At 49.8% G+C, this 122,136-nt stretch overlaps 1 protein-coding gene and 1 long non-coding RNA gene across 4 annotated transcripts; one reads left to right on the top strand and one right to left on the bottom strand.

Moving 5' to 3' along the window:
* The first annotated feature begins 5,281 nt into the window (after window positions 1–5,281).
* Syne3 (spectrin repeat containing nuclear envelope family member 3) lies at window positions 5,282–87,028 on the top strand. 3 transcript variants are annotated; one of them, XM_021647011.2, is made up of 18 exons: window positions 5,282–5,388; window positions 37,674–37,831; window positions 42,524–42,696; window positions 43,676–43,985; window positions 52,177–52,338; window positions 54,068–54,415; window positions 56,149–56,282; window positions 58,106–58,280; window positions 60,166–60,348; window positions 61,784–61,927; window positions 63,015–63,149; window positions 66,544–66,705; window positions 66,833–67,005; window positions 68,081–68,210; window positions 69,613–69,771; window positions 73,505–73,654; window positions 74,683–74,721; window positions 80,366–87,028. In XM_021647011.2, exons 2-18 carry the CDS (start codon window positions 37,688–37,690, stop codon window positions 80,576–80,578), a joined length of 2,934 nt encoding a protein of 977 aa, XP_021502686.1. In that variant the 5' UTR covers window positions 5,282–5,388; window positions 37,674–37,687; the 3' UTR covers window positions 80,579–87,028. The 3 variants fall into 3 exon arrangements, with proteins under 3 accessions (XP_021502686.1, XP_060244105.1, XP_021502687.1); XM_021647012.2 differs by lacking the exons at window positions 5,282–5,388; window positions 42,524–42,696 and having other exon boundaries at window positions 37,776–37,831; XM_060388122.1 differs by lacking the exons at window positions 66,544–66,705; window positions 66,833–67,005; window positions 68,081–68,210; ... (2 more) ...; window positions 74,683–74,721; window positions 80,366–87,028 and adding an exon at window positions 63,284–63,397.
* Window positions 87,029–92,104: 5,076 nt separating this feature from the next.
* LOC132655459 (uncharacterized) lies at window positions 92,105–116,701 on the bottom strand. Its single transcript, XR_009593269.1, has 3 exons — window positions 116,617–116,701; window positions 106,992–107,102; window positions 92,105–92,243 (listed from the first exon to the last, which is right to left on the bottom strand). It is a non-coding gene; the product is annotated as an uncharacterized LOC132655459 (long non-coding RNA).
* Between the last annotated feature and the right edge of the window lie 5,435 nt (window positions 116,702–122,136).

The following is a 122,136-nucleotide window of genomic DNA, read 5'->3' as shown; positions in this document are numbered from 1 at the left end:
ATTATCTCAAAAGTAAAACATGTCATTAAAGACGGGAGCAGAGAGTGTAGCTCTGGCTTGCTCTCTAGGAGATGCACACAGAATTAAAGTTTATCAACCATACGTCAGCACTTTTTATTTTCTCAGATCCTAGCAGTAACCGTGGCTACTCACAGTGAACAGTGTTTCTGTCTAACAAGATCAAGATCCTCACTTTTAAAATGTTATGTGTAAAGGTATTTGATGTGTGTGTGTGTGTGTGTGTACCATATGCATGCCTGATGCCCAAAGAGGTCAAAGGAAAGCATCAGATCCCCTGGAACAGGAGTTAGAGATGACTATGAGCCACCATGTGGGTGCTAGGAATAGGACCCAGCTATTTCAGACCCAAAGTGTTCACAACTTCTAAGTTGGAGAGATAAGTCAGTGATGGTCTTTTCCACTTTCCTCCTGTCACAAACTGGAAAGCTTAGAAGTGAGCAGCAAGAAGGTGGAGCCAGGAGTTGGAGTGGGAGTAGGGGTGGGAAAACAAAGTGTAAAGTATATAATAGAGTGTAATTATGTAATATGTAGATAGAGAGAAAGGGCTGGGAGTGTCACACTAAAACCCACTAACCCACTCTTTGTATACTCACTAAACATTTCATTTTATTTTGAGACAGCCTGACCTCAGGCTAACTGTGTAGCCAAAGACAACTCTGAATTTCTCATTCTCCTGCTTCTACCTTCCAAGTTCTGGCACAGGCGTGTGCCACTATGCCTTTCTCGTGCAGTGCTGAGCATCTAACCCAGGACAGACATCACGGATGCTAGGCGAATGCTCCACCAACTGAGCCACACCCTAAAAGGTTAATTTCAAAAAAATTATTTTGGCTTGCTTCTGTTACTGTGGTAAACACCAGGACCAAGAGCAACTTGGGGAGGAAAAGGTCTATTTGGCTCTCACTTCTAGGCCAGTCTCCATCATCACTGAGAGAAGTCAGGGCAGGAACCCAAGCAGGAACAGAGGCAGAAACCACTGGCGCACTCTGCTCACTGGCCCCTGCTCAGGCGGCTTCCATAATACAGCTCAGGACCACCTGCCCCAGGGTGCTACCTCCCAAAGTGCCACCATCAAGAAGATGCCCGCAGGCCATCTGATGGATTGAGATTCCCTTAGATTATTCTGGATTGTGTCAAGTTGATGGCCAAAGCTAACTAGGAGAAAAAAAATTTTTTTTACCCCAAGAGTAGTGGTAATCCTGCCACTTGGAAGGCTACAGCAGGTGGATTGCCACAAATTTCAGATTAGCTTGGATTGCATTAGGAGGCACAAGGTAGCTAGGTCTACAGGGTAATAAGACTCTGCGTCAGAAAAACTAACCATGTAACTGACCAGCCCGACAAGCAAACCTATGACTGTTTTAAAAAGCCCAAAAGTCCAAAGTGACATGGCAGAAACAAGGCTAGAACCCAGTCAGACACTCCAGAATCCAGCTCTGCGTAACCCCATACTGCATTCTCACTTTCTAAAACCAAGGCAAGGGCTGGGGACATGGTTTGGTTGGTGGGGTGCTTGCCCAGCATGCAGGAGGCTCTAGGTTTGACCCCAGTACTGCAGAATAAACACAAAGCCATAAACTAAAACACACACACACACACACAGTGAAGGCAGGGCGAGTCAGTGGGCCTGGACAACACTGAAACTCTAGTCCCATGGGGTGCTGGGCTGAGAGGCAGCTCTGAGAGGCAGCTGCCCACAGGGAAGGCAATTTACCCAGAGAACTGAACCTACCAGGGCAGCGGCTCCTGCAGAACTCCAGGGGAGAGCCATAAAGTAACATTTGGAAAACCAGAAGTCAGAAACAAAGCTATTTAAAAAATGACACTGAGAGCGAAGTGGGGAGGAGAACGCACTCTCCGTGCTCAGAGAAGGACTTCTGTGCCGGGGCACCCCAGAAAGGGACACCCCAGTGAGAGCTTTTCACATGTGCCTAGCCAATAGTTATTGCATAATCCATCACTGAAAGGGAAGTCAGAGAAGAGATGGGGATAGTGACAGAAATCTTTCTTTTGGTGTGTGTGTGTGTGTGTGTGTGTGTGTGTGTGTGTGTATGTGTGTGTGTGTGTGTGTATATGTGTGTGTATGTGTGTGTGTGTGTGTGTGTGTGTGTGAAATAAGCTAATTCAAAGACAAGTTAAAGCATATATGCAGCTCTTGGCAAAGAATTGGGCCAGAGAGGGGGAACCAAATGTCAGAATCGTAAAGTAAAGTGGGAGGAGAAGCCCCTGTTCCTGGGCTGGTAAGTTCAAGGTAGAGAGCAGGGTGTGCCAGCCACGCCCACTCTAACAGGTAGGAATTGAGGGGTGCTGGTTGACAAGGCCCCTCTGCTGCTTGGGCAGAACCGTACAGTTACAGAACCATACAGCAGGACTTCCGGACGGGGCACCTCTTTCCTCTTCTCTTGCTTCGTTTTGTTCATTCATACGAAGGCACTGTATGCGCTAGCAGAGCCATCCGTACTTTCCCCTTAATCTTTCCGTGGAGGCCGAACACATAAACAAACAGGAAATCACACCTTCGGAACGTAGGAGCTAGCTGCTGGGGAGGCTGGCCAGCTAGCTGCTGGGGAGGCTGGCCAGACAGCTGCCAGTGTGCAGCGCACCGAGGAACTGCCCGGGCTCACCGAATGGGCTCCAGCTTCCTCCGTGAGTGTTGGTGGAGACACACGCCATGGAGGAAGGGGTGAGAACAGCGGAACTTCACTCTTTGGGAGACATTTTTTTGCCTTGTACAAACAGCCCCACAGCGAGTGAGTCAGAATTTCCGAAAGGCATAATTTTAGTGCCCTTCTTGCGGTTTTTGCCTCTCCAGGCTGCCTCTGAAAGGGAGGCCTCGGGCGGGGTTTCCTGTGTTCAATTCCAGAGATGATAGAGGGGTTCTCCCCCTGCCGTTTGCCAGAATTTTCTTTCCAGATACTTTTTTTTTTTTTTTTTTTAAATCTGTAACAGCCGTTAATGCCTTCCTCGCTGGGAATTCTCCCCACGCTTGCACAGCGTCCTCAGGGCTTCTTCCGTCTATGTGGGCTGCTTCCAAGTGGGAAAGGCTCACTGAAGAAAAACAAGGCCCTAGACTAGTGAGCGAGCTTGTGTCAGCCAGACTGGCTGGCCAGAGAGCTCCTGCCTTAACAGGTGTGTGCAACCGCATTTATGTGAGTGTTGATGATGGGCACTCAAGGCTTCATGCTTGCCCAGCGAGTGCTTAGCCACTGAGCAAGCTCCCCAGCACTTTCATACCCGATGGCATTCTGCAGTTCATATTGCATCACTTTTATGTTTTCGCCTGTGCAATAGCGTTGCAAGCCCCCCCCCCCCCATTCTAAGGGGTAACCTGGCTCACTCAGTTAATAAACAGTAGAAAGACAAGGCTTCGAGTTTGAGTTTCAGTTGCTCTGAAAGTCTTAGCCATGGTAGGAACAGCTCACCTTTATAAACCCCTCCTCACATTCCCAGAGACCAGCCTATGGCTAGACTTTGGAGATATCTGAGAGAAGACTTGAGCAGCCAGACGCCAGAAACTCTAGCCATAACATCAGACACAGAGCCGTATTGCAACAGCCCCTGCCAAGAGGTCCTCAGAACACGGGGCATAACACCACACAATTGCCTCTTAGTAGGCCTTTTGACCAGAAGAGGAAACCAGGGATGAGCGACCACTGCAGGCATGGGACTTCAGAGGGCTAGTCGCTCCCAGCATTCATGGCAGTGCCAGCCCTATCCCAGAACAAAGCCTATGGGCCTCAGTACTTTGCTTTCTCTTTAAGACAAAGCTAATTACGCTTTCCTAACTGCCTGGAGGGTCAGGAGTAAGGATTTAACGAGGAGATGCAGGTTGAAAGCATTCAGAGAAGCAAAAGCCTTATCCAAAGGTGAGGATTATGGTAATGTTAGTCACCTTAGTCACGCTGGGCTTAGTAAGCCCTGGGGCCCGCAGCGGCTCCTTGATGGACCCAGGACCAGAGGTGTTAGACCATCGGAGGCTCTTTGTGTAGCTCTTCTCAGAGTAATTACAACTTAATGAATGGGCTCCAGCTAAGGAGTGGCCCAACCTCTGGCATTCTGTTTCAAGCTGGGTCCACCCCCTCCAGTGTTAGTCCTGGGATTTATGTAACTCTTCTGCCTCCTCCTCAACCCAAAACACACACACACACACACACACACACACACACACACACACACCATACGCCCGCCCATGCACACAACACACTCCATTACTCTCTGGTTATGTTTGACAATTTAATCTCTATTTAGGGCAGTGGCTTTTACACTTTCATTCTGCCAACTCTGCTAAAAACAAAAAACAAAAATAAAGAGGGGAACACTTTGGCTGGCCTTGGGTCTGTATTGGAGACCCTCAGTTGTCATCTATTACGAAGACTGGTCAAGCCTGAGTCTTGAAGATGGAGGCTCGAGCGGTACTAGTTTTTCAAGTTGTGATCTCCATAACAGCAGGGCGCTCCATCCAGAAGGGACAGGCTCAATCAGGAGGCTGTTACTGTCTGGAAGAGATACCTCAGGGGCCCCTGAGGTGCTTTGCTTTGCTTTCATGAGGTGGAACAAGATCTGAGGGGAAGCTGTCCCGGAAGGACTAGGTGCAAAGCCTAGGAACTGGGTGTGTGTGTGTGTATGTGTGTGTGTGTGTGGAATGAGACTGGCCCTGGGCAGTTGCAAGTGCAAAGGCCCCAGAGGCAGGGAAGACGAACTTTCTGTTCAGAAGCAAGGTTGAGGGAGGAGGGCCGGAAACGGATTCACCAATGGGATAGGAAGATGCTAGGACAGCAGGGAGAGGAGATGGACATTGTTGGCTCTTAGACTTAGTGGGAAGTTCACAGTGTAGTGGCTGGTGGACTAGGGAGTGGGAAGGGATGGACCACTCTGATGAGTGTCATTTCATTCTTTTATTTGGTGCTGTTGCCTGTGTCTCTCGCTCAGACTGTGAGGGCATCACCTGCTATCCTCTGATCCCCTTCCCAAGTCTGGACAGGCGGGATAATTTCCTCCCCAGGGGCTTTCTCTGGGTGGTCACCACGACTCTCTGGAGGGGGCTGGAGGTCAGGTGAAGACCCCGGATCAGATCCGGAGACCCTCTAGACGGACATGGACACAGCATTCCCGCCCTCCCGAACCTTAGGTCTGAGATTCGTTGCGGTTGGGGTTCGTCTTCCGCCCTGGTTGGTTTTCCCATCTGCAGTGTGGCGGGGCTCCGGGCGGGTCCCTAAGGGGGCGGGGCAAGGCGGGGCGGCCGCGGTGTCCCCCGCCCCGCCCTAACCCGGCCCCGCCCCGCCCGGGAGCCGTCCGGGACGAAGGGCGCAGGAGGGACTCGCTCGGCCCAGCCGCTGGCGGCGCCGCGCTCCGTCCGCTCCGGGCAGGGTGAGTGAGGGCAGGGAGGTGGGAGGCCGCGCGGTACCGGGAGGGGTCGCGTCCGGGTCCCCAGCGTACCCCTGTCCTGGCGAGTCCCCGGGGATCGGCGCCGCGGGAAGTCTGGGGACCCGCGGAGGCGCGCGGGGGCGGCGGCCAGCGTGACAGCTGCGGGCGGGCGGGCGGAGCTTCGGTTCAAATGCAGCCGCTCCGCCCGCTGCGAAATCCCGGGCACCCCAGAATCTCGGCCCCAAGACGCCGCAGTGCCGGGGGCTGCGCGTCCCGTGGGGGCCAGCTGTCGCCCTTGGTCTCCCCGCTTCGCCTCTCGAGGCCGGCAGCCCCGCCAACGCACACATCCCCAGGGTCCCCGGAACGTCCCGTTCTGGGGACTGTGAGCTCGCCAGGGAGAGCCTGAGAGTGGGCAGCGAGGACGGGAAGCCCCACCGGGGCGCTCCGTTTCCTTCAGGCACCTGCCTCGCTGTGCAGCGTCGGGCGGGCGGCGCAGCCTCGCTGATCCCCATCCCACCTCACTCCTTAAGGGGAACTCCGACGTTGGCTTCACTTGAAGCCAGCGCCTGAGCCCGTTCCCTGGGCGGGTGTCTCACACAGCCTGGCCGGCCCCTGTTTTCAAAACTGAAGAGTGGTGAATTTAGTCCAAGGGTGGTAACATTTAATCTCTTTGGCTCTGGGACGCTCTCCCAGTGTCTTGTTTCTGTAGGGGTGACTTCTCTCTATATGCTTCTCCGGGTGGTTTTATTGCCAAGGGCGGGTGGCACACCCCATCCCTCATGGGTGGGCAAAAGCGACTTCCAGACGGGGCACTATGTCCTGCAGCCTAGTTGGACAGCCGCTTTCATCTACCCAGAAGAGAAGAAACAAACTGAGAAAGAAAGCGGGAGTGACTTTGCTCTGGGCGGCACCAGTCAGGATCCCCGCTGCACAGGAACCTGGCTCTATAAAAGTATTTTCTTAGCCTTGCCTCTTGCTGGGAGGGTGGGGGATTGGTGGGGAGGAGGTGGGGGGCCAAGAGCTCACAGGGGTCGGGACTGGGAGGTAGGAAGGTGTATCAGTGCCAGCAGGCTCCTTTTCTGGGTTTCCTGTGAACTGTGCCCCAGAGAGAGACACTCTAGCGCACGTGGGCGCGCACATTCCCCAGGCCTGCTGACAGTTAGAGCTGAAGCGAGCTGCTCCCCGGGAGTCAGAGAGGCCCTTCCTGGGGGTGGCTGTGTAGGAATGTGCCAGGAGGCCTTATTTCTGGAGTCACGGAGGGAGGGATGAGAACCCAGGATCATTGGTCCCCTCGGTCCTGCAAAAACCTCAGGGTGTGGCAGAGCTGTCCTGTCTCCGTTGGAACAACTGTCCATTCTCCTGGGAGCTTTGCGTGCTTTGGAGTGACTATGGCTCCAGCCCTGCCTGTGCGGCCCCTTTGCCTGTGGTTGCCGGGGGATCCTGGTGTGGCCACTCTTGGAGACATGACTGGACAGGGAGAACATTGCCCCCAGAGGACTCTGGAGTCTGTAAGCCTCCTATGTCAGTTTGCTGTAAGTGGTGTGGATGTAGCAAAAATGAGTGGTTTGTGTTTTGGGGTATGGATGGGGGCTTGATCAGGACATCTGGGATCTGTTCTGCCTGGATTTCCCCAACTCTGTCCTACAGTCTGTGCTCTGGGTCACATGAAGGCTTGTCCTTGACTCTGGAAAGGAGGGAGATCGCAGAGAGCCTATGGAGGCATTCAGCTGTGTCTGTGGAGTTCTCAGATTAGCGTGTCCTGTGGCAGGAGGCAGGGATGCCACGGCTGGCATCCTGCAGGTGAGGGGACTGATGCTGCCATCCATGGCCTGTGTGGCCGATCCAGGATTTGAACTCCTGACCTTTGAGTCAGTGCTGTCCATTAATCCACACATCCTGTCTTGGGACAATCCAAGGGCAATGTCATGTGTTAGTCACTGGAAAAAACTTCTGATCAGGAGGATCAAAGTCAGTTTCAAGCCACTGATTAAAGAAAGGACAACATGGATTGTGAACATCTTCTCCCTTGTAACATCAGTAAGTTTTTGGCACCAAGACAGGATCCAGGAAGAGCAGATAGAAGTAACGGACATGCTGCTTCCCAACCTTAGGGCTCTTGGCTTTGGACTTGGTGACCATGCCTGAGACTATGTGGCTAGGAAACAGATGTGGGCAGGTCTCCAGGTTTCATCTTCCTCTCTGATGTGATGCCACTCTTTCCCAGGATGTCTGAAAACATATGGCAGGGCCATGCTCCCCAGAGCACAGAAGAGCAGGGCAGACTGAGGCAGCAGTTGCAGCCCAGACTGTAGAAGCCTAGCGTCTCCTAAGTCTGGCAGGGAGCAGCTGCGGAAACTCAAAAGCTCAAAACACCAAGATAATGGTGAGCTGAATGAACAACATGCACCCAAGAAGTGTGGGGATAGACTGACTACCTTAATGGGAAGTCACGTGACTCCGTGGTGTGGCAGGGAACAGGACTAGAAGAATGTTGGCAGTTAGGAAAGAAATTGCTTTTCAGTCATTTGCTGGGCATTTGAATCCATCCTAATTTGTACAGTATTTGTGGAGAGTTTATTTCACACATTAAGTCTTTTTTGAGAGAAAAGGGGGGAAGGCCTCTTGTAGACTAGGGTGCCCTAGAATAAATAGCTGAGGAGGACCTCGAACTCTCGATCCCCTTGTCTCTCTCTCCCTTCCCTGTGCTAGGCTTCCAGGCACGTGTGACTACACCTGGCTTGTGTGCTGCTTGAGATCAAAGCCAGGGCTCCGTACATGATATGCAAGCATTCCACCACCTGGCTACATTCTTAGGCCAAGTTTGTTATTTTGAGACAGTCTTGATATGTGAACCAAGCAGGCCTTGAACTCATGATCCTCCTGCTTCAGCTCTAGAGTGCTGGGGCTATAGACATGCCTAGCCATGTAGGGTTTAATCGGGTGTATAAAAAGAAAAAAGGTTAAGGGGATGTTACTGTGAAACCAGGGTGGATGTTTGGGGGGGTAACTGTTGAGGGGTGAGCCCATTCCCTTCTCAGTAGAACCCATTCTTTCCTTTCTCTTCAGCCCCTGAACCATCTCTGTATTCTTAAAATATTTTCATATTCCATCATTATAAATAGGAGATATACCCTACATTATATCAAGTCTTGCATAGTATAAGTAAAGTCGAAAGATAATAATGAGCCTGCTCAGAGTCTTTTAGAAAATTATTCATTGGACTCAGATGTTCTTCTGGCTGGAAAAAAAAAAAAGAAAAAAAAAAAAAAAAAACAACACAAGCCCCGCTGTGTGACACATGAGTTCCTTTTATCGAAGAGACACAATCCCCCTCTTCATTCCTTCTACAAGACCTGACAATGGCAAAGCTGGGAATCTCAAAGTAAAAAGAAATGTCTTAAAGCTCCGGCCTAATGATTTACACTTCCACATAATAAACTTCTGACATTTTTGAGCTGGGAGGGACCTCAGGTCACCTGGTTCGGTTTGCTGGTTTAACGACCCAGAGAAGCGCCCTAGCCAAGGTCAGCATAGGACACATATGTACACAGGAGGACAGTTCACAATGGCTGGCCACACCTGTGCATGACTCTCATAGGGACAGCACCCGTCACACCAGCCCGACGCCCTGGGATCTCAGCCTCCTCCTGGGGGGGGGGAGGGGGAGGGAGGAGAGGCACAGGTGTCACATCTGAGATGACACTGATTTGACTGTTTTCATTTTTAAGAAGTCGGGAGTGTGCAAGATGACTCATGAACAGAAACATCACCAAAGGCGGTGCACGAGCTTGGCTTGGAGTCTTGTTTTCCTGGCCCTCTAAGGCAGCTGATCTTTCTCATCCTGCTTGACAATTCATCCCAGACTTGCATAGTGCCCTGGGTATGGTCAGTATCCATATGCTGTTGGGGGAGACAGGTTCACAGATGTGGGGTGCTTTCCTCCAAATCCGCTGTAGGCCATGGGAGGGCAGGAGAACCTGCAGCGAGAACTGAAAAAACAGTTCTTTCATCTTTCGTGTGCTGGGCTGTGAACACATTGTTTTTACTCCGGAGAAGCAGAAAGTCTGGCCAGCCTGGCAGGCCACAGGGAAATGGCCTTGTGGAAAACAGATGGGCGGGGTCCTTGCAGCTGTCAGGTTGCAGGAGTCTCTGAGCTGACAGCCCAGCCTGGCCACACCATGCTATGCACAGAACGTGCTGTCTGCAGGACAGAGGTGGGGTGCACCAGCGGCCTGCCTGGGTTTGTCCTGGTGTATCTGGCACACCCTCAGATTCCTAGAGACCTTGTCTGTTCCCGTCAGAGGGTGTTCTTCCGGCCTGCCCTCTGGAGAGGTACCTTGAGCCTAAGATATTCTTAGTGCCCTTGTGTTTTGAACACAGGAGGACAAGTGTGACACCATCGTGGTGATTGTTAAGGTTCTGGATTTTGGAGCATTTCTGATTTTCAGATTAGGGATGTTCAACTTGTGCTTATAAGTGACAGTTGCAGTAGAGTTAGAAAATTCCAGAATTCTGGATAGCCTTGTCTGACTCTATAATATAGGGAAACTGAGTCTCCACTGTGTGTGTGTGTGTGTGTGTGTGTGTGTGTAGCATCCAGAGATCAACCTGGAGAGTTTCTTAGGAGCTGGATGTCTTGATTTTTGAGGCTGGCTATCTCACTGACCTGAGACTCGACTGATGTGGTTAGACTGGCTGGCCAAGGAGCCTCAGTGTTCCTTCTGTCTCTACCTCCTCCTCAGGGGTCCTCCTGTCGGCTGCCACCAAGCACTGGGGTTACAAATGTACCACCACCACCACCAACACACACACACACACACACACACACACACACACACACACCTTTTTTGAAAATGTTGGTTCCAGGGATGAAATTCAGGTCCTCATGCTCGCAAGGCAAGCGATTTACCAACTGAGCCAACTCCCCAGGCTGGCTGGCTCAAGTCTTCTGGTACCTCAGGGTCAGGAATAGACCTCCTGACTCCCGCCCAATGCTCCATCTCACACAGTTACCTTCCCTAGTGCTCCATGCCATTGTTGATGGTAGTGTAACATGGCCTCGTGCAGATGGGAAGGCTGGTTGACTGGGTTAGGCCTAGCCGTCATCACCACGCTGGGAGTGGTGGGACTCCAGTTAAGCCTCAGGTTTCATGTGAGATCTGAAATGGCTGAGCCCCTCCCAAGAAACATTTACTAGAGTAATACCACAGGCTGACTCACTGAGGCACTCTTTCTCCCATGGTGGGAGGAGCTGACATTTGACCTTCACCAGTCTTAATCACCTCCTCTTTAAGATGGGAGGCCCCACCACTTAGATGTCTGTGAAGTTTGCTCACTTGGAAGTTTCACAGTAGGTTTTTGGGGACCTAAGATCGTCCCCCTGCAATCTGCCCATCCACCCAGAAAGGGACCAATTTCTCAGGCTTCTCTCCCTTTCCCAAAGTGTTAGACCTGTCCTCCTTCCTGCTTTTGGGTCCCACAAAGCCTCACATTCATTCTGAATTTCCTCCTCTCTCTACCTGTGACAACCAGTTACTTCTGCCAATCGCCTCCCCCTTCCACCCCCCCCCTCCGCCACTCCTCCCACAGCAGGTTCACAGCACCTCCCTGAGGACTCCACCATGGGATTCCGATTTCCCTTTTCTGTTTCTTGTGTGCTTTGCTACTGATTCTTAATTACTGGTTTCCAGAACCCCAGCCTGGTTCCCTGCCTGCCTGTTGCCCATTCATCTTCACAGCTCACCGGCAGCTCAGAGAGAGGTAGTTATAATTATGACTTAGACAAAAGGCTTTCCAGCCTAAAGAAAACCTGACAGATGCTAGGGGGACAGGTGCTGCGGGCTGTGGAATGAAGTGGGCGGGGCAGACCCCACTGTTTCCAGGATGTTCAGAACCTCAGTGAGCTCTGGAGGGAAGGCCCAAGACAAGCTGTGACACTGTGACACCTGGCCTTATCTCTCATGACCCTTGTCAGAGGTCTGTTTGTTCCAGGAGCTCTAAGGGCCAGCCCCGGAGCCTTGAGAATGAGTTGGCCTTGGTAGTAGAGTGAGGCCAAATCTTCTCCTTTGCTGGGACACCCCGCCCCCACCCCAGCCTTCCCATTTTGATCTCAGCTCAGGCGCCCAGTCCCTGAGAGGTCTTTCAGCCCACACAGTAGCACCTTTCAGCATTCGCCAGGAAGGTCCATTCTTATCTCTGGGCTACTGTTAACTCGGCACTTACAACTGCCTGAAATGCGAGCCCTGGGCCTGCAGCCCTGCCGATTGTCTATTCTCTCTCCAAAAACTTAAGCAACACAGAAATCAAATGGCTTTGCTGCTCAGTACGTAGTTCTCATCTGCCATCTCCAGGGTGGGTTCCAGGAACCTGAAGATGCTGGATGAGCCATGACAGAACACCCACCTGTGGGAAAGCAACTGAGGAAGGAGCGATTTTCTTGGCTTGGGGGTAGAGGGTACCATCTGTTATTGGCAGGGAAGACACGGCATATCGTCTTGCTTTCTCCCTTTTGCCTTTTACTTCAGCCTGGACCCCAGCCCATGACTGTTCCTGCCTCTCTTCATATTGGTCTTCCCTCCTCAGGTAAACCTTTCTGTGAACACCTTTCTAGCCACACCCAGAGGTTGGTTTCCGTGGTGACTCTATAGTCAAGTGGACAGTGAAGACCAGCTCTCATAGACACCAGATGGATGGCACACAGACCTTTATATAAAACAGTTCCATAATATACATGCCACACACATCTTTTCTTTTCAGTGTGCTTCTATTTGTTCTTAGACAGGGTCTCTTTGTATACTCCAAGCCAGTTTGGAACTTGAAATTCTCCTGTCTCAGCCTTCAAGTGCTTAGAAGAACAGGCAAGCACCACTACACACACCTACCCTGTAGCTCAGGCTGACCTGGAGCTCGCTGTGATCCTCCTTCCCCAGCCTCCCAAGGGCTGGGATTATAGCACCATCCCTAAAACCATTTCTAGAGACCAGTATTGTGACTGTATTCTCTAACTCTCCTTCTCATCCCGCAGCAACTCAAAGAGGTCTGCTGACATCACCCCTGCTTGACAAAGTTAAATAACTCGCCCTTGTCACATTCAGGTGCCAGTGGAGTTAGAAGTTGAATTCAGATGCTCGGATCCAGGGATCACAGTCTGATTGTGAAAATGGAGAGTAAACCCACCTTGACTCCAGCCTTCCAGTCAGGCAGCTCTCCTCTGTAGCTCCAGGGCTGCCCCTGTGCCAAGCCAGTCTTCAGAGGATATCCTTCCCCCAAGACCATGCATGGGCCCAGGAATGCCCACGGGTCCTCCAGAGCCAGGGCCCCACGCTGGGGCACCCTCACTGTTCCCTCCCCTTTTCTCCCCAGAACTCCATTTGCATCCTGTTGGTTAGCTACTGAGACTTGCTGACCACAGGCTGGAGGTTTGCAGGCAGCACGTGAGCCAGCTGGGGTTGCCAGGTGAAACCAGGTGGTTTTGTCGGTGGTTCACCCAGCACTGGGCAGCCAGCCTGATTGTGTAATTTGCTCACTTGTCTATTTATGGGCTTCAAACTCAACTTTGCTTGGAAGTGGTTTTAAGGAATGGCTTTTTTTTTTAAAGGTTCTTTCTGGAGGCTTTTCTTATTTATGCTTCTTTCCTCTGGGTAAAAACCACCCAGATGCCAGGCTGGCTACTCCTGGGTGAGGTCTTGCCTTCAGTGAGGAGGGCTGAGGATGGCCCTCTGAGTTCTTCTGTTTGTCACCCACAGGAAGCAGTGGAGCTTGTCATGAAGCTCCTAGCAGGAGCTGGCAGTGGTCTGGAAGCCAGAGAGACACGTGTTTGTGGCTGGGATCTGGGCTCTTCCGCCCTGTAACCCACATACCCTGGACTCCTGCATTCCTTCAATGCACTTGACCTTGACTGAGCCAGAATGGGTAGCAAGATGCCAGGGACACATTCCCTGCTCTGTGGGAACAGTTTGGTGTGTAAGAAGGGTGCTCTAAACATCAGCCACCCCAGCTGGTGATAGCCTGGAGGGAGGGAAACTCAGAGGGCTGGGAGGGGAACCAGGAAAGACTTTGTTCATGGCCTGGAAAGCCCTTAAACACACACACACACACACACACACACACACACACACACACACACACACACGCACACACACACACATACATACATACACACACCTTCAGTGTGCATCCGTATATATTATAACGTTCGAGGGAGGTCAAAGGAAACTCTCTAGAGACTGTTCTCTCCTTCCACCATCTGGGTCTTGGAGAACGGAGGTCATCAGGCTTGGAGGCAAATGTCATCTGGCTGATGGTTAAGCCCTTTTCATTTCACCCAAGAGCAGTCTTGCTGGGCCTCAATTCCCTCTTCTGGAAAGAGTAGAGAGGGAGGAGCTCCTTTTATGATTTTTCTGGGTCTGTGGTGACCCCTCTTCCCAAAAGAAGTCAGGAGTCATCAGGCTGTTTGGTTATCCCACGGAGGAAATTATTTCTTACATCATCTCTCTTCCTATGCAAAGGTCAGTTCTACTATTTAGTCAGTTTCTTTTTCCTCCTGGGCCTGAGGTACAGTCTGACAGACTAGGAGGAAACCCTGGTTCTCTCTATATCTTGACTGTCTCACAGCCTTCTTGTGCAGGGATAACTCATCTATCCAAGGGGCTGGCCACACCTTCCCTGAACCCTGAGCATCTATCCTCTCAGGGCACTCCTCCCCTATTTCCTGAGTGCTCCCAAGCCAGGAGGAAAGACAGCAGGAAGCTGAGCCCTCTGCCCCCTCCACCCACCTCGCCTGCAGGGAGTTGAGATGGCACAGCTGCTATGATCATGCCCTCAGCTCAGGTGACAGGATGCAGGCTTCATACCTTAATTATGGTTGTCCTTTTCTCTTATTGGATTAGCCTGGGTGTGTCGAGTATCAAGGTCTCCAGCACCATGGGACCTGCTGTCTGATTTCCAGCCTTGATGCCCCTGGTTCTCAGTGTAGAACTCAGAACAGGGAAGAGCTCCAAGCCAAGGACGATGCAGGGCTGACAAGAGACAACTGGGTATCATAAGCTCAGGGCACCAGATTTGTGGATAAGAGATGACCTTGAGCTTCTGATCCTCCTGCCTCCAGAGCGATGGGATTACCGGCATGTGCCACAGGCACAGTTGGTATAGGCAGCCCTGGGAATTGAGCCCAGGGCTCTGTGTGCCCTATGCAGACACGCTGCATGCTGTGCTGTATCCCTGACCCTTTCTGGCTCTTTGAACAATAGTGATTACGGGAGGTTTTCATGGCCACTTCATTGCTAATGGACCGGTAGAATTAGAACTGTCTGGAAGTGAGGCCATTTTCTTTGAACACTGCCAGGCAATGCTGATGGGTGGGGGATAGTTTGAGAGGCCTGGGTTGGCCTGAGACAGCCTGGGTCACTTCAGGGTGGCACTAATTTGTCCTTGTTCTACTCCTCCTCTCACTGTCAACAAGCAGGCTTCAGTGCAAATTAGAGACACCACTCTAGATGTACTCAAATGCGTGTCTTTCCAGCCCGCTGATTTCTTAGGATGTGTCATGAGACGTGCCCTTGAGCCTGCTTCCGTACTTGCAGCAAAGATAAAAAGTTTCCGAAGATAAAAAAGTTTCATTCAGGAGTGAATGAAGGAACAGCCCACACTTCTGTGGTGGCTCCAGTCATTTGTTTGAGACGCACTTGCAGGGCCTCTGCCAACCCTGTATCATGCTGAGAGGCCGAGAGTGCACATGTCCAGGCATGCCGCTGTGTGCACAGTGGCTGAACGGGGGGGCCGATGTCCTGAAGGGGTCTTCCCCTCAGAGGCTGGTAACACAGGACATTCCAGGGAGCTAGGATACATGGCATGGCTAAGGGTGTACAAAGGGGGTTCCCAGGCATCTTTGAGTCAGCTGTTGGGGCTGGTGTGGAGAATCCTCTCAGCGCTATGTGTTTGCCTTTTCCCAAGAGCATTCTGAAATCTTCTTTCTGGTCCTCAGAATCTTTTCCTGGAGTCTCCATTGTCCTGTGAATTTGGTGACTATATTACAGGACTTTAGGGTCCCCAGGTGCCCAGTACCTCACTCGAACAGGGGCAGACTGTTCATTCAGGAACCCTGAGTCCCAAGGCAGGATGGAAGTGGCCTTGCTGGTTCCCAGGACTGGATATGGTTCACACCTGCAGTCCCTGTACTTAGGAAGGCTGAGACAGGAGTATTGCTGTGAATTCCAGTCCGGCCACAGCAGTCTGAAGTCTTCCATGCTGTGTCTGCTGACTGACTGGGAGCCTGGGGTTAGGTAACTCATTTGTTCATTTACTCAGCAAATACCCAGCGCTTTGTGAACAAGGCCCTTGCTGGGCCCTGGGGGAGATTACATCCGATTGATCTGGGAGCTTGCTGACGGGATTAATTTAATCAGCATCTTTATCCCGGAGTGGGAACTCTCATAACTCCTTCCTGCTATGCCCGGCTCACATTCCTGGAGGACCAGCACTGTCAAGGCCCCCCCAGCTAGAGGTGGGTCAAGACCCAGGGCATCACTCCATATAAAGTTCCAGGTCAGAGGCCTACTGACAGATATTTGAGGAGGATTATGCTTTTCTGGGTTTCTTCTGGACAGGTGAGGAAGGTTTCAGAAGGTTCCAGATTCTGGAGTAGCCATTTGGAAGAATGGAGTCCCTCAGGTGTTGTGAAGCAAATACTGGAGATAAGCCTCGGACTGGTTTTAACCTTGGTGTTTTCTATTTGAAAATTCGGCATCTAATTTCACTTTAGATTATAGTGATAATTATTCATTTTTATGAGGTCATTTTGTTTTTAAGTCTTGCTATGTAGCCCTGGCCTGATAATTGCTTTATAACCCAGGCTGGTCTTGAACTTGTGGCGATTATCCAGCCTTAGCGTCCCAAGTGCTGGGACCTCAGGCATGTGCACCATGCTCTGCATGGCTTTCCTTGGTGTGTGTGGAGGTGGGTGTATCCTCATGGATGCTGTTGCCTCAGTTTACTGCTCAGTGTTACCGTTACCCTGAATGTCAAGGATGGGCTGAGAGGAGGCCTTAGGAGAGGAAACCCAGGCACCAGAGGCCATGACTGATTGGAAGCAGCTGACTATGGCAGCAGGACGAACTGAGCCAGGGTCTTTTGCATCCAGTGTAAAGATGGGGAGACACCCAAGCATTGGTCCCTGGTGAAAGCATCTTCCCTGTGGTCCCGAGGAGAAGCTGCTTGGTCCCTGGCTGCCTCTGAGGGCACACATCCAGGCTACAGGACACTATGAGAAAGGAGGGTGGGGGAGGACCTTGGGAGGGGTCATGGAAGTAGGTGGTCAGATGTCCTCAGTTTGCTCCAGACAGAATACTTACCTGAGCTCAGTGTGGAAAAAGTGCCTACCAAACCAGGACCAGTCATCACTCCAGATCATTGCTGCCACACTGATGGTGGACATTACCCCAGGTCAGGCCTGATGATCTGACTGGGGACGGATGAGAGGAGGTATGGCCTCTCCCTTGGGCCTCTGTGCTCTAGAAGTCTTGAAAGCCCTGCCCCTCTGTCTGCTGGGAAGGTGGAAGCTTCATTGTCCTACGGCCAACCCTGCCTGTAGTAATTACGAGCCCTGTGAATGTGTGGGCTAGAGGGTCATCCTTATTGCCTCTTTGTTGTAGACTTTGAGGCTAATTCATGCTTTGCATGGCTATCCCTTTCTCTCTTGTGAGTCTTTCCTCTAGCTACCTCCACAATCTTCCCTTGTCTGCCCTGCTAGGGGTGGAGGGCAGAGTTTTTATCCCACAGAGTCCCTTCTGCACTGACCCTGGCTCATCCTCTCTCTGGGGCTGCTTTGTTTAAGGTGCTCTAGGTGCTTTAGGATCTCACAGTGGGAGGTCCCCAATATGGTGCGGGGCATCTGGATTGGCAGGCAGTGGGAAGAGAGAGAGAGGCACTGGGCTTGGCTTAAGCATCAGAAACCCCAAAGCCCACCCACAGTGACACACTTCCTCCAACAAGGCTGCTTGTCCTAATCCCTAGGAGTTAGTTAGGCACTCCCTTATGAGCCCATGGGACCATTTTCTTTTAACCCACCACAGAAATTAAGCCCTCACACTTGTGTGGCAAGTACTTTAATGACTTAGCTATCTCCCCAGCCCTAAGTGTGTTTCCAACCTTTGGACATTACACTTTGGTGATGTCATCAACGAATGTTTTTGGCAATATTCATAGCCCCTGGGATGTGTGTGACCTGGTAGCTCAGGAGATAAGCAAGTAAACAGAAACGTAATACTAAGTGCTACCTGCCCCAAAACGATGAGCTGGCTCAGCAGAGAAAGGTGTTCGCTTTAACAGCCTGACCATACGTGAGTTCTCAGGAACCCAGGTAAGGGTGGAGACTGCTGACTCCACAGAGTTGTCCTCTGACCTTTACACATGTACTGTGGCACACACCCCTCCCCCACCATACACACATGTGTGCTCAGACACACATATACACACAATAAATAGTAAGTAAATAAGTACATACAGACATACAAGTAATCAGACCTGGAACCTTGTCAGGTGAAGGGGGAGCACAAGAAGCACAGGCCCAGATATAAGGATTCCTCCTCTGCGACATTCTCCCACAACATGGTGGCAGTTTTACTCTTCATGTGTCCAGTAGGGACCATGGCATTTGCCTTTTATGCAAAGCCTGTGGCCCATCAGTTTCTTCTAGGAAGTCAGTTAAAGCCAACGTTGTCTGAGAGGAGGGAGGAGACGGTTTAGAAACCTAGGTGGGATTGTGTGCACAGTGTGTGTGTGTGTGTGTGTGTGTGCCCCACACCCCAGGGTGGGTAAAGATCAGGGCTTACAATCTGATCATCCTTTTCCACCAGCTAGGTGGGTGCCCTCAGCTGCTCCAGGGAGAGAACCCTCCAGCTCCCTCTAGCTGAGAGAGCGCAGGAGCTAGGTCAGCTCTCAGCTCTTCACACAACAGCCAGCACTGTTCTCTTCCTTGGGTCTGACTGGAAGTTCAGCCAACACAAGCCTCCACAGAGGGAGGAGGAAGAAGGGGAGCAGTCTGCCTCCACTGGAGGCTGGTGCAGTCAGCACTTGGGAAACAAACTGCTCCCTAGGATCCTGGGGGAAGGGAAGCTCACACGGCTACTATCTAGGGGTTTAAAATAGTCACCATTGCGCTGTGTCAAGGTGACACCCATGGGGATGTGTGAGCAGTTCATTGGAGTTTTTGTCACCCAACTTGTAGCAAGATCTGCAGAGTGCCAGAGACCATCTCCTGGGAGCCTTCCTTTCTCCACAGGCAAAGAGTCATGGCTGGCAGGCTGTGGGGATTATAATTAGACTGTACCTGCTTGGGGCCAGGCAGTGGTAGCACACACCTTTGATCCCAGCACTGGGGAGGCAGAGGCAGGCGTTTCTCTGTGAGTTCGAGGCGAGCCTGGTCTACAAAGCGAGTCTTAGACAGCCAGGACTGTTACACAGAGAAACTCTGTCTTGAAAAACAAACAAACAAACATACATACATACATACATACAAGAATGTACCTGCTCTTCCTAAATCTTGGAGAAATCAGGCTGACCACCTTCTGTGTAAAGCCAAGGCACGTGCTTAGGATGGATTCTCTCTACCCAACTTTTGTGGCCCAACATGAAGGGGATGCCTGGTTTGGGGAGAGTAACTGGCTCCCCAGGAGACTCAGGCCTGCTCCTCCTCAAGTGGCTGTGGGAAGGACAAGCAGGCAGAATGACCTGCTGTGTGACCCCGCATAGGTTACTTGAGCACTCTGCACCTATGGTGGATTTCTTATCTGCTTAAAGAGTAGGAGGATTCAAGGAGCTTCTGCTGTGCCCTTGGTAGACTTCCTGGAAGCAGTGATATCAGGCTATGGCGACTAGGGAGGCAGGAGAAAAGGAGGGGCCCATAGGAGCAGAGGCAAGCTAGGGTGAGCCTGGGAGCTACATGATGCTTCTGCTACAAGCAGCCATGTTGGAAGGCAGGCCATGGGAAGTGAGTGAGAATCGCAGAGGAAGGAGAGTGGCTTTGCTGAGCATCCTGCGGCTGGGCTGTTGGAAGACTCCACATTAGACACCGCTAGTTCCTCAGAAGACTCTCGTCCCTCTGGCTCACACACCCTGGAAGGTTCTCTAAGAATCTAGAAGTACCCTACTGTGTGGTCCTCCCACCCCCACCAGGAGCCTTTCAGGTCCTCCCCTTATCCTCCCACAGCCTGGCTCCTTTAGCAAATCAATTAAACCCAACAGCTCTGGGCTGTTTCATAGGACCTGAGAACTGGTGCAGAGATTTTCCTCAGATCGAAAGTGAAGCCACCACCTTACACATTAGGAAATCCAGGAGCACAGAGGTTAATACCCTGAGGTCTGGCTAGCCAGTAGATGAGGAAGCCAGATTTAGTTGTCACTCTGAGGGCTTGGAAGCCTATCTGGTTTCTAGATCGCAGACAGCGAATGTTGCACTGGGTTTTCTTGACACTGAAAGTCTAGGGAACTCAGAACTCACTCCCTTAGTTACCTTAAAGGCCTACCTTCCTTTCCTTCCTTCCATCCCTCCTTCCTTCCTGCTTGCCTGCCTTTCCTTTCCTCCTTCCTGCCTCCCTCCCTCCCTTCGTTCCTTTCTTTTTGTTTTGTAGCCTAGCCTAGCTGTCCTTGAACTTACTCTGTAGACCAGACTGGCCTCAAACTCTGACATCCTCCTGCCTCTGTCTCCTCAGGGCTGGGATTAAAGGTGTGTGCTGCTGCCACCACTGCTGCCAAAGGATTTTCAAACGAAAAATAGGGGGCTGGGGAGGTGACTGAGCCTACTGGTCTTACTGAGTACTTGAGTTCCTGCTCTCAGCATGCATGTAGGAGGCTCAGGGTGGTCTGTAATTCTCGCTTCAGGGGATCTGATGCTCTTTTCTGGTCTTTCTAAGCCCTTGCACCCACATACACATGCCCAGACACATACATATGCCCCCCCCCCCACATCTGCACATAATCTAAAAATTAAATCAAAATACCACCTTGGTCCCATCACTTTAGGGACATTTGTTTGTTACCGTTATTCTTATTTGAGAAGAGGTGCCATACAGCCAGGCTGGCCTTGGCATCATCGTATGGCTGAGGATGACCCTTGTGCTGGCCATTCAGGCTTGTACCACCAGCAACTAGATTACCCTCGGGATCTGTGCTGAGGATTACTTTGCACTGTTTTCCACATTTGTCTCCATCTCCTTTTTTTTCTGACACAACTGAGATGGGCACAGTGCCACTGGCAAATGGTGGCCCACTGGCCAGATGACACCCGCTCTTGTCAGTCAGATGTTGGAACATAGCCAGCTTCTTCAAGGGTCATCTCAGCTGCTTCACAGGCACAGGGCAGGTTTGAGTAGCAGTGAGAGACACCGTGTGGCCACATAGCCGACCCTTTCCAGGAAAGCTTGCTGGCTGGCCGCTGGCACAGGACCACAGTAGACAGCCTGCTCCTTCTCTTCAGCCCTGGACCAATATTAGTCATCACATTTCTCACGGCAAATGGCCCAGAATTTTCCACGGGATTGAATGCTGCTCATTTTCCTTCGCCGTTTTCTTTTTGTTGGACTGCTCTAATGCAACCTCTGCTTTTCCTTCTCAGCGGGGCAGTCATTTGGTGAATGTATTATTTAACAAACACTTATGCAGCGCCTACTGTGTGCCCTTAGGGCATGGGTTTATTAAGCACTTTAGCAATACCAATCCTCAGGTCAGCAGTCAGCAGGTCACAGGGCTGATTTGGGAGTTGGAGGCGTGACACCCATGGGCTGATGATGGCTTGTTAAAGTCAGGCTTGAGTCCAGGCAGGCTGTGTCTGCTCTCCTGCTCAGACCAGCTGTGAGGAGGTGTCCTGGGGAAGTCGGCCATGTGCAGCGCAAATCCTGTGTACAGTAGTTGAGGCTGTGACTCACAGGCGTTTGTCCTGCTCCACCCAGCAGCCCACATCATCCAGATTTAGCTCTCTTCTAATCTTTGATAGCCAGGCTGCTTGGCCCAAGTGCCCACAAATAGTGTTTTGTTGAGTAAAATGGCTTCATGCGATACAGAAGGTCAGACCCGGCAATGCGTAGGGGGTCTATGGTGGCTTATCCCTGAAGAGCTATGCTTCCCAATCTGAGAGCCCTGGGGCTCAGCGGTGGTTGAGCAAATGATAAATCCACCCATCATCCAGCAGTACTGAGAAATCAGAATACAGCGAACATGACTGTCCAGGAATCAGAAAAACCTAGGAGAGCTCGAGGCATCTTCTCTATAGAACATTCTGGGCCTTTTACAGTAATAGGTAATAGCAAGGATCACTGTGGCAAGCTTGTAAGTTTTCCCTGGGTCAAAAGCCTTAGGAAGGCTCAGGAGAATTTCAGACATTCTCCCTGGGAGAGAAACACATGCCAAAATGCTACGTATAGTGACCGCTATGCATGGCACCTGGTGGCTCTTCCAGGAGCCCAGCAATGATCCATTTTGGAAAGTGGCATTCGTGAGCACTTCCAAAGGACACTTGAACGTTGGTGGTGGGTCCCTGGAGGTTGTATCTCAGATTTGGGGAAGTGAAACACAGGTGTGGAGAGTACTCAGTACGGAAGCCATTTTTCCAGTGGAGGGGTCAGCTGAGGGCAGGGCTGCGCTGTTGGGTAGGCGCAAGCCTGCTTGCTCATCTCTGATCTCTTGCCCACCAGCCTTGAGTGGGTGTTGAGATGTCATCTGTCATCAGGTGACTCTGGCGTCTCCCAGGCTCAGGAGAAAAGAGGTGCTGACCATGGTATTTGTGGGAAGACGAGGGGCACAGCACCCACATAACTGGGAGTATATGGTGTCGTCAAGGCCCTCACATGTGGGATGAGAAGGGCCGAGCTGAGCTGAGCGTGACGTAGCTGTCCATCCTATGTCTAATGCCCCTATAGACTCATTGGCAGCCTTGCACTTTGGGGATATTTGAGGAAGGTTCACCAGGCCCTTGGGCTCTAAACCCGAGCCATGCATGCTTATCCCCACACCATAGATGAACATTCACACAGAGGGATAGCCTGATGGGGCTAAGATGCCACCTTGTCTATCTCTGCAGTCTTCTGGGTGTGAGGGGAAGTCCTGTTCTGACTCAAAAAGGAAGCCCCCCTCTATTGCCCGTGACTAACTTCCTCATTTGGGTTACCGGTTCGCTGCTTGGCACCGTTGCTGGCAACAGACACACTCGGGCTGGTTTCCAAGTCAAGAATCTTAGTGGCCCTCTGATCTGGGAAGGAGAGCTGGTCTCTCTGAGCCTCAGTTTCTCCAGCTGGAGGGTGGAGAGTTTCTCAGCCCTGGTAGTCAGCTTGTCGGTGCAGTTACGTATGGCCACTGCTAGGCGGGCCCCATGGGAGGGATCTTGCTCTTGTAACTGGAATTGTTAACATTTTACTCAAACTACAGGATCCTCCACTGGCATACACAAATGACCTTGACAGTGCAACTGTGGGTCACTGATGACCGTGAAGTTGGGAGATGAGTTGCCTTTCAGTAGCACTGGCTGTGGAGAATGTCAGGGTGTTTTTCTTTTGTACAGTTGTTAGTTAGTTGTTGTTGTTGTGGTGTTGGTGCTACAGCATACATGTGGAGTTCAGAGGACAACTGAGACTTGCTTCTCTCTTTTCACTATGTGGGTTCTGGGGATCACACTCAGGGGGTTAGTTTTGGTGGCAAGTACCTTTACCTGCTGAGCCATCTTTCTGTTTGTTTTGTTTTGGTTTTTGAAACAAAGTCTTTCTGTGTAGACCAGGCTGGCCCCAAACGCATGGGAATACACATGCTCTCGATCCTGAGTCCTGGGATTAAAGGTGTGTGCCTCCGCACCCAGATCTGGTAAGCCATAGGGGCCTATGGTTTTTAATATTCTCTGAGGTAAAGTCTCTTGTAGACCAGGCTGGTTTGTTGTATAGCAGAGGATTACCTTGAATGCCTGATTCTTCTGCCTCTAACCTCTCAAGTGTGTTTTGAATTCTTATGCCTCAGCCTTTGATCACTCTGAGTTAGGGTTTGTGTCTGGTACGAGGGAGGGCTCCGGCTTCCTGCCATTGCCTGTAATGTCCAACATGTTTTGTTGAAAGCATCCTTCCTCCAGTGAATGCTCTTGGTACCCTTGATGGAAATTAAGAATCTGTCTATATGAGGGTAACTATTTCTTTATCTGCAGGTCCTAGTGAAGAAATAGAACACCCCTCACCTCAGAGAGGCCCGTTTCTTTTAAGCCAAGTTGAATCCTGGCCATAGCTCTACCAATATGTCGCTCTGTGGCCCTGTCAAGTTAGATGCGTGTCTCACACCCATGCTCCCAGCTCTCTGGGAAGCTAAGCAGGACTCTGTCCAGTCTGAGGTCAGTCTTGGCTAAGGAGATGTCATTTCAAAGCAAGATCCCAGGTGACCCTGTTGGCTAAACCTCCTCATTTGAAACGCAGCCTGGCTGGAGACGATTTCTAAGAATGGGGCTCTGTGACACGTAGAACCTGAGGAATTTGCCCAGAACCTTCCTCTTCTTGGCTCTTTAGAGGGCCCTATTGTGTCTTGAAAACCTACCTTGCAGCCAGATACAGAGAACCACAGTCAGATCTGGGGTGGTCCCAGGCTGGCCCTGTAAGAGCCAGGCTTGTTCTTCTGAGAATGTCAGTGAGCGTTCACTGGGTAAACAGCAACAGGCATGCTCCTCTGTGCTACTGGGGCAGGGGGGGAGGTTGTGCACTGAGCAGGGACACACAGATTGATTAGTGGTCCAGGGACAAGTAGAGAGGCATCCTGGCTGGTCCTGTGCATTGACGTCTGCAAGTTCTGGAGAGGATGGCAACACAGATTCTACTAGCAGGGTCACTCAACAAACCTTGAACCAAAGCTGGAGGGTGGGCAAACGGAACCAGGGAGCAAGACAGCCCACCATGCAGTAGGCTCCTGGGAAGCAGTTCTCTTACCTGCTTCCCAGAAGCCCCTGCCATTTTATTTGTCTGTGAGTTGGTCAACTTGCCAACCTACTGACCACAACTGGATGCTGAGCGTGTGGCCGTGGGAAACTCCTGGAGCCAAACTGCTCCAGCCTCGATCCCGGCTGGCCAGGCACCTGAGTATGTTATTTAACATCTCTGCACCTCCTTTCCTTATTCATAATGTAGAACTAATTATAGCATCGTGCTCATGAGGATTTGCCCCTAGAGCAGGGCGAGTGCTATAGACGATGGTTGGAGTTGTGGCGTGGAACAATGTAGCATTCAATGAAGCATTTTAAGGCCACTCTGCAGCTGGTTTTCCAGCCCAGGGCTGGGACGCCTTGTAACAAAGTTGTAGCATGATAATGTGGCACAATTAACCTTTAGAAGGTTAGAACAGAAGATGTTAATGATAGTGTCTCATACTTGGGGCTGCGAACATTTTCGGTATTTCCAGTGGGTCTTAGAAATAAGTCCTGAAGGAATCAAAGTGCCCCTTCCCCTAGCAGCAACCTTCCCACTTAAGAGTTCACTCATCTGGAAGGGCCTGGAAGCCAGGTGGTAACCATTGGTCCTGTTTTAGCAATAAAGAGCTCATTGGTGGAGAAGCCTGTACTGGGACCCTGTGTCCCACCTGTAGCCTCCAGAAAGCTCTTATGTGGGAATGAACAGAACATTGTCCAAAATCCATTCCTGCCTCTGGGGCTGGCCTTTCTCAGACTTCTTGAGCTGGTTCAAAGTGTCAATCATGGAATGAAATAAGGAGAGACCACACCTGAGGGCCTGCTAAGCTCCGGCAGGGGGAAGATTCCTGTGTACCTTGCCAGAGTGATCATCTCTCCATCACACATGTTGGAAGGACTTGCTGTTCTAGGTCTTGGGATCGGAGCAGGCCGGGGCAAGGCCTTGTGTGTGTTTACATTCTCAAGGCTCATGGGAGCACAAGCTCGGAGCTCAGGGGCCTGTGTAGTGCATTGCCAATCTTCAGTGTTGATGGTGTTTGTGGCAGCCTCAAAAACTACATGGCAGTCCAGGTCCTGTGGAGAGAGCTGCTGGAGGCCTGCAGGAGGGTGGGACAGAGCTTGAAGAGGAGCCTTTCAGAGCTCGGCTTGCCTCACACACACTGTGTGAATCTATTTGTTTTTCTGGTTTTACGCCCTCTTACCTGTTGATTCAGAGGGCCTGGTTTTGTGCACAGAGAGCCACTTACTCAAGGAGCTGACAGACAACATCCCTGGATCTGGGTCAGGTTCTCATTGGCTCCACGACTCCCCATCACTTAGCAGCTCATCCCCATGGCCTTCAGCCAGTGCCTGGCACCAGCACACTGCGGAGTGTGAAGGGTGCAGGGCCTTGGGCAGTACCTCAGGCAGTCCATGAGCTCAGAAGCCTAGGAAGGGAGTGCCGGAACATATGCATAAGAACCAGTAAGATGGGGCCGGCATAGTGGTACACGTGCCTACACGGCCAGCTACTCATGAGGATGAGCCAGATGGGTCGGTTGAGCCCGGGAGTTTGAAATCCGGGCAACATAGCAAGACTGTCTCATAAAATAAAAGGGAGTGATGCCGAGGGTGGGTGGGGGATGGAGAGAGAGCGAGAAGGAAAGATGTTCTATCTGTAGTCTCAGTGGGGGCTGTGCAGTGAGGGGGTCCTTAGTCACTGTGGCTGACAGCTCTTTGAGGAGGCACAGGTTTCATGGGAGAGACCCAGGAAGTGGCTAGCTGGCCAGGCAGGTCTAGTAGGTTCTGGGCAAGAATCCTGCCTGAGGAGACAGAGTTTCTGAGGATTGGGTCTGTGCTAGCTTGGCATGTGCTCATTTTCCCAGAACCAGATAGTATGAGCACGGGGATGCTGGGGTTGACAGGTGCCTGTGGGGACAGGATGTGACTTCCTGGATGACTCCACCTTGCTGAGCCAGGACTTCACAGGGATGGTCCCCAGGCCTTTGGATAGTTCTTCTGCAAGTACTTGGACACCTGAGTGCTGTGTTCTCAGCTGAGGTATGGGTTGGACAGCTCTGCCTTCCCAGGATTCCCTTCTCTTCATATGTGAGAATGACTCTGACTTGTCTGCTCCCCTGACCTCACTTCCCAAATGGGACTCTGTTGGTGCCTTTCCCTCAGAGTAGGTACTCAGTTCCACAGGGATGGGAGAGACAGCTTGTTGGGGGAAGAGGCAATAGGAGCTGGTGTTTAAGAGTTCTGGGAGGTCCAGGCCTGGGACACATGTTTGCCTCAGGGAGGTGACATCAGGGAGCCCTGCCTTCCTGGAGAGCAGCCAGCTCCTCAGGTGACCGTCAGTGCCTATGGGGAGACAGAACGCTACTCAGGACTATTAGTTACTCTACAGAATCCACTAGAAGCTTCCTGTAGGGGCAGCCATTAGAATCTGGAGCCTGGCTATCCTGTCCTCCTCCAAAAGGGGAGGCCAGCTTTGTGATCTAGAAAAGAAATGGCTGTGGCGATGTAGGCCAGAGTGCAAGGGAGCCAAAGTAGATTGCAATTGAGTTCCTGTTTCTGCCCTCAGCCCAAACCTCACTCAAACCAGGTAAGGCCTGGTATCCCCTCACCCCATACACATGACAGACACAGCTGTACACACAGCTGGAATAAGCCGTGTCCTCTGGGAGCCTTGGTCATCCTGAAATGTTCATTAGTAGTTAAATATGCACATCTGTGGCTGAGGTGATGTCTCATGAGAGCCAGGCAAATGCTTGTAAACCCAGCAGTGGGTATGTGGAGACAGGCCAATCCCAGGTCTCACTGGCTAGCCAGTCTGGCCTACTTGGAGAATTCCAGGCCAGTGCCTACAAAAAACACAGGTGAATAGCTCCAGAGGGACAGTGCCAAGGTTGTCTTCTGGCCTCCATGTACATTAAACATATCAACAGATACACACACTCTCTCTCTCTTCTGTCTCCCCTCCCCCCACCATATACACAAACCAAGTTCCAGGCCAGTGGAAGACACTGTTCTCAAAAACCAAGACAGATGGCTCTCAAAGGACTAAGTTTGACCTCTAGACTCTACGTTTATGAGCACACATGCCCATGTTCTCTCACACTATCCCACACACTCATGCAACTATATGATGTCTTCTCTCTCTCTGTCTGACGGCACTCTGGCTCTGTCCCACTACTGTTTCTTATGGGTATGGGTATTTTGTCCACATGCATATCTATGTATGTACTGTCCACAGAGGCCACGAGAACTGGAATTATAGAAGGTCGTGAGCCTCCATGTGGGTGCTGGGAATCTAACACAGATCATCTGGAAGAGCAGCCAGTGCTCTTAACTGCCAAGTCATCTCTCTAGCTCTCCTCCCACCATTTTAGAAACTGACCAATAAGTTCTGGCAATTTGGTTTAGTAGGATTTCCAGAGGCTTCCAAGTGGTTTGAGGGTAAGTACCTCTGGCCTAGCCTGTTGGTCTTCAGAAGTGTGTGTGTGTGTGTGTGTGTGTGTGTTTCAGTGTGAAATACAGATATTTAGCATGTCTCCCAAAAGACTAGCTGTGTTGATTGTTTGGCATTTGCCTGGGATGATGCCACATCTCAGTCAGGCCCCAATGGTCCTAACATGCGTCTCAGCACGATTTACCTACAGCAGACAGCCAGTCCCAGGCCTGCAGACCACCTCTGCCTACTCTCTGTCAGCAGCTGGCTCTGTGGCCAGGCAACTCCTAAGAGCCCCTGCGATTGGATGTACTCCTAGAGCCTGTGTTAATTGCACCCAAATCCAGAGAGCCATATTAAAGCCTTTGGAGTTGTGTCCTACACCAGGGGTGCCCACAGTGGCCTTCTTGCCTTTGAGTTGGCAATGCCAGCATTTCCCAGGAGGAATCTTCACATCCCCCAGCTTAGGCCTACGGATAGAGAGCTTGGGGAAGCTCCTTGGAGATGCTATTGTATAGTCAGCCTATCCAGCGACAGAGGTGGCCCTGAGAGCAGCCAGTTTTCACGGCTAAGGACCATTTTAGCTGTGATGTAAGGGCTGATCTCAGATCGTTTTCAGGGCGCTTTATTAAAAGCCGTTGCTGCCCTGTGTTCTCAGCAGCTGTAATTGAAGTAAGCCTTGTAACTCTCTTTCAGTGCTGGGCTTCTTGTATGATCATTGACGGTCATCTCTCAGTATCCTTGGGGAATGGGTTCTAGGACCTAGTCCTCTACCACCAGTGGGTACCAAAATTTGTCCATTCTTGATTCCCTTCTATAATACAGCCTCGTATTTCCATAGAACCTGTGGGTGTATTCACCTGTGTGCACCTAACACAAAGACAGCCAACACACTCTCTATAGTTGATACACTGTCTTTCTCAGGACATGACTAGAAAATGCCTGTAATGGTAAGCCACTGCGTTTGAGGAGAGCCTCAAACTTGTAGCGGTTCTTCTGCCTTAACCTCCTATGTGCTGGGATGGTAGGAATGTGCTAGCTGATGAATTCAAGAGTTTTATTGTGGTTTTTGTTGGTGGTGATAGAGAGGGCCTCATGTGGCCCAGACTGGCCTCAAATTTGCTTTGTAGCCGAGGATGACATTAAACTTCTGATCCTCCTGCCTCCACCTTCCAGGATTACAGGGATACATTACTATGCCCAGCTCAAGTGCAACTAAAAATGACAACAGCAATAACAACAAAAACTGAGGCCAGGGAGTGGCACACACCCTTAATTCCAGCTCTCGGGAGGCAGAGGCAGAAGGATATCCATGAGTTCAAGGCCAGCCTAGTATACATAGTGAATTCTAGGCCAACAAAGGTTAGTGAGACCGTCTCAAACAAACAAACAAACAAAAACAGATCAACGTCGTTGTCTCCATCCATGGATGTGGAAGCCGTGGACATCGAGAGCTGACTACCTAGCTGGCAGACCGAGGGGGCAGTGGTACCTCACCTCCCCCCGAAGCTTGTGTGCATTTTACTCAGTCCTTGCACCTGTTTGCTACTGTTTGCTCCAAGATGTGATAATCATTGGTATTATTCCAAACTCTAGATTTGCTACCCTAACTGGGCAGCAGGCAGGTGCCTTGTTCAATACCGATCCATACTCTCTGAGAGTCCCCCAGCCCTCCTTTTCACACTCCATTCTTAGAATCACCTTCTGTCAACACCGTGAAAGAGAATCCCCAGGACCGTTCCCCCGGCACTCAAGACAGTGATCTCTCTGCCTCATCCTCCTCCATCCTCATTAGTGCAGAGGAGGGGAACCTTGCCGAAGCACACTTGGAGAAGCTTTGGGATGAAAGCCAGCTGCAGCTCAGATCATGAGATTCCTTCTGCGTATACGAGGCTGGAGGGAAGGAGAATGGAAGAGGGAACCATGTGTGGCAGGGAAGCATTGAGTCACCGGTGAGTCACAGCCCAGGGAGCATGCCGCTTGGGACTCAGGGTCAGTTCGTGGTGGACCAGTGAGGGTGACCAGGCAGGAGCATCAGGACATAACTGCTCAGAAGGCCACTGCAGGACCTTATTTTTCCTTGGTCATGATCTCCACACTTTCTGGGGTCCTGAACAAAGTGCCAATAAGCCGGATGAGAGAGCACAGGGTGAAAGTGACCAGTGCAGTAAGTCTGAGGGGGCATGGCTGCCCCATAGAGCTTGCCCAGAACACTAGGTTCTTGACCTGAGACCCAGGTTGCTGAAAATGGTTCATGGAGGGCTGGAATCCCCAGGTCCCCACATCACTTGGCTTCTTTCAACAGGGCCCCGGCACAGGCAGGGGCTGGCAAGTTGTGTAGCACTCAGGGATACGAACAAAGGGCTTAGACTTGAGGTGTCCTGGGTTCAAGTCCATTCTGTGCTACTTGCAGAGTTCTTGCCTAGTGTCCACAAATCCCAGTTTTCTTATCTCCACAGCAAGGAGACTAGTAAGTGCCTATGTGGCTCTCTGTAGGGTAAATAAGTGAATAGTTATAAACCCTTCCTATAGACCAGTGTTCTCGATTTCCTAACACTGGAGCCTTTAATACACTTCCTCATGTTGTGGTGAGCCCCAACTATAAAATTGTTTCGTTGCTACTTTGTAATTTTAATTCTGCTACTGTGATGAATCGTAATGTAAATTTCTGTTTTCCGATGATCCCCAAGGGGTCGTGACCCACAGGCCGGGACTGTTGCTATAGAGCCAGGCACATGAAGGTTGCCCAAGAAGTGCTGGCTGCAGCTGTTATCCCGGTGAAGCTGGAATTGCCGCTTCTAGGCAGGTTCTTTGCTTCTTCTGACTTTGTTTCTCTCACTGTGGAATGGGGCTGATAATGCCGGACATGTTACTTTGAGAGTCTGACTTTGCCCCTTGCTTTATTTGAGGGGTATGGTCATGGTTTAGGCATGTCCTCAATAAGATATGCTTCAGTTCTGAGCAGGGTTGCCACGAGCCCTGGCATCACTGGAAGAGAAGCAATACTGAAGGCCATGCCAGTGCCCAGAGACTTTAGATAAGGCCAGTAGAGTAGTGTGTGTGTGTGTGTGTGTGTGTCGGTGTGTGTGTATGTATGTGTTTATGTGACAGTTTGTCTGTCCGTCTGTCTATTTTACTTTGTTTTTGGTTGCTGTGATAAAAATCATGACCAAAATGAAACTTGGGGAGAAAAGGGTTTGTTTGACTCACAGGTTATAGTACATAATGAAGGGAAGAAGTCAGGGAGGGCAGGAATTAGAGGCAGGGGCTGAAGCAGAAGTCATGGAGGGGTGCTGCTCACTGGCTTGCTCCTCATGGCTTGCTCGGCTTGCTTTCTTATGCTACCCAAGATTACCTTGCCCAGGGTGGCACAACCCATCCTGCACCAATCATTCATCTAGAAAATGTCCCACAGACTTGCCTGCAGGTCAATCGGTTGGAGCCATTTTCTCAAATGATGTTTCCTTTTCCCAGATGACCCCAGCTCATGTCAAGTTGACAAAAAACAAAAAAACAAAACAAAACAATAAAACAACAACAACAAAAACCTAACCAGCACAGGAGAATTGAGGCTAGGGGTTCAGCACCTTACCAGTGTCACTACAGAGACAAATAGCCCCACTCCCCAGCTTGAAAGAAGGGAAGGAGAGGAGGGAAGTCTAAGTGACACTGGGAGATAGGAGTTGGAGTGCAAGCTGGCAGGAGGCCATGTTAGGCGGTTTTGTCAATGCCAAGAACCTTGCCCTTCCTGCAAGACTGGTCCCTTGACACCAAACCGTGGCTCAGCCATTTGCTCTGGGAGCTAGAATCAGGGTAAAGGGAGCCTTCAAATGGACAGTGTGCTTGGTCTGGCCCAATCCCCTCCTACCTGCCTCTCCCCATCCCATCCGTGCCTATAGTCATTGTCTTAGTTGGGGTTGCTATTGCTGCAATAAAACACCATGGCTGAAAGCGAGTGGGGAAGGAAAGGGCTTGCTTTGGCTTACACTTCCACACCGTAGCCCATCATTGAAGGAAGCCAAAACACGAACTCAAACGGGGCAGGGTCCTGGGGGCAGGAACTGATGCAGAGGCCATAGAGGGGTGCTGCTTACTGGCTCGCTCAGCATGGCTTGTTTAGCCTGCTTTCTTATAGAACCCAAGACCATCAGCTCAAGGATGGCTCCATGCACAATGGGCTTCATCCACCCCCATCATCTCTAATTAAGCAAATGCCTTATAGCTGGATCTTCCCTACTTTCAACTGATGTTCCCTCCTTTCAGATAACTCTAGCTGTGTCAAGTTGTCATAAAACTACCCAGCACTGTGATGGAGGACCAACTCCAAAAGGCTGAACTGCCTAGGGTTCCAAGCACTGACCACAAGAAGACTGGAGTTTGCTCCCGTAGCCTCCCTGCTGGGTGAGGCCTCCAGTAGTTATGGTGTCTTCTTTGGGCTCCAGTACCTGCCACCTCCAACCCAGGTCTGGTGATGTCAACATCCCCTTTTCTCTGCAGCCTTAGTGGGATTTCTGGGTGCCCTGTGGTGGCTTCTTGGTTCCTTTGCTCCATAACATCCATACAGAAATCTTGAATAATCCCCCCCCCAAAAAAAAAAACTGTTCAAAGGACACCTAAATCACAAGTATGGATTGAGAAAGCAATCAGAAACAAGAAGAAAAGGATTTTTATAAATTTTAAGAACTAAAGCACATGGGATGAATCTTTTTAAAAAAAAGATTTTAATTTTATGTGTATTGGTGGCCATGGAGTGTACATGGAGGCCAAAGGTGTAGGCTTCCTGGAACTGGAGTTATAGGTGGTTGTGAGCCGCCCAGTGTGGGTGCTGGGAACTAAATCCAGGTCCTCCGCAAAAGCAGTATGTGCCTTTAACCTCTCAGCCATCTCTCCCAGCCCCGAAAAGCATTCTTATAAGACTTTATTTAATGTTGTTGTCTTTTAATTGACATAATAGTACCCACATTTATGGACACAGTGTAAAAATTTAGTGCAGATTTGCAAGGCGTGCTGTGCCCAGTGGCCCTCTCCTGTGCTCAGTGCCCTCTCCTGTGCTCAGTGCCCCTCTCCTGTGCTCAGTTGTTCTCTGCTTGCTCTCTTCATGTTTGGAAACGTCAAGCTCCTTCCAGTTTTTCATAAAATATGCAACAGGTTATAGTGAGCATAGTTTCTTTTAAAAATACTGTTTCCATTTGGGAAGTGAAGCCATATATATTATAAGTACTTATATATACTATATAATGAATATATAATATATATGTGATTTATTAGGGTGGTGTACAGGCTGTGGTCAGCTAGCCCAACAATGGCTGACTACAAACAGAAAGTCCAAGAATCCAGTAGTTGTTCAGTCCACAAGGCTGGATGTCTCCACTACCCTTCAGTATATGCTAGAATCCCAAAGAAATAGACTTCTGTGCTAATGAATGTAGCTACTTTGTATATTCCTTTTTTTCTCTCCACTCTACCCTTTATCTTGTATCCTTTCAACCCCTTAACACTAGGTAGGAGAGAAAAAAGGATAGAGGAGAAATAGGGCATCATTATTATTAGACTACTTCCCACTGAGTCCCTTGGAGCAAGTTTAATCTTTGCTATCAAGATATCTAATCTCTTCTTCTCTGTACATGACTACTTAACAAACTGAACCACCCACCCATTGGGGCTCTAGCATTTATATATCCTTTGAAAAGTTCCCAGAATTCCAAAAGTCACTTGCAGAAACTGTCTGCAGCTGGCAAAACCACACTGATGCTAGAGCACAAGGCAAATCATAATCAGCTGTGCTGGGCAATCCGAAGCAGCCTCATATCCCCACACTCTGGATTAAAACAAATATATTCTTATAATCTTTCTGTGTGTTTTTTTTTTTAAAGCTAAAGTTCTAAAATTCTCACTATAAGTGAAGGAATGGATTTACCAGTGAGAGTGAGGGCAAGCAGGCAAAGAGAGAATGCTTCCTTCTTCCATGCCCTTTATGTAGGCGGCCAGCAGAAAGTGTGGCCCAGTTTAGAGGCAGATCTTAACAGTGGGCCTTCCCAACTTGAAAAGATTTCATTAGGACAAACTCTCTCACAGGTGTACCCAGCCATCTGGGTTTTAGTTAATGTCAAATGTAGTCTAATTGACAACCAAAGATAGTGTAGACGTGATTGCCTGCACGTATGTGTGTGTACTGTGTGTTTGGTGCCCACAGAGACCAGAAGAAGACATTGGATCCTGTGGAACTGGCTACAGATAGTTATGAACTGCCAAATTGGTGCTGGGAACCAAACCTGAGTCCTCTACAAAAGCAGAAGTGCTATTAAAACCTCTCAGCCACCCCTCCAACCTTTTGTTTGCTTTTTCTGCTGCTAACGTCTTACACTAACTTGCTTTCTCCATTGGCTAGACTTCAGGCTGTCACATGGGGTCTGTGTAGTGTTGGGGACCCCTGAGTTGTGAGCTTAGATGGGAAACTGACTCCCCTTCACCTCAACCTGACCCTGAGCTGATGGTTTTCCGGCACTTACCCAGCAGCAGCAAAGCCCCTCTGCTATTTGCAGGGCTTGGCATTCTGTCTCGTGTATTTTTAGTTTAGTTATGGTGCAGCTGTCACACATGTCTCCGAGTGTTGGTGATGCTCAATATTATTTCAGAGTTATAGGAGTTGTAAGATCCATGGTTCAGAGCGTGTGGTTTACTGTGTTAATAAGTAGTGTGTGTGTGTGTGTGTGTGTGTGTGTGTGTGCCCCCCCAAATTTGATTTTAAGTGTTTGGTAACTGGGTCTTATTGTGGCTGGGGCTTTTACTTTGTTTGTTTGTTTGTTTGTTTTTTTAATTCTTTGCACTTGAGAAAGCACTCACATACACTGTGGGCAGCTGTCCATCCCAGTGCTGCCAGGGCTGTCTGCTTATTTACTGCCGGAGCTGCAGCGTGAGGTGGCCTGGGTGCCGCATTAATTAAATTCCTGGGTTTGGTGGCAGTTTTGCCCTGAACTCTGCCTGTAGCCTGCTGTGAGGTACACTACTGGGTCATCAAACCAGCGTACTTCTCTGGGCAAAAGCTAGATGCACTGTTCTCAGGGGGCACTGTCCTCTGAAGGCCCTGGGGATGATTTTTCCGTCCCTGCGTGCCTGGCTTTGTGAACAGAAAGGCAAAGATCTCAGAAGCTAGACAAGACCCACAGAAGCTAGACAGCAGTTTGGAGCCATGAAGAACCAGTGCAGAGGCTAGCGCACACGAAGGAGCATTTCAGAGGAAGCATTAAGAGAAAGGGAGTGGCCAGGGGTGTGTATTAAGTTTCCAGAAAAATGTCAAAACAGCTCTAATAGAAAAACAACACTTTGGGGGCTGAGCTCTGAATTAGCACAGCCTCTCCTAGCGTGCAGCTGGCCCTGCACCACCCACCCGTGCCCATGTCCGTTGGCTCCGGCATGCACTGCTGGCAGGGCCTTTGTGTCTCTTTGTCTGCCACAAATTCCTCCACCCAGTGCCATGGGGATTGAGGCCAGCCAGATTCCCAGCCAAGGCTTTTGGAGAGATTTAGTCATGTTCAGATTCTGTTTTGCTTATTTTTTTTTTAAATTTGTAAAAAGATGGTTGCTCTTTCCGGAAAATTTTCATGAAATTTTCTTCCAAAGAACCAGAGTCCGAGTCCCAGCACCCATATCAGAAGGCTCGCAAACACCTGTAACTCTAGCTCTGTAGGATATGACACCCCTGGCCTCCTCAGGAACCCACATTCACATGTAAGCACACAGACATACATACATACACATGATTAAAAACAATAACTACTTTAAAAAATAACTAAAAGTAAGAGAGGATCTTAACCAGCCATGGACAGTTGTCCTATAGCCAAGTGGCTCCTGAGGTCACAGTGGCTCTTTCCATCGGAGAAGCCTCACGTCATATGTATGGACAACCAGGCCTTAGAGGAGCTGGGCCACTTCTACACCCCCTCAACTCCTACTTAGTTACATGGGCCCAGTAATGGGGAGCCCCCAATCTTTTTATAGCAGTAGCTTTTGTTATTAGTTTTCTTTTTCCTTTCTAGAAGTGATTTCTTTTAAGGTTTATCTATGTCTGTTTCATATATGTCTATGTACCACATATATGCACACAGTGCCTGTGGAGGTCAGAAGAGGCCATCAAACACCCCCGGAGCTCAAGAAACAGGTGGTTGTGAGCCACAGTGTAGGTGCTGGGAACTGACCCAAGTCAGTTCCTCTACTGGTCAATGGCTGAACTATCCCTCCAACTCCCTGTTGGGGTATTTCCTTCCTTCCTTCCTTCCTTCCTTCCTTCCTTCCTTCCTTCCTTCCTTCCTTCCTTCCTTCCTTTCTTCCTTCCTTCCTTCCTTCCTTTTTTTCTTTCTTTCTTTCTTCCTTTCCTTTCTTCCTTCTTTCTTTCTCTTTTTTTTTTTTTTTTTTTTTTTTGAAACAGGGTTTCTCTATGTAGCCCTGGCTGTCCTGGAACTCACTCTGTATACAGGCCACGATGGCCTCAAACTCAGAGATCTGCCTGCCTCTGCCTCCTGAGTGCTGGGATTAGGTGTAGGGTTATAGTTACTAACTACAAAATTTTGGCTCACTTCTTGGTATTACGCCCGTCCTCCGTGTTAACTTTCACAAGCCTGTGCTAAGCTTGCATTCTGTGGGCTGCTATGGAGTGTAAGTATGTCATATGTCATAATACATGCAGCCAAGTCCCTGTGGTTGGGCAAGGAGGTTGCTTCCAGCTTCCTTTCAGTTAGCCACTTTATTTTGTCTTAATTTTATCTTATTTAGCATATAGAATAATAGACTTCATGATTCATGGTATATATGACTTCTGATTTAGATATGTCATTGTACTTTGCTCACAGTTAACCCTACTTCTTGCCCTAGGCACCTTCGACTCTCATGTCCTACCCATTTTATTGTTTTAAACAGTGCTGTGGCTGGGAGGTAGCTCAGTGGTCGCTTCTTCAACAGAGGCACAGCCCAGCCCGTCTTTTATTCCCCCGCACTGCAATAAAACACAATAGTGAGAAAATGGCGTGGGGAGGTGCTTGATGTTAGAAGGTACATCCATTCTGGGCAGCTCGTGCCTACAACCCTGGGCTTGCTGTGCAAGGCATCATGGGAGGCTGGCAGATAAGTCAGACCCAATCCTTTTACGCAGAATGTGGATGTAAATAACCTTAATCCAAAGCAGGCGCTAGTTGCCGTCAGCTGACACCCAGAACCCGAACACACAAGAGTTTTGTCCCCGGCTTAGTGGGATTTTAAGAACAGTGGGTGAGAAATCTGAGACAGTTTGTTCACTGTGCAGGGTGAGGTTAGGAGCAGCAGCTCAGGCAAGGAGGCGGGTGGGTGGGCGGCTGGCTTGTCCCAGCTGGCAGGTGTTGCTAGGGCACAAGTGGGCTTTATCAGCCGGGCTGAGCCAGCGGATTGCTTGTGTCAGTGAGGGGTCCCCCTCTAAGCCATGGAGGAAAGCAAACAAGCATTCCTGGAGCCCCCAGCTGGTGTGAAGTAGGGACAATGTAAGCTCACATGGATCTCCTTACCACATTAATTTCAGGAGGGCTTTGGGTTTTTGTGGGTTTGGCTGATGCCAAGGGCAATTGTTCCTTCAGTTGAGAGCTTGGATATATATATAAGTCAAGCTCATCTGGGGTTGCACCTTCTCTGTGAGCTTTGAGAGTCTCTTATGGAGGACCTGAGAATGTAGACAGGAGCGAGCCTGCTCCCAAGCTAGAGAACGAACAGAGAGGCCATGTGCCAAGGGGACGTCTCTACCAGCCTACTGCTCCCACTGCAGAGGCTAGGCCTGCTTTCTCTCTGCCCACTTCCAGTTCTGGGCACTTAGGATTGACTGCCATGCCAAGTGGGCAGCATCATGTGGGGGTGGGGACTGGCATTTTGTGCCTGCTTCCTGGGGTCTCTCTGTAGCCCTTGACCTCGTGTGGTCCTTCCCAGTCTACACAGGTGCCATGACGCAGAAGCCCCAGGAGGACTTTGACAGGAGCGTGGAGGATGCCCAGGCGTGGATGAAGGTGGTACAGGAGCAGCTTCAGCTCAATGATAACACGCAGGGGCCCCGCGCGGCACTGGAGGCACGGCTGCGTGAGACAGAGGTAGGTCGTGGCCCCGTTCTGGTGGTGCTGTGGAGTTGGCCATCCCCCTCCCGCTCTGGCCGAGGGACCATCGAGTTGTTCACCTGTGTTCAGATGTCCTGGTCCTTTTGCTTACATATGCATTCTGATCAGGTGGTCTGGGCCTAAGGCTCTGATCCTCCAGAAAGTTCCACATGATGACCCTGCTGCTTGCCCATACTTAGGTCACAAGGGACAGAGCCTGTATTCTGGCCCTTCCATGCCGGGGGCGGGGACATCTGTATATCCGGGGTGGGTCTCCTAACTCTGCTGGCTCGGGCTTGGCTCTGCCTGGTCCCCACTCTTTGAATCCAAGGCTTCTGCTGGGCCTATATTGGCCCACTTCTACCCTCCCTCGGGTGGGGTTAAAACACTGGTTCAAGGCTGGAGAGATGCAGAGGGTTAGAATTCAGTTCCCAGAACTCATATCACCTAGCTCACAACCACCTGCAACTCTAGCTGTAGGGGATCTGTTGTCTTCCAGTTTCCACTGGTACCTACAGTTAGATGCATATACTTTCTCTCTCTCTCTCTCTCTCTCTCTCTCTCTCTCTCACACACACACACACACACACATAATTAAAAATAAGGTAATTGGGTAGTGGTGGCACATGCCTTTTAATCCCAGCACTCAGGAGGTAGAGGCAGGTGGATAGCTTTGAGTTCAGGGCCAGCCTGGTCTACAGAGTGAGTTCAGGACAGCTACACAGTGAAACTGTGTCTTGAAAAAAAAAAACAATAAAACTTTATTTAAAAGATTGGGGAGTCTGGAGAGACAGCTCAGCAGCTAAGGCTGCTTGCTGTTCTTTCAGAGGACCCGGGTTCAGTTCCCAGCATGCATGCTGGGAAGTTTATTAGCTGCCTGTAACTCCACCTCCAGGGGCTCTGACACTCTCTTTTGGTCTCTGTGGACACACACACACGTGGGATAAGTACATAGGCACACACATGCTAATCTGGTCGGAGCCCTCCCAGATACATCCAGAGATGTGCTTCGCCAATCTCCCCGGTGGCTCTCAGTCCTGTCAGGTTGACAGTTGAGATTAACCAACTAGAGTCTCCGTGGTTTCCATTGTCTACCAAAACAACACCAACGCTCATCTAGCCTTAGACGTCCTTTCTGTCTGTGACACACCCTCCTTGTCCCCCCTCACAAGCTTACATGCTCCTCGATTTCCTGTCATTACGCTAAGCCTTAGCCCATGTACTGTGTCTCCTTAGAATACCTTCAGCTTGCCATGAGTGAGTGAAATGAAGTGTAGCCTGTCTTTTCTGGCCCCAGCTAGCCTCCAGGCACCACTGTCCTCCAGTGCCCATCCTCAGCTGCGTGCTGTGTGAAACCTTGCACCTGCTGGTGGGTTGTGAGGAATGAAAGGGAGTCAGAAGGAGCTGCAGGCTAGGATGTGTGTGTGCATACGCACACACGTGTCTGTCTGTGTGTGTACGTGTGTCTGTGAGTGTGTATCTGTGTATTTGTGCACTTGTGTGAGAATGTACGTGTGTCTGTGTATTTGTGTGTGTGTGCGTACATGTGTGCACACATGTGTGGATGCTCAAAGCCCTCCAAGTGGGAAGGAGACCACCTGCTTCCTGTGAGCTCAGATCCTGGGTCACAGGCCGTACTTGTGGTCACGTGGCCTCCAGATCCTCTCCCAAGTCCCACTGTCTCGTTCTCTTTACTCTCTGTCCCCAGCTTCCTAGGTGAATGAAAAAATAAATAAATAAAAGGGGAAAGACATGACTGCTCCTGGGAATGGTGGAGGAGAGAGTTGAATGTAGGCACATGGGAAAGCATAGCCAGGGGCAGACACATCTGGGAGAGTCTAGAGTGGTCACAACCTTGAACCACGTGAGAAGAGGAGAAGGAGGAGAGAGAGCAGGAAGAAGTTTGGAAGCCAGGAGGCCAAAGGAGCAATAGAAGGGCCCAGAAGGTAACCAAAGCAGAGGCCAGATCTGCTTTGATATGTTAAATAGGGTACCTCATTGCGTGTCCTGGGTTTGAAACTTAACGCCGGGTCGGCACTGGAGTCCCATCCTCGGGGACTCCACAGCTTCGAGGCCCTTCCTGCTCAGGGCAGCTTAGCCTTTGCCGGGGGTAGGGGGGGTAGGGGGTAGAAGGGATGGGGGAAGCCTAGTGTAAGTCCTCTTGAGCCAGAGTGACACAGCACTCCAGAGTGATTAAGCTTGAGTGTCAAGGTCACTGGGTTTCTAGGCTGCCCTAAGACCCACAATTCCAACACCAGGAGCCTGTTTGCTTAGCTGTGAAGTGGACACTAGACACGCAGAATTGTCTCCAGGGCTGAGGAGTGAGTCAGTCCTATCTTACTGTGGGAGTCTGTTTACAGCACTTATCTCCAAAAGGGAAGGGTGACGTGCCACACCCTACCACCCCATAGAACAAACAAAACCTCTCTTGTAAGGATGCTCCCTACTCTTCAATTGACCCTGTCCCACATAGAGACAGGTAAGGTGAGGGGACACTTACGTTTCACTCTTGGGTAACATATGTGAGGGAGAAGTTATTACCATCATGCACTAGCTTTTATCTAGCACTATCATCCTGACTAGCTTTTATCATACGAAGCAAAGAAGAGGGATGGAGGCTGGCGGTGGTGGTGCTCCCCTTTAATCCCAGCACTTGGGAGAAAGAGCCAGGTGGATCTCTATGAGTTCGAGGCCAGCCTGGTCTACAGCACAAATTTCAGGACAGCCAACCTATACAGAAAAACCCTGTCTCAGAAAAAAGAAGAAGAAAAAGAAGAGGAGGAGGAGGAGGACAAGGACGAGGAGGAGGAGGAGGAGGAAGAAGAAGAGGGGGTGGGGACTATTTGCATGTGTTGGGGGACAGTCTGACTAATGATGCAAAATGCCTACTTGCATGTTTTGTCAATGTGCTTGAAACCAGTATGTAATTTGGACATAGCAGGCATTGGTGTGCTGTCACTGGAGAGTAGTCATGTGATCTGCCTGAAGTCACATGCTGTCAGAGAGGGCCACCTTTGGATGTCAGGAGCCCTTCCTTCTCCATCCAAGGAGACGGGGACGAGACAACCAGGCTGCCCAGGATAGGAGTCTGAGAAAACTGACAACTGAGCTTGAGGTTAGGCCAGGGAGAGCTGCCAATAAGCCAAGTCAGTAGGCGGTGATATAAGAGAAAAAAAAAATGAAATTCCATTGTCTATAAAAAATGTGATAATAGTGGATAGTTATCGACGGCCAGAGCAGCAGGGTCAGGCAGCATGCTAACCTGTGGCTTACTGCAGTCCTGCCTGTCATAGGCCTGGTGTAGAAAGGTCATCCTAGGGTGACCCCTTAGTCTATAAATAACCCTGGAATTAGTCCAGTCACCTGACCAGGAGGCCAAGCTTATATTTGTGAAATGGAATAACAATTAATAATAACAATTAATAGTGATAATAGTTGAGGTGATCTGTCTGTTGTGTCCCATGCCTGTCCTCTGCCCAGAGGAGCTGAAGGCAGGATGAGATTAAAGATGCAGGGCATCTATGAGAGGGTGCACCCCTGAGAGACGAGGTACAGGGCTGACAAGGTACAGGGCCGGCAGGTGACCAGAAGGGTGAGGGGGCCTACAGTGTGTTCAGGTGCCATTCTGTGGCTGTGACAAAGCACTGTCACCAAAAGCTACTTGGAAAGGGATGAATCCATCACTGAAGGAAGTTGTGGCAGGGGCTTGAAGGAAAATCACAGAGGAACATACTGCTCTCTGTCTGTCGCTTACAGGCCAGGCCCACCTGCTTAGGGATGGTGCCACCCACAGTAGGCTGGGCCTCTCCCATTAAGGGCAATCTAGACAATTCCTTTAGACATGGCCGCAGGCCAGTTTGTTCTGGGAGATCCCTCAGTTGAGATTCTCCTCAGATGAATCTGGGATTTTGTCAAGTTCACAGCGGAAGCTGGCATAAGCTTGACACCTCACAAACCTGACAACATGAGTTTGATTCCCGGGCCCAGAGTAGGAGAGAACAGACCCTCCCCCCAAGTTGTCCTCCCTCCCTCCTTTACATGGATACTGTGGTACACACACCCATACTCACCCATATACATCACTTGTGCACACACACACACACACACACACACACAAACACACGTGCAGACAGAGGCTGGGAGAGACAGACTGGATGGATGGCTCTGGTCTATTCTTGAATGAGTCACCCATCAGGAATGGACTACGGAATTCCAGTCACCCATGGGAGCAGGGCCTGGGAGCAAAGGGCAAAGCAGTGTGACCAACTCCCTTTGAGCTTTGGCTGGGTGGGGACCACAACAGCCTCGGCAGACTTGAGGGAGTCACCTCATGGCCATACACACACAGTGATGTACGCTGCCTGCACCTCTGTGCAAAAGAGTAAACGGCTGATCTGCTCATGCCAGGGCGCAGGACGAACGAGGCACATCCCAGGAGAGAGTGAGCCCTGTCTGAGCTGGAAGCTGGACATAGCCCAGTGGGCAAGGTCACGACTAGACTCCAGAGCTTCCTCTCCCTTCCCACAGCCCTCAGCCGCTTGCCCAGGGACTGCATCAGAGGAGTGCAGGGCCTCGAGCTGAGCTGCAGCGACTCCAGCCTTGGGATCCAGCTCAGGATGCCGCGCCGCTCTCTGTGCCTGCCTGGTGGTGGTCTGTCTGACGGTGGGGAACTGGCTGTTGTATCCACAGAAAATCTGCCAGCTGGAGCCCGAGGGATGCGTGAAGGTGGAACTGGTCCTGCGGGCGGCTGAGGCCCTCTTGGCAACTTGCCGGGAGGGGCAGAAGCCTGAGATCCTGGCCCGGCTGCGGGATATCAAGTGCCAGTGGGAGGAGACCGTCACCTACATGACTCATTGTCACAGGTGGGGATGGTCAGATGCCAGAGACCTGCCTTTCCTATCACCGCACCATCTTGGGCCCCCTGTCTGTGTGACACTTCTCCAGGCTTAAGGGTCCTCAGAACGGTGTATCCTCTTTGGATTCAGGCCAGAGCCTCGTTCTAATAACACATAGGTGTAATGCTGATGGTTGGTGGACACTGGATACTCCATGTGTGGCACCAGCAGCCCCTATAGGCTCCTGCGTGTGTCCTCAGCAGAACAGGAGGCCTGGCCCTGACTAGGGAGGTGGCTCAGTGGGTAAAGTGCTTGCTGGGCAAGTGTGAGGGTCTGAGTTCAAATCCCCAGAGCTCATATAAATCTGAGTATGGTGGTGCATGACTGAACAGAGCTTTCTGCCTTCCAAACCCTGTACCCAACATTAAGAACAAATGTCTGATGCTGGCTGCTGAGATAGAGCCATCCATCTCCACACTAGAGAGGTGGAAACTGAGACAGACGAAGGGGCAGAGCTACCCTACCTTGAGAATTCACACAGGCACTCTATCTGCTATCCCTACCTGCTGGCCACTGATTGGCCCGCAGATAGCTTATTTTCTGCCTAATATCAGGCACAGTCCCAAGGCAATCTTCTCCTAATCGCTTTCAGGCAGCATATGCTTAGGGCCTGGGGCCACTACAGACAGAGTGAAGGATTTGTGTACTGGCTGAGGGAGTTCACAGTCAGAAGTGCGGATGCTGGTGGCTCAGGGCCACCTGAGCCTCATCTCCCCAGCACGTGGCTGAGGGTGTGGATGGGATTTGGGCATGGCCTCACCTGGGAGGTTACTTACAGGGCACAAGGTCTCATAGGAAAGAAGGAGAATGTAGAACCTGGAGTAAGACAATGTCATCATTTCCCTATAACAGGGCTCCTATGATGGGGGGGAGAGGGGGCGGGGACAGCATCTCTCTACCCAGGAGCCAGGGCCGGCCTCTCAGCTCCACCATCTCTGTCCCACAGTCGCATTGAGTGGGTGTGGCTGCACTGGAGTGAGTACCTGCTGGCCCAGGATGAGTTTTACCGCTGGTTCCAGAAGATGGTGGTCGCCCTGGAGCCTCCCATGGAGCTGCAGCTGGGCCTGAAGGAGAAGCAGTGGCAGCTGAGTCACGCCCAGGTGCTGCTGCACAATGTGGACAATCAGGCTGTGCTCCTGGACAGGCTGCTGGAGGAGGCAGGCTCCCTGTTCAACAGGATCGGGGACCCCAGCGTGGATGAAGATGCCCAGAAGAGGATGAAGGCTGAGTACGATGCTGTGAAGGCCAGAGCACAGGTAAGCCGTAGATGGCTCCATCACCCATCCACCTCCCCATCCCATATGCCCATCCATCCCATATGCCCTCTTCTGCTCATTTACCATCTCCCCATCCTTTCATTAGCCACCCACCAGCACTTACCCAATTTCTGCTCAACCTCCTGGCCTGTCTGCTCCCTTCCCCAAGGTATTACCAAGCCTCCCTTTCACACCCTACCATCCATCAGTCCAATCACTCTCCTATCTCTCCTACCCATCTGGTCACTCAGTCATCAGTCTGCTGCTCCTCAACTAACTAGTCTATTTATCTCTTCAACCACTGGGCCATCCGCCCCACCCATCTACTCACCGTCAAGCCATCGTTTTATGTGCTAATCATTTCCATCTGTTTTCTTGTCCATCACCTCACTGTCTACTCTCTGGCTTCTCACTCTCTTGTTGATCCACCCAGCGCCTGGTTACCCATCCACCAGCCTTGCACCTACCTGTCCACCTAGCCTTCAGCCTCTTATCCACATCCCACAGTTGCTCAGGGCTTCATACACTTGTGGATGCTCAATAAACACGTGTATGAACTGACGGATTGTGCTGTTCATGTCCCCCATGGCTTCTCTTTGCCCTCCATCCTTCCTACCCTTCCTCCCTCCCACCCCTTCTTTTATTCCCTTTGGGTTTCTCTACTTCATCCCTTAGGTTGATCTGACGCCGCTTCCATCCTTACCCCACTCCTTCTGCCCATTCCCTTTCCTCATCCTGGCTTTTGTTTGCAGCGGTTCGCTCAGTTACTACGCTAAATGATTACTTTTAAGAAATTCTGCTTTTCTTAATGGGTCTTTAGAATCTCTGCCTGTTCTTTCCTTAAAAAAAGAGTCCCTTTGCCTGCAGTGGGGTTGTGTTCTTATTTGTCAGTAAGTATTATGTCCAGCAGCGGAAGCAGCAGGGGTGGACGCTTGCTGTCACCACGTCTTCTGTATGTGGGGATTGCTTCCCTGTGGTTGTGGTTTCCTGCTGAGCTCATTCCATCAGGGCATGGTGCACATCCACACAGCTGAACGAACCAACCTGTCCTAAAACCCTGGTGGCGGGCCAGCCAAAATTAAAGACAAAGAAGGCAAAATAACCAAAATACAGTCAAGCTTTGGATCCAAGTGATCCGCATGCACGTCCTCTAATCTCTTTTCTACCAGAGCCAACTTTCTCTCAGCCTCAACTGATAGTTTTCTAGGACTATTTAAGTCCTTATCAATTTGAAATAAACTGCTTTGTGCTTGAGTAGTTAATCCAATTGTGGGTTGTATCCAGTTAGTATCTCCCAGAAAGTTTTGACAATCATTAAGAGTTTGTAATTGATTTCACTGATTTGTACTTTCTTTGGTTGAATTTTCTTTTTTTTTATATTTTATTTTTATTTTCATTAATTACGGTTTATTCACTTTGTATCCCACCTGTAGCTCCCTCCCTTTTCCCCTCCCAACCCCCTCCTTCTTCTCCATCCATGCCCCTCCCTCAGTCCACTGATAGGGGAGATGCTCCTTCCCTTCCATCTGATCCTAGTCTATCATGTCTCATCAGGACTGGCTGCATTGTCTTCCTCTGTGGCTGCACCCCCCACAGGGGGAGGTGATCAAAGAGCCAGCCCTGAGTTCATGTCAGAGACAGTCCCTATTCTCATTACTAGGGCACCCACTTGGACACTGAGCTGCCATGGGCTACAACTGTGCAGGGATTCTAGGTTATCTCCATGAATGGTCCATGGCTGGAGTATCAGTCTCAGAAAACACCCCTGCGAACTTTCTTTAAACCTATTTATATCCTAGATAATTGATAGGATCTCTTCCTTGTATTTTTCAGGAACAGTTTGTAATCCCCAGCAAGGCAAAATTCTCTTTACTTCATCGGATATTTTTTTCAAAGGTATCTGCATCTGAATCAGCCAGTAAGATATCATCCATATAATGATACATTTTAGATTGAGGAAAATGTTTTAGAATTATTTCTAATGGTTATACAAAATATTGACACAAGGTGGAGCTGTTTAACATTCCTTGTGGCAAGTATCTTTGGGTTTTTTGCAGTTACACAAGGGTGCAGGGAAAGCAAATCTTTCTTCATCTTGTTCCTCAAGGGGTATTGAGAAAAAGCTGTCTTTAAAATCAGTTACTATACTAGGCCATGCCATAGGATAACAAGGAAGCTAAAGGGATTCCTGGTTGTAAGGAGCCCATCGGCTGAATTACTTTATTAGTTGCCCTTAGATCTGTTAACAGTCTCCATTTTCCAGATTTCTTTTTAATGACAAATAGAGGAAAATCCCATGGTCTGGTAGACTCCTCAATAAGTTGGCCCTCCAGCTGCTCTTGGATCAGCTGCTATAGTGCCTATAACTTTTCCTCACTTAAAGGCTATTGCTCTACCAAAAAAGACTTGTCAGTTAATCCCCCCCTCCACACACACACGCCCCAGACAGTATTCCTCTGTGCAGCCTGGGATTACTCTGTAGACCAGGCTGGCCTTGAACTCACAGCCTTGAATTTGACTGCCTCTGCCTCCCTGAGTGCTGGGATTAAAGGTGTGTGCTACCATGCCAGCTGTCAGTTAACCATTTTAATGGTAGGGCAGTTGGTACACCATTAGCCGTGGCCCTCCTCGTACATTTGGAGAGCCAGCCTCTGCTGTGTCTTGCTATGGACAGCCTGGACAGTTGATAACATTTTTTAATACCTTTATCAGGAACAACTTCTATCCTATGGTTTGCTCCTAAAATTTGGAGGAATGCTTTCCCATTGTTGCAATAGATCTCTTCCCCATAAATTCATGGTTATATTTGCCACATATGGCCTTAATCTTCCTACATGACCTTCTGGTCCTATATATTTAATCCACTTTAGACTTTGTTTTATTTGACATAAAGTCTCAGTTCTTAGGAGCTGTGTAGATAGAAACATTTGGAAATGGCCAGGCTGGATTCCTGGAATCCTGTGAAATTATTGTTACAACTGCTCTGGTATCCACTAAGCCTTCAATCTCAACTCCATCTAATTGTAATTTTAACTTTGGTCTCTTATCATTTATAGCAGTTTGCTGGTTCAGCGATTAATAATCTAATATACAGAGACACACCTTAATGTAATGTGAAGGTCACCTCTACACCTATCCTTAGCAGATCTGTGGATTTGCTTCAGCCAGGCACCCTGGGAATTGACCTTCATGATCCCTGTTTCTCTGTCACTGTGCTAGCTTAGGGGTTCCTGAAGTGAGTGTGCTTATTTGTTTCTGAGATAGGGTTTCACTGTGTAGCTCTGGCTGGCCTGGAACTCACTATGTAGACCAGGCTGGCCTCCAACCCACAGAAACCCACCTGCCTCTGCCTCCTGAGCGCTGGGATCAAAGGCATGCGCCACCACCTGTTGGGGAAAAAATTTCGATAATAAGCCAGTGTGCTGCTTTCTATCTCTGGGAGAAAATGCCAGAAGAAAAACAACCAAAAGGAGGAGAGGTTTTTAAATTGGCTCACAGCTTTAGGTGGCTCAGTCTGACTCTGCTGCTCTGGACCTGAGGTGAGGTAGAACATCATGGCGGATTGTGGTCAAGCAAGCTACTCACCTCTTAATCCAGGAAGCAGGGAAGGAGTCAGTAGTCTCCACTTTACAATAGCCCATTTGGCTCAAGCTCGTCAATGGATTGACCCATCGATGAAGTTAGTGCCCTCAGGATCTAGTCACTTCCCAACAGTACCTCCAGCTGGAGACAGAGCCTCCCACAGGTGAGCTGTGAGACGTTTACACCCAGACCGCAATAGCAGAGAATGGAAGTCCATTAGCAGCACTGAGTGCTTGAGAAGAGTTCCAGGCTGTGCCCAGTGTTGTAGGGCCTGCTCAGTGAACTCTCACTTGGTTTGGAACTCTTTGAGAACTGGCCAGTGTTTGGCCATCATAAAGGATAGCCTTTATTCTGAGAAGTACGGGGGACAGTCAGAAACAGCATCCTTGTTTGACACACAGCAGTGTGCGTGTGTGGAAGTGCTTATGAGGCCCACTTTCCAACAGACACACACACGTGCACACACACACACACACACACGCACACACACACACACTCCTGGGAATATGTGGCTCCTCAGGCTGCTATCCTGGGTCAGGATAAATGGATAAGGCAGTCAGGTTGACTTGGCTCTTGGAGCCAGTTTCCCTGTGCTGCACCACCCCACGTCCCACGTGGTCAGAACAGGCCTAAGAGGAAACCTCTCCCCAGGTCTCCCCCTCCAGGCCTGTGGAGGAAAGGGGCCTGATTCTTCCCTGTGACTTACAGGAACAGACACTCTGTCAGTCGAAGGAGCCCTGAGCAGAGGAGAGGAAGTGTGAGTTTTGTGTGTGCCTGTGTGAGTGGAAGCTAGGTACCAGGGGAAGCTGGGTAAGCACCAGTTCCAGCCCAATACAGAAGCCACCGTGCTCATCCCCTCTGGGAGTCTCACCATCTCTTCACATGATCCAAAGCCCAACAGAAATCATAGCTCTCAGGAGGGAGCAGACACTCTCCTTCCTAAGCCTCTTCCTGCCTCTGCCCCTTCCGTCCTCCAGCCTTCTTACATGTAAACAGAGATGATGTCACCAAACAATTGAAAAAGATTTCGAAGGCCAGGCCCACCACTGACCCAATAGAAAGAACCAGAAGTCCTAACTCAATGGTTCTCAACCTTTCTAACGCTGAGACCCTTGAATATAGTTCCTCATGTGGTGGTGACCCCAAACCTTAAAGTTGTTTCTGTTGCTACCTCGTAACTGTAGTTTTGCTGCTGTTATGAATCGTAATGTAAATATCTGTTTCCTGATGGTCTTAAGTGACCCCTGTGACCTACAAAGGGATCGTGACCCACAGGTTGAGAACCACTGGGCTAGATGATTACCAAAGTAGACTTGATTCCTGGGGCAGTCACCACACCTGAGTCCATCAGTAGGGCGAGAGGGGTTGGTAGATTGGACTGTGGTTGCTTTTGTGCATCAGCACAGAGAGGGGATTTGGGGCTCCTGGTGGAGGGAGAGGTTTCCGTTAGCTGAGTATAGGGCCATGAGGCTGCCATGGGAGAAACTAGCCTTTCTGGTATAGCTGTTGGCGCAATCCCAATGTGGAAGTGAGGCACTAGGGCAGCAGGGAACTGGGTCCTGCAGAAGTGAATTGTTTTCACCTTCCAGCTGCTGGCTGAAGCATGGATTTTTCTCTTCTTGAGCCCCAGAGGGCTTAGAGGGACTGTTTATGTGGCCAGTTGGCTTGGGAAAACCCAGAGGTGGCTTGGCCCATGTGACATCACACTCAGATAGTGTGTGTGTGTGTGTGTGTGTGTGTGTGTGTGTGTAGTGAGTAAGTGAATGAGTGACCTTGTAACTCAAAAGAGGGTGTTGGAGCTCATGAAGCTGGAATTACAGGTGGTTGTGGGCTGCCTGACATAGGTGGCGGGAACCAAACTTGGATCCTTTGTAAGAGCAGCAAGCACTCTGAACCACTGAGCTGACTCCCCAGCCTTCTGTTCTTCCACCCTTTGTGTCCCGGTGGTCAGAACAGGTACCTGCTTAGCCACCTCACCACCCCAGTCTTCACAGATGTCAAGCATGTGAGACAGGGATGGCTCTCAAGTGGGTGGACACAGGCCCACCCCCTTTGGCTTCTGGGACAACCCCCGAAGAAGCTTCTAGTCCCAGCGTAGAGCTAAGCAAATGCTTCTGTCCTCCCAAAGCATCAAAAGGAAAATGCAGGCACTCCAGCTGGTGCCAGGAGTATCTTGTTTGATCTGAAACCATTGCTTCCGAGTGGCAAACAGCAACACCCCCCTCTTCCGCCTCTGAGAAGGGCTGCTGGCACCAGGCCACGGGTCCTAGACTTTCTGCAGCTCTTTGTTGGGGACATAAATCTAAGCCGCCCTGTTAATTGCTTGGGTTTTGACATTGTTGACAACCCTGCTTGCTGCAGATGGTTTAATTGTTTGGTTTAATGAGAAGGCGAGCCTTCGCCCACTCGTTACCCAGTCACTCTCCCACTGGCCAAAGCAGGCTTTGAAATGGCTGTTGTTCCTGGCACTCAGCTAATCTGGATTCCTGGTGCCACCACTCCTTGCCAGCACCTACTCCTCATCACGGGGACCTTTATTTACTTTGGACTTTTCTGGGTGCAAGCACCTCATCACTCACACTGGCAGAGTTACGCACCATTCATTCCTGGGAGGGGCCCCTCCCACCTCCATCCATCAGCAGCAGCATCAGGCTCAGCCCCTGAGGTTCCTGGGAACCCTACTCTGTCTCATCCATGAGCCTTCCCTGGGATTGGAGGGAGCTGTGCGTGCAAACCACACCTCAGGAAGTGGGAAGCACTGAGGGAACTGAAGAGGTCCCCAACGATTTTCTGGGGGTCGAGGACTGATCCGTGAAGGGGGTGGTTCCTGCCAAGCCCTGCTTTGGGATTCAGGTGGCCCTTCTCTTTAACTCTCATCTCTTTCCTAAGTACCCTGGCCCTAAGCCTTGGCTGCCCCATCTCTACAATGGGGAGAGTTTCTTGTGATTGCCATACTTATTGCAGAGGTTTGATGAGTTGGTATTGTGTAGTTCTGATGAACAGTGTCTCAAAGCGGGGAATTGTGCGCAGACAGCTGGGGAAGGATCCACTGGTCTGCGCCCCTCAGTGGAGGACTTGTGACTCAGCTTCCCACAGGGTCAAGGCCTTCCTAGATGCAGCCTGCTCCACACTGAGGAGCTGAAGTCATGAACCTTCAGCTGCTGTACTCTCTGGCTTCTCCTATGGCTGCTTGGCATTGGGCTAAGAACAGTTTTTTTGGTGTTTAAACAGGCAGAGAAAATTTCAAAGCTGACTATATCATGGCATACAAAAGTGACATGAAGTTCAAATGTTAGGATCTGCAATCAAAGTTCTGATAGGAATAGGGCCATTCTTTCGCCGCTGTCTCACTGCTTAAATGATACAGTGCAAGCAGCTCCTGAGTGATTGAATAATAGCAGTAGAAGCCACGGCTCAGGCAAAGCTGAAAGCATTTGTTTTGATAGAAATGGTCTGGGGTCCCCAGTTTGAAGGTTTTCTTTTCATCTCCATGTGGGGCATAGTCTCTCATGCTTGCTGTCTGGACCTTAGCTTGGGCCCCATGAGAGTCCCAGTGCCTCCTGACTCCATTGTGCACCTTTTCAGGAGAGGCATGTCCTGTGAACAATTGCTGTTGAATAGGTGGTGGCTTCTGGATGTCCAGCCATCCAAGATGTGCTCTGAGAGAACTCCTGATCCTCCTTTTCCTTGACTTTCTCTGCAAAGTCCCTCTGTCCTGTTTTGCTTCTGTGTTGCTGTGATATAAGTTCTGACCAAAAGTGGTCTTCTTCCAGGAAGAAAGCGTTTACTTGGCTTCCTCTTTCAGGTCAGTGCCCATCATCCAGGCGAGTCAGGGCAGGAATAGAGGCAGAAACCACAGAGGGATGCTTTCTCATCTCTGGGTGTCCTAGCTGGGTGACCTTGGGCATTTCACTTCACTGCTCAGAGCCTCGGTTTCCTCGTCTGTCAAATTGGGATAAAAATGAGAGACCCCTGTGGGTGGGCAGGAGAGTTTACAGGGCTTGCATGAAACTTCCTTCCTTCCTTCTTTTCTTCCTTCCTTCTTTCCTTCCTTTCTTTTTTAAGATTTATTTATTTTATGTATATGAGTGCTGTTTGCTTGTATACCTGCATGCCAGAAGAGAGCATCAGATCCCAGTATATAGATGGTTGTGAGCCACCATGTGGTTGCCAGGAATTGAACTCAGGATCTCTGGAAGAGCAGACAGTACTCTTAACTGCTGAGCCATCTCTCCAGCCCCCATGGAACTTTCTTAGCAGTATGCACAGCAGGATGAGGGTGAGGGTGAGGGTGAGGGCTCAGAGGGACAGTGTTCTGTGGTCCTTATTACTGTTCATGTTACTCTCATACCCTATCAAGTGGCATTCCCCATACATAGCGGGGGAAAATGCCAGCTGTAGAGTTGACCAGGCCAGGTGCTGGCATGTGTGGACTCCAGGGTCTGGTTCTGACTGCAGCATCTCTGATGCACACTCACACATCCACACAGATCTACCCCCCAACTCCCTGCCAAGCAGTTATTGTTTCCTGGCCTTAAAGGGTCCCAGCCTCAGGTAATGGGCTGCTAGCCAGGTGGGGGACCCTCATGGCAGGCAATTCTCCCTACAGCACAGGGTGGACCTCCTGGCGCAGGTGGCCCAGGAGCATGAGCAGTACCGGGAGGATGTGAACGAGTTCCAGCTGTGGCTGAAGGCGGTGGTGGAGAAGGTACACAGCTGCCTTGGGCGGAACTGCAAGCTGGCCACGGAGCTTCGCCTCTCTGTGCTGCAGGTACATCGCCGGGACTCAGGCAGGACACTGTGTCCCAGCTAGGGCATCTTGAGGTCCCGCCAAGGGAGAGTCTTTGTGTTGTCGCAAGTGAGGATAATATTGCCTCACCAGACACAGACACCCACAGCACAGACTCATGGGAAGGGAACTGTGGCATCAGAGCAAAACATTTGGGGTAGTGGATGACAGGTGGGGCATATTGGACTTGCAGGATTCCAGTAGCCTGGTCTAGACCCACGGGTCTCAGATGTGGGGTGCACGGCATGTCAGGGGACATTTTTAATCATTACAGGTCTGAGTGGGTGCTGCCCGTTGCTCCCAGATGACGAAGGCTAGGGATGCGACTACATCCCAGGGCAGCACCACAATGGAGAATCATCCCATTTAAATGCCAGTCATGCCATGGGAGAAAAGCTGTAGGTGGGCACCATGCTGTGGTCATAAGAAGTGGGTTCATGCCACCTTTCACACCGCATGGCCCTGGGGGAGCTTCTAGATCCTGCACCTAGTGGGTGTATGTAAGCATTTTTGGCATCAGATGTATGCAAGGGGGATGCAGTATAGAAACTGCAGACATGACTGCTCCATGGTATAGCTAAAGGGAAAGTTTTTATTGAACGAGAGAGAGAGAGAGAGAGAGAGAGAGAGAGAGAGAGAGAGAGAGAACAGCCAAAGGCATCTGGAAGAGTCTAGGACACAGAAAGAAGTAGACTGAACATAGTCAGCAGACTGCACGTGGCCAGGGGTGGTCTGCAAGGGAGGGGAGAATAGATAGCAGGGGACAGAGAATAGAGAAGCACCGTGAGAACAGCAGGAGCTGAGAATAGTGGGGAGAGCCCAGCTGTAACGAGGATAGGGTCCAGGATGAGCTCTCGTTGGGCTTCCCGTTGGAGTCTGGGGCATTGCAGTTTCCTTTGGACCAGACAGCAAGTGATTATCAGCAATTCAAGATCCAGTCCTCAGCCTTTTCTGCACGGTGCCTGTTAATTTATATTTACATCAACTTGTCTTTGGAGAAGTTGGTGAAAATTAGGTAGAAAGAAAAGTTGGAGTCAAGTGGGAGTACGCAAGCATCAGCCCACTACTTTGGGTGGAATGATTGAATCTTTGAGGCTAGCCTGGGGAAGGTAAAGATAAATATGTATGTATGTCTATGATAATATCCTGTCACAAAAAAAGGAAAGGAGAGAAAACTTGAATCACGGTTGTAAAGGGGAAGACCGGTACCACTTGTAATTAATATAAAAACATAAACTCCAGACATGGTTACACATGCCTGTAATCCAGCACCTGGGGAGTCTGAGGAAATTTAAGGCCATCCTTAGCCATAGATTGTGGCCAACCTGGGCTACCTAAGTCACACACATGTTATCCATATACCTCCACAGATATAATGATATACACAGACATGTGTCTGAAATCTAAATAGGTACACACAAACACACACAGTGAGGGTTGGTGCCCCTTGATTCTTTGATTTGCTAATGGCTTCAAGTTGATTTGTTTTAAAGAAATATTAGTAACTGCCGGATAGTGCTGAAAACAGACACACCCGACAGAGATATTACCCTGTAAGTACTCAATGGCTTGGAAGAGACAGGAGGGAACACTTCCCACCTCACAAGTCCACATTATCTAGGCAAGACAGTGCACACTTGAGATGGTCCCCACTGCTCTAAGAGCAAAGCTGACCTTTGCTTTCCTGCTGTCTCCCCATCACCCTCGTCAGGACGTTGCCAAGGATTTCTCTAGGGGCGAGGAGTCTTTGGACAGACTGGAGGAGCAGGCTGCAGGCGTCATTCGGAACACCTCTCCTCTGGGTGCGGAGAAGATCTCGGGGGAGCTGGAGGAGATGCGGGGGGTCCTGGAAAAGCTCAGAGTCCTCTGGGAGGAGGAGGAAGGGAGGCTGCGGGGCCTGCTCCAGTCCAAGGGGGCCTGTGAGCGGCAGATCCAGCAGCTGGAGGTGGAACTGGGAGAGTTCAAGAAAGGCCTTCAGAGAGTGGCCCAGGAGGGCCTGGAGCCTGTGGTGAAGACAGCCACAGAGGATGAGCTGGTGGCCCACTGGAGGCTGTTCTCGGTAAGTATGGAGGTATGCTGGGCCTCTGGTTGCCACTTACAGTTGATCTGTGGCAGGGAATCACAGTCAGCCTTATATAACCTCTCTGGTGTGCCTGATTCTTTGGCACCTGAGTTCCCTGAAAAGGTCATAGAGAAAGCAGGTGTTTGTTCCCTTTTTCCAGAAGAAGAAACTGAGGCCCGAAATATTCCCCTCCCCCCCCCGCCTTGCAGTCCCTAAAGGCACATGGTAAGTTGGTGACTAATTTAAGACCCAAGGAACATAGGACTTCCAGACATGGGCTTCTAAGCCATTTCCTTCTTCAGCAGTGGGATGAGGGGTGGATGTTCGGGCCAGGAAGTAGTGAGGTTAGAGGTGGAGCAAGGTTCATAGTGCAGGGATGGTGAAAGGCAAACACAGGGCAGGGGCTCTGGGGAGGTCCAGCAAGGACACCCATTTAGGGAAGACAGTGTGGGCTCCCACCCACTCCGGAAGTCTTAGTCACCTTCATGTTTCTGTAACAGAACAGCCGAGGCAGTCAGCTTAGGAAGAGCAAAGGTTTGCTATGGCTCATGTTCTGGAGGTATGGTCTGAGACCCAGTAGCTGCATTTCTTTGGGCATCTGGCAAGAACAGAATGTCATGGTCAGAGTGTATGGCACCTCCTATATATTACATATTCACCTCGTAAGCCAGAAAGCAAGGCCAGTCAGGAAGACAAGACAAGAAGGCCCCATGGGCTTCTTTAGTGGCACACCTCCAAAGACTTAAGGACCTCCCTCTGGGCTCCTCCTCCTAAAAGCTCACAGCACTGCTGCCAGCTCCAGTCAAATCACAGCAGGAAGTCTGACTTTCAGACAGTTTTTAGATAAAGATCCCCAACCCTCCTCAACCTCTTGTCTAGCCTGCATCTTTCTACAAAGGGGACCGTGCATCCTCAAGGGCTGCCTGCTTCAGTCTGCTTTGAAGCGTTGTGGTGGTTGAGAGTGGGGATTGTGGGACCAGACTGCATAGGACCAGAGGGGTTCCTCTCCTTCCTCCTGGACAGCATGAGGGGAACGGTTTAACTTTAGGAGTGTGTAAACTGGGAATAATGACAGTGGGGCCAGTGAAAGGGCTTAGCACCTAAAGATGTCTGTGCTTAAGAAGTACTGCATGGGGAAGCGGCAGGCAGATCTCTCTGAGTTCAAGGCCAGCCTGGTCTACAAAGCAAGTCTAGGACAGCCAAGACTACACAGGAAAATCCTGTCTCAAAAAAAAAGGAGGAGGAGGAAGAGTAGGAGGAGAAAGAGGAGGAAGAGAAAAAGAAGAACTGGCTCTTAGCTGGAGTCTGGCTTGCTAACCAATGGTTCACATTCCCTAAATCCCTCTGTTGAAGCTTTGTTTTTCATAGTCATCTTTTATGTCAGTGCTGGGGTTTGAAACCAGGTGGAGGTTGGGGGGGGGGGGTTGTTACAGAATAAGATCATCCCAGAACCAGAGGTAAAGGCTGTATCCAACAGGAGCAGCTACAGTAAAATGAAGCTAGCATTTGTCACAGTGTCACTGTGAGGAAGCTGACACAACTGGGTAGCTACAGGGAAGGTTAAGTTCTAGATTGGAGAGCAAAGCTTGAGCCTAAGGATAAGATCCCCCAGTCCATGCCTTTGGAGACAAGGTCCTCCAGCCTGGCCTGTCACCAGTCTCTCCTCAGCCCCTGTTGTACACACTGTAGTCCTAAGGAGCCTCACCAGCTCCTCATGTCATGTCTTACAGGGGACTCAGGCTGCACTGGCTTCAGAGGAACCTCGTGTGGACCGGTTACAAACTCAACTGAAGGAACTTGTCACCTTCCCAGACCTACAGTCACTCTCTGACAGCGTGGTGGCCGCCATTCAGGAATATCAATGGTACCTGGGGAGGCTGAAGTCGGGCAGGACTAAGGGTGGTCGGGATGCAGGGCACTGGGTACCTGGCACCCTGTGTGTGGAAGACAGGCTTGCTGTCTGGGCATGGCGAGTCTCTACTCAGCTTAGACCCTGCCCTCTCGTCATTGTGGCATTTGGCTCCCCGAGGCCTGAGCTTTGCTTTTTCCTGGCTTGGAGGCTCACCTCTGCTGGCTCTTCGGGTGGCTGAGCATTGGGAGGGCTTCGCCATGCAGTGTCATAAGAGGGGGCTGCTACGAAAGTGAGCACCACACCTGCACCGCTGACCGTGCAGAGACTTAAGTATCAGAGTGAATCTTCAGCACAGCCTCTGCTTGTCTCTACCCATGGGCACAGCTGTGCTCAGCAGCAGGTAGAGTAATGCCCCACCCCACCCCACCCCCACCCCTGCAGAAGCAAGTATTGCACATTTGGGGGTGATCACCTATTCTTTGCTAAGGAGGCATCCTACAAACAGTCCAGCCATCCCGACAGCACCTCTTAGTACATATTACACCTCTTCCTGGTCATGGAGGATTCCTTCAGAGTGTACATAGTCCTCCACCTGTGCCTCTCACCCAGAGCTGTTCATAAGCCCAACATCTGTAAAACTGGGATAGTGCCTAGATCCTACTGCAGAATGCTGACGCAGGGCTAGGCTGGGGCTCAGACTTCCTATACACAGAGCAGGAAAAGGCCCATCAGCCAATGGTCTCTCTTCCCTCAGCTTGTCTTGCCCAGTTATCAGGATCTTTATCTGGTGTTGAACCTTGTACTCAGAACTTATTTATAGGAAGCAGCTGGGCCTGGGATGGTACATTTTCCCCCTGCCTGAGACAGGGTTTCTCTGTGTAGCCCTGTCTTGGAACTCACTCTGTAGACCTGGCTAGCCTCAAACTCGGAGATCCACCTGCCTCTGCTTCCCGAGTGCTGGTATTAAAGGCGTGAGCCACCACCGCCCAGCTCTAGGATGATATCTTAGGAAGGGTTTTGGTTTGCCTTGACCAGGCAGTACCAGGTTAGGTTGGTCCCCTGCTTTAAAGCTGGGCTGGCTCAGTGTGAGGACAGTTCTGTGGCACTGCCCTTTGATCCCGATAGCCCAGCTTTCAAGGTCCCAGCTGCAAGAATGGCATAGCCTACAGAACCTGCCCTTCACTCTGGGGCTGCATGTCACAGTCTAGCTCATTCTGCAACCCTTTCTTCCAGGATGCTGTCAGGCTCAAAGTAGCTCTGGTTCTCAGACTGACATTTTTATCATTTATTTCTTTTAGAACTTGGATTGAGCTCTTGGTTGGGTCTGGGTGGGAAAGGCAGTTCTCCAGCTGCCTGTTACGAGAAGAACCCTCTGGATTTATGAATGGTTCCAGGATCACTGTGAGGCCATCCTGGATTAGGCATGTTTCCGGGAGCAGTGTGAAGAGCATTGTGTTACTCATTCTTCGGATGAGGAAACTGGAGCTTGACCGCATTAAGCCATGCAGGTTACGGCTGCTCTGCCTGCCTCTAGAGTGCCGGCCTTTCAGGCACTGCAGACCCAAGGACGCTCGTGTATCTCATTTCTGTGAGAACCCACAGGCCTGAAGGAGCCTAGGATCTGTTCTCAGGAAGAGCCCTGGCATTTGGTCAGTGCCGCTCTCTCTCAGTGCTTACGAGTTCCCACCTACGTCCTGTGTGTGAATCCTCACACAGTCATAGCAGCCCATGTGTTAGGAAGCCATCCCCTGCCCTGGCAGCCTGGGCAGAGGCCTTAGCCCTAGACTGACCTCACTCTCTCCTCTCTGGATCTGTGCCCTGCGCTGTCCTGGCAGTATGAAGGGAAGGAACACCAGGCTCCACAATGCGACCAGGGCGGAGCTGTGGCAGCGTTTCCAGCGGCCCCTCAATGACCTGCAGCTGTGGAAGGCCCTGGCCCAGAGGCTCCTGGACATCACCACCAGCCTGCCGGACCTGCCCTCCATTCACACCTTTCTTCCCCAGATTGAGGTAACGGGGCTCTGTGGGGCTGGGGAGGCTGCAAGCCCAGAGTGTGGCATCTCGGCTACTCTTCCAGGGCCAAGCGTGTTAGCGGGTCCTAACCTGGGTCAGCCAAATGCCAAGGGTACCGGAAGGGTCGTCACTTGTTCTCAGAGATGAAATTCATCCTCAGTCCTTGGCAGAGGCAAAGCCTGGCATGGCTTTCGTGGATCTTCTCCTACATGGAATTTTGTCCCCGTCGGGGTCCCCTTCATAGGTAGAGTAGCAATAGTTCTGCGAGAGAGCCATGTAGCAAGCCACTGCCTTTCCTGAGTCTACAGTGACAGCACAGAGGTGATCAGGCCGGCTTGATGGCTCAACAGTGTCACCTGGAACCCAGGCTCCCCTAGCTCCAAGCCACATCTCTTTCTGGCCCCCAATTTAGCTACCAAGTGCCAAGCAGCATTTGTTATTGGTGGGAATGGCACAGAGGACCAAAGGGAGGTAAAGCCTTCCTGGAAACCTTGCATCTCATTGGTGGGGCAGGTCATGTGACCACACCCTTAAACCAGTGCTTGGCTGAAGACGGTGAAATTGTCATGACTGGCTGTACCAGTAACACTAATAATACGGAGCCTTCAGGTGCTTCCAAAACAAATGCCCGCTGTTTGGAGAAAGAGGAAAGGCAGGGAGGGGCATTTTGCAACGTCTGCCAGAGTCCCTCCACACTGAGATTTTGATTGGCTTATAAACACCATTGGGCTCTCAGTCCATGAGATGCTCTTGTGTCCAGGGATGCTCGAACACACACACACACACACACACACACACAGACATGAAAATGTGCTGCATGTCAACTTCATTTTATATTAGCTTTCATTCTGATTATAAATACACCTGCTACCCAGAGAACGTATAGATTTTCCCGAAAATTAAGCAAAACTGCCCACCATCCCATGAGGCACAGGGCCACAATCAACATGTTAGAACAGTTTTCCCCATCACCCTTTCCGGCCTGCTGGGTGTTGCTGGGAGAATCTTTAATCGGGGTAGGCCCCACTCCCACTGGAGAATGCTGCTCGGCCTGAAGCCTGGAGCCTGCAAGTGTGTGAGCCCGAGGCTGGTGTTGGGAACCATCCTTGATTGCTCTTTCACCTTATTCATTGATCCCAGAGCTCACTGGAGTGGCTGGTCTTGCCAGCCAGCTTGCTTTAGGGGTCCCCTACAACCTCCTCCTTGGGCTTGTTCAGAAAGCACCTTAATTGTTGAGCCATCTCCCCAACTTCAATCTCTCCTTAATTATCTGTTTTATTTAGTTTTCTAGTTGAGACAGGGTCTCCTTTTGTAGCCCTGGCTTGTCTGGAACTTACTATGTAGACCAGGTCGGCCACGAACCCACAGGGATCCAGTTGCCTCTTGTTATTGGTGAGAACTGCCCAGGGGCCCAGGGGCCCAGGAGCTGTGTTTCCAGGATGTCAGAAGGTCTGTTGGTGATGGAGGGTCACTGTGTAGTGGCATAGAGGCTCAAGTTGGTGCGGTGTGGAGGGCCAGCTCTGGAGCGCCAGCTTGGATGCAATAGGCAGGCAGGAGCGGTGGTCCAAGTGAGAGAGGCTGAGCGCATGCCATAGCTGCTGCTGGTGATGATGTGGGGACATGGGTTTCCGAGACAGAAAAGGGGGTGCATTATTACCTGGCCTTTGGTAATGAGATGTACAGGGAGCCGGAAAAAGAAGACCAACCTGATCCTGAAATTCAGGGCCTCCCAATGCAGTCTTTCTGCTGCGTCACTTCTCCACAGACTCCTGCAGAATCGCAGCTCCTGCAGCAACAGTGGGAAAGGCTGTGCTCCTGGCCCCAGGGCTGAGCTTGGGTGTACCTGGCCGTCTGAGGTTCATAGACATCCCGTCTCCCACAGGCAGCCCTAACAGAAAGCTCACGCCTGAAGGAGCAGCTGGCGATGCTGCAGCTGAAGACGGACCTGCTGGGCAGTCTCTTTGGCCAGGAGAGAGCAGCCGCCCTCCTGGAGCAGGTGGCAAGTTCTGTGAGGGACAGAGACCTGCTGCATAACAGCCTTCTTCAGAGGAAGAGCAAACTGCAGGTGAGTAGCAGAGGCTTCGCCCAGGACCTGTCCACGGGGCGGGCGCAGCCCTGCTTGGTACTCCGAGAGCCCTACCCCTGCCCATGTGGCCCACAGTCTCAGCTTCTCCATCTAGAGACAGGACAGGACTCTCACGTGGCCCCTCTAGCTGGCTCTGTAGCCACCTCTCTGCCACTGATCACTTCTGGTCCTGTTCTCTACATCCCAATCAAACTACACTGTGTTCCATGGACCTGATGCACAAGCAAAGATGATGGGGTGGGTGAAATGGTTCAGCCGTGAAGGGGCTTGCTGCCAGCCTCTACCTGATTTCAGTCGCTAAGGGCTCACATGGGAGGAGAGAACTGACTCCTACAAGTTGTCTTCTGACCACCAAATGTCCATGCATGCGTGTAAACACACACAAATGCAATAGAAAGTGCAGATACAAGCATTTGCTAACCTTAACCCACCATTATCCTAGGAATGAGTGTTATGAATGGCATGCTTCTGGGTACACTAAATCAAAGTGATAGCTTGGCACTCTGCAGGCAGCCTGTTGGAGCTGCCAAGTGTTTGCTGAGTGGCCAGTAATGATGATGATAATAATAGCTACGGTCTACAGGTGTTGGCTCTGGGCCAGGCACCTGCTAACCTTTGTCCAGCTGACGCTGTGGGGGAGGTGCTGCCATTTTCCTGGTTTTACAGATGAGGAGAGTCTGGTGCAGGGGTCAGGGCTCAGGCTATGTCACCTGACTCCAGTCCAGTAAATCTCACCTCATCAGCAGAACGAACCAGGGAGGCAGGAACTGGGGGAAGCAGACCAGAAGTGAGATCTTCCCTCTCAGACCACTGGGGCTGCTGGTGGAGTGAAGACAAGCACACACAGGCCATTACAGGAGGGGTCTGCAGAGGGGCTCAGCGAAAGCTTAGAACAGTGGCTCTCAACCTTCCTAATGCCTCCACCCTTTAATACAGTGTCGGTGACCCACAGCCATAAAATTATCATCACTGCTACATCCTATCATTTTGCTACCGCTATGAATTGTATGGTCTTAGGTGACCCCTATGAAAGGGTCAACTAGCCCACTCTCACTGGGGTCTCAACCCCACAACTTGAGAATCTCTTATCTACAGGCTGCTGCTGCAAGGGTCTGTAGAGCACTTGGCTCAGCTCTGCCTCTATAGCAGACAATCAAAAGGAAATGAGTAGGAGAGGCCACGTTCTAATAAAACTATATTCACGAACAAGCTTCTGGTGGGATTTGGTGTATAGGGTAGGGTGGATCTCGAGGACCACGGCTAGAGTGTGATGAGAGAATGCAAGAGCAGCTCACCAGGGAGGGCATCCTGGAGGAGGTGGTTCAGGAGCTAGCATAGAGAGAGCAGCCCAGCCCACTGTCAGGTCTTACAAGACACCATGAGGAAAGCTCTTCATTTGTAGTTCTATTTGCAGAGCCTGCTCGTCCAGCACAAGGACTTCGGGGTGGCTTTTGACCCCCTACACAGGAAGCTCCTAGACCTCCAAGCCAGGATCCAAGCAGAGAAAGGGCTTCAGCGGGACCTTCCTGGGAAGCAGGTCCGGCTCCTGAGGCTGCAGGTGAGGAGGGGCTTTGTCACGTGGCTCACTGTTGTATACGGGGAGCTCCCTCTTCCGGCAGCAAACTGCAAAGCAGCTGTCAGCCGAGGCAGCCGAGCGGAAGGGTGGGTTACTGCAGACTTGGGTCTGTGGAATCTCTGCCTATCAGGCTGGCAGTTTCTGGCCTCTGCCGGGCAGTTAGCACCCCCGAGCTTTTGAGTCTCCAGTCTGACAGAGCGACAAGCAGTTCTTTTGTTTACCCCGGGGCTCCAAGGTCTGAAGAGCAGTCAGAAAGCAGAGAGCCGAAATGCTGGCTCTCGGTTCAATTTCCCCTTTTATTAAGTTTGGGCCTCCAGCCCATAGGGAAGTGCCATCCACATACAGTGTGGGTCTTCCCTCTTCCGCTAACCGTACTTGGAAACACCTTCATAGACACCCCCAGAGGTGTCCCCTGGGCAATACAAATCCAGTCAAGATGACAATGAAGATGAACTGTCCATGTGAACTATTCTTGGTGAGTCTGGAGACCTTCAGTTGAACAAACCAATTTTGAGATTAGGAAGATATGTTTTATGTCATGTGTGGACTGCACACAGGCAGGTCACTGGTAATCGTTGGCCGGCTGAGGAGCTTCACTGGTTTTTATCACGCACATGACACACTGTTTGTTGTTATAAACCCAAACACGGTTCGTGTATAAGCTGACAGCATTCTCTGGAAGATGTTAAGCCCGGTACATGTGAGCCTTTCATACTGACGTGGGTATAATTCTGCATAGCGACCAATGCTCACCAAGTGAGAGTCCAGACGTGAGTTTCTTTCCCAAGATGCTGTCTGGGACCTTTCCTATGGTTTATTTTAGCAGTGCCCCAAGGATATTTGTGTCTTATTTTTAAAGTTTCATTTGCCCTGAAAAGGAATCTTTCAGACCACCCATCTGGTACAGCCACTGATAGAGGGAACACAACAGTGACTCTCCCACTCAGAGTCCCTACGTCATTGGGCCTCCAGGGTGGAGGTTCTTCTGGGATAAAGGGTCTTTCAGGATGGAGGGTCTTCTGGGATGGAGGGACAAGTGGCTGAGCTCATTTGTTTTTCTCTATCACAGGGGCTGCAGGAGGAGGGGCTTGATCTGGGGACACAGATAGAGGCTGTGAGGCCTCTTGCCCAGGGGAACTTGAGCCACCAGCACAAAGTAGACCAGGTCTCCTCTGACCAGCAAGCTCTGCAGAGGACCCTAGAGGTAAGGGGCCAGGGAAGGTTCAGAGCAGCAAGGGTCAGGTCTTAGAATCCCACACTCCTGGGTTTGTTCTTCTTCTATTCTGCATTCCTTCCATCCTCCCTTTCTTTTCATCCTCGTTTGTGTAAATTGAACAGTTCTTATATGCTGGCGGCTGCTGCTCTGGGCTCCTGTGGTGGAGGTAGCCCCCAACGACAGACAAGGGTTCCTGCTTTCCTGGGGTTTGGACGGATAGACAGTGAATCAGGAAGTAAGTGATCAATGCCAAAGGTTTCATGTTGCAATGAGGCCTACAGACTGAGAATAGAAAAGGTGGCCTTATCCCAACAGCCTGTGCGGGTATACAGTTCTTGTATTTGTCCCTCAGCCCTCACGGCCTCAGAGGCTCTGTCTTCAGCGCCCTCTGGTGGCCCCCTGAGCACTTTCTGCTGCACAGGCTTGATTCTACTCCCTGAAGCTGGATGTTCAGAACCCCAGGCTTCTTGACACTTGACTTGAGACAAGTAGGAATGCAGACTCCCAGGCTCATTATCCACCCCGGTTTAGACAGCTCTGGATCTGCCTTTGAATCAAGCCTCGGGTAGTTTGGGCCGATCCCTGGCAGCCACAGTGCAAGAAAACTCCACGCTAGGCTGACTTCTTCCAGCCCACCCGGCCCTGCGCACCGTTTCCACAGCAAACACCTTTCTCACCATCCTGAAGCTAACAGGTGGGAACACCACTCTCACAGACCATTTTGAATAGAAAGAAATTCTTAAAGAGATATTATAATCCAGTCACATACATGGAAGTGCCTACAGATGGCCAAGTTCTGGTCATCAGGGGGTGTCAGGAAACAGTCCCTTCACGTCACAGCACTAATGACACATCGGGTGGCATGGCCAGCTGTGCCTCTAGGGGCAGAGGCTAGGTGTGTCCCTGGATAAGCCAGTGTTTCTGTTAGAACTTCAAAGCTCGTACACCTGTGTGTGGAGATAGACCCCAATCCCAGGCCACGGCAAATAAGCTTTTACCCCCTGTGCATGTGGCCCGACGAGTGTACATATCCATTTGTGGGGCATGGGACAGGTTTGTCTCCCTCCCTCCACCTACCACACTTACGCTGTCTGATATTCCAGGCCCCAAACACTTCTCCAGGAGTCGCCAGGAAACATGATGTCATATGCAAGACCTCAGGGGCCCTGTCCACCGAGGCAATACATTGGGTCTGGATGAATTTATCAGTTCTGCTCCGTAAAGCAGCACCTGTGCTCCCGGGGGTAAAGGAGGAGAATAGGGAGCCAGGACACTGTTCCCACCTCCTAGAAGCCACAAGCATCAGCTCCAAAAACTGTATTCGAATGATGAGCCAGGCCAGTCGTTAGAGGACACATTCACCAAGTGTCATTAAAGAGGTGAGATCCAATGATGCTTCTGTGAAGAGAAGCTGTCCCTCTTTATTCAGACGTCCAGTGCCTGGGAAGCCTAATGAGCGTAAATCCATCCTTCCCTCACAGCCAAGGGACCTTCACGTCCTGTCATCACTGAGACAAAAATATCTGACAAAGACAACACTAGAACAGAAGGGCTAACCTTGGCTCACAGTTGCAGGGTGTAGTCCGTCATGATTCAGGGACCCATGGTGGCAGGAGCTTGAAGCAGCCAGTCACACCGTGTCTCCAGTCAGGAAGCAGAGAGAGATGAACTCTGCAGACCAAGCTGGCCTTGAACTCACAGAGATCCAAGTGCTTCTGCTTTCCTCCCTTTTTATGTAGACTTGGACACCAGCCCATGGAGTGGTGTGGCTCACAGTTATGGTGGGACCTCTCACCTCCCTTAATGAACCCCTCCTCCTGAACCACCCCCAACATGTCCCCTCTGCCTTTGTTTGTTGTAATACTCTTTATAGTTAGTGCTGCCTGTGTGAGAATGCCAGTGGGGTCATCCACTGGAACATGGACTGCCTACCAGAGGCCGCATCCCCAGAGGGAAACTAAAATCAAAGGACCCCTCATCGCCCAGCAGCCTTCAGCTGCCAACAGCTCCGGGGGGGGGGGGCGTGGGTCTCATGAGCCCCTCCCTTATCCAAGCTGTAGTATTAACCAGCTTGGCTTTGCTGTGTGAATTTATGAGTGCGCCAGCTGTATCATGTCGTACGTAGCTCCCTCTGGCTCTTACATCCTTTCTACCCCATCTTCCATGACGTTCCCTAATCTTTCCAGGGGAGGGGGAGGGTATCTGAGTCACTGTTCTACTGCTATGAAGAGACAGCATGGCCAAAGCAACTCTTATAACAGAAAGCATTTAATCGGAGTTTGTTTACAGTTCCAGAGGGTTGGTCTGTTATCATCATGGCAAGGAGCATGGCAGCAGCACATAGGCAGGCATGGTGCTAGAGCAGGAGCTGGGATCTACATTCTGATCCATGGTTAGCGGGCAGAGAGAGGGGAGGGGGGAAGAGGAAGAAGGAGAGAGGGAGGAAGGGAGGGGAGAGAGATTGAGAGAGATACCTGTTGGACCTGGTGAGCTTTTGACACCTCAAAGCCCATCCCCCCCAGGACACACCTCCTCCAGCAAGGACACACCTACCCCAACAAGGATACACCTACCCCAAGGACATCTCCTCTAGAGAGGACACACCCACTCCAGCAAAGACACAACTCCTTCAACAAGCACACACCTCCTCCAATGAAGCCACACCTCCTACTCTTTCAAAACACCTCACCAACTGGGGACTAAGGGTGAGAATACAGGTGCCTGTAGGGGCCATTTTCATTCAGGGGGGTAATAGCAATGTTCCATTGAGGGCTGAGCACTCAGCCACTACTTACTGTCCATACTTGGACCAGTTCAAGTCTCTGCTGTAGCTTCTGGGGCTATTTGTTCTTACCGCTCTAGAGCATTCTGTCCAGTGGATGTTTTACCACAAGTTTATCTACCCCCATACTGGGGATCAAATTCAGGACCTTTCACACACTGGGCAGGGCTTCTACCATGGAGCCACATCCCCTACCTCCTCCATTTTACTTTTGTGGATGATGTCTGAATTGGAGCGGTGACATGTGCCCTTTAGAGACCCATCCTGCTAGGCATCTTGCTCTTCTGGAAGGCAGGAGCCATGGCTGGGTCAGGCATGACACCTGTGCTCAGCCTTACCAAATCCCTACCCCTGGTGTCCCCAAATTCAGAGATCCCCAGGCTCACCTACACTTGGTAGTCTCTGTGGAAACAAAACAGACCCAAGGCTATTTAGGGCAAAATCGGTCTGTAGCGTGCTAAGGAAAACACCAGACTATAAGGTTCCTGTTGGGGAAAATTGAGGGTGCAGCCAGGTCAAAAGCACCTTGCAGAGTTGGGATGCACCCAGAGTCTGCCTCAAGCAGCACTCAGAACCCTGGCTCTCCTGCCTGTGCCACAGGGCCTCGTGGATAGCTGTCAGCAGAGCGTCCGAGAGCACTGCACCTTCAGTCACCGGCTGTTGGAGCTGCAGCAATGGGTCACTATGGCCACACAGACATTGGAATCACACCAAGCGGATGTGCATCTGTGGGATGCTGAGTCCCAAGAGGCCGGACTTGAGGTAAGATAATTCATTCTCTCGCCTGCATTCCCCTCAAGCATTCTGGATGCCCCTCATGATGGGGTACACAGACTTCCCCCCAAACCAGTACCTCACCCGTACGTATGTTTATCCACGTGTCCTACAGAGGCTGCTGTCTGAACTTCCAGAGAAAGAAGTCCAGCTGTCTCTGCTCCAAGCACTGGGCCAGCTTGTAATGAAGAAGTCTTCCCCCGAGGGGGCGGCCATGGTCCAGGAGGAGCTGAGGGAGCTGGTGGAGTCTTGGCAGGCCCTGCGGCTGCTAGAGGAGAACATACTGAGGTGAGGGCCTTCCTTGGCCCCACTTTGTCTAGGAAAGTGCCTCCTCTCCAACTGGGGGCCCTAGAGCAGATGGCTGAGGCTAGGCTGTGTGCCAGTAGGGTGCTGGGAACCTGGAGACATCGTATGTATGGTTCTGGTAGAGCTCAGGGGATCTTCGGTCATCCCTCACTAGGGAGCTAGCCTCCACCCTGTTTGGTTTTTGCTTTTTTTTTTTTTGAGGAAGGGTTTCTCTGTGTAGCCTTGGCTGTCCTAGACTTGATTTGTAGACCAGGATGGCCTCGAACACACAGAGATCCTTCTATCACTGCCTCCCGTAGTGCTGGGATTACAAGTGTGCACCACTATGCCCTACTTCCAACCTGTTCTTGACTGAGCTTATTTTAATTAATTAATTAATATTAATTAATTCCTCCTCTTTCCCAGGCCCACTCTCCCTCCCTCTTCCTCCAGCCCCTCCCCTATTCCTCAGATAAGGGGAATGAATCCCCTACCCACCCACTCCAGCTCATCAAGTTGAATCAGGACTGAGCAAGTCCCATTACCCTGTGGTCTGGCGAGGGAGCCCCATCAGGGGAGAGTGATCAGAAAGCAGGCAACTGAATCCATGTCAGAGACAGCCCCTGCTCCCCTTACTAGGGGACCCACATGAACCCTGAGCTACCCATCAGCTACGTCTGTGTAGGGTCAATGCATGCCTCTTGGTTGGTGCTTCAGTCTCTGAAAGCCGTTTGGGCCCTGGTTAGTTGGCTCTGTTGGTCATCTTGTGGAGTCCTTCTGTCCTTGCTCCCACTTTTCCACCAGACTCCTTCCACTCTGCCTGCTGAATTTACTTCTTCATCCACATTGATAGGTATTTGTACCTTCCTAGTTTGGTATGGTGAGTTTAAGATAAGAAACGGAGTGAGTGCTCCTGGGAAACGTTCTGATGGCCCCTGAAAGATGGCTGCTAAGTCATGATCAGTAGTGAATCCCACAAGTTTCCCATCATTCCTGATGGCCCCATACTATTGCTTCTCCTGAGACCCAGTGGAGCTCATCACATGGCCACCTGGAGTAAGTGCTTTTATTGTCTCAGTCTTATCAGAAACCAACAGCTGCAGAGGACAGAGGTGGACACGGGGAAGAAGCTAGTTTTCACCAACAACATCCCAAAGGCTGGCTTTCTCATCAACCCTCAGGATCCCATTCCCAGGAGACGGCATGGGGTGAGTCTGTCTCTTTGGGAGAAAGGTCAGATCCAGTGTCAAGTGAGGAGTGGAGACCTCCAGGACAGCCCCTCCTTGCCCTGGATCACACGTTTAGCACACAGGATGTATCTGAGGTGACCTCAGAAACAATCAATTGCTGGAGGACTGAGGGTCTTGGGGGATCTGGGATCCAAAGGTTCCAGATCACACCAGAAGGTCAGGAACACCCCAGGACAGGATTGGCCCTCATTTCTCTGAACCCCCTGCAGCAGCCCATACTAGGGTTAAAAACTCCTGATGAACCTAGATAGCAAACAGATCAGAGACCCAGGTCCTGACCCACTAGCTTGATTCTGCATTGCTAACAAGCCCCAGGTACATGGCCTGTGCTGCTGGGCTCTGGCACACAGTATGAGAAAAAGGGGGTGAAGTCCAGGCAGTTCAGCAGGTGTTCAAAAGGTGTGGCATATGTGGCAGCTGGGCTGGATGCTATACCTTTTAGTGGTGATAAAATATCAGCTGAACCCACAAATCTGAGCAGGAGAGGGAGAGAAGGGAAGGCGTCCTCTTAGTTACTCTTCTATTGCCATGACAAAATACCATGCCAAGGTAACTTGTAAAAGAGGATATTTATCGAGGGCTCGCGGTTCCAGAGGCTTAGAGTCCATGACCATCACTGCAGGGAGCATGGCAGCAGCAGGCAGGCATGAAGATGGAGCAGTAGCTGGGAGCTCACATCTTCATCCATAAGCATGAGGCAGAGAGCTAACAGGGAATGGCACAGGCTTTTGGAACCTCAGAGCCCACCCCCATTGACACACTTTCTCCCACAAGGCTATACTCCCAATTCTTCCCAAATAGTTCTACCAACTGGGAACCAAGCATTCAAATATATGACCTTAGAGGGACTGCTGTCATTCAAACCACCACAGGCATATTCTCAGTAGAGGGGACAGTGTATGCAGGGACCCAGAGGGAGCTGAAGTTGTAGGTGCTGAGATGCAGCTGCAGGCTGCAGCAGGGAAAGGGATGGGGAAGAGGGGAGGAGGGAGGCAGTTCAACCTTCAGGAGCCTGTAGAAGGGGAACCCAGGGCTCCTCAGCCCCATCAGGGAAGAGTGAAGCACCACCAAGGGACTGGCTTTCATTTCACTGTGTCCACGTCTCCACAAGAATGGAGAAAAGATGGCCACTGGGTAGTCATCCCGGTCAAGGACGGTGATGACTTCTGGAGCTCCAGAGAGATGACAGTGAGGGATGCTCTTGGCTCGCAAATGTGAATGAATGGAGGACTCCTCTCTCTGAGCCTTTCCCATGCCCTCCAGGTCCCCTGTCTTCACCTTCACCCTTCTGTGCTGGCGGGATCCCCAGGACACAGGACCGGCAGGCCCTTCCTACATCTGGTCATGTGTTTTCCTTCAGGCAAATCTGGTGGAGGAACAAGACTTGCATGAAGATGGCTCCCAACTCCTGAGGGACTTCGAAGAGTGGCTGCAGGCAGAAAACACCAAGCTGCTTAGAATCCTCACAATGAAAACAGCCACAGCCAAGGACCGGAGGACCAGAGGGATGAAGCTGCAGGTCTGTTTGAAGGATCAACACTCACTGTGTTTCATGCCGTCAGGAGTTCCTCAGATGGAGGAGTTCATACTTAATACTTGTTTGTGAGCCATCCTGAGTCTAAGAAATGGTTTTTGTTTTATTTTGGTTGAAATATTTTAGAATTAGCTTTTCCTTGCATCTGTCCATCCATGCATCCATCAACCCTCCATTTACGTATGTATCCATCCTATCCCATTTTATGTTTCTCTGTTTGAAAAATATCACCACTGGTCACTTGACTCCAGTCTCAGTTGGCTGCCACTGTGTCACCAACCACCCTAATAGCGAGTTGCTTAAAACAACAGCTACAATTTAACTCTTGATGTTGACACTTGGTGATTTGAGCTCAGCCTGGTGTCTGCCAGTTCTGGACTCCAAGACACATCTGCTTGGCGGCTTTACCTTTCGTCAGACGTGAGGCAGCTAGGTAGCTCTAGTGGAGGGCAGGAGATATGAACTTGACGGGGATCATGCATATCTCATCATTGTGTGAGACAGCCCACACTGCACCAGGTGACTGCGGAGTGTAAGGAAGCATGTGGGAACAGGCAAGGCCCTTGGATGCCTAGACTGGGAGCTAGCATGCTTAGAGTCACATGCTAGTGTCACACGGATTCTTCTGTGTGGTGTGGCGCAAAGAAAGTCGGCAGTCCATCCAAGATTCAAGAAAAGAGACTTTACTTGATGTAAAGGTATGGGTGGGGTGGGGTTGGAGGCGGGGAATCAGAAGCGTGTATTCAGTCAATCACAACTACTCTCTCCTTCACGCCATCTGGTTCGTCACTGTCTTGGTCTGTGTCTGCTGCTGTAATGAAATAGTCCAGAGTGAGTAATTTATAACAAACAAGAATTTCACCATTCCAAAGGCTAGAAAGTCCAAATACCAGAACCTTGCAAGGCTTCCTTGTTGTTTTATCATGTGGTCAAAAGATGGGGTAAGCACAAAGAAGCAAAGGGATTCTATAAAAGGCCTTTTTGGTGACAGTATTAGTCCCACTCCTGAGGGTCATTAACCCTATCCTTGGGACCAGTCATCTCTCAAAGACCCTATTTCCCAACACTGTCAACATGAGTTTGCGGAGGGACAGTCATTCAAGCCATAGCGGTCACCAAACCCTTCTCCAGTCTACTTCCTGGATGTTTCTGTCCTCTCTGCATTTACTGTTCACCTGATTGTGGCAGCAGCTTCCTCCTTGGCCTTTTCTTCTGGTGGACCCACACCCAGGGCATGGCTCCTTCTGCAGGCAGCCATGACCCAACTGATCGGACCTTGACCTCCTGAAGAAAACATTTAAGGTAGCCACAATATACAACACAAAGAAAGAGGAGTAAAAATATATAACAGAAATGTTCCTAAGTGGAGTTTAATTTAAACGTTTAATGACCTAAGTCATTGTACAAGGCCTCTCTAATAAAGTGCAGTTCTATCTTTCCTTTGTTTATATGAAGTCTCAGTCACATGGTAGGGTCCAAATTTCTTCTTTTTATCCTGCTTGGCAATCATTTGAGCTGAGTTTGTGGTGGAGGACTTTTATGGAATATATCTGACAATATTTCTTAAACTACTACCTTTGCCTTGATAGATTTTTCTTAAATGTCATTGAAATCTGCATTCCCCTCACTGTGTATTTTTGTCCCTGTTCCTTATGTGTATTTTCACCCTTGACTCAGTGTTGAATTCTGAATACTTTTTCCTAACTTATCTTCTGTTTGACTAGTTCTCTTTTTAACTGTGTCTAATTTGCTATCACATACGCCTCCCAAGGTCTTAACTTTGGTTGTCATAATGATCAGTTTAGAACTTCAATATGGCTCTTCTTGGTGTGGCTGGTTACATTCTCTGGCTTCCATCACATCCTCATCCAAGCTTGTCTTCTAATTATTTGAACTGCAACCCACCATAATTGCACTGTCTAGTAATCCTTATATCTCCAGGTACTTAGGAACATTTCTGTTATATATTTTTACTCCTCTTTCTTTGTGTTGTATATTGTGGCTACCTTTTGCCCTGGGCAAAATGTACATAAGGCTAATTTGGGACTTAGGATAATCTCTTTCTCCAGAGATGATATTGTTTGCTATTGCCAAAAAGTGGAGGCTTTATGATTTTGGGACCACTGAGTCAAAGTTCAAGAACCACTTAGATGATCTGGAGCTAGGCTGTGAGTGCACTCAAGGCCCAGATTCACTTATGGCTCCCTGTACTCCCAACATAAGTCTGCAGGCATCTCATCTACAAAGGGAATGACCTACAAGCCCCTGCCTCTGCTGAGCCAGGCTTTGACTTTCATCACCTTACCCTTAGGAGGCTGTGGAAACATAGATCATTTTCAAAACTGGTATTATCCCCCCCCCCCAGGTTAGCAAAGATCCTAAGAGCAGAAGGAGGTCTGGACAGAGGCCTCGCTTCTCAGGGTTCTTGTCCATCCCTAGGTCTTCTGTGCTGGTTTCATTGTGTTTGCAGTGCTGTGTCTTGAACCCAGGGCCTCAGACATGCTAGGCAGGTGCTCTGCCATGGAACGGTACTTCCACCCCCTTTCCTCAGTTTGGTCCCGACTAGTCTGCCTTGTTTGCTAGTGCATCAATGTCTTTAAGTGTTGAGCTGTGTTCTCAGGGTATGGCTCATCCTGCTGATGGCGAAGCTCCACATCACCAGCAAGCCTCTTTCCCCTGCCCCCAACTCTCCACTCCAGTCATGAAAAATGACTTCTTGTCCAGCCTGCACTGTGGTGGGTTCTGAGAAGCTTAGCCAGGGACTGAAGCCTAGGCTCCAGCCTGTAACCCCCCCCCCCCCATCCACCACACATCACAGCACCTCTCAGGCCTCACAGAAAGAGGAAGTGTCACCCTAGGGGAGAGCTGTGTTCTACTTAGAAAAGACCTGCCCAACGCGTCATCAACTCTGCCAGTCTTAGAAATGCCAGCAGAGTGGCATGCTCCTTGGTGATCACTTTATGACGGTGACAGGCTGTGACACACCTCTCATGGTCCCAGCATGTCACAGTTGGAAGTAACCACTGTGGTCAGCTGTCCTACTGCCCTTCCACATGGTGGGAGTTCTCTAGCGTTCTGGATGCATGGATGAAGGCTGGAAAGATGGCTCAGCAGTTGAGAACACTTGCTGTTCTCTCAGAGGACCTGGGTTCAGTGCCCTGCATCCCCATGGGAGCACACAACCATCCATAACTCCAGTTCCAAGAGATCTGGCACCCTCTTCTGATCTCTGCAGGCACCAGGCCCACCCATGATGCACATAGATGCATGCAGGCAAAATGCTAATACACATAAAATAAACACTTCTAAGACTGATTTTTAACAGAGTATTTATTTATTTTATGTGTGTAAGTGTTTAACCTGCATGTATGTTTGTATGTTTGTATACCACATGTATGCCTGGTGCCTTTGGAGACCAGAATTGGCCATCAGATTCCTTGGGACTGAAGTTAAAAATAGTTATGAGCCAACATTTGGGTGCTGAGAATTGAACCCAGGTCCTCTGCAAGAGCAGCCTCTTAACCATTGAGCCATCTTACTTGCCCCCAAAATATAAAACAAACAAACAAGCAAAAAACCCTTCCACGGGTGAGAGTTACTGGTCCTGTCCACACCTCCCAGCATGCCTTGGGTGATACTTGATTGGTACCTCCTTTCCAGCCGGGTGGGGTTCTTGAGTCGTTGGGTAGCTGTGGCATGATGCTGCCTTCTCTCTCAGGAGCTGGAGGCTCGGATTCCAGAAGGCCAGCATCTCTTTGAGAGCCTGCTTCGTCTCAGGCCAGCAAGGGACCCTTCCAATGAGCTGGAAGATCTCCGCTACCGTTGGATGCTGTACAAGTCTAAGCTCAAGGACTCTGGCCACCTGCTGGTAGGTGCTAGAGGTAGAAGTTGGGGTCCCAGGAGGCAGCCATGTCTTGGGGAGACAGAGCTGGATCTATGTACATTCATCCCTATGCGTCCATATGCCAGGCCATTGTGACTACTCAAAGGAAGAGAGGGGCACTCTCGTGTCTCAGGCTTTTGACTTATGTGATATTTGTCCATCTTCCCTCCCACTGGGGCTGGAGGCCTGTGACTCAGGGCAGTGATTCTTGCTTAGTATACAAGGATCTCTTGCTTCACCCACCCCATGTCACAGTTTATGTCATTTCCCATTTGGTTCTAGAGGCACCTTCTGCTGGGATAGCTGTACCCCAGCCTCCAGAGGGGTTAGGTTAGCTGAGCCCCACCCCTAACCCCAAAGCTAGAAGCTCTGGTCACATAGCTCCTCACTGGAAGAGGCAACATTCTGTTCCATTCTTGGGGTGTGGTGCTCCATAGGGATACAAGGACTCAGCTCCTTGCTTCCTCTGACCTTGACATAGCTAGCCCTTTTATCTCCTGGACTTCCTGTCTCCTATGCAAAGCCACCCCTAGGAGGCACTCTGGACTCCTAACAGCTATATAGGAGAGGGACATCCTTCCCTCCAGACTAATGACAAAGTGAGACAAAGAAGTTAAGTTTCCTGGGCCCAAGAAGGAGTAGGTAAAATGACCATCCACTGTCCTTTCAGGCCTCAGAATCCAGACGCCACAGCCTGGGGGCATTCCCGACTTTTCCGGCCCCGCAATTGCCAGATTGGCCACTAGGTGTCAGCCCAGCCCAAGCCACATAAGACCACATCGGCAGCCTGGGCCAAGCCCTTCCAGCCAGTGTGCCACCTGGCCCTGAAGTGTGTTAAAAAGCTCATTAAATGGAGTCCCCTGCTGGCGCAGGCTCTCCAGATGACCGGCAGTTTGAATGAAATGCTCCCCTGACAAAATGAATATTCTGTTACGGGTGGGTTCTGCTCGGGTTTAAGTTTTACGCGCCTCACTGATTTTTACCCATTTCTTCCCCCTTCCCTAAAATAACAGACGCAGAGTTCTCCAGGGGAGCGGACTGCATTCCAAAAGGTATGTGTCTGCCATCTGCTCCACACAGCCCAGAGGGCAGAGAATGTGCAAAGCTGTAAGGCCTATGGTTCCGGGGCAGGGTGCCTGGATTTTCTAGAATCTTTCATGAGATCTGGAGAGCATGGATGGAAAATCAACTTTTTCTTTTCTTATGTGTAATTGGTTAGGCCCAGAGGTTTGTGTTCTCAGAAGCCCTAGGCTCAGGGAGGGATTGACAAGCGTGTGTAGGTGACTTAGCCTTGGCATGACATATAGAAGAAGGACCCAGGACACACCGGAGAGTGACTGAATGCTCCTCTGATCATACCTGTGACAGCAGGTGTAAACCAGACTGACCCAGGAGCCTGGACTGTTCTGGGCAAAATGGATCACGTGGGCCTCTTTGGCCCCAGGGGGCACTTTAGAAAGGGGTGGTGGAGCCCTTTGCTCTACCAGACACCTTTCCACTGATGCCCACTGAGACGCTGTGGCTCTTCCTGTACCCGATCCTGAACTCCACATGGCACCTCAACTGCTCAGGCTCTGTGTGCCGGGACTGGTGCTTAGTGGTCTCAGGTCCCTCCCCAGTGCTGTGCCCAGCTGCCCAACAGGAAAACAAAAACAAAAACTTGAGAAGAGATTTGCTTTGGCCCAGGGCCTCAGGGAGTGTAGCCACGGTATTCAGGACTCATGGGCAGTATGTCATTGCACTGGGAGCCTGTGGCTGTCCATTCACTTCCTGACCAGGAAGGAAGGGAGAGGAAAAATGGGAGGGGAGGGAAGAGGGGAGGGAGAAAGAGAAGGGAGGGGAGAGGGAGAAGGAGAAATTGGGACCTGGTATAACTTTCAGCCAGCCAGGCCCCAACTCCCATAATTTCTACAATCCTGCTCCTACATATGGTTCACCAGCTATTATAACAGGGACCAGACAGTCAAAACCATGAGCCTGTGAGGACATTTTCAGTTTCAGCCAGGTAGAGCATCTCACTGCACCCTGCCCTTGACACCAAGTAGCCCCCCTGGTGGGGGGTGGGATGTCATGAAGAGTGGATGGATGTGTCTACCAGGCACATGGCTGCTGTCTGGTCCTCACACCCTCAGTCCTCCACACCCAGTGCTTTAGGCTTTCAAGTGTTGCCTTGGAGGCCTCCCTGGGGCTCGGAGGGTCTCCTCAATCCTGACCCTTGCTTTCCCCGCTGTTGCCCTTGTTTTCTTACCAAATATTGATCCTGATGACACCAGCCCCCAGCACACTCTGGTTCAAAGGACCTGGAGTCGCTTTAAAACTCTCATCCCTCGGAGTCTGCATCCTAGGCTCCCCGGCTCCATCCCCGGCCCCTGGCAGCTTCAGGAGACCCATGCTGCACCCTGGTCCCCGCAGCTAGCTTTGTGGCCTCAGACAAATCACCTTACCTTAGGAAGTCTTTAAGGACTAAGGACCTTCCTCTAGGCTGCACCTCTTTCATTTTATGATGATTATTTACTTTATGTGTTTGAGTGTTTCACCTGCATGTATGGCTGTGTGCCACTTGCATGCAGTGCCTATAGAGGCCAGAAAAGGGCATCAGATCCCCTGGAACTGGAGTTGCAGTTATAAGCTGCTGTATGCGTGCTGGGAATTGGACCCAGGTCCTCTGTAAGAGGAGACAGTGCTTTTAACAGCCAAGCCATCTGCAGCCCAAGCTCTTAAGGATTTGACACCTCCAAATAGCACTACCGGGAGGGGGTATGTGTGTGGGGAACTGGCTCTTTAACTCATGAGTCTCAGTGGGCCATTCAAGGTCCAAATTCAGTTCTCATATTGTTATTCAGGTGGCTAGGTATGTGCAAATATGACTCTATACACATGTGTACACATATGCACACACATGCATATTTGTACACACGAATACATACACATGTGGACACACGCGTGCACAAGCGCACGCACGCACGCACGCACAGAGGCCAGCCAGGTAGAACAGAAGAGCCTTCTGCAGAGGCTGTACTCTCACCAACTTTAAAACATTCCCTATATTATTTTCAGTCGGCCGGGAAGAAAGACGCCCACTGTCGGGCTGATGATTTATGTGTGGCTGGTTCTCCACACTTCCTTGCTCTCTCCAGGCCTCGAGCCATCCAGCTACGTCAGCAGCTTCAGCCTGTTTGTTTGCATAAACGGAATAATTAAGATTTGTTAAGTTTGTACTGCCAATGTGTTAGCTAGCTCTGTGCCAGCGGATGCTTGCCTGCAGCCCTCGGACACACGAAATGTAGTTACGTTTGGATGGTCGCTGGGCCTGCCGGGGCTGCGAATCACCTCAAGCCCTTCTGTGGCCTGGAGTGTGGTGTCACCCTCTCTGAAAACCGTCTTCACTTGAGGCCTGGTCTGACTGGTGCTGCTGTTCTCAGGGCAAGCTGGGCAGTTTGCAGGGGCCAGGCACAGGTGCTTCCTGGCCAGCACACAGTGGGGGGTCTTGGTGTACAAGGCACACACAGTGGGACCTTGCTACACAGGCCCGTGTGTGGTGCCACCTGGGAGTTGCATTGGGTTTATCTGATTGCATTTCCAAGGTTGCTGGAGTTTAGATTTTTGTTCCAATCTAGTTCTCCCAGGGAGTACTCGTGATTGCTTCCTCCCCCCACTCAGGACACCATCACCTAGCAATCTTAGAAGTCAAAAATCCCTGCTGGTGATTGCATTTTGTTCTGGCTTTCTTTGGGCTACACTGTGGGGGTACATGCTTAGCCCATCTATCTGGGGGAGGCCCTCCCTCTGGCTCAAGTTCTCAAGAAATAGCTTCTTGTCCCCTCCTCTCGGCCAGATGTGGAGTGTCCTGGCCCCTCTTTCTGTGGGGTCATGATCCTTGCTCCCTCATCCCCACGGAAGGCACAGCCCACCCACATCCATAGTGTTGTGTGGGGTTTTCTCCTTCACTTCCTCTTCTTCTTCCCTCTCTTCCCACAGAGTCTGCCATAGCCCAGGCTAGCCCCAAATTCCTTTATGTTTGTGAGGATGAACCTGGATTTCTAATTCTGCCTCTACCTCCTGAATGCTGGTGTTATAGGTGTGGACTACCATACGCAGTCTACCCAGTGCTGGGGGTCAAACCCAGGGCTTCACACATGCTGAGAGAGCACTCTGCTATTGGGCCACAGCATCCCCAGCTCCTCCAGGGAAGCCAATTCATTCTGGCTTTGGTGATGGCTACTTTCTTTCTTGGTAGTTATATGACAGTTGCCCCTGAGCAGGTGCCTGGGTTTGTAGGGATATTGTGATATCAAACCTCAGAAGGTATTGGTTGGCTTCCCATAACTAAAGAATAGCTGTCACAGCTGAGGCTGAAAAATAAATCTCACATGCCTGCTCTTAAACACTCTCCACAGCCTCTCTTCCTCCCGTGTCCCCTGGACAGCAAGGCCATTTGGGGGCTGGGGCAGGGTGATTTTAGTGAACTGTCTGTCTAAGTCACCCACACAGAGCACAGGCAACAGCTCAAGTCTGCCTCTTTCCTGGCCCCAGCTTGATAGACTAGCCGGGCTCTGCTCGGCCACACTGTCTCTGACCCAGACTGACCTCAAACCACTCTTGATGCCACCTTCCTTCCACCCACAGGCAGGTTTTGAAACTTGAGGTTGACTTCCGATATCCCAATGGATTGCTTCAATTTGATCCCAGCCCTTCCCATCTCTTAGCCTCCCCTGCCCCCACCCCTCCCCACTTCTCAGAAACTCAGCCAGGGAGCCTGTAACTGCCTAGTCAGTCAGGCAGTGAGTACACTGGGGGTGGACTTCCCTGGCCTGAGCTGAGGGAGCTGTGACCATATCTCCTCTAGAGGCTGCCCTGACTCTTGAATCTATCCCGGCTTCTCTCTTTCTATTTCCCCAGTTACCCCGGTGTAATGATGATCCCAAGAGTTGACAAAATACAATGCAGCCTATATTTAAATTTGAATGCTTAAAACAGTCCTATTTTATTTTACCTTAACTTCTGACAGTATAATATGATGACATCTCTCCCCTTTCCTCCATCCAAGCCCCTCACATCTACCCCTCCTTGTTAAAATTAATAGGCCTTTTTTTTTTTAATTAATAGGCTACTTCTGGGACCCGAGTTCAGATCCCTGACATCCATATCAAAGCTGAAAACAGCTATACCTGAACCTCCACCCCAGGGCTAGGGGCAGGGGCAGGCAGATCCTGGGGTCCTGATAAACCCAAGCTCTAGCCAGAGATCCAGCAAGAGACAAAACAAAACAGAAAGGTGGAAAAGAAACTGAGAGAGATATCTGGACATCAGCCTTCGGCTTCCACGTGCATCCCTACAAGGGCCAGCAGATACCCCTATATTACGTACAAACTACCCGCACACACACACACACCCCATGTACATACCTACCACACAAAGAACATTTTGAAGAAGACTGAGTAGAATGTGACATAGCGTTCCTCCTGCTTCCACTCATCCCTCATTTCCTCTAAACTGGCTTTGAAGGTCCGGCTGTGTTTGCATTTACATGTAGGGCATGCAGGACTTCAGGGCCTGCCTATAGCTGCCCCTCTGTCGCTTCTGGAGAGCCTGCCTCCTACTTGGACAAACATCCACGTGTGGACATATGCCCACACACAGACACACGCACACACACGCCACCCAAGGCCTTACGTTCAACCCTCACCTAGCCCGTGAGCTTCTGAATGTTTTCAACTGCTCTGGGAGGCTCATTGTCCTCTGCTCATTTTACAGAGGGAAAAAACAAAACAAAACAAAACAAAAAACCTAAGGCTATGGGAGAGCCAGTAGCCTGAGGTCACACGCAGGCCCAACTTCCATCAACACTGCAAAGCCCAGGCTCTCTTCATCACCCTACATGGTAGATCTCAGGAAACCATGGCTAAAGATAACCACAAGGCACCCTGGGCCTCAGCAGTCTAATATGGGTCCCAGCTCAGACACGTAGCGGCCCGTAGATGGCTACCCACATGCCTTTTGTGACTGTAAAGCTGACTGAGTGGGAGCTGCTCTCTCCCTGCTGCTGAGCATATCCACAGGGAATTGGAGCACAAGGGCCGATGCAGCCCAGGAAGAGATCAGAATCTGAAACCTGAAGTGAGTTTCCATAGAGCATGTTTTTCTAAGTCAAACCGTCGTAAGCTGGGGGCTGCGGGTCCACCAGGCAAGTGTTCCGTCATCCCTGGCCGATGCGGTTCTGTTATTATTCTACTTCTTTCTTTCAAATCCTTGAGTGGTTTAAGGAAACTGCTGAGATCTTTGTGGCTGGCAAAGCTCACTGCATGTCTTGGTTGTCTTGCTGCTGTGACGTAAAACCTGACCAAACAACTCAAGGAAGGATTCGGAGGTCCCGTCCACCATGGGAAGTCATGGTGCCTGGTCACTCTGGGTCTACCGCCCTGAAGCAGAGAGAGATGGGTGCTGGCACTCAGATCACTTGTCCTTTCTCTTCATCCCAGGATCGCAGCCCACGAGACGCTGCCACCCACTGTTAGGTTGGATCTGCCACCTCAACCCAGTCTAGCACTCCCTCATAGACAGGCTCAGAGCTGTGTTTCCATGGTGATTCCAGGCCACTCGGGACCAACCATCCCACCCGTCTTCACAGTGCATTGTCCTCCTGCCCCACTCCACCTGAGCCTCTTCCCTCACCGTGTATCCTGTGTTGGTTCACAGAGCCTGCGGAGGCAGAAGCCGAGGAGGAGTCCCTGCTCTCTCCTGCAGAGAGCCTGCCGCGTGGCGCTGCCACTGCAGCTGCTGCTCCTGCTCTTTCTGCTGCTGTTCTTCTTGCTGCCGGCCGGCGTGGAGGAACGCAGCTGCGCCCTCGCCAACAACTTCGCCCGCTCCTTCGCACTCATGCTTCGTTACAGCGGCCCCCCGCCCACCTAGCCCACTGGGACACACAGGTGACCTTCCGCAGTCCCTCTGAGGCCGGCTGCTGGGGGAAGCTGGGTGGAAGCTGGGTGGAAGCTGACCAGACGCCCCAGAGAAGCCTCGATCCAAATGCTGCATCTGTTCCCAGAACAAACCTGCTTTTTCTATGACGTCATCTCTGTCTATTTATACTAAGTATGTGCTTCGCGTGGCTAGGGAATATGTACAGAATTTTTATATGCCGTGTATGTACATGCTGAGGGTAGATGACTGCAGACACGATGTCTCTTTGTGCCTAGGGGAGTCCCAGCAGTGTGTTTCTCTAATGGGATTCCTGGCACTTGTGCCTTAGCATCGTGTCATCCCTGGAGGACAGGAAAAATCACGTATCACTTTTATGACAACCTGTCACCCAGAAATTCAGATGTTAGTGAAGAAGCCTTTGAGCGATGAGCACAACAGAACAGAATTGGAGCCCCGGGACTCTTGTGTACGTGGCTCGTGGGTTGGGGGCCAGATAAAGAGAAGCGGTGATGGCCAGGCACAGGCACAGCCAGAGCAGTGAGATGGGACAAGTGACAGAGCAACACCGAGGGAGCAACAGAAGAACTGTAAAAACAGGACACGGCTGAGCTCCACAGAGTGATGACACTTAGGGCCGCAACCCCATGTAGGAGCCACTGGTAACACAGACCAGCAAGGAATGCCTGTGACCGTGACCATGACCTCCTGTCTTCAGGAAGTAGCTGGGGTTTCGTTTATGTGTTTTCTCCAGGAGAAAGAAAAAAGAGATGAATTTGGCTTTTTCTTCTTATGCACAAGGACAAAGCACATTGCAGCGGCCTGTAACCGCCCCGGGAGGCCTGTGCGTCACTGTTGGACTGTGTACAGGCTAGGATGTGAGCTGAGGGCAGGGTGGAACACCTGCCCACCAGATTAGGGATCAAGGACCCTCCCAAGGCAGAGAGGAGAGACTCAGCCCACCTGCAGGGGTCTCTCTTTCCTCCCAAGAAGGGACTATGCAGACTGCTGGGTCTCAGGGCTGGGAAGGTCCTGTCTTCTTCCCCTGTGAGCCTGGGGATCACAGTCTAGCCCTAGGCAGGAGCAGGTAAGGTGAGCTCCAGGCACACAAGGGAGACTCCTGGGCTATGCCCATGACTGGAGACATGACCGGGGAATTCTGGGATGATTCCTAAGTGCTTTAAAACTGGATTAGGTTTGCTCTAAACTGATACCGTTTTTTTCTTTTTAACTTTTAGAAAATACTTAACACCTCCTTTTTGATAGATGGAATTTGTCTGTTAGGTGGGGGTGCCCTCAGGCCTGGTCATAAGATACACAACCGCAGTGTTACAGACTCAGAGAGGCACTTTAAACACAGTGAATACTGAGGCCCTAAGAGGGACTGCACTCCAAGGTCACGCACATACACCGACACCCCCCCCAACCCTCAATCTGGCGTCAGGCCTCACCATGTGTAGCTTTCATCTTAACACAGTACCTAGGAAAGAAGCACTCAGGGGCTCACGACCCTGGTTCCATCTGATCCCCAGCCACAAGGCCTTTCCTGAATCCAGCCACTTTGCTGGGAAGTCAGGGGCTGGTGAACCCTGACCTCAGTTAGACCCAGGTAACCGAGCCCTGATGATCGCCAACACCATTGGTCCACCATTGGCAAGGGACATCAACACAAACACTTTCCCACTCAAAGGCAAAAAGCCCGAGGCCTAGCGAGGGGAAATAACTACCCCATGGCTGCACAGCAAGAACCTATAAAGCCAGAAATGGGCGGGTTGCCACAGTCTCCAGGTGATACCCTGTTCATCACAGCCCTGCCTCCCCACATTTTTCTTCCCAGGAAGAACAAACAGGGCTACCGCATGGCACAGTGATAGAGCGCCTGCTCAACAGGTGTGAGTCCTGGTTCCACAGCCAGAACTCATGAGAGAAAAAGAAAAAAGAGAAAGAGGCAGAAGAGAGAGAGCTGTTTACTGTGAATGTGGTCGTGTCTCGTGGTAAATGCTGAGGAGGGTAAAGCTGCAATCCGTGGGTTGGCAGTGGGTGGGGTGGGAACATAGCTGTATTTTTAACCATCAACAGTAATGACTCTGTGGATTGTTAGTCTGCATAACTTTTAACAGAGGGGACTGATATTTTTATTACTCTCATATGAATAGAGCTGGAATCTGACATGCTAGCCATTTCTGGGTGCTTGTCAGACGTAACTTCTTTCGCTTAAAGTGGGTACAAATGCCTGCTACTGTGATGTTGTGTCCTGGCCAATTACCAGAAGAGTCGGGAGATGTCCCTGGAAAGAAGTACCAGAGTTCGTTGGTATGTGTGTGCATGTATGTGTGTGTGTTATTGTACTTCTGTCCTGCAGACAGTGCTCATGTATAACCATCATAGTTCAGCCCATGGTTGTGTATGTGTGATGCTCCAAGCAAGCACTATCAATGCTTTTGGTCCCCTAACCTGTGCCCCCTTTTTGCCTCATCTGTTCTCTAAGGGCAGAACAGTGCTCACAGGAGTAGAGGATATTCTTGTGCCACAGAGGGAGTAAGTGAAGTTAGCGGTCAGGACAGAGGTGAGTAGGAAGCCTGGAGGGGCTGTCTAGAAGGGCAGAGGGGCTGCCCACTAGACGGGTGATGGTGTTCTGTGGGGAACTGGAGCCAAGGGGCTGGCATTTCACTGATTCCCACACTGCCCACCCTCACTCAAGCCTGATAGTTCTTCACTCCTAAGTGTGAGCTAGAAACCAAAGCTTTTAAAGATATAAAACCACTCGCCTACACCAGGTGAGACCTGAACCCAGGGTTATTAGACCCCAGAGCCCACACTGGGAGGAGAGAGCTTCAGGTCGGTACCACCAAGCTGCAGTCTCCATTGTGTCTGGGAATAGTTTTGCTGAGCGGCTGCTCTGCCCTCAGCTTCATTGGGACCAGAGTTAGGGAGAGTTAGCTTCCTGTAGGCTAGCCTGTGCCTCTTTGAGGAATCACTGATAGCAAGAGAGGCTGAGGGGACCTTTCTTCCTTCCTCTATTCAGGATGGAGCCAGGACTGACCGGATCAGCAGGCTCTGCAGAATGTATGAGAATCTGCGGTGACCAGGCTGGGGGGCATCATTTGGGAGGCAGGGGCAGAGGAGAGCAGAGACAGAGACCACAGGCTCAGAGTCACACAATGCACACAAGTAGCTATGAGGCCAAACTCTACGCTGCATGTGTTTACCACTGTTTAAGGGGGGAGATGGAAAGAAAGGGAGAGGGGATGGGAGGAGCAGAAGAGAGAGAACAAAGGAGACAGAAGGAAGGAGATAGGAGACAGGGAAAGATGATAGATAGATAGATAGATAGATAGATAGATAGATAGATAGATAGATAGATAGATAGATAGATAGAGGAAGTGTCTTGTCCCCTCTTCATTCTAACCCATGTAACAAACCCTTGGAGTCCAGTCTTTTTTTAAAATGAAATTTTTAAAAGATTTATTTATTTATTTTATGTATATGAATACTCTATCTGAATGTGTACCTACATGCCAGAAGAGGGCATCAGATCACATTATAGATGGTTGTGAGCCATCATGTGGTTGCTGGGAATTCAATTCAGGACCTCTGGAAGAGTGGACAATGCTCTTAATGGCTGAGCCATCTCTCTAGCCCCTGGAGTTCCTTCTTGAGGCCATCCATAATGGAACATTAGGGTAAACAAAGTCTAGGCCCTGCCCTCTGGATCTCCTAGACCAGGACTAATCTGTTCTGTATAAGACGCTGAGCCCAGACTAGGACCTTGGCCCTTGACTTTGCTCATTTGCACTCCCACAGGTGCTGCTCAACCCACCAGGAGCTAGAGGGCCATGGAGGAGACACAGGGGGTTGGGGGGTAAGTGGGAGGGTGTCTCAGCCTCTGCTGTGATTGTGAGGGCAGAGATGTACTAGGGCGGCCAGATGAAGGAGCAAGAGACAGACAGGACCTAGGCAGAGCAGATGGGGAAGGAAGCCTACTGGCTTGGTATCTAGAGGCCTCAAGGTAGATCTTTAGGCTGTGCTATGTCTGAGCACTGAGGCCTAGCAGGAGCACCAAGGCTATATATGGCTGTGGACATCTAATTTTTAGGATTTGCCCAGGGGGGATCACAACCACTTCCCTCTCTCAAAGAGCTCAGCCTACAGTGGAAGCTCATCTGTCCTCATCCTAGTCTTGTATTTTGGCCAGGTCAGCAGAAGGAGAGAAGTGGGCCATGCCCTCCTTTTATTACTGTACCCACGGCAGACATGAGTAGTTGATCGTTCATGTAAGCCATGGCACACATGAGTAGTTGATTACTGAGCTTTTCTCTCCAGCCTGACTGGACTTCCTGGTCCTCAAACTACTTTAAGTGTATACTTCTAATTTTTCCGCTGGGAAAAGTACCTGCTTGCCATTCTGACATCTAATCCTAACCCACACAGAAGACTAAATTCTTGCCTGCTGTTGCCTCCTGTTTCTCACACATTAACTTTAGAACATTCCAATAAAGCCCAGTTTTTCTTAGGAAGGAAGGTAGAATGGATCTGGCTGGTACCTAGGTTTGCAGCCACTATTAGAACAAGAATCCCAGGTTCACCCCGAGCCTACATCTTATGCTCTGTTAGAACTTAGAAACATGGCCCTTTGAAATTCTGGGAATGCCTCTGTGCTGTCTGCCAGCCCCTGTTAGTTAGCCAGAGCCCCCGAGCCCTTCAATCTGCCCGTGGAACACCCTCCTAGGAGTGAAGAGATGTACTGTAGAGACAGCTGCCCCCTTGTCCATACAGTCTGGGTTGAGCTTGCCTCCCTGCTCTGTGTTCAAATCTTCTGGGGAGCTCACAGAAACTTCCAGTTATTCTTGGCCACAAGGAGCTCCTGGGGACAAATCCTGGCAAAGGGAAACTGGGTCATAGCTTTTTTCAGGCCAGCACCTAACCCTCTAGCAGGTCAGTGAGACCCACCATTGTCCAATAGACAGAGCTCAGGGTCCTCCCTGGTACAAAGTTGCAACCAAATACTTCAGATCAGCCAGCATTTCTCCCCCAAGCCCCAAGGCATGAGAGGAAGGCCTTCTGTTTATCCAAATGAGAGCAAGGGGGAGTTATTTTCAAAAATACAACATGAAGAACAAAAGCCTGGAGTCTCCTAGCACAAGTCTCACAGGACAACCCACAGGACCCAGCATCCCCCAGGTATATGACTGCCTCTTGGTTACCATGGTAACATCATAGGCACTCACAGGCATCCCGGAACATAGGACACAGCAATGGCAGAGGGAGTTTAGTGTCCCAAAAGATCTCAGGATTTCTTTCTGGAATGGTTCTTGCTAGCTCAACAGCCAGGCCACCATGACTCCTGGTGACACTGTACAGCTGAGGGACAGAACCTGTAGCCACTTTTCTAGTTCTGAGGGAAGAAAGCAAGAGAGACTTGCAAGGAAGGATCTGCAGTATGGCGCGATTCCCAACTGTGCTATGATGCCAAGAGCTTATGTTTAGGTGCTGAACCTAAAGCACAGATAGGGCAAGGAGTCTGCCTAAACGCAGCTAGCTGGTGGGTGAGACTTTTAGGATTTGAATCCAGGGATGACTGGCTACAAGTTGGCCACTGAGGCTTGTCTTCATCTTCAGTTGCTTTTTCTCTCCCTTATGGGCCACAGGCCACTGTTACCCCAGCATCTGGTTAGCATGTTGGAAGGTGCCAATTCTGTGTAGGGGGCTGCAGGGTTTCTCTCCTAAGTCTACTCTGCCACTAAGCTCTTTGACTTCCATTGCCAATGGGGGCTGGGAGCACCAGGATAGAGTGCTAAGGGCAGGGGCAGGGCTGGAAACAGACACAGGCTACCAATGTCAGGGGCAGATGCAGGGCAAAGTTGAGAGATGTGTGGCACCAAATTCTTCTAGAAAAGGGCTGGGCAAGTTCTTGGAGCTCCTGGGATGAAGCAGTAGATAGGGAAGGTTCGTGCGTGCTTACATTTGTGCTTGTGTGTGTGTGTGTGTGTGTGTGTTGCATAAGTGTGTTTTAGTGTCCTGAACAATCAAGTTCATTGTTTAAAATGTCCTCTTGTGTAAACAGTACAGAGGGACCATCTCCTCTTGTCACAGTCTCTGTGATTATAAAACATGAATTTTTTATAAATTCAGCTTTCTGGGAAAGCAGGCAGAACTGAAGCCAAATGACTGTCTTGGATCATGTGTGTGTTATCTTGGTTCATGTCAAGTCCAGAGCTGACTGAGGCCTCAGTGTCTCTCAGCTCCGTGGGAAGGGCCATGTGAATCTCAGAGTTCCGGCTCAGTGCTGTTGTAAACTTGCCTCTAGTTCACTTTGGTGGCAGCAGTATTCTGAAAGACGGTTTTGTGGTTTCATTGTTTTATGTTTTTTTTTTTCTATGTATGTGTGTATGTGTTTTGTTTTTGTATCTGCTCTATGTTTGGAAATAAAAAAGAAAAGCTCTATTTTGGTCTATGAGATATTGTGTGGTTGTGAGTCCTTTTCTGAAGTCAGGAGTCAAGGCATGAGATGGAAGATGCAACAGGATTATGGCCGAACTATTTTGACTTTTGACATTGTTTTTAAACAGGGTTATTGGAATCTGGGCCTCGTAGTTCAAGGCTCTTGGCCTCCCAATCAAAGAACTGAAGAGAAGGCTCGTTATTGACCCTGCATCAGCCAGGAGAACTGGCCCTGGTGTCATGAGAGTGGGCAAGATAGTTTGAGAGCTGGCCCTGCCACCTCTCTACTCTGAGGTGCCCTGGGTGGAGAGGGGGAGGGATGATGCCCTCTGTCCCTGGTCCCTTGCCCCTGAGGCAGTTGGGAGAGCAGGCCCTTCACCTTGCCTGGACAACACAGTGGAGCTGGCCCTGATGGTGAAGGTATGGATGAGCTACCCCTGAGGGTGTGAGAGCCGGAGAGCTGTCCCAGCCCCTCTCAGGCTGCAGCACTTGAAGGACTGGGTAGCACAGTGGAGCTGGCTCTGGAGGCCTGGATACGGGTGAGCCAGCCCTGAGGGCTTTGAGCAGGAGAGCTGACCCTGCCTCCTGCCAATGGCAGTACTGGGTGGCCCAGCTACCACCCAGGCCCAGATACAGGCCTCTGAGGCCCATCCCAAAATCTATATCATCTTGGGTCAGTGATATATATCGTCTATATATCTATAGATGCTATAGAATGACACAAATGGTTGGTACGTGTGAAAGGGCCAGTCCTGCTGTTCCAAAGCTTCAGGATAACCATGACACAGGGCAACAACAGGATAACTGGGAGGAGTCCCAGTGAGGATCCGATACTGATGGGGTCACAGATGCCAGCGATCTCAAACCAGACCAATGACTCATTGCAATGAACATTTGCCAGTGAAGATGTGTGGACAGAGGGGTATCTGTGGAACACACTGTGACATATCACAGCTGTCACGATGGGATGTCTTTTATGCCTCCTTTTTGTTTGTGTTTGTGTATGGTATGTTATTTTGGAGGAGAGTTTGTGAGAGCAAAAGTCAGATATGAGGGGATGAAGAGATGGGTGGGACTGGGATGCATGATATGAAACTCCCCAGGAATCAATAAAAAGTTTTTTAAGAAAGAAAATAAGGCTTATGCATATCTGTAGAAGTAGCAAGATCACATTATTTGAAGCAAAGTGGTAGTACAGGTTAGAGAGAGACACATGCTCAGCTTGACAGGGGCCTCCTTACTGTTTGGGGCTCGTTACTGTCTGGGACCTCCTCTCTGTGGTCTGAGGGAAGGCAGGGCTGGTTACAAAGGGCGTGGCTTTGATTGACAGGTAGGGTCACATACTCCTTTTCCCTAATCTATGTATCCCTTCCTGTGATTCATCTGATTTTGATCACATGCAGAACCAAATATGCGCATGCCTATAATGATCAATAGGGGACTCTCCCTAAAAGGTTAGGAGAAGATACAGCTTACCTTCCTGCATGTAGTGGTTTGAATGAGATCGGCCCTCATAGGCTAATTGAATGCTTGGTCCCCAGCTAGTAAAACTGTTTGGGAAGGATTAGAAGGCATGGCCCTGTTGAGGGAAGTGTTTCACTGCAGGTTGACATTGGAGTTTGAGAAGCCCATGACAATCAAGTCTCTCTCCCTGACGGCTGCCTGCCGTCAGTATAGAAAGCTCTCAGCTACTGCTCCAGTGCCATGCCTATCTGCTTCCTGTCACGATGATCCTGAACGAACTCTGAAACTGTAAGCAAGCCCCCAGCTAAATTCTTTCTTTCATAAGAGGTGCCTTGGTCATGTCTCTCCACAACACAGAACAGTAACTAAGGCAATGCACAGGAACCCAAAACTGGTTCAGGCCAGTTTGCCCCTTCTAGTCTTCATCCCCAGATACACTGGCAACACACTGGAATAGAATTGTTTAAATCTGACAGCCACTAGGAGAAAGGAAACTTACACTATTGTTCAGGACTGGGAATCCATGTGGCTTGGTGCAGGTAGGGGGCTGAAGAGGGTCTGAGGTTGCTGGTGCACTGTTTGGAGAAGGCTGTGTGCACATTGAACATTCCGGTGATCGAACGAGACTGTCAGGTGCACCATTTCAAGGGAGTCGTGCAAAACAAACAACAACAAAACCAAATACGGTTCCAGAATACTAAACTGCCTGCCTCCAGAGTAACCTTTCTTTTGTGCAGAGGTGGAACTCAAGGCCACTGCAACCCTTGAGCCAGAACATCAGCCCTGGGAGTATCCTTCTGAATGTCCTCAGCATCCTCTCGACCTCCCTCATCACTGTCCCCAGGATTTGTAGGTGGCCTGAGGAGAGAGATGGCCTCAACGTGTCTGGTTACCCTCAAAGAGAACCAGGCCTGAGACCAATTCCCACCAACCCTATGGACCAAGGCTCTATAGCTCTCTCTGTCCTTGGGTTTGAAGACCAGCCTTCCCCACCCAGTGCTTTGTAAGTTACAGGTGAGAAATGGGGAGAATGAAAGAATGTGGCTCTTGCAGTATGAACCACATTGGGACATGGCATGTATGTGTGAGCCTATGTGTGTGCCCGTACATGTGTATGTATGTGGGAGGCAGATGTTGTCTGGAAAAATGCTCTGCATTGTTCTGAGGTGCACCCCAGCTCAGTGGCCTAAGCTTTCCTAGATAAGGATGCCACCGAGTTCATAGCAAGGTCTGAGAAGCCAGTCCCAGGGTGACACAGGTTAGCAGACACTCCTGAGGACGCCTTGTTGCTAGTCAGACAGAAGACTAGCAAGGCATTTACACCTGAAAGAAAGTATTCCACCCAGCCATGGGGTCTGAAGTCTTAAATACCACGAACGCTCTCAGAAGGATTCTGGTGGGTCTTCTGGCAGGAACAAGGAGGCTCCTTGTCTTCTAGTTAGTTGTCAACTACAATAATAATAACGTATGTTGTACAAACTTTGCCCATGGGAGCCTCCACCCTGGGCTTCTCTGTGGAATTGGTTGTGGTGTTCTGTTAGGCAGCCTTCCCCGCAGAGGCGTCCATCCAGAAAGTTGCGCCCAGTCCCTCTCCTTTCCATTTAACACCTTTGGCCTCTCTGCTTGCTGTGAAAGTAACATTAAACACACACATGCTTTCTAAATCTGTCACGAGCACTCGTGAGCTTGGCTGGGTGATTCATTCGTTTTTATGACTGTGTGATTTTTTTTTTTCTAAGTCAGGTGTGAAATAATTCTTTCTGTTTTCATCCGTGGCTTCCAATCCCAACAGCCACAAGTCCCAAGGCCATCCTCTCCTTGCGGACCCCGGGCAAGAATGTTACCCAGCTCCTTGGTGTTGGTCCCTGCCAGCTCTGACTGCTCCCATGACCTCTGCTTCCCTGGATTAGGTGTCCTAAGGAGCATCTCTGGCTCACAGGGACCCTCCCTGGCTGGAAAGCATTGTGATTGTTGTCTGGCTTGGTTCCTGCCCCTGCTCTGCCTTGGTCTGTCCTGTGGCCTTCTGCTGCCAGTTTCTCGGAGAGGGCTCATCCACCGAAGAGTGTAAAGGGAAATTGCTGAAAATTGTTCTGAGCCAGAGCCTGGCTCACATTGCCTATGTGCGTGTTTCTCAGCCTTGAGCATGTGCAAGTAATTGAAGCCCTTTCTCCCTTGGAAAGAGGTGACAAGGTAACAAAAAGAATAAGTTAAAAAAAGGAAAAAAAAAGCCTAAGTGCAGTATGTGTTCTGGATTGTATCCTGGAACAGCATTAGAAGGCCATTAGAAGGAAGCCAATGAAATGCCGCCCGAGTTCCCCTAGCATGGCTGTGCTGGTGTTAATGTCCTCTTGATTTTGACAAATGCTCGTGGTATGTAAGGGGTCAGTGGAGGCTGGGTGAGCATGCTGGGGATTCTCTGTTGTTTTTGCAGGCTTTCTCAAATCACTCCAAAATTAAATTTTTATTTTTATTTTTTAAGAAGTAGTCGTTAGGGCCTCTCTTTTGCTCTTAATTTTCTTTCTTCAGAACGGTGAATCCAAGCAGGTTTAGATCAGCCTGGAGAGCATGGGGCTTGAATAACTGCAACTCTAAGGCATTTGTTTGACCTTGAGCACATGCTTAGTCTGGCCTGACTGCCCTTGGAGGGACATAGTTGTAAGGACTGCATCACATGGGACTTGAACATGCCAGGCACGTCTAAGCAAGGACAGGGGACCACAGGATGGGCCTTTTCAAATCCTGTCTGGAGGGTTTGAAGAAGGATGTCCTGACTACCATCTGCGTTGGCATTCTCCGTCATGCTCAGGTTGACACTAAAGCTCTGTGACTACAGAAGGACTCCAGAGTGTCCTGGGGAGACAAGTTGAGGGAAGGTTCTAGAATCAATTAATTGAGTCCAGTCTAACTGGTTCAGGGAGAAAGGGGTTCGTCACTGGTGGGTAAGCGGCTCGCTGAGCTGTTGTAGAGTAGAGTGGATGCCAAGATTCCAGGAGCATTTCTCCCATCCCATCCCCTCCCCAGGGTCCATGCTGGCCTCTCTTGATGGAGAACCTGGAGGGTGGTTGAACAAGGTGTTGATGGCTCTCGGCAGCTGCCTCCTATCCTCCCGTTCCTTGCAGAGAATCTGAGCTGGAAAAGCCCCACCATATTCGGGAACTTTCAGACAAAGGGCAAAGCAAATGGTAACCTCGCTTCACCCTTCCCGCACCACAGAAAAAGGCTTTGTAAGGAATTCAAGGGCAACAATCCAGCAAGTCCACAGCACCTCTCCGGGATACACCTCTAGGTACTCAGTACTCATGCTGAGTACCTAGAAATGCAGTCTCTATTTCCACATGACCTCTTCCACACAAAACCAGGAGCAGGACAACCCTCCCTAATACCCCTCCTTCCTACACAAATGGCAACTCACTGAAGGTCTCCTTGGCAATGTATGCATTTTTATGCTTTGCTAATTTTCATCTGATCTCGATGTCCTAAAGCCTGTATACTAAAGCCTGAGATCATCTGCCACCACCCTTACCACCATGCCTCTTTGTTCACGACCAAGTATGGGGGAGGCTGGAGGTAAAGGCAGACTGGTGCACACAGGGGGAACTCTTTGCTCACCTGTCAGGAGCCCTCCAACATGGGTGGTGACTGTCGGGGACATTCCCAGAGGGCTCACAAGCGTGCAGGGCTGGGGGATGGGAGGGGTGGCTCTGGTGGAGTGCTTGCTTAATTACAGGAGAGATCCTACATTCAGTTTCCAGCACTGAAAAACAAAAGATTAGTGGGCTCCTATTGTATGTCAGGAGTGAAGATGGTGCTGCTGCTGCTGCTGCTGCTGCTGCTGCTGCTGCTGGAAGGCAGAGAAGACTCATGGCATTGCCAGTCTTCCTCAGACCATTGCTCTACATCACTGCGAGTCATATGGAAAGAACGTGTACCGGGTGCCATCAGGGAGTCCTGCAACTAAACCCATGACCGAGCTTCACAAAGGGGTAGGGAGAAGGAATCATAACAGGTATTACCTGCCATGCACCATCGGCAACCACACAAACTGCTCACCCGTGCATGCTGCTCACACACCACACGCATATCTGCACACCTTACAGAGATACACATATGCCAAATCCCATAGACATACCCACGTTTATGTCAGAACCCACCTCACACAAACACATGCTCTTCACAAATGCGAACCTGCACATACGATACACAAGCATATAACACAGACATACACACATGCTTACATACATATCTGAAAGCGTGAACAGCCTCTCATTCCACAAATGAACATGTACAATACACATAATGCCTTCCTACCAGACCAGGCATCATGCCACAGACAGGCAGATACTACAGAATTGTATACAGTTGCAGACTGAAACTCCACACACACAACCATCATGTATATAAATCACACACAGGCACGTACCTACACATGCCCACAGAGGCACTCGAGATATATGTACATAACTTAGTCAGCCATTGTACCTGGAGGCCTCACAGGGCTCTGGGCGCACATCCCTGGGAGACCCCGCTTCAAAGCTGGGTCTGATTAAGTGAATCCTTTAGAGGCCAGTGAATCTTTTGTAGTCATTGCTCGGTTCCAGACATCATGATAGTTGCATGATTGCTCTGAGCTATGGGGGAGGGACTAGGGGGCATTCTGGGGATGGGGGTCAGAAGGTACTGGGGTTCCACGCAGTCAGAGCAAGTCTCTGAACAGCCGCAGGCAGAGTTTTGGAGCACAGTGATGTGCTGGGCTATAAACGAGGAGAAAGCGTTTCACAAATCAACCAGCTCCTTGCTATCAAATTTTTGCTGAAAGGCATGTTCCACCCTCCAATGAAACCCCAGAAACCAAACAGAAAACATCTCTCATTTTGACACGTGTTAAAATCTGAATGTGTCCTGGAAATGGGGACAGAAGGGATGGAGCACAGCACTCCATGATGGTGTGTGCCAGCCTTCATTAAATGATAAAGCAGCATCAGCGGCTGCTCGGTCCTTCCACCCACAGCGCTGCACAATGCTGCACCTGATTATCGCTACGGCTGTTGGGTTTTATTGCCTACACCACTAAAGAGAGAACTGACAGGACCGGGCATGAAGGCTCATTCATCAGAAGCCCACCTCTTGCCGTGAGGATTGCCATGAGTGCTAGGCTAGCCTGGGCTACAGAGTGAAATACTGATTCAGCAAAACAACAAACAAATGTCTGAAAAGAGGAAGAACAGCTACCTCAGGGTCATCATCTGCAGGTGGCTTGGTAGCCCTCCGGCTCTGGCTTCTAGTGACCTCTTGTGGGACCAACAACATGCAAGAAGCAGCGAAGCAAACCCACTATTCTCGTCTCGTCCCACGCAGTCCCCACACCACCAGCTACCCAGGGAACGGCAAGATCATAAGGGTGGCAAGCAGAGCGGGGGATCTTGGGCAGAATCTTCTACCCTTGAGGACCCGGGAGGTTACCTGGTGACCGCCCAGAGCCCAGGGTTAAGGACTCTGAGGTTGAGTTAGAGGGAGAAGCTGAAAATGGTGAAGGGGCATATCTGCTCTTTCTCTGGCCTTAATTTTTTTTCTAATGATGGATTTGCTCTAAGTCTGGGTCTGTAAACTCATGGGCAGAAAACACCAATGAGCACGCTAGATTCACTGGAAGAAACCACCACAGGGAGGTGGAGCTAGTCCAGTCATTGCCGTGTGCATGTGTGGAGTTCTGTGGTGTGAGTTTGATGGTTTCCTAGTCATTCAAGATTTCAGTTCAATGTAAGACTTCACCCTCTCCCCCCCCTTTTTTTTTCAAGACAGGGTTTCTCTGTGTAGCCTTGGCTGTCCTAGACTCGCTTTGTAGCTCAGACTGGCCTCGAACTCACAGAGCTCCACCTGCCTCTGCTACCCTGAGTGCTAGGATTAAAGGCATGTGCCCCCACTGGCTATAAGAACCATTTCTTATAGTAACTATTCATTTGTTTATTTATTGTGTGAGTATGGGAATGTGTGTACCACAACATACATGTTGAAATCAGAGGTCAACTTTGAGGAGTGGATTCTCTCCTTCCATCTTGTTTCTGAGGCAGGGTCCCCTTCTCCATGAACTCTCCATGTGCTTCCTGCTGATTCTCCTGTCTCTACCCGCCATGTCTCGCTGCAGGAGTTCTGGAATTGCAGATGTCACATCCGGTTTTATTCACAGATTCCATGGGTAGGATTCAGATCATCAAGCTGTGCAGAAAGAGCTTTTACATACAGGGTCATCTCCGTGGCCTGGCAGTAACAAATTTAAATACTAAAAAAGTCTTCATGTGTCCTGTATGCTTGTGTGTCTCCAGGCTGGCACGGCCCATACAGCATTGCTCTGCAAGCTTGGTTTTCAATAATCCAAGATTCTTCTCACATCTAATTCCACGTGAGACCTTCAGGCCGGGTGCCTGTTAAGTCTTTCAGTCCCTTCCCCACATTAGCAGGAGGAGGGTCACAGGTATGATTCTATCAAGCTCCACTCAAGCCTTGCAATGAGTGCTTTCTTGGCTTTTTTTTTTTTTTTTTTTTTGTAGCTGAGGATTTAGTCTCAGAGCTACTACTGACTTGTTTGAGGTTGCACAGCACATGCCCAAGTCAAACTTAAATCCTTTGTGATTTTTCAAAGCTTTGGGGTTTTAAGGATAGACATGACATAATCAGCACTTAGTGGAAAAGACAAGGATTGGTGCCTAAAGCACAGGAGGAGCCCAGGTTCGTATCTAGCTCCACTGTGACATCACCAGTGTTACAGAGGATCGCAACTTGATCCACTGCAGTGAGTAAGCCAGCAGATATGCTTGAGCTGGACCTGAACCCGCAGCCCTGTAAGAGCAGTCCTCTGGCTGCAGTCCATCACATGATTCTCCTAAGGGGCCTCTGGTTTGGGCCTTTGCTGGAAGGTGGGAGAGACAAGGAGGCTCTGAAAGCCGGTGTCTCTCCCATCTGGTCCCCATTAGGGTGCTGTTAAATTTTTCATGCTCTTCATTGTAGCAACAAATAAAAGCAGAACAAATCTCTTTGTTACAGGGTCCCGGACTGACATCACTGTTGACTAAGTGGTGGACTTATTTACCCACAGCTAGAGCCGACCAGTCCTGTGGGAGGTTTGGAAAGAGAGCAAGTTCCCACCACGAAGCTGAGTGGGAAGCATTCTGAGACTGATGGAGGTGGGAGAAAATGACAGCTCTAGGGACTGGGGTGGGAAAGGAGAGAGACCTCAGTGGTCTCAGCCCTGGAGATGACAGAAGGCTTTCTGAGTATCCATACATGTATACACACTTATATTTATTCACTCAATAACCCATCCATTAATCTACTCACACAGATGTCCACCAGCCAACCCATCTATTCATCCATCTACCCACCCATCCATCCATCCATCCATGCATACATACAACATACACCAACCAACCCACCAATCCATCCACACACACATACAAGCCAACCCACCTATCTATCCATTCATCCATACAACTTATATACATGTATACAGACCAGCCAACATATCCATCTATAAATCCACACATACATATACATACACATAGGCACACTCACACACATACACACATGCATATACGCACACCACCTAAACCATACATACATCCATATTTCCACTCACCCATCAACTCATCTATCCCCCAACTCATTCATCTATCTGGCAGCTGATCCATTTATCCATCTACTCATCCATACATTTACTCATCTGCCCATCAACTCATCCATTCACCCATTCATCTACCCACCAGCTCATCTATTCATGCATTCATCCATAAATTCATCAACCCACCCACCTGTCCATCTACCAACTTACCTATTCATTGGTTGGTCTACTCTTCAATCCACCAACTCATCTATTCATTCTAGCATATATGCGTGTATACAGTCTTATTGTTTATCCTCATTGCTGCACAGGCCCTTAAGACACAGGATTTACATGAACTCCAGAAGCTTAAAATGTCAAGGAAACAGGGCTTGAGAGATGATGGCGGCTCAGAGGTTTGTTGCTCTTGCAGAGGACCTGGGATCTGTTCTTAGCAACCATTCATGAATTCAGTTCCAGTAGATCTAGTACCCTCTTCTGATCTCCACAGGGCCTAGGCATGCATACCATGCACACACCTACATATAGGCAAAACATCCATACACAGAAAAAAAAATCTAAAACATATCAAGGAATTGATTGTCTCCTGATCCTCCAGAAGGAACATTCCCTTCTGTCATCTTGACTTTAGCGTCACATTTGAACTCTCATTTTGAATTGTGAGATAAGAAATTCATGTGATTGTTAAGCCTTCCAAGTATGTGACAATTTATAGCCACAATCAGAAACCAACCCGCCACCTTACAGGGCCACTGTGCCCAGAACATGAACTAACAGTTGAGTCCAGCCCAGATCTGATCCAAACAAAAGTGGAATAAAGTAAATCTCTTTTGAAGCCTGTGGGTTTTTTATAGTAATTAAAATAACAATGAAATGAGCAAAAGACTTATAATGTGCTGGATTTGGTATGAAATCCTTTATAGGCACATTAATGTTGAAACCTTTTTACTAGTGTATATTAATCATAAGAGTACTGGGTTTCATTACGACGTTTTTATATGTAAGTCACCTTACATTATCTTCCTTTGTCACCCCTTCCCACTCCTGCTGTCTCCCTCTTTAAAAAGTCCTTATACTTTCTTTATTTCTTTTCTTCCTCCTTATACTTCCTTCTTTCCTTCCTTCCTTCCTTTCTTTTCTTTTTTAGATAGCAACACAGGATTAGGTTTTCTTGTAGCGTTTTCAGGCAACATGTATTTTTGTGGATTTTCTTTCCCCTTCCCATCCCCATTCCTCTGACCCCACCTCATCCTCTTCCACACTGCCCCACAGCCTCCTTTCCACCCTCCTGTCTGGTGTGTCCAACTGCCCTCTTCAATGCTTTCCTCTTTCATGGTCTCCCTTCTGTTTTCATAGACTGTTCATGCTCACTCCCACTCACACGGGGCTGAACCTTGTGAGCTAGGATCCTATGTGAGAGCATGAACGTTTTGTCTTTTGAGTCCGGATCACCACACTTAACACTGTCTAGTTTTATCTTTTTTCTGCAAGCTCTGTGGTTTTGTTTTTTTCTGAATAAAATTCTATTGTGATCCAGGTTGGCCAGGACTACATGATGAGACATTGTCTCAGAAAAAAAACAAACAAAACAAAAAACCTAATTCCGTTGTTTTTTTTATACATAACCCTTTTCACTATTCTTCATATGTTAAGAACTACCAGCCAGGCACGGTGGTGTGGTTTGCATGTTTAATTCCGGCACTTGGAAAGCAGAGGCAGGCAGAGCTCTGTGAGCTGGAGGCCGGCCTGGTTTACAGAGTTCCAGGCCGGTCAAAGCTTTGTGGAGAATCTCTCTCTCTCTCTCCATACACACACACATACACGTATATACATAAACACATATGTATATATACATATATATAATACCTATATATCCTATACATTCCTGGGAATATACGAAGAACTCTGATCCTTATTACGTAGACACCAGCACATCTATGTTCATCACTCTGCTTGCAACAGTGAGGGAAGAGGCCCTCTCCTTTCTCAGGCATCTGTGTGTGCTTTGTCTCCAACGTGCCTGGGTAAGAACCACTTTGAAGCATCTAGGAATGTCTCAGAGCACCCAGCAAGCACCGAGCCTGAGGAGGGACTTGAACCCTTGCAGTTTAAGCCCCTTCCCTCCATCTTCGTGTGCCACATTTCCGGCACCTCGCCTAGCTCAGCTTCACTGCAGTGAGTGAGCAGCCCCCTTTCGCCCGGTCACATATGAGGAAAGCGAGGCTCAGCAAATTAAGCTTGCTAACTTAAGAAGGATGCCAAGGGCTGCAGCTGACAGTGGTCAAACTCCCCTGCCTCTAACAGTGGCCATTTGGGGGCCTGCTGTGGGTGATGTCTGGCCCCACACAGCTGCTTCTCTGACAGGCATTCTAGGAGCAGCCCCAGGTGATCATGGGTAGAGCTTCTCCTGGGCTCACCTGAGGCTGCTCCAAGCAGAGAAGAAGCAGGGGCTGGGTAAAGTGGGCTCTCTCTGTTCAAATGGAAATTGTTAACTGAGAGTATAAATATTTAATTGTCTGCAACAATTACTCTCTAAACAACAATTTCAAGTCCAGCTTTGATACAAAGGATGTGTGAAATTGACGTACCACTGGGGCCCGTGTCTCATGACTTCTCCCTAGAGCCAGCTGCTCCTGTGTAAAAGTAATTTTTATCTGCCTGTTTAAGTTGTTGTCTCAGAGGCTTCCTTCTGCTAACCTAGGCTTATTCCTGGAAGCTTCTAGTCTCCTTTCGATCTAACCTAGGCCTAGAATGGTTTCAGCCGCTGAGACTTACTGCTGAATAAGCTCACCCTTTCTTGTTCTTATTGAGCTCTGGGCTGGCTGGTTCAACTCAGTTGTTCTAGCTCCAACTCCTCTCCCAGCTAATTTATTCAATCTGGCTTTTCTCTTGGCCCCTGAATTGCTCTGCTTGGCCTCAAACTAACTCTAGCAATCTTTTCTAATCTTCTAGCTCCTTCTCATTCTCTGGAGCCAGTCATTCTGTCTTGACTCGAGCCCTCTCTCTGCAACCTGTCTTTCTGTTACTGTCCTGGTAAAACTGCTTTTTTTCTCTCTGCATTGCCCCTTAAATATCTTCCCTTTCTTCTCTCTTCTCATGAAAGTTGGGTGTAACCTATTCTGTCAGATCTTCTCTGATTTGTCACCTTTTCTGCCACTCAATTAGACTTCCAAATATGGGTGCTTCCTTTTCCAAACTAACTTTACCTTTATTGCTTGGGATTAAAGGTGTGTACCACCAGGCCTGGACCTAATGTTTTTTGGGTTTGTTTGTTTGTTTGTTTAACCTGAAACTTGCTCTAAACCAGGCTGGCCTTGAATTCAGATCTGCTTGTCTCTGTCTCCTGGATTAAAGGCATGTTTGTATTTCAGCCAGAATACACAGACCTAGTAGGCCTTTGGATGTGATCTCTTGCCAGAACAGCTATGTCCCAAATTAAAATTCCTCTACACTCTTGCTCCTCCATCAAGAATGGATTCCCACCATGTGCCCGAGACAGGTTGTGTTTATATCATCCTCTACCTTGGCAGGGATTCCAGACATGAAAGGAGACGATTCCCTGTTTGCCCATAGCCCGCTCACACCACTAATGCCCCACACTGAATACCTCATCCCAGACTTGCTTTGAGTCATCGCCGGCCACGACTCTGCCTTTGTATTAATTTCTTCCTATGTTGCTGTGACATAATACCTGACAAGCAGCTTGAAGAAGGAAGGGTCTATTTTAGCTCACAGTTTGAGAGTATACAGTCCATCGTGGCAGGGAAGGCATGGCAGCACAAGTATGAGGCAGCTGGTCATACTGCATCCACAGTCAGGAAGCAGAAAGTGGTGGATGCAGTGTTTGGTATCTTCTTTTTTCTATGCAGCCCAGGACCCCAGCTAGTAAAAAGGTGACACGTTCAGCACAGATCTCTCTCCTCAATCAACCCACTTCCTCACAGAGACTAACCTAATCTAGAGATTTCCTCACAGGTATGTGCAGAGACCTGTTTCCTTGACATCCTAGGTCTTGTTAAGTTGACAGCCAATATGAACCATCGAGGTCCCCTATGGCTGGCTTTGGAGGGGTTGTCACCCCTCCTTTCCATTACAGATGTTCTTTTGCTGAGATCTGCCTTCTTTGGAGCCCCAAACAGGACATGTGCAGCCACACTGCTTGATACTCATCTCTACATCCTGCCCTCCTGAATGCTGCCTGAATCCTGCTCTGATCCAGCCCAGATCCTTTCTCTGAAAGCCATATCTTGCTCATCAAACAACCAGGAACAGCAAAACATTACTTGGGAAAGGCCTGTGGTAGGAGCACTTCATGGACTCTCATGAGACATACCTCTGGGATCTGCTACTTTCAGGGCAAGCTCATCCTCCCCCAAACTCTTTAAAGACAGCATCACCAGAACCTTGGGACAAACTCTGAGGACTTTCTTCAGCAGAATGGACATATGCACTGGCTTAGTGTATGAGATGTCCACAGTTGCCTGTGGTGGCGAGAGTTCAGGGGGAAAAGAGAAGGTGTCAACACTTGGGGGTAGAAGGAACCATGTCCAGATCATGATGGAAGAAATGAGAATCAGCTATGGCAGTGATAGCTATACTGGCTGAGTCGCCCTATACCAGGCCACAGAAACGCTGTTAACATCTGCAAGGCTCCTGGGAGGAAGCAGCTGCCCTTACCTGCCTTACACAGATGGGGAAACCAAGGTTGCTTGGTTTCTGCCATTTCTAAGCCAGATCTTCCCAGCATCCTCCAGGCTTTCCTTTTGCCTGTCACCTTCCTGCGTGCTCTCTGTGGGAAGGAGGCCTGAGATGCCCTACGCTTGCCCCAAGGCCCTAACTAAGGCAAAGAGGGTGAGCTGAGAGTCACTCTTCCATCCCATAGCTTCGGCCATTGTTCATCTCCAGCATTGTAGTTTGACCTTCTCTCCCCAAATGATCAAGCCTTCTAAGACTCTACAGGGGACAGATTTACAGTCCCATCCTGGAAACATCTAGAAATGTCTGGGGACATTATTCATTGTCACAGCTGGAAAGGGCTGTCTCTGGCATCTGCTAGGGGATATTGTTAAATGTCCAACAGTGGAGAAGACAGTCCCCCGGAACAAAGAACCAGCCAGCCCTACAGGCCAAGTGCCAGGGTTGGAGCCCGGTTCGTGCTTGGGGCCCAGCTTTGTCCTTGTCTGATCCTCGGCTGGCCCCCAATATGGACTTTCTGTTTCTGAACACCTCCCTGACTAGAACCCTCCCGAGCTCATGCCGGCAGCCCACTTACAGCATCTCATGGATCTTGCTGATAATGGTAGCTTGGCTGGATGCTCACTTGTTTCCTGTCATCATGCCACAGGCCACCACCCATCCTGTGCAGAGGGACCCTCCCTCCTACATGGCCGCAAGGCATGAACTTAGATGTTTGTGAGATAGAAATGGCTACAGTGACCACGCTCTGCCAAGACACCAAAGAGACCCCATCTCCTGGGCAGAGAAGACCCCCATCTTCTAGGACACAGTGTCCAGCCTGGCAGGCACCACCTACCCACTTTTACTGGAGCAGTAATTTCAGGCACCCAGAGGCCCTGCTCCTTCGAGTCCCAGTGTGGGGGTGGACGTGGCAGCAGAAAAAAGGGCTCTGTGACCCATGCCTAAAAATACAAGTATTATCCAATTGTCAAATCTCATTCAACTGTGACAGCTGACTGCCTGACTCAGACAATAGACCCCTGGCAGCGGGACCGGCTCCCTGGGAGTCTTTCACTATGGACATTAGGATGGATCTAGGCCGGCCTTTGGCAGAGGGCTCCACCACTCAGTGCTCTGGGTTCTGGGCTGGGGTGCAGGCTGGCTCTGGATCCGTGGGAAGGAGAAAGGCACTGGGCCTGCTCAGCTGCTCCCCTTTCTTCAGGCTTCCACCCCCTGCTGAGATGTCCCCACTCGTGAGTGGAATGAAGCTTTCAAAATACATTTCCGCTGGAGTGAAGACCAGGAGGTTAAGTCCACACAGCATCCCTCAACTTGGGTTCTCTCTGAGAGCAGCCCTGTTCCTATGTCATTTGCTCAAGAAGAGGGCTTTGAATCCATCTGAGAGAACCCCACCTCCTGTGTCTACCCCGCCATTTATGTCTTGAGAAGCCTTTTCTTCCACAAAGGATTTTCCAAGTTTTCCCTCTCTGCCAGGACTTGCCCTAATCATCACAGCATCCGTGGCCTATCTAAAGGGCTCCTTGGTTGCTTCAGCAACATATATGCACATTGGACCCTGTTCTCAGTGAGGTGGGTGTTGAAGAAATTCAGTGGGGTGTCAAGAACAGCAGCTCAAATACCAACTCTGCTCCTACAAGATCCTGTAGCCTTGAGTATGACTCACTCCAACCCCCGCCCACCCCTGTGCCTCAACTGTCTCACTATTAAAAAGGACTCAGTCCTACCGTGGTGGCACAGACCTGCAATTCCAGAACTTGGGTGGTAGGAGCAGGATTGTTAATTTGAGGACAGTCAGGGCTACATAGAGAGACCCTATCTCAGTGCCTGGCTTGTAGAGCTCTCGTGATTTTTAAATGCTAAAAACACCATTGCAGTAGCCACCTGAAATGCTGGCTGCCACTGTCAGAAGCTTCAGGCACAAAGAATGAGGCCATGCCATCAGACTTGAGTCTGAAGTCTGACTCCACTGTTTAGTTGGTCTTTGCATCAACCCCCCTCCAACCCCCAACAAACACACACAAAAACACTGACATCCTAACCTAGTTCTTCAGGAGGTGACACCATTTGGAGAGTAGTCTGGACTAATATTCCTGTTATCTACAAGAAGACAGCTACATGACAATGGAGGCACATGGTGGAACTCTGCAGACCAACAGGGACCGATAGACACTCATAGAAGCTTAGAGAGAGTCATGGAATAGGTTCTCTACAAGTTCCTCGGGAGAATCAAGGCCCAGTGATGCCATGGTTTGAACTCTCACCTCCTGACCTACACAGGAATAAAGCCCTGTTGCCGGAGGCCAGCCAGTTTGATTTGTTAACACCAAGCCTTAGTAAATGAAACACTGGTGGCACAGCCCTGGGATCCTCAACTGTCATCCGAGAACTGAGCAGCAGTGCAGACAGAGTGACGGACACGTGGAAGGTGCTGAATTGACTCTCCTGGAACCTTCAGAGAAAGGAATGTGGAAGTGGGAAATACACAATACACAGCCCGGCTAGAGGGGCCCTCCATGGATCCCAAATGAGGAAGTCCTGTTTCTAGACAGAGCACTGAAGAATTCAGCACAGGACAACACAGAGTCTCCAGCAGCAACTAGCATCGGAACTGTCTCTGCAGTTTGCCATGGCAGGGTTGGAGGGAGAAAGTACAGGCCTTCTTGGTTGCAGGAGGCCTGGGCCTCTGGAGGGACTGGGCAAGGATGCAAACAGAATGGAGCTTAGGCCCTTCAGCCAGATTCTAGGAGGACTGAAGTTGTGTTGGCAACAGGCAGGAAGGATGCCAGGGAGAGCTAGTCCTGAGGCAGCCTAAAGGACTGAAATGGACAGACTGTCATCCAAGAGAGATTTCCCTTCAGGCCAGCTGAAGGGCTTGTAACTCCCAGCAAGCACTCTATTCTTGGGTCACTGAGCTGCAGTGTGAGAGGTGGGCCAACTGAGGGGAAGTCAAAAAAGCTGTGCGGTGTGGGGTCAGGAAGGAGCCCCCTCTGTGGAAGGCCACAAGGGGGACCAGGACGAATGGAGGGAGATGCAGGTTTTCTGGGAGAGGGAAACAGAGTCAGGGATCACTTTTGGAAGCACTAGGTTGTCTTCCAGTCTTTTGCTGTCGGGTAGGTCAGGACACCCAGCAACACTTCTCTCTGTGTCCTTACCACCACCTCACACAAGCCGGGGAGCCAGACTGCCGGAATCAGCCCACGCTCACGCAGCGTCAGACTCAGGATCTGTTACTAATTCCTCTGTCCTCAGATCCCTGGGACATTCAGCTTCATGGTGTAAACAGAACCCACCGGGCTGCAGTGCACCCCCTCACACGCCACCCACCAGTGACCTTCCAGAGGCCACCTTTGTTTGTTTGGGTGGTTACCCTTGCAGAATAGATGACCGCCCTGGAGGCCAGCTAAGTGTCCCAGCAGTGGGTGGGGCTCATACTGTTGCTCTGAGCCCGGAAAGTCCTCATTCCAGCTTCCCCTAGGAGCCCCCAGGCCTTCCCTCCCCAGGTGTCCCTCCCCCATCCTTTCACTTGGGTTAACCATGACATCGCCTTTCCCCTTCCCAAAGTTCTTTCAGATCTGGGGGTCATTGCATGGGTGCTGGGATGGGCAGATACAACGCCAGAGCTGTGCAGCCCCCATGTTGGCCACAAGTGTGGGAAGGGGGAGATCAGCCAGGCATCCCGAGGAGGCAACACCTGGACAAGTGGCAGGTTGGTCAGAGAACAATTTTTATATGAGCATCTCCTTGTCACTGCTGTTCTCAGGTTATATAAGGGATAGAAAACTGGAAGAAGTCGTGACTGCTGGTGGCCTCGTTGCTTCTGACCAACCAGAGCCCCTGAGGCTGTTTAGCCTGCAGGAAGAGATTACAATTAGAGTGGCACCAAGAGTTATATGAGGATATATATATATATATATATATCATATATATGATAAATAGACAAGAATTACTTGAGAGTAGATACATATATACATAAATAGATACATACATAGAGAGATACATAGATGATAGATACATCATACATATACTTGTATGTGTGTGGGGGGGGGTAGAGACCAGAGGACAACCTCAGATGTTATGCCTGAGAAGCTTGTTTTCTGAGACAATGTCTCTCGTTGGACCTGGAGCTCTCTAATTAGGCTAGCCTGGCTGACTATGAACCCCAGGGATCTTTGAGTTTCCCTCCCCAGTGCTGGGATTACAGGCACAGGCAATCAATCACTATTGCCCCCTCCCTGTGCTAGGGATTGAGGCCAGGTTCTCACGCTAGCAAGGCAAGCTTTTGACCATCCGCATTCTCTTCGAAGCCCCATATGCAGTGTATTTTACTCACACCAAAACTATTGGGGCGCTCATCATCTTCCGAGACAGTGGTCTACTAGCTATCTGCCTCCACACTGCCGTGGACCTGGGGCTGGAGCTGAGGCTTCCGTCCTCTCCCCAGGTTACTCCTAGGTAGGGGACAGGCTCAGCAGTCCCTGGGCCTGAACCTGTCTTACCACATTTGACCTCAGGACACTGATCTCAACACTCACCTCTGATTCTGGGGTTGCTGAAAAGATGCCCTGATGCCCTGTATGTGAAGCCCTGTGCCATATGCCAGCCTAGAGAGGGTGAGAGATAAACTCGGGTTCCCTCTTCCCCTGGTCTGCCTTCAAAGCTGGGCTGTCTTGACTCCAAAGAACACAGCGTGGCACCTGGTACCCAGATGGAGTTGAAACAACACCTTCAGGACTGATCTGACCCTGGGGAGGGCAACCACCCAAAGGACCCAGCAGATAACTAATCCTATTTTGAAGCCTTCTGCTTCCCTAATTGCAGACAAAGTAGGATGCTGAGCTCTCCTGACCTCTCTCCTCCCAGGAGGCTGTAAATCCTGCCAACCCGTGATCAGATAAAAAACGTTTTCTTGTGAAGTTTTAGCATTCTCTTAGACAATAAAGGCAACCCTTTGGCCCCCTCATCTCATTTCATGATAAAGTCAGCCCTCAGTGCAGGGCAGATTAGAGATCATAGGAACAGCTGCTCGAAGGCAGAAGATAACGGGGAATCAGAGAACAGAGCTTCAAACGAAGGGGTTGGACTGGGTATAAAATCCCAGCTCCATCACGGCCCCCGATTAACTTCCTTAGCAACACAAATCTGATTTGGGCACCAAAGGAGAAAATTAAAACCAGACACCGACATGAAAGGCCATGTTCTGTTTGGTTTGTGTTTTTGTATGTGTGGGAGTCTTTTGATAACAAGAAATAAAAATGTGTTCTGGAGAGGAATTCTACTTTCAACAAGGTGAAACTTCAGGGAAGCATTGTTCCCAGCAGAAAAAATTGCCATTTTATAGCACTGGGAATATTTTGCTGAGGGACATAAACTTTCCATTCTACAAACAGAAGAGGCCAGGGAGGGATTCTTTCTTTCTTCATCCCTCCCTCCTTCCACCTTCCTTCCGTCCTTTCCTCCCTTCTCCCCTTCCTCCCTTCTTCCCTCCCTTCTTTTCTTCTCTTCCTCCTCTTTTTGGGTTTTACAAAAACTTGCTACTTAGCCAAGGATAACCCTGAACTTCTGATCCTCCTGCCTCCACCTTCTCAATGCTGGGATTACAAGCATGTGCCAACACTGGTCTATACAGTGTTGGAGACAGAACTCACGCCTTTATGCATGCCAGGCAAGCACTGTATCAACTACTCACCTCCAGCGCCAGCCCTGAGGCTTGGGATCCTGTGGGCAGAGATAATCTCGTTCACCACTCCATCCCCAATCACTAGTACAAATATGACATATAGTGGATGTCCAGCCAACATTTGTCTAATAACTGAATTAACCCACATCCTCCAACACACCTGTGGTCGTTTGAGTAAGAATGGCTCCCACAGGCTCATACATCTGAATGTATAGTCATCAGAGAATGGCACTACTTGGAAGGATTAGGAGGTGTTGCCTGGCATGTGCAAAGCTTTGGATTCCATCGCCAGCAAAGGATAAATCACCTCGGTGACGGGATGCATGCCTGCAATCCCAACTCTAGGGAGGTAGTGGCAGGAAGGTGAGACTTTCAAGGTCATCCTTGCTCTGTAACTGGCCTGAGGGGAGAACTACATACACCAGGGGAAAGAGAACAAGGAGGAGGATGGCACCCCAACAGTCAGTGAAAGCAGATCTGCCCATGCTCACAAACCAGACTAAACTGCAACCTACCGTAGAAGCTGATAGTGTTCAGAATGATGCAGCTGCCGCACTTTAACCCCAGCACTCAGGAGACAGAAGCGGAGCTCCAGGACAGCTGGCACTTACGGAGAGAGTCTGTCTCTACAAACAAGACAAGGGAAAAAAAGCAGACAAGATTATGAGACTATGATACAAAGGCCTGCAAGATGGCTCATCGGGTGAAGGTACCTGCCACCAAGCCTGACAGAACGAGTTCAATTCCTGGATCCACGCGCTTGAGGTCGAGAGCGACTCTCGTGCATTACCCTCTGACTTCCACACACGTGACCCGCTCCCCCACCCCCAAACACATATATTCACGCATACGCACGCTAAGTAGCTTGCAGTAAAAACATTTCTAAAGGCAGTGATACAAGATTCAGAGCCTAAAGCAACAATTGTGAGAGACACAATTTCATCTGAAATAGAAGAGAAAATCATCTTAGAAAAACAGAAGAAATTATGAGTCTGAAAGGAAATGGTTCTGCTTAAAGAGTGCCCTGATGGTTACTGACCGAAAAGAACTAACACCCCAACATGGTCTTTCAAAACTGTCACCTTTAAGAGGAAGGTGGAAGTAGTGGTGCACAACTGTGATCCCAGCACTTGGGAGGCAGAGGCAGGAGGATCTCTGTGGGTTCAAGGCCAGCCTGGTCCACAGAGTGAATTCTAGAACAGCCAGAAATACGCAAAAAGACCCTGTCCTGAAAAGCCAACTCCCCCCCCAAAAAAAAACAGAAAAGGAGGAAGGAAGGAAGGAAGGAAGGAAGGAAGGAAGGAAGGAAGGAAGGAAGGAAGGAAGGAGAGCCTTTGAGTACTTAGCAACACAGAGCAGGTAAAGAAGATGGTGTTGCTGCCGTATTTTTTTTTTTTACAGTAACAACAATTTATGGCAGAAACGCAATGCCTTCGTTGATATGCACAAGAGGGAAAATGCAAGCAGAGGAAGTTATGGCCAAGAAAATGAGTTTCCAGAAGGAGAAGCATGTGAAGATTAAGCAAAGTCACCAACCTATGGGAGGCAAAAGCCATTGCTGCGGAGTCCTCCCAAAGAATCCGACAGAGGTGCAGGAGGCCAGGGTGGCCAGTGAGTCTGCACAGGGGCCTGGTGGTCACCCGACACAGCCTATAAAGAGACAAGTGCTAACATACACACCAGCACCGAGATGTGGCAACAGTGAAGACAGAGAAAACTTCACAGAGAGATGGACAGGAAAAGCCTTTGTAAGCTAGGATGTGGCTCCCATGTCTGCAATCCCAGCACTCAGGGGCAGGAACATCTTGAGTTCAATGTCAGGCTGGGTTGCACAGCAATAATGCCTTTCTCATAAAAAAATCATTTCACAGATCAAAATTGGAATCGTCATCATCATTATTACTTTTCAAGAAATAGGGTCTGATTTACCCATGATAACCTTGAAACCAATATGTAGCTGAGGCTGGCCTTGAACTTCTGATTCTCCTACCTTCGGACCCCAAAGGTTTGGATTACAGGTGTGAGCCACCACACTCAGTTTAATGGGGTTACTAAGGGTCAAACCCAGAGATTCATGCCTACCACACAAGCACTCTCCAAGGACTGAGCGACAGCTGGGGTCCGAAACTCATGGTACAGTATTTGGGCACCATGTAGGAGGTCCTCAATTTAAATTTAATCACAAGTATCAAAAAAAGTCCTGCAACCATTGATAACTGGACCACAGATAGTGGCGATGAGATCATTAATGTCACAAAGTTGCAGTGTGTCAGATTAAAAAAAAAAAAAAAAACAACTGGGAATAATGGAAGGTTTAAACCATACCCTTCTTAATCCCTTGACCACCAGGATACCTGATGTGGAGGAAGTAGATCCAGTAATAAAAGTGGGTTGAGACTAAAATTAACCATAGTATTACTCTAAATTAACAATTTCAGTTCAAACTGAAGGAGCCTTTTGCATTTGCATATACAGATGTTTTAACTGAGTACACTGAAATGACCTACCTAGAGCAAATCTGTCACAACCAACAGATGTTAACTCAAAGGCTTGAATGTAAGGGCTTACATTGGAAAGCTTACAGAGGAAAATGAAAGAAGGGAAAATTCCTCACAAGCCCGACATGGAAAAAAAAAAAAGTCTTAAGTTGAAAAGACTATCAACCAGCCAAGAAAAAAAAAAAAAAAGATCGATTGAACTTCATTAAGCTAAAACCACTTCTTTGCATTAAAAATTAAAATTACTACTAATGTTCACTTGAGATAAATGGACTTTGTGGAATATAAATTATGACTCACTAAAGCTGCTATAAATTTTAAAACAAGAATAGTGTGATACTATTAAAAATTAGCTTTCTTATTGTTTAAACAAATTAAGAAACTGGAGAGTATATGAGGACGTAGTGTGGAAAAAATGCTCTCCACTGTGCAATAATAAAGAAACAAAAATTTTTGGAATGAGCAAAAGACTTGAACAAAGGAAGATGTGTGGCCAGCCGGTAGAGATCAGATGCCACTGCAAACCCATAGAAACAGCTAATAGGCTGAAAATGCCGAGCACAGAGTGTAGGAGTAGCTTTTGCTCATGCTTTGATAGTGGAGTGTGAAACTTACGATGTCTACACGAGACTCCAAGAGCCCTTGAGCTCTCCAGAGTGAGAAGAACCTCTTCCTCTTGGACTTGAGATGACAGAGGACAGGGCCCCTCTAGACGGAATGGGGTTCAAGTTCACAAGGGCTTTGTTTGGTTGACTACTGTGAGGTTCCTGGAGAAGACCCATCCAGAGAAGGCAAGGGAACTTGGCCCCTTCCCTGTACCTGGCCCTGGGTGTCTCTTCCGCCTGTCCATTCTTTTCTATCTGCTGTTACATCCTTTATGACTCAGGCCAGACTGTTTTCCTGAGGTCTGTGGGCTCCTTCAGCAAAGTAATCAGATCAGACTAAATCAAATCACAGGGAAAACAACCCGGGGCTTGTGACTGGCGGCAGACCAAGGGGCGGTCTCTGGGGACCAAACACTACACCTGTGGTAATTAGACACCACTTGAGTAGCCGGTGTCAGAGTTGGGTTACAGGATGCCCAGCTGGTGCCTGCTGAAGACTTGGTGTGTGGGGGGAAACACACACACACACACACACACACACACACACAAACCTATATCTGATGCCAAAGATACTGTGAGGAGTAGTTTTTGTCTCTGTGGGCAAGGTTTTGGCAATAAAAGAGAAGCGTATGTGGTGACTGGGGAGACGGGATTCAGGAGCCAGGCTCATCCTTTGCTCTGGCCAGCATGAGCTGCTGTACAGCCCTATGGTCATTCAGATCCTGGGAGGTGCATAGGTGTGTGGGGACAAGGGGACGCTGATACCCACTCCCTCCTCAGGACTCTCTTGCTCTTCTCCGTCACCGCTCATGTCCCTGGCCACCTTCTCCAGCAGTGAAAGTTAACCCGGGGCCAACACACTTCAGGAAAGAGGGGTAGGGTGGCTAGGAGGATGCTCCAGCTTCCTGCCCTATTGGGGGACAATTGTGAAGGGTACCCCAAAGAAGCCTTAAGAGCAGTGGTTCTCAACCTGTGGGTCATGGCCCCTTTAGGCAGTCGCAAATCAGCTATCCTGCACTTCAGATACTTATAGCAGAAAAATTATGAAGTAGGAACAATAATTTTATGGGTCACTACAACCATGAGGAACTGTATTGAAGGGCTGCAGCATAAGGAAGGTTGAGAACCACAGCCTAAGAGTCTCAGGGATCTGGGCTCCTCTGACCACCATGATAAACTGTCCACTCTCTCTCGGCCTACTACCTCAAAAATGAGTCAGCATGGGCTTTTGCAGGACTCAGCAGTGGATGGTTGATGAGGGCCAAGCACAGCCCGGGTGGCTGCCTACTGAGCTGGCTCGCTCAGGCTGGGTTGGACATCCTCAACCCTGTGTACTTGAGGCTTCGCTGCCACACTGTGTGAGTCTGTATCCCCGAATCCACAGAGTAAGATCTCGTCATCAGTCATCATCGTCAGTCTTTAAGGTCAACTTGACACAATCAAGAGCCATTTAGACGGAGCTGGAGAGATGGCTCAGCAGTTAAAAGCACTGGCTGCTCTTGCAGAGGACCCAGGTTTGATTCCCGGCACCATTATGGTGCCTCACAAACACCTGTAATTCCAGTTCCAGGGAATCCAATGCCCTCTCCTGACCGCTGTGGGCACTGCACACACATAGTGCCCAGACATATATACAGGCAAAACACCCATATCTATATTATTATTAACAATAACACATAATAATAACAATCAAGATTTTAAAATTTTTAGGGAGCCATTTAAGGTGAGGGCGTCTCATCTGAAGGATTGCCCAGATCAGACTGGCTGGTATCTGTCTGTATCTGTGGGGAATTGCCTTGATTATTAATTGACATGGGAGGCCCCACCCACTCAGCTCCTGGGCAGGGGCCCAGGGTCATATAAAAAAGCTGGCTGGCAAAATCCAGAGGGGGAGTGAGGCAGCAGGCAGCATCCCTCCATTGTTCCTGCTTCAGTTCCTGCCCGGACTTCCCTCCGCCACAGACTGTGGCCTGGGAAGGGTAAGGTGCAATAAACCCTTTTCATCCTCAGTCAGTAAAGTCCTTGCTGTGCTATAGTTAAATTTAAGCCCCACCCCTTGCAGAACAGAACCACTGTGCAAGCATGAGGTCCTGAATTTGGGTCCCCTGCAACCATATAACAAGCTAGGTGTGGAGGCATACGCTCTAACTCCAGAGCTGGAGGGCAGAGACAAGTACAGGTGGGGTGGGGTTGGTGGGGAAGGGGACTCACCAGACAGATAGTCTAGCTAAAATGGTGAGATCCAACTTTAGTGAGAGACCCTGTCTCAGAAACCTCAGGCCGAGAAGTGATTAAGAAAGACATCCTGATGTCAGTCCCTGGCCTCCACAGACATCCTTGTGCCTGTGCGCACACGCACCCACACCAGAAAAAAGGAAAGGCATGATTGTAGTGAATTAGGTTTACCTTAATGCCCTCGTTTAACTAATTAGCTCATGGAAGACCCTGTCTCCAAACAGGCCACCCACAATCCCAGGGTCAGATTTTGAGGTATGAATTCAGGTAGACACACCACTCTTCATGCATCCTTTCTTTCTAATAGGCTGAGTATTCGTTTGGTTTGGGGACCAGTCAAGTGCAGAAAGGGTAGCCTTAGACATCCTGTGGGTGGGACAGGGCTCTCTCAGCAGACACTTCCTAAGCCTGTCCTTTCCTGCTTCAAATGCCAGGGACATGCTGGCCATCTGTCGCTCAGACCTGCCTGTGAACTTAAGCCCCAGTGATGTTTTAAAATTTAAATCCCCTTGCAGAATATTAATTCTGCCCGACTCCTTCCTATCCCAGATCCCAAAGGAGTTGGTGGTAACGGAGGCCCAGCCGCGCAGTCCTCTCACAGGCCGGCTTGGGTTCTCAAGGCGTAGGTGCTGTGAAGTGCTTTTATTTGCATTTTAATGACTTCCAACTCCAGAGCCTTCCCCCTGAGCCCTGGCGGGGCCTGAACTCTTTCCATTCCACCTGTCGCGGCCTGACACAAAGCCCTGTTTGTGTCCCCTCGGCTGTGGGGAAATGGCAAACCCTGCGCCACCTCATCTACCAACAGGCCACAAAAAGCCCAAACACGAGGTGCAGATCAAAACAGGCCAGGCTGCAGCTCTGCCAAGTCAAACAGAGAGGAAACAAGCCCAAGCCTGCAGAGAAACCAGATTCCCCTGAAATGGCTGCTCCCTGCCGCGCCTGGAAGGCCCACTCCAATAAAGCAGCTCCGAGGGGCCCAAAGGACCCCCATGCCCTCATCTTGATGGAGGTGCCAATAAAATTCTCAGAACATCCAGGCTGCAGGCCCTGTAGGCACTGCCCGGACGTAAACTAGCTATGAGCAGCTGGGGAGTGGGCGGGAAGAGGCCTGTTCCCCACTCGGCCCACCAGCCAGCAGCCCACAGGCCAGGAAGTAATGGAGAAACCATTAGGGAGAGAGAGGCTAAGGTGGCTAGATGAGAGGGGAGTCTGCCTCCTCTCCAGGCCTCTGCTCCAAAACCAGGCCCAAGCTGTTAACTCCATGAGAACTTCAGGAAGGAGCAATGGCCGCCAGCAAACACAGGTTCCTAGAGGAATCTAGGGGGAAGTGGCCTCAGCAAACAACTGCAGACCTAGGGGCTATAAACTCAATTTTGAGAGACTCAGCCTTGGAGATGGTAGTATGCTGGTCCACAGAGAGGGAGGAAGTTCGTGTGTGTGTGTGTGTGTGTGTGTGTGTGTGTGTGTGTGTGTGTGTGTGTATGTGTGTGTGTGTGTGTGTTTGCATATGTGACTCAGAATCCACAGTCACTGGACATACCAGTCATGTGTGTGCATGCCAGTTTTCATGTGTACAGCTCTTTATTGGTGGGAACGTGGGATTGTCTGTAGATTACGCCATCTGTGTCTTTCAAACACAGATGTTTGAAAAACAATGTAGTTAGGCCTATCATATTTGCATCTGCACATTCTCATGATTTCTTGAGCAAAACAACACATTTATATAGCATTAAAGTGCGTGAGAGGGTATGTACAGGTGAAATACAAAAGCCACATCATTTTACGTATCGGACCTGAGCATCTGTGGATTTGGATATCTGAGAGTATTTTAGAGCTAATGCTCCTTGGATACCAAGGGGAATTGTATGCAATGGGCATGGTTTTGTTTGCTTGTTTTGCTTTTTGAGGCAGGGTTTCTCTGTGTAGCCCTGGCTGTCTTGAACTTGCTTTGTAGACCAGGCTGGCCTCGAACTCACAGAGATTCTCCTGCCTCTGCCTCCTGAAGGCTCGGATTAAAGGCATGTGCCATCATGCTCGGTACATGGATATAGGTTTTAGTGGAACTATCCCCCAACGTTTCATGGTAAAAATCAATGTAAGGCTCTTAGTTTTTATTTTTTACAGTTAGTCTGGAAAAAAATGGACTCGCCCTCCCCCAACACATACACGAAGTTTTTCTTAAAGAGATTTGAGTGATGATCCCAGCTAGCCCAGCTCAGGGCTGTGACATGAATTCCTGGAGGCCTTCAGCAGGCTGGGATAGAATCCAGTCTGTCATCTGGAAGAGAGCCAGGAGACGCTCTTGGTGAATGTTAGCGAAGAGGGCAAGCCGTTTGCCACCTGGACAGTCTGTGCCTTGGCCCTCTGAGGTGCTCACGGCTCGTCGGCAGCCTTGCGAGTAGCCTTTCATTTACACACTGACAGGGTAGCCATAGGATGAGTCTAGTAAGGGAGACCTCCAGAGGTCAACCATAGGGCGCCCTCGGGAGATGCCACAGACCTAGTAAGAGAGGAGTGGAGCCACTGGGGCCCCTGTGATCTGCCCCTTACCCCTTCTTTCAATGTGGCAAACCTGTGACAGGCAGAGGTTAGTGTTGAAGGTCAGATCCTAACACTTGGAAAATTAAAGACACACAGGTCATCCATCGTATCAGAAGAGTCCATTTAAGCACTCGGGGCCTGCCTAGGTGACAGCTCCCAGTGCAAGGATATTTTCCTGACTCAAGGTGACAAGTCATCACCATCACAGACACCATTTACTGAATGTGTCAGGTACATGGGACATAGTCCGAACCCATAGGCGTCCCCTGGGTGTGATTATTCCCGTTTTACAGAAAGGAAAGGCAAGGTTCAGGCCACTTAGGCAATCAGCAGCTGCTCACAGGTTTTCTATCTTTCCAGTTCTACAGTCCATGCTCCTGCCTCAGCTGCTATCCTTGCATGAAGCTGACTGCCCCTAGCATCAAAGGATATCCTTGGCTCACTGTCGCTCACATGCCATTCATAGCACTTTAAATGGTCTCACCATCTCTAACTAAGCCCCAAATCAGGGAAGGGTGTTGGGAGGCTGTGTAGAATCCAACCCTTTTTCCAGCCTGGGGGAAGGGGTGCCTATCAGCTTCCTGAAGAGGGTAACACTCTAACTTGAACCTCAGACCTGCTCGGGTCTGGCATGGAGGAGGGGTTTGATGACCACTTTTGGAAAGTGGTGCTTCATATCCGAAGGAGAAGGCCCAGGGAGCTGGGCCTGAAGACCCCAGCAAGCACATGATTGACAGCAGGTCCTGCTCTTGTTCTGCCCACTCCAGGGGACATCTGACAAGGCCTGCACACATGTTTGATGCCCTTCCCCATCTAGGAAGGGCAGAACTTCTGAGATCTGGTGAGTGAGGCTGATGAGGCTGCCACACTCCCCATGATGCCCGGCACCGCCCAGTGAGGCAAGAAGTGTGTTTCCACAAACACACAGTGTGCTTTTTTTAAATTTTAATTTTTATTAATTACACTTTATTCACTTTGTATCTCCCCTGTAGCTCTCTTCCTCCTCCCCTCCTAATCCTAGCCTCCCTTCCCCTTCTCCACCCATGCCCCTCCCCAGTCCACTGATAGGGGAAGTCTTCCTCCCCTTCCTCCTGATCCTAGTCTATCAGGTCTCATCCTTAGTGGCTGTATTGTCTTCCTCTGTGTGCTGGTAAGGGTTCTCCTCCCTCAGGGGGAAGTGATCAAAGAGCAGGCCAATCAGTTCAAGTCAGAGACAGTCCCTGTTCCCATTACTATGGAACCCACTTGGACACCGAACTACCATGGGCTACATTTGTGCAGGGGTTCTGGGTTACCTCCATGAATGGTCCTTGGTTGGAGTATCAGTCTCAGAAAAGACCCCTGTGCCCAGATTTTTTGGTTCTGTTGCTCTCCTTGTGGAGCTCCTGTCCTCTCCAGGTGTTATTATTTTCCACTTTTTTTATAAGGTTCCCTGCATTCTGCCCAAAGGTTGGCCATAAGTCTCAGCATCTGCTTTGATATCCTGCAGGGTAGAGCCTTTCAGAGGCCCTCTGTGGCAGGCTCCTGTCCTGTTCCCTGCTTCCTCCTTCTTCTGATGTCCATCCTCTTTGCCTTTCTGAATAGGGATTGAACATTTTAGCCAGAATCCTCCTTCTTGATTAGTTTCTTTAGGTGTACAGATTTTAGTAGGTTTATCCTATATAGTATGTCTAATACCCACTTATGAGTGAGTGTATACTTTGTGTGTCTTTCTGCTTCTGGGATACCTCAACCCTGTGTTCTTTTGAGATATACTCATGGGCCTGACTGTGTGTGTGTGTTCCCACAAACTTCTTACAAACTTCTAGTAAGTATAATGTTTTCTGCAGAGGCACAGAGCAGTCAGACAGCTTGTCCAAGATCACACAGCCCTAGCACACAGAGCCTATATTTGAGCCTGGAAATGACAGGATCCAAGGCCTACATTCTTTCCATACCTGGCCACCCCCCCTGCTGAGTTCTCACATAATACACAGGCCCCTTTGCTCTCCAAAACAAACAGAGGGCGCTTTCTGTAGCCTCCATTCTATCACAGGCATGTCACCGTGCTCCCGTGGGACCGGTGCTTTCCGGTTCTTGGGTTCACCAACCCTACTTGAGTCTTGGCTGTCCCCAAGCCTCAACGACTCCCCATCCCCCACCTAATAATAGAAACCAAGAGGCTTCTGTGCTGTGGCAGGCCTGCTGGTTAGGAATGACACCCCATGGCTGACTGCAGGTGCACACCACCAGGACAGGCTCAGCTCTGTTCCCTTGCTCACCTCCGTGGCCTTGCACTTAATCCTTGCTCTGATTGGCCTAGGCAGGTATTTTCCACCTCCAGGGTCACGGAGTCTTCGAATACTTGTGTGGACACCCAAGCAACCCCCCCGCCCATGTGAGTCCTGGAACAAAGAGGCCTCAGAACCCCTTCCCTGACTCCACAGCAGCTCAATGCTGCATTTGTAGCCAGCGCAGTGCTGCCTGAGTCCTACACATTACGCATTGTCTGAGGCCAGCCCCGTCAGTCAAGGGGCACAGACCAAGGTCATGCCTAGAGCAGGAGATAAATGAAGGGCTTGCAGTGCAGGGCTGCCTCTCCTGAAGCCTCGGGACACATGTCTCAGTATCTTAGAAAGGGTAAGGTGCGTAGACAGGTAAATGCTTCAGATGCCTCTCTGGTCCTGATGAAGGTACCCATTGCAGCTCTCAGAGCCTCGGAGCAGCCCTGACTCGCGGAGAGCTCCACATTTTTTCTGCAGAGTCCTGGACAGAGACAACCCTGGAACTCAGAGTGGAATGCAATCCTAGCTGAAGCCAAACGCTCACTTTTCACTGAACCAGAACAAGCCCGGAGTGTTTTCCAAAGTCGTTCACTCGGAACATTAGTGCATTTGTTTATTCATCTAATCTTTCCTCACCGGCGGCAGGCGTCCTCCGGGCTGGCACAGTTCAAGGCGGGTGGATGCTGGGTGGAAAAAGTGAGGGCGGCCACGGGGGCCACAGAGATGGTGAAACACTGAAGAAATGGCCAGGCTGTGTCCTCGGTGCCAGCCGGTGTCTGGTACATGGACAGTCATTGTAATGTGCTCAAGGAAAGAAAGAGTGGAGAGTGGCAGACGGCTTGGAGACAACAGGAAGAGACCCTAAACAGAAGTGGTGTTAGGGACCTTAAAAACCAGATAGGGTCTTCTTATCTCCCAGCAGTCTGAAGAAGAGAAAAAAAACAAACAAACCTGTATTTTACCTACCTTCACTGTCTGTTTTTAACTAAAGGAAATGAAGTAAGTATTCAGAGATGCAGTTGAGCCTTCAAAGGTCTATAAGGTGTTCTAAGCAAAACACCGGTTGAGTATTCATCTGTTTATTCACTCATTCATCCTGATTCATTCATTCACCATTGCTTCACTCCTTCATGGAACGCCTACCTAAGCCAGAATCCTAGGAGTCTCATCCACTCCCTATGCACTTTCAGCTTCCATAGCAACAGAAAATCATCCCTAGGGATGTGCTCTTAGGCATTGGGCCCCAGCAAGCAGCTTAAAGGAAATGTCTGATCAGCTTGAGCCGGTTCCTCCTGCCTTAGCAAGACCAGGATTTCAAGGGACAGAAAGGGAGGGCCTCCAAGCATGGAGCTACCATTCCATCAACAGCCTTGGTCTGTACAGTTTACAAAGCACCTTTACTTCCACCATGTCTGTAGACCTTCATAACAATGCCAGGGGTTCAAACTGAGGCAAAAGTAAAAGAATAGAAGGCAACAGTGAGGCTCAGGGAATAAAGCAATACACCAAGTGTGCCCAGCAGTACCTTTGAGTTAGAAGCAATAAGCAAACCCAGAGCTTGAACTAAAGCTCTGAGATAAAGCCAGATGTTGATGCCAAGGATCCCTAGGTTGGGTATTTCTAAAGTAGTTACAGGTGCCATCCTGAGAGTCTCGGGGACAAGCACCAAGTAAGTGTCCCCCTAAGGAAACATACTAGTGGCCCAAGAATGTTCTATGGGGAATGTTTTGCGAGATTGACTGTATTTTCCAAAAATAGCTCCAACAACCTGTCCAACACCACAGGATCCTCCTGTGTGATTTTTCATGTTCCCATTAGGGTATGGACTTTGATATCACACCTACCCACATCCACACACACTCCAAATATGGGCTGGCATTAGTGACTCATGCCACCAATCAAAGTGGCACTATTGAGGCTTCAGGATTTCTAGGGTGTGATGGCTTGTCTTCCTTGGATTCGAGTAACCATGGGAACACCCCTATGAGCACATCTGTAAGAGTGTTTCCAGGAAGGTTTAACTGAAGAGGGAAGATGCATGCTGAATGGGGACAGCACCGCTGTTCCTTGGCCTGGATCCTGGACTGCATAAAAAGAAAAAGGCAAGCTGAGCACTGGCATTCATCTCTCTCTGCTTCCTGATTGTGGGTGCAGTGGGACCAGCTTACTCAAACTCCTGCTGCCACAACTTTCCCCCTTGGGATGGACTGTATCGCTCCAACTGTGAGCCAAATGAACCCTTCTTTTCTTAACTTGTTTTTCTTGGGTATTCTGTCACAGCAATGAGAGAAGTAATTAGTACATGAGCAAAGTCATAAGAGGGACAGAAGTATGTGGGAAGCTTGGGTCAATCTCATGCTAATATTGGAATGAGAGCCTTCAGGTCTCAGCCACTGTGGTATGGGAAGTACAGCGAATGCTCTCATGATGCCTTGCTCAGCTCCTAGTTGGTAACTAGTGTGTCCTATGTCAGGGGGAGCTATCTTAGACACTGTGCAGTCAGGCCTTCAAGTAACACTATGTCCAGCTACATTCTAACTGTAAACAGCAGGGAACACCCAGGAGGTTTCCAGTCTAGAGTCTGGAATGTCCAGAATGGTAATCCCCTATCCCTGTCAGCAAAGAAAAAATCTGCAGTATTCCTGCAAGCAGCTCAGAGCAGGGAGAGTCTGCCCTTTGCTAAACTTGGCTGTCAGTGTAAGTGAATGGCACCCAAGGCAGGCAAGTCATCCATGCTGCCCCAAAGCTGCCAAGAGCGGACACCTCACTCCTCGGCCATGACCCGACTCACTGACAGACAGTGGATTCAGGCTTTTGATGCCCCCTGAACAGAACCCAACCTTCTGCTTTCACTGTAGTCTCAGCAGTGGCACCGAGGATGTAACGCAAATACTGTAGGAGGCTTGCTATGCCGAACAGGATCTCTGATGCTTCCCAACATGTTAAAATACACACAGGGGAGGAAAATCCAAGCTGAATGCAGTAGTCCATGCAGATGATTCCAGCACTTGGGAGACTGAAGCAGGAAGAGCCACTGTTCAAGGTCAGCCTGGACTCATTTGTGTATTAGTATATTAATTTAGCGGGAGTAGGTTGATGGCAGCTTCTAGGATAGGAAGTAAAGGAGAAAGGGAGAGAGAAGGCCATTTTGCTGAGCACCTGCTGTGACCAATGCTGGCTGCTCTCCACATGACCTTTAATCCCACATGGAGATTCTCATCAGCCCATTTCACAGAGCCACAACGTCCATTTCCAAGGTCAGGGACCTGAGTGACTGAGACAGGATCTGAAGGGCAGTCCAGCTAAAAAGGCCGTCTCCACTTTATTACGCCACACTGGCAGCAGTAAAGAAAGGAAGCTTTTGAACAGAAACTCGCTGGTCTTATTCACCAGAGTCCACCAGAGCCCGTTCTCAAGAGTTCCTGCTAGTGAGCATGGGATTAGCTCATTCTTGGACGATTAGAGAACAGCAAACAAGAGATAGGAGAAAGGTGCAGAGGGAGACACAAGCCACAGCTGTGGAAGACGGTGCTTCAGTTATGGCTGCAAACAGAGTCCAATCGTGTGAGTGTGCACGCGCACGCATGTGTGTGTGTGTGTCCAACAAACATTAGAGGCACTAATGATCAAGTGGAGTCTGATGGAGACACTCTGAATAAAAAAGAGGAGTTGGAGAGATGGCTCAGTGGTTAAGAGCACACTGCTCTTGCAGAGGACCTGAGTTTGGTTCCCAGCACCCACCCACTCCCAACCATCTGTAACTCCAGCTCCAGGGCCTCTGTGGACACTGTACTCATTCAAGCTAATCCCTTCCTGCCCCTGACACACATACAGGTAACTAAAAATTTTCAACTATTTAATGGAAATACAGTTTCTTTGTTCCCAAAGGAAAAGCTTTGGCTTCATCATCTTTCCCTCACTTTGATTTTCAATTCCATTGCCTTGTCATTGTATCTTAATTGCCTTTCTCTTCACTTTGGCTTTGCTTCTCTTGTTTCTTTAGGCAAAACCTAGGTCATTTAAAGTTTCCATTTTAATGACACTCAATGCTTTATACTTTCTTCTGCATCTGTATCCCTTTCAAAGGACTCTCTTGTTTGACCCATGCATTACTTACACTTGTTGTGGTGGTTTGAATATGAATGTCCCTCCCAGGCATGTATGTTTGAATGCTTAGTCATCAGGAAGGGGCACTACACCGAGGGATTAGGAGTGGCCTTGTTGGAGTATGTGTGGCCTTGTAGAAGGAAGTGTGTCACTGGGGGTGGGCTTTGAGGTTTCAAAAGCCCACACCAGGCCCAGCGTCTCTCTCTCCTCCTGCTGCCTGCAGACTCGGATGTGGAACCCTCAGCTACTTCTCCAGCACTGTGTCTACCTGTGTGCCACCAAGCTTCCACGTGATAGTGGACTAAACCTCTGAAACTGTAAACGAGCCCCAATTACAGTGTTCCTTCACAGCAGTCGTAATCCTGACTTAGAAATGTGTGTTATTTCATTCCACCCATGGTGGCTGTTTCTGAACATCTTTAGCATGATTCTAGTTTCTGACTGAATTCTCTACCCAAATGGAATTTTATTTTATTTATTTATTTTTATGCACTCACCAAGATCTGTTCTCCAGCACAGGTGCTTTGGTGTGTAATTTTTGTGTTTTGCAAACTAGTGTGTGTTCTGATACATTGGGCAGGTGAGGGAGTGTGCCCCATCCTTCCTTAGGTCCCCGTTTTCCTCTTTATCTGTTTTTTTGTTGTTGTTGTTTTTTTTTTGTTTTTTTTTTTTCGGATGAAGAGCTTTCTGATTCCTTTTTGTCTTTTTAGCCATGCCTCTTTCTAATCTGTTGGTGGCAGCTGCATCATGGCACATGCTTTCCTATAGTAATGCTTCACTATTACTATCATTGGAGCTTTATAACAACGTACTTCCACTTTCCCTTCCCTGGCCTTCGTGCTAATGTAACATATATCCTAAGGTACATGCTATGAACTTTACAATCTATTGCTAATGCTTTTCTTTAAGGATTTCATCACCTTTGCGCTTTGCTGTGTATGCCGATGGGAATGTTAAATGGTGCAACCACTTCGGCAAATGACTGGGCAGTTTCTGAAGCCCCGCCTATGATCCTGTCATTCCATGCCTACGTGTTTACACAAAGGAAACCGGAGCTTATTTCCACACAAAGACCAACACATGGATGCTCACGGCAGTTTCATTTCTAGCACTAATAAACAGGAAATAGCTCAGGTGTCCATCAGCAGGTTAATGGCCTCAGGGACTGGCATATCCATATAACATATAACTGTAAGACAGGGAACACAGTGCTGACACCTGCCCAGAACTGGTATATAATTATCATGCTGAATGGAGGGAGCCAGGAAGAGCAGATGTGTGCTACTGTGCACTGTCAGTCAATCACTTGAAGTCCCAGAGAAATGCAAATTCAGTAATCAGCCAGTCCAGTGGTCATGAGGGGCCAGGAGTGAGAGAGAGAGGATGGATTGCAAAGTGGCACAGGACACT

The sequence above is a fragment of the Meriones unguiculatus genome, chromosome 7 (assembly GCF_030254825.1).
Source record: "Meriones unguiculatus strain TT.TT164.6M chromosome 7, Bangor_MerUng_6.1, whole genome shotgun sequence".
NCBI lineage: Eukaryota > Metazoa > Chordata > Mammalia > Rodentia > Muridae > Meriones > Meriones unguiculatus.
The sequence above is the reverse complement of the archived record's forward strand: the minus strand, read 5'-3'. Positions and strand labels throughout refer to the sequence as shown.

Excerpts from the sequence above, each read along its gene's own strand:
- Syne3 (XM_021647011.2), top strand. The coding sequence starts at position 37,688 with ATGACGCAGAAGCCCCAGGAGGACTTTGACAGGAGCGTGGAGGATGCC. Across the intron at positions 56,283-58,105 it reads GCCATTCAGGAATATCAATG|TATGAAGGGAAGGAACACCA; the intron begins GTACCTGGGGAG and ends CTGTCCTGGCAG. Across the intron at positions 60,349-61,783 it reads AGAGGAAGAGCAAACTGCAG|AGCCTGCTCGTCCAGCACAA; the intron begins GTGAGTAGCAGA and ends TTCTATTTGCAG.